Genomic DNA, 144,179 nt, shown 5'->3' on the forward strand with positions numbered 1-144,179 from the left:
CGGATCACAAGTGGACGATGCTAAATACAGGTGTAAACAGAGTCTAAAATGTTTTTAGCTTGTCCACTTTCAAAGGTAGATGAAAACTCATTCGTTCTGACTGCTTTCATAGTGTAGACGCTCGTGGTCAAATGCGTTCGAACAGCCCCAAAAGACCACCTACTCTCCGCCTACTGACCTAATGCGTAAACGTTATGAGAAGCGCGCTAGCCAGATGGGATTTAAACTTTGTTGGCTGAAGACTCAAGTTTGGGTTGAAGAAGGAAAACGTACCAAGCACAATGTTCTCTCACCATTCCTGATTTCTAACACACACTCACCGCATTTGCCGTGGTCTTGCAGCTGTCAGAGCAGAAATGAAAGCTAATGCTCTCCATATGTTTTTCCATCATTTCCGGGTACATTCATATATAAATTGCACAAGCTTATTCTGTCCATTTGACAGAAAGATCTGAAAAACCCATACATTTATACCGCCCATAGACCCTTCCCTTGAAGAAATGAGAACAGAAGTGGTTGGAAGTGGACAAAAGAGATGGATTAACATACCAGGTGTAAACGGGTATGCGTCTCCCTCGTCCACTTGTGGTTCAATCGACCAAAACGCATCTTAATACCAGGTGGAAACAGGACCTCAGAGTTAAAACTGAGATTAGAAGAGGGTCAAGTATGAGTCAAGACAGTTCAAATGACCATGAAAATAAGGTCTTGGACTTGGGACAGATTTGGGACCTACAACAGTAGGATACTACAACACTGTTATCAAAGAACCTCCTCATCACAAAGTATTTTTGCTGTATTTTGACTGTTGAGTTGCTATATGCTTATTTTGGAGGTTTAAAAAGTTACATTATTGGTTTTTATAGGTCTCGAATAATAGGGGAGAAATTAAGCACTTCTGGGTGGTGTCCAAAACTGAGGCTATGTTTTATTATTTATTATTTGCTCTATTACTACATCACTAATCAAAGTCAATTGTGACATTGATCATGTGACTGTTTACAGATGGTCAGATGTTGAGAGCTGCGGTCAAAAAAGTAAGTTGAAGCCCCAAAAAATTCATTTGAATTGAATTAGTAGTCTCAAACTTTGGACTGCATTGTCTTCTGAAAACAATGTTTTTTTCCCCCCATGTCATCAGGCTGTAAAACCCTTTCTGGAACATTTCTTTTTAAGCGTGCAACTTAAAAAGTCATCTCTTCATGTTAACAGTATACCGGTCGGGCCTCCACCACTTAACGTGCATGTAAATGTGACCTCTCAACCTTAGAAAAAAGCCCCCCCTCTCTCAAGTATGGCACATGTATTGGTAAATACTTGCATGACAATGGGCCCTCCGCCCAGGGCCTGACGGCATTCTATATTAATAGAAGTGCTGTATATTATTCATAGGCAGAATTACTTTGGTGGCATGGTCCCAGGCCAAAGGGAGCTCCATGCACTTCTGCTCTCAGCCCTGACAAGAGGAATACTAACAATACCGGACATGTGCAGGGCTGCCCGAGTTTACCACTGCCCACACTATCGCCCATTATAATAATCTATTCAAGGATTAAAGGGGTTTTATCTTGAAGCCTATGAATAATGAATGTGGAATTTCAAAATTTAATTGCCCCGAATTAAATGATTCAAGATAATGTTTCTTTTATAAATTTGTAATGGGGCTTGGGGGGCAAAGAATGAAAAAATACATTAAATAAAACCTTTTTTCCCCCCTTCAAATGAAACGAAGAATGAAAGGACAATGGACGAGTGCCCTTATGTCTCTTAATGGAAATTTTTTTTTAAAAAGGCCCTCTTAAAGACAGATAGACAGGTCAAAGATTTGAAGAAAAGCACTCCACCTTATTTGATTCTGGTGAAAAACGCACACAACTTTAATCTTGGACTTGTCATTGTAGACAGACTCTAATGGCTTTTACCTATACAGTCGTACTGATGTACTGGGAGTCCACCATGTATCTTCTTTATGGCTAGATCATGTTAAAGATTTGAGAATAAGTGTATTAAAGCTGTTAGCTTTCCAAAGCTATAAATCTATATACAGAAGCAGCAAGAACAATCGGCAGACTTTCATACACTCAAACATCTTTCAACAAAAGCAAACCAATCTGAAAAGTATATTGAACAGCGCTGTTTATGGGCAGAACACTTTAAACGTAATGCAGTTTCAATTTCAATATATGCATTTTCAAAAGGACAACAAAACACTGTGGGCATATTTCGATTAATTTCTCATCACCTAATACAAGTCACTACAGATGGATCATATGACTGGGTAGAGACTCTTAAAGGTTTAGTTTTCCCAAAAATGAAAATTCTGTCATTAATTACTCACCCTTTTGTCGGTCCAAACCCGTAAGACCTTCTTTCATCTTTGGAACACAAATTAAAATATTTTTGATGTTTTTTTTTTTTTTTTAATCATCAACAGAAAAGCAACAAAATCACCACATTTAAGGTCCAGAAAAGTAGTAAAGACATTGTTAAAATAGTCCACGTGCCTACAGTGGTTCAATATTTTTTGTGTGCAAGAACAAAACAAAAATAACGATATTAATCAACAAATTCGTCTCTCCCTTATCATTCTCCTACGCTGTTTTCGTTGCAGAGCTTCCAGGTTCTACATTAGAATGCTGACTCAGTATTGGCCGGCTCTGGTCACGTGAGCAGCATGACGCATGCGTGTGATGCTGACGCAGGAGCCGGCCAATAACGAGTTGGCGTTCGGACGTAAACACGGAAGCGCTGAACTGCGTTCACTGCATCAACTGCTTACGAGTCTGACAGGGGAAGAGATGAATTTGTTGAATAAAGTTATTTTTGTTTTGTTTTTGCGCACAAAAAGTATTCTCGTCACTTCATAACATTAAGGTTGAACCACTGTAGTCACGTTGACTATTTTAACAATGTTTTTACTACTTTTCTGAATCTTGAATGTGGTGATTTCATTGTTTTCTATTGAAGATAAAAAAAAAAAAAACCCTCTTGGATTTCATCAAAAATACATTAATTTGTGTTCCGAAGATGAACGAAGGTCTTACGGGTTTGGAACGACATGAAGGTGAGTAATTAATGACAGAATTTTCATTTTTGGGTGAACTAACCCTTTAAGATTTAACAATGTTCACCCAAAAAGCAAAATGAAGTCATCATTATTTACTTAGCCTCATGCTATACCAGAATTCTGGTATTTATATTATTAGATTATTTAAAAAAATGCAACTCGGATATTATTCATTTTAAAATAACTTTTTGAAGAATTAGTTATGCTTTGACAGTTCATAGTGACCAAGAGTGGTAAAGCTCCAAAAAATAAAAAATAACCATACGATAGCTCTGTGTGAGGAAAAGATGCAAGATTATCAATGAATAATGACTTTAATTTCAGTCTGTTCCTTACCTAAAGCTATCATATGGCTTCAGAAGACATGAAATATAGTGCACAAGTTGCATGTATGGACCACTTTCATGAAGTTTTTTGGTGTGGCAGCCCTTGGTTATCACAAGCAGTTTCAAGGTCCACTAAAAAACAAAAACAAAATACAGATTTGAAATATTTGGGTAAGTGAATAATGGTAGAAGTTTCATTTTTGGGTGAAATATTCCTTTAATTAATAGTCCCCAATGTTTTGTTGTTTGACAGGAACAGTTTTGCCTTGTGGGAGGTGCACATCTGTAAGTGCACAAGGTCTTCATCCCGGGATCAATATTTCTATATCTGAAAACCAACTAAATGACATTCATTAAGGCTTAAAGATGACCACAATAGTTGAATGACAAATGCGAGAGAATTTTGCAGTGAATAGTTAAATAAAAATACTTAATCCATTAAAAATAAGAAAAATAAAAACTGATTTCCCAAAGATCCAGTTTAAGAAGTTAGTCCTCCGAGATCATAGTCTCCAACTGCAAATTTGTCTCATTAGCACATAAGAATTAAAATGAATATATATATACCATACTGAAGAGTGAATGGTTTTAACACACAAACTTAGAATTACATTCACAGCAGAGAGTAACCATATGGCCACCAAAAACCTCTTATCCTCTGGTTAAGGTTACAACATTCAAAACCGGAACTAATGTTCACTTTGAGAACGCACTGACTGTGTCTGAAGTGCGTGAAAAACAAAACTGTTTTGGGACTAAAGTCTTATAAGTAACCTTACTTTTTAGGCGAGTAAAGTAACTAGCGTGCAGCAGTGATGATCTATTCCCAGATCAATGTCAGAACATAAGAGTAATGATTGTCAAGTGCCACTAGACGTCAAGCATGTTTCTGGCATGATCTACAGCAACAGCTGGTTAGAGAGAAGTCAGCATTTTAGATGACTAAACAGAAACATCCTTGGCAACGTTACCATGTTAAAGTCTTCAATATATATATATTTTTTTCTTTCATTTTGTGAAGTCCGAGCAAGCCTTCATCTAGACAGGAGTCCATATGATTGGTTACTTCCTCACCTTGTTACCAGGAACCTTTCTGGCAGCACAAGTGAAGCTACTACAAAAGAAAACAAATGTGGCACTGATTAAAAACTCAAACGAAACAAAAAAATAAAACAACAGGCTTTTTATAGCTTGAGCTAGCTCATACTTAAGCTGCATTTATTAAAAAACAAAAACAAAAACAAAAAAAAAAAACATTTAAACTGAAATCCTCTGCTTTTTTTTGTTTAGAAAGCTTTTGCTCCTATTTGTGAGTCTCTTAAACAAAAATAAATAAATAGCAGGAACTAAGATTGCCACCGTACTCTGGTCATGACTATTTGCCACCATCATTTGGTTCATCTTCAGTTCGTTTGGTACTCAGGTCATGCTTCTCAAACTCGCTCCCTCTCGCCACCGCATCACTTTCTGGAGGATCCTCTTGAGTACCATTGAGATCTTTACACTGTCCGTTAAGAACAGGGGTTTTAGAGGAGTCCAGGCAGGCAGCGTCTGGCTTGATTTGGGCCAGAGTCATCTCCTCCTGAACATGTTCATCTTCTTCTTCCAGTTTGCGCAGGATGATGGGGAGTTTAGCGTCTGCGTTCTCCAAAAGGGCGATGTCGCTTTCTTCGTACAGTGGCAGCGGGGCCCCTTCGTCCAGCTGCTTCTGGAAGTGCAGGCGTTTGGCCCGACCGCAGGACACGGCTCGCTCTAAAATCTCTTTTTCTGCCAGCCGTAGCTTTATAGCAATGCGGGAGTGCAGGGACAGGTCGGGCTTCTCCAGCATGGAGCGATCCTCCTGAACAAGACAACAGCAGATCTTTAAATAATGGCTAATATGATCATTATTGTTAACCAATCAGTAGCAAATTAACTGCTGGATTACAAAATCAGTTATCATAACATTTTCTGCAGTTTTCTATATGGTTTTAAACAGACCCACAGTCAAAGCCCTCAAGTGTTAAAACATTGGGCAAGAACTAACGATTATTTTGAAAATCTAAAAAAAAATAAAAAATAATAATAATAATTTGAAAAGAAAAGTTTTTTGTTTTGTTTTGTTTTTTTTATCAAAAGAGACATAAAGACAAAGATAAAGATTTCTATTTCATATAAATCCTGTTCTTTTGGATGCTGAAAATTCAGTTGCCATCAAAAAAATGATTACATTTTAAAAGATATTAAAATAGAAAAAAAGTTATTTTAAACTGTAAAGCTTTCAATTTCAAAAAATGATGTTCTATTCAAAGAATACTGAAAATATTTTTTCCTTTGTAATTACATGTCAATTACCAGTCATTAGAGTATTAGTAGACTGTCTGCTTAATACTGTATCTGCTAAGATTATTTTGATGCTCCCCTAACACATTCTACTGACTGTAAGTAACTTTGCAAGTACATGTCAACTTAATCTTCTAATCTAACAGTCTAATACTCTAATAAGAGTTTGTTGACATGTAGTTGCAAATTAATGAAAGTTAAGCCCTAATCAGACGGGACAAGTTTTCTAAAGTTTCTAAGTTTCCTAAACGTTCAAATGTTTGAGTTACAATTCTTATCACCCGACGTCTGTGATTTCATGTACCGATTCGGACATGACTAGCATCTCTGTTTATTAAAAAAGTGGGAGAGTGTGTTCTCTAAACGTGGGAATTACAGGTCAAATGTTGTGCTTGCGTGCATCAAGTATGACATATGTTTTTTTTTAATGAATTACTTATTGATATAACTTTATAACTTTATTATTTATTATAAAAACCCTATTTAAATAAACATCACATTATGTAGTTTATAAAAGTGGCTGTTTATAATAAACCCACATAAGTCAGCAGTATAATCTAGAATAGTATCTTACCTGACACTGATATTAAAGTGGGCAGCCTTCGCAGTTTCCAAGATTCGGATCCATTTATTAATTTTGTAATTTAATTTTTTCGTAGGATACCATCCATATTGAAATGAAAGCAAAGCATACAAAAGACTGGTGCGCAAACGGTAGCTCCGGTAAGTTAAATACACATGAGGAGATGCGTTAGTATTGGGGCTGCCCACGACTAAAGATTTTTCTAGTCAACCAGTAGTCATTAATTTAACCGATTAGTCGACTAATCACACACACACACACACGTTATATTATATATATATATATATATATATATATATATATATATATATATATATAAGCCATTTAAATCATAATAATGAGCCTTTAATTGCCTATATTTAATACATTGTCTAATCAGTGCTCAAGCACATGCTTAAAGCTTGCCACAGTGCACCGGCAAACGTAAGGATTATGAATGTTGTGTGAGATATAGATATATTTCTCATGTCTGTGAGGTGGGTATACACTGACCCCCAGTTTCACAGACAAGGCTTAAGCTAGTCCTAGACTAAAATGCATTTTGTAGCTGTTTTAACTGAAAGCAACTTGCACTGACATATCTTAAAATATGTCAGTGCCATTGTTTTGTCTCAAGATGCACACCAGTAATGATTTTCTAGGGCAGGTTTATAAAAGCTACTTAAATATTCTAATTGAACTAAGGCCTAATCCTGGCTTAGTCTAAGCCCTGTCTGTGAAACTGGGCCTGTGTTTTGGTTTATTTTTTTTTTTTAAGCGCTTAAACCCAGAAAGTGCATCATGTTTGTTTTCTTTATTTTACAAAAGCACAGTGTTTTCTTGTTATTGTTAGTTTACACAAATAAAAGTAAACCCTTGTAGCAGTTTCTAATGATGTATTACTCTTATCTGTATAACCAAAAATGACAGAGAATTTTAAGTTGTTTCCGCTGTTGTCAGGAGAAAATGCAAGTGATAGGCAAACATTTGGATATCCTGCCCAACATACTGTAATTACCACAAGGACCTGCCATTAACGATCTGTCCCCCATAGACTGTGTGACTTCGCCACAAGTTTTTTTTCTTTTCTTTCTGCGACTAACCGATTAATAAAATTTTTGGTTGACTAAGCCAAATATTAGGGGGCAGTCCTAGTTAGTATACAATATCGGCAATCACATATTAGCATCCAGACAGGAATAGATTTCTCAGAGGACTGTTTAAAAAAAAAAAAAAAAAAAAAAACCAGTAGGTAATTTGTCCTGGAATTTTTACCAAGGTTGTGTGAGGGAAAAAAAAAAAAAAAAAAAAAAATACATGGCAGATTAGGACAGGATTAAAATCAAAGTATGCCTGTGAAACACAAATTTCTCTAATGTCCTCCATGAAAACCAAGTCCCGTCCAAATAGGGCTTGAGTTGACATGTAGTTGCAAAGTTACTTATAATTCGTAGAATGTCTAAAGTGTACTTTCGAAATAAAGTGTAACCGATAATAAGAAATGTTTCTAGAGCCGCAATTCGGCATATTAGAATGATGCTACCTTTGTTCCCTATGTGATTAAAATGTTTAAACAACTTAAAGATGCTTTGTAATATTTGGGTGAAAAGGTCAGAGATTGTTTGACATTGTTCCAGCACCTCTGAGCTCGTCTTGTAGGTTTTGAGAAGCAGCGCAGCCCGTGTTTCCAGGAACGTCCACAGCTTGATTTCGTTCTCCCAGCTGACAGGGAATTCAGTGTTGCCCAGGGTGAAGATCTTGTTGATGGCGTGATCGCCCACCAGGTAGTCCCTGAGTTCCTCTGCAATCAGAAATGCACACCTCTCTGGTTAAGGGAGTAATCTGCTGTGCTAGTGAGCCGGCAGGTCTGATCTGCGACGATTATGTAAGGTATGATTACATGGCTGCTAACGAGATGAAAGGGCTTGCCGAACGAGTGCTTCGCACACGCACACCGCTGAATCCTGTCACACCAGTAAAATAGAAGCCCCCAGCACAGGGGCTGTGCTTAGTTTAAAAATTAACATAAAAATTCTGAATAATGTATCAGCTCAGACTTAAGAGGTCTTGCCAGAGGACATGGCCTTGCTTTATGGGATTTATGACAAAAACTTCTCCTACATGGGTGCTAATAAATATTTCACTGTCTCTGGATCAGTCCTTCCACACATCTGCCACACTGTCTTGATCAATGAAACACCTGAGGGGCACTTGTTTAGGGTCCGTTGTCCTGTCTAGTTTAGTGTAAGTATGTGATATGGAATAAGGCATCTCACTTCCTGTTTTATGGCCCACAGGTGTACCTTAGTGCCAGGCTTGATGGTATCAGGACAAACAAAGATGCTTACCTTCAGTCATGCAGAAGACACGCAGGAAGGCCAGGAGCTGAGCGGATATGGGCGGCTCGCTGCAGTGCAGGGCAAAGATACTGGACCTGAGGAGGAGAAGAACCGGAGAGGGTTCAAAGCTGGGTGTTACACCAACTGACTCCCCCCCCCGACCTCTCTCAAATTAAACCCCAATTAACTCCAACGGAACGGGCAGGTGCTAATGGAAGCCTCCTGCCTGCACGAGACCGCGGCGCTGCTCCCCGTCACATGACAACTGATTGATCTGAAGCGATGAGAGGCCACTGAACCTGATGCATTTTTAAAAACACGCTCAATCATTTATAATTTACCGTTTAATTACTGGAGCATATCTATGGCCTCTTCCTGTCTGACTTACAGTGGGATGAAAAGAAGCATCTTGACTCTGACCTGAATCAAAAGGTAATTTCATATGGGCCTGTGTGGATTTTGTTTTTGAGACTTCAAGGATATTGATCTGTGTGACAGAAAGTTCACTGATAGTATTATGGCACAATAGAAAAGGTTTCACAGCACTGTAATTATATTACACCTGGATGATGATTCTTGCAGCAGTAAAACTCACTACTGAGATGTCTAGGACTGAATCAGATGTTAACATGAGAATATCTTACACAATACATTTACAAAAAGACAAGAAAATGCTTTTCTAGTATATGGTTAAAATTTAAATTACATGTACACTGCCCTCCAGTGCTGATGTTATTTATGAGCTAATAATAATAATAATAATAATAATAATAATTTCCTTTTTATTTCGTTTTTTGTTGTTGTTGTGTAAATTTGATTTATTAATTTATTTAGATTTAAAAAGTTCTCATTAAACTAAAACTTGATTACCATGGCTACTCAAACTTCCTATTCACTTGGAAAACTGTTATAATCAGGGCTGGAAATGGCTGAGATTCACTGGGGGTATTCACTTGGGAAGATGTTTTATTCATTTATTACTTTTAAATGACTTTTCAGATGCATTTAAATATAAATCATCTATAATCTATTAATGTTACACATATTTCATGTTTTCTCCAAACAATGTTTTTTTAAGTATCAAGACAGGCACATGAAGACAATGAACAACATTTATGAATTGCGTGTGGCACAAACATGCTCATTCAACAATCTCTGCTTGGAGAAAATGACCAGTTTGATTTTAGCCAAATTAAAGATACATTGTGTAGGAATCTGCATATGTGGTGCATGATAAGTTTAACAGGTCACAACAACTTTTTAAATACATTTGTCCTCAGGTTAAAAAAAAAAAAACTAGAATATTTTGGATGGCAACCTCTTAGTTTAGTGCTTTGAAAATCAACAATTATTAAACGCATTTAAAGGTGAATCCAGTTAAGGGAAATGAAGCTAATGTGCATTCTAAAAATCAAAATTTGGATAATAATGTATCTAGAATAGGCCTATATAATAATATTGGCATCCCTTTTCTTAAACAACGGTTAAAAGAGTTGAAATGTGACATTTATCATTTCATAAAACTTTTTGATTTGATGGTGCTACCATAGACATGGAGTTGTTGTTGTTTTTTTTTTTTTAAACCACATTGCTACCTAAATATGTAATTCTTTTCTAATATAAGAATTCTTTGAAATAATAATAACTGCTGATTATATATTTGTTTGTTTTTTTTCCAAAATTTAAAGAGTACCCTATTAATGAGTTGGCCTCCCCCTTCCTCTTACAACATGTTTCATCACATGAAGTTATGATGCTGTTTCTACTCAATGAGCTGCAAGACTCTGGAAATTGAGAATCAGTGTTTTTTTTGTTTGTTTTTTAAAAAAATAGAGATTAAGATTCTGAACAGACAACTAAACAAAATAACATGTAATTTATGAGGTTCTGACAAAATGTTAGTTGCTGCAGTCCATTTAAAACATATATACACACATTTAATTTGAATTATTATTTTTTACTTTCGTAGGCTATTGAGAGAATAAAAGATAAACCTTTCATTTCCCTAAAAAATTAATTTGAATGTATTATTATTTTATTTTTTTAATTGGTTTAAATAAATGATTCAGTCATAAAGACTTCAATTGTTTCATTACTGGATATATTTCTTGAATTAATGAGTCAATGAAAAATACATTTTTAACAATCGCCACCTACTGGTGTAACAATGTAATTGATACAAAAGGTGATTTACTCTATAGATATCAGTGTTTATATCTGAATTATATACTTTTATTGTTTTTAACTTTTTACTTTTGTAGGCTATTGAGAGAATAAAAGATAGAACTCCCTTTCATTTCCCTAAAAAAAATGTAAACAATTTCTACATGTGGACTGGATGTCATTTCTGTACAAGATACTCACGCAGGAATCCCTGCACGTGCCAGAACCTCGGCCTTCATGGCATACAAACGCTCGCTCTTGCTCACACCCAGCTTAATTTTCACACGGTCGTGTGCGTTGTCCTCAAAGAAGAAACCGTTGTGGATCACAAACTCTGCATTGGATCTTGTACCATAGAATATGTAGATCTGAGGGAAAACAAAGGGGAAGACATTTGTAATTTGACATTACTACAATAAAGCATAATTGAAATATTGCATACACATGGACACCTGGACGCACAGATCTATGGAAATGGATGCAATATTACACAGTAGCAATTTAGCCCCCAAAACTTCCTTCCCACAACTACCGTCCTTTCAAAACACTGCACACGTCTTTCCCTCAACAATACATCCACAAAATTTACAGATAGTGCTGTGCAGAGAGTGTGTGAGAGAGAGAGATAAAAAACATAGTGCTAGAGAGAAAGAGAGGGGTGAGAGAGAAGCACAGTTCAATCCCGTCCACAGCGAGTTCTGGCCCAGTGCGAAATCAGCAGCAGGAATCAGGGATCAAACGGCTCTGTACGGAGCGACACTCCCGAAACGGCCCCTCCTACTCCCCCCAACGCTTGTCCGAGTCCCACACGCCGGCCCCCGCACTCTCTTTCTTCTTCCACTGGCTGTCTCTGCGAATCTTATCAAATAATTCACATTCTGGAGAGAGAGGGGGTGTATACCTGGCTTGTCACTGTGTGCCCCGCATATCCGCTCTCCCCATGGCTGGATCTGAATGCCTCCGCTCTGATATTACCCCCGGGCCTTCGTAATGGCCGCTGGCTGATAAATGCATCACGGATGCACAAGCATAGAGCAATAGCACGAGGTGAGAGTGCACGAATAGAAATTGAAAATGTACAAGTGCATTAGGTGGACAGTGCATGGTGCGAAATCCACCCGCTGATTTTTGTCAGTCGCATGGAGAGATATGAAATTGTCCGAGATATTTCTGCTGTAAAAGACCAATGGTCATCCTAATTGTTACCTGAAGATGGTTAAGTTCTTGTGATGGTGTTGTAAGACTCACCTGTTCACCCTCTTTGTAGTCTTTGAGAGCTACGCATTCGCATCGGTCATCCTCTAGATTGTAGCCGGTTGTAATCTAGAGCAGAACAGAAAAAGTCTTGTTAACATTCACGTCATGTACAGCTACAGCAAAAATATTAAGCAACTGCTTGATAAGAAATATGAGACCACAAACTTTTAAGTGGTAGTGTATAGGAATGATATTTCACATGAACAAATGGAGAATGTGTTTTCATTTTTAAGTTTTCTCAGTTCCAGTGTTGGCATTGTTACTGCTTTTTGTCTTTGTAGGGAAGTATTCTTAAGCGTCGTATGGAATAAATACATAAAAACCCATTAGTGCTTAAACTACAAATGAGATGTGCTCCCTGAATGTAATTTGAGTGATAAAAACATTTTCGACCATGTTTACACCTTCACAGTCCATTTATTACCAGATCACTGGAGACAGATATAATTAATATCAGGTGTAAAACAGAGCTTGAGTCAACTAAAAACCTGTACCTTTCTGGGCTTTTCCCTACTTTAAAATGTATAAAATGTGTTAAATACAAACAATCTTTAATTATTTATCTTTAATTCTTCTTTTAAATATTTAATTATTTGTAAAAAAAAAATAACAATAATCTTTAAATGTTAAATACAAACAATTAGGAACCAAAACTGCAAGGCTATTTCAGGAAATATTTCTGTCAGTGGGAAAAGATAAAATGAAACAAAACAAATCAAAAGGACAAAATTAACAAATGAATGGCACTAATTAATGGTTATAGAGCCAACCTATTAAAATAACACCCTAACAAATACAATCCTTCACCATTAAATCTTTCAAAATTGTATGAAAAACACTGCTACAAAACATACAATATGTTTTTATTAAACCTTAACCAGGGGATTACCAGAAAAACATTTCATTACACATTTTAATGACCGAGATTTTCAATGCACATGATAATTTGAAATAAAACTTCATTTTAAGATATAAGTGCATTACAGAGTCATATGAACAGAGGCGATATATTGCTCTGTGGCAAGAGCTGCTGAGCACAATCAAAGACAAATTATCCAAAATAAATATAAAAGATCCCTTGGGATGAAGGCATAATCTACCGAAAAAAAAAAAAAAATATCACATTAGACTTTGCTCCCGCATTCCTTAAAAGTTAATGTTTTTTTCCCCACTGTACTTCAGGATTGCAATACAAGTGAAAGCACTGTAAGCATGCAGGAATATATACATACATACATATAAATGGCCGAACTGAATTGGGTGCAAAAACCTTCTGCTACCCATAAATTATTTGATGGGGAGCTCTGTATTGGTTTTGCAGCAGTGCTGCGGACTCACCAGGCCATTGGTGTGGTTGCACATATCCCAGAGAGGGATGAGGGCCAGTGTGACCCGACTTCCATCTGCTGTAGGAATCTGGTTTTGACGAGTCATCACAGAAGACACTGCCCACCTGATATACAAATGGCTTTGCTTCATTACAGATTCAAAACACTACTAAAATTGCTGCACATATAATAAAGGGAAATATAATGGAAAACAGGAATCCTATTGCCCTTTGAAAGGGTTAGTTCACCCAAAAATGAAAATTCGGTAACACTTTATTTTAGCGTCTTTTAACTAGTTAATTAGCATGCATAATACTAGAATATTGGCTATTTATTAGTACTTATTAAGCACATATTAATGCCTTATTCTGCATGACCTTATTCTACATTCTTAATCCTACCCAATCCCTAAACTTAACAACTACCTTACTAACTATTAATAAGCAGTAAATTAAGAGTTTATTGCGGGAAAAGTCGTAGTTAGTGAATACATGTTCCCTATATTAAAGTGTTACCGAAAATTCTGTCATTAATCACTCACCCTCATGTCATTCCACACCCGTAAGACCTTCGTTGATCTTCGGAACACAAATTAAGATATTTTTGATCAAATCCGATGGCTCGGTGAGGCCTCCATTGACAGCAAGATAATTAACACTTTCAAACGCCCAGAAAGGTACTAAAGACATATTTAAAACAGTTCATGTGAGAACACGCTTTGTAACATTAAGGTTGAACCACTGTAGTCACATAAACTGTTTTAAATATTACTTTAGTACCTCTGTGGGCATTTGAAAGTGTTAATTATCTTGCTGTCAATGCAGGCCTCACTGAGCCATCGGATTTTATCAACAATGTCTTAATTTGTGTTTGGAAGATGAACGAAGGTCTTACGGGTGTAGAACGACATGAGGGTGAGTAATTAATGACAGAAATTTCATTTTTGGGTGAAGTAACCCAGTTTAAAGTATATCTATGTTATAATTAATAACAAAATTCTATTTCCAGTCTACCCAAAACATATATGGACACTAAGCGGCAAAAACAAGTAATTTAGATAATATCTTCATGGTATTTACATTACAACCTTTTAGGGTGCTTTCACACTTGATTCGATTGCCTGGACCGAACCCGAGTTCGATTGCTCCCCCCTCCCCCTACTGGACTGTTTTCACATTATATTATTTGGGTCTGAACCGCGGTTCGTTTGCATCATCAAACCAGCAGCTGTTTACTCCGTTGCTTAGTAACGACGGCGCAGGAGAAGGCGGCAAATTGCATAACGTTGCTCTCCTCACTTCAATATTTTTGTTTTTGAATTGTTGGTTTTGTTCATAACGGCACTTTTCTGAGTGAAATTGAATATTGAATAAGAGAGGGGGGAGGGGGACTGTGGATGGGGATTGATTTAGTGCAACTCCTCGCCATCTCTTGTTCGCAGCAGACTGATGGTTGGAGGGGGGTGGTTAAAGGATTAGTTCACTTCAGAATTAAAATTTCCAGATAATTTACTCACCCCCATGTCATCAAAGATGTTTATGTCTTTCTTCAGTTGAAAAGAAATTATGGTTTTTAAGAAAAACATTCCAGGATTTTTCTCCATATATTGGACTTCAACGGCTACCAACAGGTTGAAGGTCCAAACTGCAGTTTCAATGCAGCTTCAAAGGACTCTTTTTTTATATGGAGAAAAATCCTTTTCGACTGAAGAAACAAAGACAAACATCTTGTATGACATGGGGGTGAGTAAATTATCTGGAAATTTGAATTCTGAAGTGACCTAATCCTTTAAGGATATTCTGATTACGAAGACAACTAATTTTTTCTGTGAACTAATTGTCTAGTAATGTGTGTGAACAAAGTAAATGGGGTCAATTTTGATTTCTTGTGGACTTTATTGCATCACTGCTCATGTTTACACACCATGGCCTTTAGTATTCTGAGTATTAGTATTGCATTTCACATGCAAAAATTAACTAATCAAAACAGCGGTCGATTGCATACAAAATTCCTGAAATCTTAAGGCCAAAGAGAGGGTGGAAAATGGTCATTTAAACTAAATTACAACTGAAAGAAAATCTCCTTACATTACAAGTGGACTTCAGATTTAATATGTACAGAATACAGCTGCTTTATTAGCCTACATATCAGGCAATATAATGACCTTAGATCTGAATTTGTCCAGAAGAGGGGAAAAAAAAAAAAAAAAAAAGTCTTACTTATCTAGTCTAAATAATCTAGACATAATTTATTAAAAAGAACTTGAAGTCCACCGAAGACAACATTAGCTGTGACAAGACGCTATTCCATTCTCTTCACACATTACCCAACGGGAGCACAGACTTGCATCATATTCAACAATCTGAAGATGAAAGGGGACCAATGATAAATTATTCCTTCACAGATAATTTGGTGCTAATGAAAGAACAATGAGAACAAACGCCTCATTTTTAAAGGCCATCGCGTAGCCCTACAACCAACCTACGGCTCGTCTTCCTGCTCATTTCTTTTTTTGAACCTCAGCAGGGAAGAGAAGTTCCACTTTTTTTAACATGGCAGGACATTTCAACCAACCTGTAGTCGTCAAAGGTAAAAGCATCCTTCAAGGGCAGTTTGCTGGCGTTCGGATGAGTCTGGGAATTGAAGATGAAGAACACAGAGAGTGGAGGGATGGAAAAAGGAGAAAAAAAAAAAAAAAAAAGAGTAAAGGACAAGAGAGAAGGAAATATGGAGGTAGAGGGAGAAAGGAGGAAAGAAAGAGAGAGAGGGAAAAAAAAAACACAAATCAGTCAGTGGAATTTCATTATGTGGCTGCCTAACAGATCCTAACAAGAGTGTAGCCAGGCAAAGAGCGTCCAGTGGTGCTATGCAAGGATCATGGTGGCATTAGCCCCCCATACATCACTGTCAACTTAATTTGTTGTGCCCAGCAGCCGTCATAAATCTGCTTCATCAATTTGTGTGACAGAGAGCCACTGGTGCCACAGAAATCTACATTTAAAGCCACAGACTCGGTCCCTCCAAGGGCTCATTTGCAGCGGGTGTCATGGAGAGGGGAAAAAAAAAAAAAGCTACAATCCCGTAGAAAGGAAAAAAAAAAAAAAAAGTAGGGAGCAAAGAATGCCAGGGTCTAATTCAGCCGGCCCGTAGCACCCTCCTGAACATGCAAAATGAGCCATAAAAATAGACGTAGGTATGAAGCTGAGAGTGAAGGATATTCTTCTTTTCCCCCACAGGTGCTCTCATGGCTGTGTGTGTGGTGCTTGTCCTGTGAAATGAAGCACTGTACTCCACAATGAGGTACCGTGAAAACCGTAATGGTGCTGATATGTATATAACACAATACATCAAAAAGCTTGCGCTCGAATATCATAATCACGACTCAGGTGATCAGTCCATCACACAGAAGGAGTGATAAAATTGCCCAACAGACACAGGAACCAAAACAACATAAAAGAAAATGTGAACGTGGCAGATTTCAAATGACATAAATCACTTACAGATATGAATACAAAATAACCTCCTTAATAATAAAGATGACTCTTTAACATAAGGGTTTTCATCTGTAAGATGTAATTTTTTTTAAAGAGTTCTGCTTATGTACGTTGCAAAAACATAAAATTGAATGTTACATCAATATTCAGAAAATGTTTAAAAATGTATTTATCAGATGTTTTTACACAAATATCTGATCAAGGCTCATGCAGACACATTGTGCCAAGTTTGACATTGACACTTCTCACAAATCTCGTAAACCAGGTTTTCCCAAACTGATAAAAAGCTAACAGATTAAACCATAAAAAGTCAAATTAAAATAAATGCATTCAAAGTTAAACTATTTAATTTTTTAGTAATTGTTTTCAGTATCTGTTTACCTGCATGTCATGTAACCATTAACCTACATCAAAAAACTGGGAACATGTGAATGTGTTAAATTGAAATATTAACTTAAAATATTTATTTGAAGTACACCCTAAGATTAAGTCAAAGGGGTTTGGCTGACCAAAAAAATGTTGGGAATCCCTGCTGTAACCGATCGAGACTCATCAAGCGTGAATATACAAAATTTAGTGAATAGCATCTTCAGAAGACTGCTTTTATGATGCTTTTAAATGCATGCTATATGTTTTTGTTGTATGGAAAAGAGCAGCATGAACACTATGCAAAATATCTCCTTTAGTGTTCCATGGAAGAAAGAAAGTTATATGAGTTTGGAACAATAACAAGGTGAGCAATGATGACAGAATTTTTTTTTTTTTTTTTTTTTTTTTAAAAGGATCTCTTTCAAAGGGTTAGTTCACCCAAAAATGAAAATTACCCCATAATTTACTCACCCTCAAGCCATCCTACTTCCTTCTTTCAGCTAAACACAATCAGAGTTATATTAAAAATATCCTGGCTCATCCAAGCTTAATAATGGGAGTGATTGGAGGATGAGTTTTTGAAGTCCATCGATCATAAAACATACCCCACGCGGCTCCAGGGGGTTAAAGGGTTAGTTCACCCAAAAATGAAAATTCTGTCATTAATTACTCACCCTCATGTCATTCTACACCCGTAAGACCTTCGTTCATTTTCGGGAAAACAAATTAAGTTATTTTTGATAAAATCCGATGGCTCAGTGAGGCATGCATTGCCAGCAAGATCATTTCCTGTTTCAATGCCCAGAAAGGTACTAAAAACATATTTACAACAGTTCATGTGACTACAGTGGTTCAACCTTAATATTATAAAGGGACGAGAATACTTTTTGTGCGCCAAAAAAAACAAAATAGCGTGAAAAAGTGATGGCCAATTTCAAAACACTGCTTCATGAAGCTTAGAAGCTTTACGAATCTTTTGTTTTGAATCAGTGGTTCGGAGCACCAAAGTCACACGATTTCAGTAAACGAGGCTTCGTTGCATCATAAGTGTTTCGAAATTTTAATAGTTCACTTGACTTTGGCAGTTTGATACGCGCTCCTAACCACTGATTCGAAACAAAAGATTCGTAAGACTTCAAAGCTTCATGAAGCAGTGTTTTAAAATCACCCATCATTGTTGAATAAAGTCGCTATTTTGTTTTTTTGGCACACAAAAAGTATTCTCGTCAGTTTGTAACATTAAGGTTGAACCACTGTAGTCACATTTTTAAATATGTTTTAAATATGTTTTTAGTAACTTTCTGGGCATTGAAACAGGAAATGATCTTGCTGGCAATGCAGGCCTCACTGAGCCATCGGATTTTATCAAAAATATCAGCCATACACATCTAAAAAGCGTCAACTTCCGTGACGTAGTACACAATACTATGAAGTTCTACACTACGCGTGGAGTACGTTTTATGATCGATGGATGCCCTTTTTTGGACAAAAACTCTTACTCCAATCACTCCCATTATAAAACTTGGATGAGCCAGGATATTTTTAATATAACTCTGATTGTGTTTGGCTGAAAGAAGAAAGTCATATACACCTAGGATGGCTTGAGGGTGAGTAAATTATGGGGTGATTTTCATTTTTGGGTGAACTAACCCTTTAAATACAATGTGAAGGTTTCCAGGTAGTGTGCTCCCTCACAGACGTCTCGGAGACATACGTGTACTTACTGGAAAGAGGGCAAAAACTCCTTCTGTGAACCAAGCTGCACCATTAGGCTCGCAAACTGAGGAATAGAAGCATTAAATGCAAGCGCTCAGAAGTAGTGGCTAACTTTTACCTTCCACGTCTCTCCCCATTAATCAATTTCCCTGACACTAATTGAGCCCTGTATTCCTCCTTGCTGCTCTGGAACCCACACACACTTAGCGAAGACGGTGATACAGTGTGGTCACATCATATCTTTGCCTGTAACTCAGTGCGTCGGCAGAGTAGAGTCCAGTTTTGAAATTGTTGTTGCCCTACAGCAGAGCGTGAGAACATGCACTTCGGCTGCCCCTGCTGTGAGCAACCGGGCAAAGGTGAGACACACTCAGGTGGATGATGGTCTACAGGTCAGCTGTGATTTTATAAAGCATGACATAATAACAGAGCAAGGCCTGACCACTTCCTTTTTCATTTCAACCCCAATTCTAGGAGCAGGCTGACTTGGAAGCATCGCTCACGTACGCTGACGGACAACCATTAAAAGATAAGCGCTGGGTAAAGCCGGCAAGTCAGAATTCTGTGTCCTGGGTTTGAGCCTCACATTGCAGATGAAGGGAAGTGGTTCATGTATGGATGGGAGAAAAAAAAAGCATATTACAGGTTTTGAAGGAAGTAATAGGGCAAATCTCCAGAGAGAGTCAAGCGGTTCTCTGCAGACGTGTTGCTGGAAGATATGCTGAAGCCAGCTAAACAAAGTAGAGAAAAAAAAAAAAAAAAAAAAAAAAAACACACGTTTGAGCATCGGTAACCATTACAGGCCACCTGAAAAGGGTTAAAGCGCAGTTAATGATATTTTCAGTCCTCTGAGAGCCAAATACTCGAGTGCCCAAGTACCGTAATAGATTCAATTAAGGCAATAATTAGTTGAACAGAGTGATAAACCTCAGGGGGAAGGGCGAACCTGGCTGCAGAAAGGCCATGAAGAGTTCCGCCCGGACCCCTCAGAGCGCTCTGGGTTAGGATAAGGCCTCTAGTCTGGAAAAAACGTAGAATGTGCGCACGTACAGAGGTAGTTTGAGAGGAAATGGAGGTAGTTTTAGACGGCACGTTTGATGAGGTGTAGTTTTCGGAGATAAAGGGCAGCTGCACCGCTGCAGGTTCAGCTTGTGATGCATTAGCATCACCAGAGAGAGGTAATTCATCATGTGCCACAATGGCACCGCGGCTCAGAGAGAGACGAGGGGGGAACGGCCCTGTAAATCAATTAGAAAACAAAAGCTCCCACCACGAGTGCCTGCTCTCCTTAACGAGGACGGCGGGAAACGCGGCTAATTGGCCAGTGGCCTCCAGGAGGTCTTTCTGGAGCCGAGATTCCCCAAGCACCCCATCCTCGCCCTGGCCGGTATTAGAGAGCTTGTCATCAGTGCGCATGCTGAGGTTCAAACGGGATTGATTTTACTTCTAACTTCCGTTACATCAACAGTTTCAATGCTCGACTTTGTGCACTTAATGCTGAAAATTATGAAACAAACGCATACCTACATCGTCGTTCAACATCGCAAACTCTCCCTCATTTTCCGAGCTGCATCAGGAAGGTCAGACAGATATCTTCTCAGGTGCAGAGAGAGGGGGTGGGATGAGAGCGTACCACTGGGACCCTGTTCATTTCTCATCAACAACGGCAGATGCAGCACACCAAGGTTACTTTGCATTCGCTGCATACCGGGGTCACCTTATGAGGTTCACCTCCCCCACACACACACACATCCAGCCCCAATGAGGAAGGCACGGTTATCATTGGTCCCCCGCGGACACGGGAGGCGCTTGGATACTCCTCAGAGGGTGCTCGGCGTTGACAACAGCCTATCCCTCTTCACACAGGCAAATATATATAAAAAGCTCCTCAATTCCAGCAGGTGAAGGGCCTTGCTTTCTCAGTTCTTCCTGAGGAAAAGTCGGGAGGAGGGGGGAGGCAGGGACCAGATAAAGCAGTCGGTGGGAGGAAGTAGAAAGGGGGGGCTGGGGTTGTCAGTCATGTGTGGAAGGTACATTCAGGTCAATTCAATTCAAAGCCAATGCGACAAGCTAATTTTCCAGCCCGGTCATCTGCGGCCGCCTCAGAAGAGAGGCTGACATTGACAGTAGTCATTACAGTGACACTGGCTCCCAACCTGAAGAACCGAGAGGAGAGGAGCGGACAGGACACTCACCGAAGGGCCGGCAAGACAACCCTCCCCCTCAACTGAACCTCTTTAGAAAAAAAAACAAAAAAAACAGAGCTTTATATGAGCAAAAAGAGTTATGTTCATTTCATTCTGAACTCCTGCTTGAATGCACAGAGAATGAATCTTTCTGTTCATTAAAAGGTTTACACAACGTGATCAGTGTGCAATTCATTACGCCAAGAGGTCATCAGGTCCTCCAGCTTTACTTTAGCAATACAAACTTTAACCAAGTTCATTTCAGAAGAAGTAACATTTCATTTAGACCAGTACCCTTGAAAGCCTAACTCACTTCTGCCACCTAATGGACTACATATTCAAATTGAAATCATTCACTACATATACAAATTGATTAACTTTCTGATGACTGATGCCGACGGCTTAAAGTAGCAGATGCATATATTTCAGTTTATTGTGTTTCCTGTTATTTGTCTCAGTCGCTGTATAGAAAACAGTATAAATACACTTGATTAAAGTTATTAACAGAGTACGAGAAACAATAATACCGCTCCTAATTACACTCCCACCCCCTTTTATAAACTAGAAAACATTTAATAAAGAAAATGTCAACAGATTTGCAGACAAAATGACAAATACATTAACTATTTGCATGAATATTTGATGCCTTATCTTGACAGTAATGTGAAATATTAGTTTCTTTTCCCTAATTGACAGTCATCTAATGAAAGAAACAAAATGTACCGCTCAAAGGTTTAGAATGAAAATTGGGGAGAACTGGGAAGAGCATATTATTGCTTCCTTAATAGCTAAGAGGAGGTCCAAGAAACGGGATAAAATTTATTGGACAGATCACAGTCCCGTTGAAATGAACTGCCGTCTCAATGTGTCATTTAATAATCATAAATCTACATATTCAAGATTTGCATCATAACACTGAAATTACATTTTATAGTAATATCATGCACTTTTTTGTAAACAAAGTGGGAAGAAAATACGTTCTAGAACTTACCAGGTGAGGCAACAACTGAATATTAAGCATAGATATTTGACTGGACTTATTCAAAATCAAAACTTATTTTTGTTTAGTGGTGGAAACAATGAAATATCTACAATCAGACATTTTTAGATCAGAAATCACAAGATTTTATAGTCTAGAAGTACATTTCTATTCAATTTCCTATTTCTATATAATTTCTTACATTTATAATTCCTTATTGTAACCGAGCAGAAAGTATCATATATTTATTATCATATTCTTTTCTAACACTAAAAATCTAAAACTTCAGGTATGCCATTATTTAAAAGAAAACTAATTCAAGCCTACTTATGTTTTGCTTTGAACACTACTTTGAGGGATAAACATCTCCCCCTGCTGGTCAAAGATGGCCACTGCAGCACTGTCTCAGAGCCATGTCAATGGCAGCTTATCAGGGGCCCTGAAATTGGGTGCAAGAGGGCATTATAAAGCTCCTTTTACCCATCTCCAATGTGCCTTCAACGGCAGGGATCCTTTTAAAACTGGATTTCCTCACCTCAGCAGACAGCAGTGTAAAGGACAGCTATTCATGTGGCTAGAGAGTCTGAATAACTTGTCGCGCTGATTGCTTAAAAAACCCTGCACTCAAATGGCTTTCAGTCCATGTATGAGACACAGATAGGGCTATCAGTCACCGCACTCATCAAAACTGCCATACGTAGGAGTACAACTCTATGAGTTTACTGAAGAAAGTTTGTACTTTTGTGTACTTGTGATATATTCAGGGACATCCATAGCTGAAATGTGAGACTAGGTGCTGAAGTTAGATCTGTATTAACAGCTGATGTTATTTTTCTCTGAAAAAGTAGGTAAATATATGTAAAACAGTATACAATAACCAATTAAACACTTGATCACACCACACTGCATGTGGCCATCAACAAGAGGCTTTATTGACTTAATGTTTTTAAAAAGGTTTTTATGTTTTTTTGGAAGTGTAATCATTCAGGCTCAGATAAGATTGTTTATGGTTTTCACTTCCTTTTAATTTGTCACTGTCTAATTTAAAAATCAAGCCAAATGAATGAGTCAAAAGAATATATATGCATGCACACAGACAGCTGAGAGAAGATGAATGACTTACGTGGATGACTTTGTAGAAGTATGCGTACTGCCGCGCTGTGTTTTTATATTGACTGAGCACATCCTGTATGGCTTGTGTGGCCAGCAGGTGGCGCACTTCTTCCTCTTCAAAGTACAGGGGGGTGTCGTAGTCAGCAGGCAGGGTCTTGATGTAGGGCAGCCAGGGAGAGCTGGGATTAGCCCGTTCACATAGCAAGTGTAGAGCCAGAGTCACATTGCCCATGGCCTGGAGAATCCGGTCCTGACTGTACAACGGCCCTGTGAAAAAAAGGTTAAGTTAGGGGTCTGTCTCCAAATGGTTTCCAGATATTAAAACAACTAAGGTTTTGATGTGGACCCATGTTTAATTGAGCAGAAATCTTGGTTTGTTTGAAAGTGAAAAGAGTTTATATCAGATCATGTAACCCACAGTAGTTACATTTTGAAAATGTACCACTATGCAGATGGTTTGGATAACAACTAGTGTTGTTATTGTTAAAGGATTAGTTCACTTTCAAATGAAAATTACCAAGCTTTACTCACCCTCAAGCCATCCAAGGTGTATATGACTTTTTTTTTTCTGATGAAAAAAGTCAGAAAACAGTTCATATTTAACAAGTTATGAAGTAAAATATCTAGCTTCCGCCAGACCACCTTCCGTATTCAAGTTACGAAGAAAGTGTAAAACTCTCGCAGTTCAAAAAGCTTATGCTATGTCCTACGCTTTTCCTTATTCAACTTACAGAAAAAAAATGTAACTGACGCGACACCAGTTTACACTTTCTTCGTAACTTTAATATGGAAGGCGGTCTAGCGGAAGCTAGATATTTTACTTCATAACTTGTTAAATATAGATTTTTTTTTACACAAACGCATGGCTTCGCTTCAGAAGGGCTTTATTAACCCTCCGGAGCTATGTGGAATATGTTTATGATGGATGGATGTGGATGGAGACCCTTTCTTCAGCTTCATACTCGTTGGCCCCGTTCACTGCCATTATAAAGCTTGGATGTGTCAGGATATTTATTAATATTTCTCCGACTGTGTTCATCAGAAAGAAGAAAGTCATATATACCTAGGATGGCTTGAGGGTGAGTAAAGCTTAGGCTAATTTTCATTTGAAAGTGAACTAATCCTTTAACTAAAACTATTAAAAACTATTTTCAGCAATTGAAATAAAGATGAAAAAAACAACAACAACAACAACAACAACATGTAAATATTAGACGAAAAACTCAGAATAACTTTACTAAAATTTAGTTAAAAAAAAAAAATTACTAAAAAACAAACTGAAAAAATAAATAAAAATATTAAAAGATGGAAGCACAGTACTAAAACTTAAATTAAAATAAAGAATGAAAATATAAAAATAAAAACCAATAATATAACAGTATACAGTATAAATAATACTAAAAAACAGCACTGGTTCTAACTCAAATGTTTTGTAAGTGTGAAAATGATAATCAACATCTACACAATAGAAGGACAATTTTTAAATACAATAACAATAAGTTATAAAATAAAATAAATATAACATTATAAACAAACAAGTGAACATAACAAAAATATCATAGAAAAAAAAATTGTTGTATGTTTGCCCCACACACACACACACAAGTCAAATAAATTTTCTATGGTAATCGACAGCATTCCACAGTCTCAGTCCCTGTCGATGGAGCTAAAAGCTGTATCTAACCTGGAACATTAAAGTAATATTTCTATAAATGTGGTAAATATTCTAAATGAGGAGAGAAATATTTGCACATTTCAATGTGGCGTGTCATTGTCAGAGTTTAAGGTCAAAGACTGACAATGCTAAACTAAGCGAACTCACCGAGGACAGAGTTCTTGGCGGATTCCACAGTCATCAGCATTTTTCTAGGGATCCACAGGAACAGCTCCTCAGCCTAAAATGGACAGAAAGCCTGTTATGGTCAAAAACATACATTCAAAAGCACCAACTGATACAATGTAGAGCTAAATTTAGTTTGATTACAGGGCTAGTCATTTCCTGACACATTCAAATTTCATTATTTTAAATAGAAACCTTTGAAATGTTGTGTTAAACTACATTTTATAAATAACAATTAGCAAAAAAAAAAATTGAAAACTTCAATAAGACCAACTGTAGCAGCCATTTAAAACCACCCAAACATTGACCCCAATCAAGTCTGGAGGTAAAACATGACCAATCAATAACCTCTATAAATCAATCAGCACTAAAAATATTCCACCCTAAAGCACTAACAAAGATAATGGTTAATTAAAAAAAAAAAAAAAAAAAAAAAAAAAAAAAACTATAAACACTTCATTAAGGCCTGTAATTAAAACTTGGTCAAAAGCCATCAAAAAGGAACACAAATAATTTCGTACTTTATCTACTGCCAACATACAAGTTGGGTTACTTTCAGCCTTCAACAGGATATATGACAGAACGCTCTGTAGGTGGCAGAAAAAGCCAGCACATCACACACATAATTTGCAATAGATCTAATCTCGATTATTTCCAAGTGTGTGTGATGCCAAGAACAACATCAGAATGAAGCCAGGTTTATACTGTAGTTTATTTTGGCTAGGAACAGCCCATTAGGACTACGTTCACACTGTCAGTCCAAATCCGATTATTTATTATCTGATTGGAATCTGATCTAAAAATGATGGACTCTCCACATTGTGTATCCCAACTGTTCAGATGCGATTTGTGAGTCCCATGCGGCTCTTTTCTTTTCCGGAATATCTGCATTGGTTTCTACTCCAATGATGTTGCATTGGTGGGTATACGCCAAAAAAAAAACAAAAAACTGCAGCAACACAGATGTAGCCTTATTTACATCATGACAATGAGTAACTGCCGCACTGGACTACTGCATCTTATGAGGAAGCAGCAGAAAGTTAGGAAGCTGGTATGTGTGGCTTTATTCCATGCTATCGTCTCCATGACCATCGGTTTCAAAACATGTCTGTCATATCATCATTTTCTGCTCGTCCAGCACTTTGCAACAACACAACCTTGTTTCTGCAGCAACTTACAGCATGCTTCCTATAACAACGTTGGACGTTTATGTTTTACGTGGCGTGAGACAGTCACGTACACCATGTGAAATCTGATTAGAGAGGTCACACTGGATTTTCATGTGATTTTTTTGCTGTTCACCCTTGATAAATCTGTTTGGATTGCAAAATGGATATGCACAAATATCCGATTTGGAATGACAGTCTGAACAAGGCTTTAGAGACAAAGGGGCTTTCAGACCAAACTTGTAAAAACAAGTAATCAAAAAGAAAGGAAAAGAAAAAAATCCAACATGAAAAAAAAAACTTATTATAGAGTCTCAACCCATCCATCTTATCAAACAGTCTGTGGACTAGGTGAGAAAGACACCAACCTTGATATCTTTGGTAGCCTTCAGACCATATCCTTCATCTGCAAAGTTGGAGATCTCAAAACCATCACAAGAAGCCCCACACTCTGCGGCCCAGGCCATTAGCTCGGAGAAAAAGTCTTCCCTGATTCCCTCAAACGACACCGACATCCCTGAGGAAATAATACAATCCCATCACAAGCTGATTTAGCTATGTATGTATATTGAACATCAGCGTGAGAAGTTGTCTCTGTAATGATTTCCATTATTCTACTGTATTATGTTGCTGTAACACCACACAAGTGAACCTAAACGGTGCTAACTATTACTCTTGTGTATCCTACTGCATAATGTGCTGTCTAACCTTTATTCTAATGGATATTTATGTGTTCTAAATGCACATCTCTGAGACTCCCACTGAGTATTTTATTAAGTAATGTGATAGCATCCTTCTCAAGTCTTTGTATCACTGTAACCAAAGCTACTTCTGTGTTTGCTACATTAACTTACAGCATATGTGCATTTTGTTATCAATTGTCATTCTATCAAATAAAGAAATATATAACAAATCACCTTTTATGCTCATAAGATTTTTTTGTATTCTTAAGTTGCGGTTAAAGGAACAGTTTACACACACACACAAAAAATCAAGATTGTCAATATTCACTCACCCTCATGTTGTTCCAAGACATTTTATAGCAATTAAAGGGTTACTTCACTTCAGAATTCAAATTTCCTGATAATTTACTCACCCCCATGTCATCCAAGATGTTTATATCTTTCTTTCTTCAGTCGAAAATAAATTACATAATGTGATTACATGATTATTTAATGCATGGTGCATCGCAAAGCTACTGCAAGATGAGTATTTGTGGTTAAAAAGTATATAATTTAAAATTTTTATGACAGATCATTTCACTAGATAAGACCCTTATTCCTCGGCTGGGATCGTGTAGAGCCATTTGAAGCTGCATTGAAACTGCAATTTGGACCTTCAACCTGTTGTACCCTGGTGAAGGCCACTATATGGAGAAAAATCCTGGAATTAGGGATGTGCAACAGCGATCGAGTACTCGACCATGACAGCAACGATTGATCATGTAAACGATGATCGAAATGTTTTATTGTTTTTTCTTCTCCTGATTGGTTATAGCAGCACTTTGGGCGGCACCCTGAGCTGCACCCTGAGCTCTGATTGTTTAGCTTGCCACAGCATGCTTCAAAAGACGTTAGAGAGAATGTCTGACTTCACTTTGACAAGATAGATGAAAATACAGTTCAATGCAAGCTGTGCAGCGCCAAGCTTTTATGTTGTGCTGAAAATATTCTTTAAATTATATTCATAATACATTTAACAATAATCATCAGCATAGGCGCCGAGCCCCTGAGCACCCACGGAAAAACACAGGATATTTCATTTCAACCAATAAAAATCGATTGAAGCCTTCAGACACGGCTTTCTTTTCATTTTTATAGTCCATTTGAGGCAGTTTCTATTTCACTCATGTCGAGAGTGCATTCGTAACGCACGCGAGAGCGCATCCATGTAATTCTCTCTGCTCGGACGCACTCAAACATTGTCCTGTCACGAATCTCAACGTGCTTTTTCTCATGGAGAGAGGGCACCCACCAGCAGAAACATAAATCGGCGACTATGATTATCAGTGATTTTCATACTGTAAAATAACATTTTGGTTGATCAGAAAGTGCAAATTGAATCCAAAATACTGGTGAAATATTAGAATAAATAAAAATACAATAGTGACACTAATGTAGCCTAATAGAATGTGAATTTGTTGTGCTTTCGTTTTGTTGGCTTTCGTTTTAAAGCGCAACAGGAGTTACACTTTCGGTCAAGGTCACGTTTGCATTCGCAAACTTTTTGCAGATGAAAGTTGTAATAATAATAATGTAGATGAAAATAAAGCACAAATCTGCCATAAACATAGCATTATAATGAGAACTTTATAGAAATCTATAGTAAATTCTGTCCTTGCCTGTGTTTCAGCACGCTGTCATGAAAGTGCATCATGGCGGGAGCTCTCGCTCACTCTCGCTATAGCGCGTAACTTGTTCACTGGCATTTGCATCCTTTTTTTGCAGATACAAGTTGGAATGTTACGTCTATGTTATGTATCGGAGTTGTCTGATTAATATCATAGGATGTGTCATAGAACGGGCTTCAGTTTATTGGCATAAAGTCACTATTCCTTTTCTGCTATTCCTTTTAGATGCTTCTTAATAACATTGCTGCATCAAACATCTTGGATGACATGGGGGTGAGTAAATTATCAGGAAATATTCTTTCTGAATCCTTTTTTGAACAATACTCAAAAAAAAAAAAAAAAAAAAAAAAAAAAACTTTGGCCTGTTCCTCACACAAACTTATACTTTGGCTCAAAAAGTGTCGAAACATAGTGCATGAGCCATTTGGACTTTTTCTTTAAGCCAGTTTTGAAGCTTGACAGCATCCGTCCCCATTCACTTTCATTGTGTGGAAAAGAACATTTTGCAAAAAATCTTATTTTGTGCTCATCCACAGAAAAAAGTAATGAGAGCAAGGAAATGACAGAATTCATTTCATATCTGGGTAAACTACTTCAAGTTCCACACCATCTGTTTTTTTCTGTCCTCTTTATTCCTGCAACTAGGACAGTTAAATACTTAACTCCTTATAAATGGCCAATGGAAAATCAAAGGGCAAACCACGCTACGTAAAAGCTTGAGAACTACTAAATCATATTCATGTGAAGCAATAATGTACCTTTCTGTTTCTTACGGATCTTCTCCACCAGAGCTCGGATCTGAACATATTCCTCCCACTCTTTTCCAGGAGAGGGAGCAGCACTGCTACACTCTGAATGGGGGACAAAAAATATAAATTATTGGAATGATTTATTTATCAATCACTTATGCTTGGATCAACAAAATCCAACAGGGGAATGTGGGGAAATAGCTTAGTGCTCTATATGAAGTGGAGTTCCTAGAGTAACCAAATGCTGGCTGATTCATTTTCTCTTTCAGCTGTTTTTGTGAAAAGTTGTGGCATTCATTGGCCTGGTAAATGTCCTTGCACAACAACACAGACCGCAAATTGTCTTTGATATAAACAAATGCATGTCCTTCCCGAAAATGACATGCTATTTTGGAGAGATGTTTGATGCATTGTTTTAAAATCTGGACTTATAACCAAATTAAGTACCACCATACCCTTGAGCACAACCTCAGGAGGCTCCATTTGGATAAAAGCTTCAGATGATTAAATACTAACTAGATTTACTTACACATAAAGAAATCATTCACACTGAAAAGGATCCAGTTGCATCTTTAACACCACAACAAAAAAAATATAACAATCATGTAATGTGATTACGGCATAATCACAAAAGCCTTTTGTGTACCAGTGATGAGAGCAATTCATTGCGACAGAATTTCAGAGCAGGAATGCAGACGTAGAGAATGTTTTTTACTCACTCTGCAGTAGTTCAGAAATTAAATTCATCATCTCTTTTGGAGAAACCGCAGCTGTGGCCCCGGTCCCCGATTTCTGGGTCTTCACTCGGCTCTTTTTGCCCATCTTGCTGGTCTGGGAGAGAGGATGGCTGTGAAAAACGCAAGTTGAAAGCAAATATACAGTAATTACTTTTAATTACAGTAAATTTTAAGTAAGAATAAAGCTAAAATGTGACCAGGTTTCATTCTCCTTTATACAGCCTAGAAGTCTGTACAGTAAATGAGCCAATAGTCGGAGAAGTACTGGACTCTACTCTTCTTATAAATATTTAGGTCCAGTGGACTAGGGACAGTATATTTATAACTAAATGGTAGAAACATGTGAATGTTTCACATCCAAATAATCTCTGAAACTGGAATTACTGCCAAGAAAGGTTAATGGTCTCTGTGAGGGATTAAACGGATGGCTACAGCGAGCTAAAGGCCACTAAATCAGGTACTTCATTGTAAACAATGAGCATGTGGCTTACATGAAACTTATCAAACACAACATGCTTGTATATAATTAAAAGGTTAGTTCACCCAAAAATGAAAATAATGTCATTTATTACTCACCCTCAAGACCTTAATTTATCTTCGGAACACAAATTAAGATATTCTGATTAAATCCAATGGCTCAGTGAGGCCTGCTTTCAAAGCAATGACATTTCCTCTCTCAAGATCCATAAAGGTACTAAAGTAATATTTAGTATACTTTTTGTGCGCCAAAAAAACAAAATAACGACTTTTCAAAAAAAATACTGATGGGCCGATTTCAAAACACTGCTTCGGAGCTTTGCGAATCGAATCGGTGACTTGGAGCGCCAAAGTCACGTGATTTCAGCAGCTTAGCCGTTTGATAGGATATCCGAATCACTGAATCGTTTCGTAAAGCTCCGAAGCAGTGTTTCGAAATCGGCCCATCACTATATTGTTGAAAAGTCGTTATTTTGTTTTTTTGGCGCACAAAAAGTATTCTCGTCGCTTTATAATATTAAAGTTGAAACACTGTACTCACATGAACGGTTTTAAATATGTTTTTAGTATCTTTATGGGTCTTGAGAGAGGAAATGTCATTGCTTTGAATACAGGCCTCACTGAGCCATCAGATTTCATCAAAAATATCTTCATTTGTGTTCCGAAGATGAATGAAGGTCTTATGGGTGTAGAACGACATGAGGGTGAGTAATAAATGACATTATTTTCATTTTTGGGTGAACTAACCCTTTAAATTCAATAAATAAGTCCTATGGCAGCTGTTCCAGTATTTCAAAAATGGTCTGGCTGCGTTAACTGTACAAAGTTGGGCAACACACAAAGAACATTTCTATGGTAAACCATAAGTTTTCAAAAACTCCACTGGTGCACTTTTTTGTGTTTGAACTGTCAAAGTTCTCAGAAATGAATCTAGAAGATGTCAACGAAGCAATCTTGAATATTTCCATCAAATCACCCAACGCCTACTATTTACAAAATGATGACAGGCCCAATTGTATTACTGAAGAGCAAATTGGATTGAAACACTTAAAAGTAAGCTACTTAAGCCTGAAACCATTAGAAAACTTCAATTATACTGGCTGACAGAAAAGACATGCAACATAAAACAAACTCAAGAGGTCAAAATTCAGAATACAAGATTTATTAGATAATGATCTCAACAGCTTGATGCCTTAAAATAACTGGCCTTGCCCAATGCATCCATTCAAACCCACCAGAAGATCACCTGCTTCACATTACACACTATTGCACTGCATGTCAGTCTTCATTTTAAATAGAGGTCCAATGATTAAATGCATGAATTAAAACATCAACAAACATATTCATCCATTCATTCATATTTATATCCATCTAGCCATCTGTCTGTTCATGGCCCAAGTGCCTCAAAACCTGGTTAGCTGCCTACATAGACATCATTGTAGAGTATCATAGGCGCGTTTGAAACGTTCAACATTTTAGGCAGCGGACAGATGGCTTCAAGCACGAATACGACGCCCAGATATGCTGTCTAGGTAGGCAGCTCACTAGGTTTTGAGGCACATTCAAGCATGCTTGTGTTTCGCAATTTGCTGAATTAGACACCATTTACAGCGTATGTTTGCAAAGCATTTGCAGGCATGTGGCGTATTACATGTTGTTTAATTATAAACACCTCGTGGACATTTGCGAAGATTATTAAATCAGAATGAACGCCAAAACTACCTTCCAATTGACTGCAGGGATCCTCCTGTCAACCTGGAATTCAATCCTCTTCAGCTCGGTTTACTAGTAAAACCTAACTTTACTTCAGAGGCAAAGCCACGCCCTAATAAGATTTCTAAAAAGCGGATTGGTCCGTTGAAGCGTTTATCCCGCCCTTAGCTTTCACAGAAGCGTATTTTAATTGGCTAATGCTCCATACGCAACTGCGTACGTGTGAGATAATTGGTTAAAGTGTACGTAAATTTCACCTCACTAAACTGTGCGTATCTATTGGTTTGCGCTAAGGCGGTACATGTTTGTAGTGACTTCACTGGTCGCGAGAGGAGTCGATCTGTGCGGTCAGATTTACAAGGTTGGTTTGACTACACAAACAGAAAAGGCTTGTGTGACTTGTGATTGGAAGTTTACTTTGGGTTCATAAAGTGACCATAAAAGGATAAAGTTTGCACAACATGATTCGCGGAGGAAAACGTCAATCATAGCAACAACATATAAAACGACTGTAAAATACGGTTGTAAAATTAACTTAATTTATATATGTATAAAAATGACCATTTATAGTAAAGAAAAATCAAAATGATTCCCAATGTATTTCCAATGGCGTATAAATTAAAAGTACCTTTTAATAATGTGTTTAATGTTTCTATTTTTCTACTTTACAATGCATAATTTAATTTCCTTTTTTTACTTCTTACATTTATCATTTTATATAATATTTACCAACTGTGGATGATAACTGATTATTCCCTAACCCTGTTTAAATTACATAATTGTAAATTTAATTTAGGTTATATTTCTTAGAAAACAACAACAATTTAGTGTTCAAAGTTAAACTACATTCAGACATATCACAAAAAACAGGACTGGAAGCTCATATAGAATGAATAAAGAATAAAACATCTCATGTAATATTTAGTTTGACCTTCTGAGGTTGGCAAATAACATTCTGAAGGTCAAGCACCTCCTTCCTCTTATAATTTTTGGAAAAGACAAAAAAAAAAAAAAAAAAAATCAGTCCTAAATCTGTCAACATTAGGAGCGTAATTTCAATTGCAGTAAATCTCCAGTAGATGGCAGACTCTGCCTTTTATCCGTTCATTTCACACAATACAATAAGAGACATTGTACAAAGAGAAGGATTCTTTATTTCAAATCTACAAGAGGGTTATTTGCAATGCATTTAGAATTTTTTTATTAGCTAAAATACAGGTCCATTCTCAGCTACATACAGCTTATTAAAAATATATAAACGCATGCTAGTTACAGGTATTCTACAGTAATAGAAGTTATTTACATTGCGCTGAATTGTATGTCCTAGAATACAACTTCATGTGTGTTTCACATACAGATGAGCTACACAGAACATTGAATTTCATGAAGGATTCAAACATCAAATCCTCATTCACAAAAGAAGCAGTGCATTTGAAAAGAAAATAGGAAAATATCAGCATTTCAGATTCTTTTGTGCTTCAAACTTAAATACAAAAAAAGTCAGTAGTTGTGTAGACTAAATCTTCTTATAAAGGACACTTTTAATTAGATTTCAAAAATAGTTTTAATGAATATGTGTACTTCAACACCAATTATTTAGGCATTGTGTTCACATGAAACACTTTACAGCATAACCGAGACAATATTTACTGTGTGTGCTGTTAACAGCACATACCGTTTTACTGACCCAAATTCACAACGTATCCTTTTCATAAAAATATGCAGTTATTTTCATTACTTAGTCAAATGTTTGCTGCTCATTTTGTTCTCATAAACATAAGACAAAAAAAAGTAACACACCGCCAAAAGCCACCTGCTGCATCCAATGTGAACAAAACCATCCAATACGAATGTGATTTCAGTCTAGCACTGTAAAAGTGCTCTCATAAATATACAATTTCAATGAAATTCCACACAACTTTAATACAAAAATAACTAGATCGGCTGAGGGATTTCGGCAATGCTCAAAATAGCTTCGATTTAAACAAACAATACAAAATTATGGCTTATCGGGTCACTGGTTTTCAAAAAAAGAGCTTTTGTGTGAATGCAGCAAGCATCTTTTGAGGCAGTTCTTGTATACAAAGATAATGATTCTGAATTATAACACACAAAACTCAAAATACGCTTCATTTACTGCGTTCTCATTTACTTCCATTCAGACTTTGCTTTATACTGTGTCACATAGAGAACGCACACAAAAAAGATGTTGCCTGAAGGTCTCATGAACTAGGCCTATGGAGCAGAATTAGACGTTTTACACAAAAGTCAGCAAAAGAAGCTCATTATTAATAATGCTAACCTTATTCAGTTTTTATCAGCACATACTGTATGGTCTGATTTAATTTAGTAAACTTGGTAAAAGGAATAATGGAAAATGTGACTGGCTGAGGTACGTTACGTGCTCCAATCGCAGATTACGCAATTAAAATTGCATGTGCTAAAGTTTCATAACACATTAAAGGGTTAGTTCACCCAAAAATGAAATTTCTGTCATTAATTACTCACCCTCATATCCTTCCAAACCCGTAAGACCTTCGTTCATCTTCAGAACACAAATTAAGATATTTTTGTTGAAATCCGAGTTTTTTTTATTTTTTATCTCCCATAGAAAGCAATGAAATGATCACATTCAAGGTCCAGAAAAGTAGTAAAGACATCATTAAAATAGTCAACATGACTACAGTGGTTCAACCTTAATGTTATGAATCAATCAAGTCCCCCCCCCAGGAATCAGGTCTCCTTTAGGACCCAGGCGGTAATGCCTAATCATAAGTTGTTATCGTGATGTCTTTACTAATTATAACCTATTTCACTGATGTATGATGTTTATTACATTAAGTGCACAAACAACATGCTTGAAATATAAAATTAATGCCTATGTGTTGCATAATAAAACAAACTGGAAACAGATATTGGAAGCAAAAAACATACCTAATATAAGCTAAGCTAGCAGGCTAATCGCATAGATGTATGTTATGCTAGTAGTGCATAAGCTAACTAAAAACAGTAAGAACGAGAAATGCTTGATTTCACAACCTATAGCTTCAGTTATATACTAGTATATGAACCATGTAATTTAAAAGACATTAATGGTCATTATAACGCATTTTAAACTACATAAATCATAACGTGATTTTGCACAAATTATAACCAGGCGCTAAAATACTACCCATTAAAAGCCTGTTGAACCAATGGGATCACTCAGGTTCCTAAAGGAGACCCGATTCCTGGGTGGACTCGATTTCTCACCATACTGGCTCCTGCGTCAGCATCATATGCGTGTGTCGTGGTGCGCACGTGAACAATACTTCTCGTCGCTTCATAACATTAAGGTTGAACCACTGTAGTCACGTGGACTATTTAACGATGTCTTTACTACTTCTTTAGACCTTGAAAGTGGTAATTTCGTTGCTTTCTATGGGAGATAAAAATATCTTAATTTGTATTCCGAAGATGAATGAAGGTCTGAATGAAGGGTGAGTAATTAATGGCAGAAATTTCATTTTTGGGTGAATTAACCCTTTAAATGCTTTTACAAATAGTGTAATGATGAAACTTCACACTGCAAACTGGAATCAGTTATGCTAATCCAGGCTGAACTGAAAACACACAACACTTACATACTTCCATTCATCCAGACAGAGTTTCTATATTGCACCTATTCAGTATCTAGAACCTGAAATTGGGTTTCAGTTCTTTTTATACAGTATCTGTAGACCTAAAACAGATTTAACAGTACTTTCAATTATGACACCATAAAGCCATTAGGTCTCATATGCAATTAAAAGCACTATAATGGGACACATTATAAAATAATGATATTGAATTTTGACATTTTTGATCTGTTTTCAACTGATAGATTACAAAGACAAATAAAAGCATAGAAAGCAGCTTCAATTAATCACGATTGTCAGTTTGGAACTTAAAGTACTTTACATAATATGATGTGAAAGATGAACTGGCATTTATAAGCACTGTTTGGATAAAATACTTTAATTAAAGATGCAGTAAGCAATTTCTGAGAAGCGCTATTGAAAGTGGATCGGACCGAACACCAAAACACAATTATAGCCAATCAGCAGTAAGGGGCGTATACACTCATTCGGGGGAGAGGTGCCTGTGTTGCATAACGTGTTCATAAGCTATAAAGATGGGAGTGTGATCCAATTGGGTAGGGGCGTGTTTGTTTTGGTGATTTCAAAAGTCAACAGTGTTTCTCAGAAATCACTTACTGCACCTTTTAATGCTTATGCTCATGAGCTGGTCTGCATGTATCTTCTGAATATTTCCAGACTAGAAGTTACTTATATAAAGTATATAATATTATTTTATTTTATTTTGTTATTTTAAGTATGTCTGGGAACCTGAGCAAATGTGTTATATGTATTCATACCTGGGAAAAAAAAAAAAAAATACTATCATATTTTATTTTTCAATTACATGAACAGGTTCCAAAAACAACTGTCAACAGTAAATGAGTAAAAAAATTGGATTAAATTAAACTTGTTATTTTTTGTCAGTGGCTGGTAACTTTAGAAGTAACATGATTCTTGGTTTAAGTTCATTTGTATTGATAATAGTCTGTCACATTCTGATGCGATGCGAGTGGCTTAAATTAAAAATAAATAAATTCATTCAAAAGTTTGGGTAAATTTTTAAAATAAACTAATACTTTTATTCAGCAAGGATGCATTAAATTGATCAAAAGTGACAGTAAAAACATTTATAATGTCACAAAAGATTTCTATTTCAAATAAATCTTGTTCTTTTGAAAGAATACTAAAAATTGTATTACTGTTTTACACAAAAAATTTTAAGCAACACAAGTGTTTTCAACATTGGTGATAATAATAAATATTTCATGAGTAGCAAATCAGCATATTAGAATGATGTCTGAAGGATCATATGACACTGAAGACTGGAGTAATGATCCTGAAAATTCAGCTTTGCATCACAGGAATAAATTGCATTTTAAAAATATTAAGATTGAAAACAGTTATTCTAAATTGTATTAATATTTCACAATATTACTGTTTGTACTGTATTTTTGATCAAATAAACGCAGTCTTGGTGAGCATAAGAGACTTTGAATGGCAGTGGTCTACAAAAAAAAAAAAAAAAAAAAATATATATATATATATATATATATATATATATATATTATGAAAATATATAACAGAATATTATGAAGTGGCCTTGTGCCAAAATTTAGAAGTAGAAAGGTTCAAATTTATAGGCGTGTCTGCATGGGGCATTTATCTGTGTGCTTTCATTCCGTATCAGGAATGAGAAATAAATCCATTAAGCTGCCTTATATGAATACTTGGAAGGTATGCACATAAATAGAGCTGTGATTTAGCTTGTGCTAATTGTGAGTCCATTATATATTAAACTACCACCTAGTGTCATAGGTAACAGGTTTGAAATGTCTCAACTGAATGCCATGAGAGAAGCTGGCAGTAGAAGCGAAGTTCTTTGTGTCGTTTCCCGAAGTTGCCCAGTTCTGTCTGCTCCTCTTGTCATAATTCACAGATTTGTTTGTTTGTTCGAGGCCCTGCCGGTCATTGACATGGGAGCTACAAAGGCCCTTTGAACTGGTTCCCAGAGAGATGTTGGCGGATGGAGGGTTTGGATCCTGCTGCATCACCGAGCTTTCGCCACACCACCTGAACACACAGAGCAAACACACAGTTCGGTGAAACTTTTGACTACTTGAAATCTTGTAAAATGAAAAATGTCTTCAATATATTTCTCCTGTGTTGTTCAGGATCTGGAGATAGATCTTCCTAACACATTAGCAAACAGCCAATTAACTAAAAAAAAAAAGATTTTAAATAAATGTGTATGTATATATGTGAAGACTTCAGATGCAAAAGCCTCTAAGTGCCATCTGAAATTTTCTTCTAAAATGAGCTTTTTTTATCAAGCTCGTATGTCTATGTTCAGTTATTTCACTTTAATGGCAATGAAAATGACCTATTAATTGCCATTAAAGTGAAATTACTGAACCTAAACATACGAGCTTGATAAAAATGCTCATTTTAGAAGAAAATTTCAGACGGCACTTAGACGGCGCTTTTGCATCTGAAGTCTTATATATATATATATAAATTTATTTAGTATTTATTTATTATCTAGTTTATTATCTAGTTTATATAGTGTTTATTTATTTATTACCTAGTTTCATTTATTTATTTTTATTCTAAATATTTTTTTCTAAATTAAAAATTCTACTGACTAGTTTAGAAATGACACCTATTAAACCAACTCATCATGATGAAAAAAAATTAACTTTAAATTGAATTAATATTTAAATTAAATTATTGCAATTTTAAAAATAAAAATTACAAACTGTACATTTAAATATCAATTTTAAGTAAAATATTTTAACTTCTTAAGAAAAGGTGCAAACTATAATTTTCCTTATTTTACACTTTTTTCTGTTGTTGAAGACAAGCTCAAGAAACAGAAATTCTGGCAAATATATATAGGGTGAATTCAGATTGATTGGGACACTTTTTCCAAGTCATCTTAATGACAAAAAATCCTATTGGACTTATGATAGCAACCTGAATTGTAACAAAGCACTGTTGGCCAGAGGATAACTGGCCCCCCGACTAAGCCTGGTTTCTCCCAAGGTTTTTTTCTCCATTTTAACACCTATTTGCCACTTGTCTGCCACCTGATGTCACCTGATGGAGTTTGGGTTCCTTGCCGCTGTCGCCTCTGGCTTGCTTAGTTGGGGACACTTGACATTTGATATTCAACAGTGCTTTGATCTGCCTGCATTGACACTATTCTTTAAGAGCTGCTGTGCAGCCAAATAATGTACCAGTTATCAATGTAAAGCTGCTTTGACACAATCTACATTGTAAAAAGCGCTATATAAATAAAGGTGACTTGACTTGACTTGACAAAAAGTGTCCCGATCACAATGAAATTCACCCTACATATACATATATATTTATTTATTTTTGAGAGAGAGAATTTTTAGGAAAAAAGGCACAATAGACACAAAATCTATCTATTATATATAGAGAGACTTTGTGCATATTGTGACTTTTATATGTATATTTTCAAACCAGGAACCTGAAAAGTGAAGAATCCCCCAATTTCACAATGACTCATCATACAGAGAGAGCTTCTAAAAGGGGGTTGGGTGGAACTGAGGACTAATTATGATCAGAAAAGAAAGAAGCCCTTGTGCTATCTGAGATTTTGCTTTTGACAGGCTGGTGCAGGAACAAAGCACAGGTCCCAGATTCCAGGGGCCCTTCGGGGAGCTGATAAACCTGCATTGTTTTAGTGATCAAGTTATTTTAATTGCACAGACAACTGTGCGGTAAACAGTCCGAGGACTTTTGCCAAGGCCTCTCATTAAAATGGTCTGAAAGTGGGTCTCTGTTGGGAAACATTGAAACAGTGTCCTCAATCAAAGCTGGCGTAATTATACAAAGTGACAGGAAAACAAACACATGGGAGAGGGAGCACAAACTTACAGCCTCCTTCTGTTGAACAGGGTTTTATTAATGCACTAGAGGAATCTAAGCTGAGGTTCAGGGTAGGGGGAGGCAGATGAGAAGTTGCTAGGTAGACTCACATTACACATCTCTCTGACAATGGCTTTCTCTTTCTCACTGAGATCCTCCTCATAGTCCTCTGGGATCTTCCTGTCTAGATTCTCATGGACTTCTAATACCTACAAAGCAAATCAACAGAGGGTTAAATGATTAGCGGTGTTCGCTAAAGCAAGCTTCACTATTACTATACTTAACTGACTTGAACGAACCCCTAACCCTAAGTATTTAGGGTTTTGGCACCGTTTGTGCTACAAAATGAATGACTCCTCAAATCAAAAGTGAAATAACTTTTATTGGCCATAAAACAGGTGAAATAAAAAATGTTATAGATTTACAATGAAAGGGGTAGTCAGAATATCAGAGACTTGAGAGTGGGCTATTTTCATTTGCAACAGTATGAAAACACATAGTAACTACCCAGCACACCTGGCAATGACCTAGTACACTTTAGCAACCACATGACAACATACTGTGACAATGGCCTAGCCAGTGTTTTTATTAGTCTCCCTGTAGTCAATAATTTTATCCCTTAAAACTCATCTCTGATCACCAAAATGACATATCTAAATGTTTTTTCCTGTGAAAAAAAATCTTCATGCCTTAAAATAGCTTGAATGTAACTCTACACCCTTGGCTCATGTAGTATACGTGGAAACATGAATATGCAAATTAGCCCCGCCTCCACCCACTTACAACAGTTCAGAGATCCACTCGGTCAACTTTACTGTAGTAAACGCTGCACAATTGTATCGCTTTTTACTACGTCAGACACATAATGGTAATTTATATGATTAACCTTTTGCTTGACTACATGATCAAACAGCTAATAATGTGTTGCTAATGTTACATGTTACCATGTTCCCGTTCGTCATCCCAGTCAAACAGCTGCCTTCTAACAATCAGTATCCTTAGAAATGCTTTGAACAACTCAGAACGTCAGGGGAGAAAGACATATACAGTTGCAAGAAAAAGTATGTGAACCACTTGCAGAATCTGTGAAAATGTTAATAATTTTAACAAAATAAGGGAGATAATACAAAATGCATGTTATTTTTTATTTAGTACTGTCCTGAGTAAGATATTTTACATAAAAGATGTTTACATATAATCCACAAGACAAAAAAATAGCTGTTTTTATTAAAATAACCCCATTCATAAGTATGTGAACCATTGATTCTTAATACTGTGTGTGGTTACCTGGATGATCTACGACTGTTTTTTTGTTGTGTGATGGTTGTTCATGAGTTCCTTGTTTGTCCTGAGCAGTTAAACTGAGCTCTGTTCTTCAGAAAAAATCTCCAGTTCCTGCAGATTCTTCAGTTTTCCAGCATTTTTTGCATATTAGAACCCTTTACAGCAGTGACTGAATGATTTTGAGATCCATCTTTTCACACTGAGGACAACTGAGGGGCTCAAACACAACTTTTAAAAAAGGTTCAAACATTCACTGATGCTCCAGAAAAAAACATGATGCATTAATAGATGGGGGGTGAAAACATTTGGAATTTGAAGATCAAGGTAAATTGTATTTAATTTGTCTTCCGGGAAACATGCAAGTATCTTCTGTTGCTTCCGAAGGGCAGTACTAAATGAAAAAAAAAATGATATTCAAGCGAAATAATAAAAATTTGGACCTCTTCATCCTGTTCAAAAGTTTTCACCCCCCGACTCTTAATGCATCGTGTTTCCTTCTGAAGCATCAGTGAATGTTTGAACCTTTTTTAATAGTTGTGTTTGAGTCCCTCAGTTGTCCTCCATGTGAAAAGACGGATCTCAAAATCATTCAGTCATTGTTGTAAAGGGTTCAAATATGCAAAAGATGGTGGAAAACTGAAGAATTTTTGGGACCTGCAGATTTTTTCTGAAGAACAGAGCTCAGTTTAACTGCTCAGAATAAACAAGGGACTCATGAACAACCATCACACAACAAAAAAACAGTCGTAGATCTTTCAGATAACCACACACTGTATTAAGAATCAATGGTTCACAAACTTTTGAACTGGGTCATTTTAATAAATTGAGCTATTTTTTGTCTTATGGATTATATGTAAACATCTTTTATGTAAAATATCTTACTCAGGACAGTACTAAATAAAAAATAACATGCATTTTGTATGATCTCTCTTATTTTGTTAAAATTTTGCACATTTTCACAGATTCTGCAAGTGGTTCACATACTTTTTCTTGCAACTGTAGTTCATCATAACATCGTAATATACATCATATACATAACTCACCCGCTATATTGCCAAATGTACCTGATTTTTCATATCAATAGAAAAATATACCAGAATAACCTGACTTCTCTTGAGACTCCCCTGACTCAGAGTGGTCATAGTTAATGATATGCTAAAGCCCACCCGCATGTTGATGTGATTGGTTATGGTTACAAGGCAGTTTGTGACATCACAAACACCGGTGATTTCAAACCGCGTTTTTTCACTGCAGTTGTTGACTAATGAATTTGCACATGGTTTGTCTTAAAGTATATTAAAAACACCACATACACATATAAGCAACATTAAAAACTTGATTTTCACTACAGGGGGACTTTAACTAAAACTATTACTTTTTTGTTAATCGAAATAAAGCTGAATTAAAATAAACTATAAATATTATATTAAAAAATGAAACTTAAAAAAAATAATCATATCAAATTAAATAATAATATATGAATAATTATAAATTAATAATAATATAAATTAATAAATATATATTAATAATAATATATGAATAATAATTCATGGAATAATCTCTCTGCTTCCCTTTTACCAATGTTTGTTTTCTTTCAAATAACAGAGAAGAACAGTTCACAGAAAATCCTCTAGGTGACAGTATTAGTATAATAAGTAATAGTTCATCTCATAAAATCAATGGTGCGTCCTAAAACCTATGCCTGGAGAATCAAACGAGAAACCAATCAACCATTTCTGCCATGAAACTCAATCTAATTCCTGTGAAATCAGGCTTGACCTTTACCTTTTTAGTGATTTATGACACTTTTTATTGATAGACATTGAGAGATGACAACTGGGATGATGTGGGAATTCAACTGGGAAATTAATGCATGAGCACTGACCGCTAGGCCACAAAATTAACAGCATAATATGACTCAGCATAATATTTTTAGCTTATGTTAGTTCCAGAATTCAAACACGACTTGTTTTGCAACATCTGCATCATAATCTTACTTTCATGGCATGTACAACAGCCTCTGGTTTCTGTGCTGCAGTCAGGTATCCTGTGACAGGGGGAGGCAGATCACCTCCATGCATCCGCGTGGACCCCTGTGGACAGATGGACACACATTCGTCACGATCAAAGATCACTCATACTGCTCTCTCAGATTACCAGAAGAGATCTGAGCACTGGAAAAGCCCATAGCTGTTTCTCTGAGTCAACTCAGGCTCGAAATGGGTTAAACCATCTCATTATAACTCATCTCTGCTTGTACCCCCTTCATGGGTACTCATCAACAAAGAGCTCTTTCAGTGCACAGGGTCTTGTGAGCCCCTGTATAGACACAGCCCTTTGAGTCCCGTTCTAGCGTTAAATCCACAACAATTGAGCTGGCATTTCAGCAGTAGGGTCGGGGGAGGACCCCTGGATGGAAACTGCAACTCGCTTTTGGCCTGGGAGAACAGGACTGTGATGTTCACTTGCAGTTGCCAGCAGGTTTATTGAGGGCTGAAGCCCTGGGTACTTTACCCTGGACTGACCCGAGAACATCCTGACCCAATGCTCGCTGTCATGCATCGCCTGCAGCCTGATCAGAGAAGCCCAGGAGTCCCACAATTCATTCTGCATGGATTCATTTGCCAGTACAAGCCAAGCAGTGGTCGACTGATATGGATTTTTTAATAGCAAATGCCAACGACTATTCGGGCCCATTCAATTTAATTTCTTCAGTAAAAACTGAAGATAGAATAAAAATATAGAAGACTATTTAGTATCATTCTGCACATACTAGAATATACTAGAATGTAAATACTTGATTTTAGCGATTGAGATATATATGATCTCACTGTAAAAAAGAATTGTTGATTTAACTTAAAAAAGTAAGTCACTGGAGACCCATGTTCTAGTCACTGTGCGAGTAAACCTCACTCCTCTGATCTCAAAAGATGCTCTAGCGACTGACGCTAGGGGTTGCAGCCTTTAGCCTCCGCGTTAGAGCATCCGAATCCCATGCCGGAGACCCATGTTCGAGGCCTGCGCAGAGCGGGGCGAGTAGGACCTGGGTAGAGGGGTTACATATATCCAAACCAAGATTACATAATAATCATTAATCTTATGTTTATTCTATTGACCTAAAAAGAGAATTTAATCAGATTACAGATTATTAAATAATCTATTAAGAAGTAAGTGGCATCTCAAGGCATTAACAATGATTCATTTTAGTGATCATCTTATTTGTTTGGAGCCCAGTTTTGAAGCCTTGCCACGAGGAACATCTGTGTAATTTGGCTAGCATGCCAAGTGCTGTCACAAACAGAGAAGAGAGAAGAGGAGATATTACTACTGGTAACAGATGTAGCCAAATTCAATCATTAAGATATTTCTATAGTCCTATCAAATCCAGGACCAATATTATTGGATAGTTTGAAGAGGCTTTCTATAATCTACAAAATGCATTGATCATAAACACCACTTGGAAATCAGAATCAGATAACAGGCCATAGCTGGATTAAACAAATCCAAAGACCAAATAAACATGAACTGGTTAGCTGTGCAAACAACCTTACTCTGATGTGGGTGGTGCTTCTCATTAAAAAAGACAAGATGGATATAATATGTATAAAAGTTATAGGTCCATCAGCCTTTCAAAAAAAAAAAAAACTAGCAAAATAGAAAAAAATGAAATGAATTATGTACAGTATGAGCCTGTTTTTCTCAGTCCGTCTGGGCAGCTAAAACAAGCACTTAAGAAGAACAAATAACTGTATTTGCTAAAGTTTGTGAACTTTGAAAACTTTGAAAGATACTCAAAAGTTTGGGGCTAGTAAGATTTTTTAAGCAAGAACTCATTAAATTGATCAAAAGTGACAGACTTTTATATTGTTACAAAAGATTGTTATTTCAAATAAATGTGGTTCTTTTAATCTTTTTATTCATCAAAGAGTCCTGAAAAAAAAAATGTATCACAGTTTCCACAAAAATACTGTATTAAAGGGACAATATGTAAGATTTTTTAATTAAAATCCAATCCAAAAACCACTAGAATAGTGTTATATATTTTGTTGACTTGTGAACTTACATTATCCCAAATGTTTCCAAGAATGTTTAAATCCAGAGAAATAAGCAATTTTAACCAGGACATGGACCGCGTATGTGCGTCGCCTATCAGTGACGTCATACCCATGTTACCCTTGGTTTCTGGTTTTATTTTGTATTTAATATATTATGTGTTTAGACAGGTGAGCAACTGTTTGGATATATTCATTGACAGAAAACTAGTCATTGTTATATAGCTCAACACAGTAAGTCTTATTGTTTAAATCTCGTTTTCTTGATTTACCACGATAGCAATCACTCCAGTAGAGCTGCACGATTCTGGATAAAATGAGAATCATGATTTTTTGGTTTCAAATAGAGATCACGATTCTCCCACGATTCTGAATATACAAAAAGAAAATAGCATGTAATTTACTAGAGGTTCTAACAAAAAATTAATTGCTAGACTCTAATTGCTGGAAAAATGTTTGAATTAATTATTTAAAAAAAAAATGGTTTTGAATGAATTCAATGACTCATTAATAAATACCCGTTTCATTACTGGATGAATCATGAATGAATGATTCAAAGACGAATACATTTTTTAACAGTCATTTGTCACCAACTACTGGTGGTGGTTTGCTCTATTTTGATCGCTATCGTAGACATTAGTGTTTATATCCTAACTTTAAACTTTTATCTTAGTACTTCTGTGATAATTTGAAAATTTGTAACACAGAAATAGCCTAACTAATGTGTGGTTCAAACTACTCTCTCTGGTTCACTATGGCAGCACAAACACGGATTTGAATGTTCCGGTATGATTTTGATTTTGTCAAATGTTCAATAGACACTTGCGAATCGTTGTCATTAATAAAATAAGACTGCATGGGTGTTTGAATAAAGATCGCAATCTTTTTACAATTAATCGTGCAGCTCTACACACCAGCGGCCTCATTCCGTTCCAACGGCTTTCAGCCACACCCTGTTTCATACTACAGTAATGTTAATAAATCTTTAATACATCAGCTCATCCATTCATATGATTTCTGCCCGAGTCCCGTCGGATTCTTAGACATGAAGACAACACCTCCCATTATTCCGTGAAATCAAGGCGTCATTCATGTCAAAAACCATATTAACACAGTACATTTTAGTAACAGCTAAAGCACCAAACTACTCTGATTACCTCTCCTCAATTTCCTCCTCAGGTAACCTCTAACAACGGCAACCGATCTGTCGCTTGTACGAACCTGATTATTGTTTCAGTAGCTCGCCACTGCATTATTTAGTGCCATCTCCCCCCGTGATTAAAGCGAAAGTTCAAAGCCATGCTAATGAAGCGATGAGCTCGTAGACAGGGCTGAGACGAGCTGGGATAAAATAAGCCCAGCAGCCTCTGAGGACGAGACCCACGCCACTTTCTAATTGATTTCTCTTTCCTGTGGAAGCGGTCTCTCATATTAAAGTGGAGCAGCTGTGCTGTCATAGCTGATGAGTGCACTTATTAGCTAAAGCACCAGGTTCGCAGATGACCTTTTTTAAGGATACGGGTGTAGGGGAATGATGATGATGATGATGATATCTCAGGAGAAGAGAGAGAGCAAGGGAGGAGAAAAGAAATTTGTTTAAACAGATTTCTTGATTTAATTGCTTAAGTGAGACATTCTCTAATATAAGCAATGAGATTTAAGGGAAATTCTTCTTATAAGACCGAAGAAACATAAAACAGGTGGGCTGTGGCAGTAAGAGACAACATGATGACATGAATAAAAACAAGGCTGTAAGGTACAGAAAAACAGTTCAATATATTGAAGTGAATCTTTAGGACTGAATTTTTCATGAATTTCCGGTGGACAAAATGACATGAAACATTAGATACGACTTTCAGGACAAAACATTCTGCATTCTGTTCCACCCCTTACAGCATTGTAGGTTTTGTCTTTGATGTTTCTCCTAAAATTACTTTGGAGAAATAAAGACTAACTTTGGCATCTTGGCAAACCTGAGAACAGTTTCTGATATAAATCAGATGCACTGGAAAAATTAAACTGAGGCTGGTTAAATTGCTCCTCTAAGGTCATTTTTAGGTTAGGAAGGGCCTTGAAAACATGGAATGGATCAGCATTGAGACTCCAGCAGAGATCAGAACACAACAAACCCCCTGCAAGGCCACAGGAAATGACCTATGAGAAAAAAATCTTTCATTCGTCTTCTTACCTACATACTACAATACAAACAGAATAAAAGTCTAAATTAAATCTGTTCATCATAAAAAGTTATAAATCGAGTCTCTTCAGAAAATTTGGACTAAACTGCTCAATTCATATGGATTAGTTTTACGATCTCTTTATGAACTTTTTGAAGCATTAAAGTTTCAATTGCGTAGCTGTCTATGGAGGGACAGAAAGCTCTCAGATTTCATCAAAAAGATCTTCATTTGCGTTCTGAAGATGAACGAATATCTTATGGGTTTGGAACAACATGAGGGTGAGTAAATAATGACAGAATTTTCATTTTTGAGTGAACTATCCCTTTAAGCAGGTTGCTTCTTATAAATACTTGCAGGGCCACATTGATGGTGAGCTTAAATGGCACACAGATGTGTTGAGTGTTTGTACAAGGGTTCACCGGTGCTTACATTTTTTAAGAACAGTACGATTACTTGGAGTTAGTAGTAATATTATGTAAATTTATTATAGAGTATGATAGAGTCTGTTTTACGTTATGGAATCATCACTTGGTTTGGAAGCCTAAAGCACGGGACACACCAAGCCGAGGTCAAAGAACTAGCGATGACGAAAGCCAACTGTGTTGCCGCCTCTCGGCAAAAAAGCTGCGCTTGAGCACACCAAAAGGACTAAAGGTGACTGTCAACTAGCACATGCGTTCTGCACCTGCGTGTAAGTAAATATCTGTCTATATCAGCAGTATCAATAGTCTATTTTTGTCATTCAAAAAGGGAAACCTAAACTAGGACTGCAGATATACAAACCATAATCAAAGCAGCGCTTGCTTACCATTTTGAATATCAATCACGCTGATCACTTTCTTCATTTCAGTCAGCTCATGTTATTATAAAAATATTTGTGCATTCGAATGCTCAGGTAAGATGACGTAAAATGATAACAGCCATCTGTCTGTACCGTCTTGACTTACTCGCTTTCATCACTTTCGCTTTTATTCTCTTTTACTAAACTGAACAGCCAATCAGAATTCTCGCTGAATATATTTTAAAATATATTGAAAGGTAGTGTATGCTTGTAGTTTCAAATTTGGTAGGTAAGTAAGTAACTAAGTAAGTAAATAAATAAATAACGAGTTTGGGGAAAAAAGGGGAAAAAGGTTTCCATCATAAAAAAGCAACTTTTGTAGTTGGCAATAAATAAAACTGTGGACCTAAATAAAAACTGACCAACACTAAGTTATTTGAATGATAAATTAACTCATAATAATTAACAGATTCTGCAAATGTTCATTTGTGATAAAGTTTTTCTGTTGTCTCATTTTCATAACGCAACTGACAGTTACGCAGCAGTTGGTTCAGTTAGTTCATTAGCAAACAGTGTGGTTCATTTCAATGAAATATAAACAGTCTGGCAACATTCTGAATTGTCAGACTATTTCAAGATAGAGATGATGATGATAGAGTGCTATACCACTGAACTAGTGGTAACTTTTCTTTCAAATTTAAAAAAAAAAAAAAAAAAAACTCTTTCACTGTCCTGAATGGTACTTTACTCTGTCATTCAAGTTTTAAGCTCCTGATGTTTTAAGCTCCTTGGCACGGGTCAATTCTCATCTGCTTGTACAAAGAGCAATGCAGAATCCTGGAACCAGCTGGAATTGCAACAGCTAATTGTTGTCAAATCTCTTCCAAATCGGCTCAACATGACAAATCTTTTTAAGCTCAACTGTGATTTAGGTTTTGGCTCGCATGCAAAATAATGGGGTCACGTTAGATTGCATCATTCAAATACGTACATTCTGTAAGGTGTCCTGAAACTGGGATAGCGAGGAGAGCTGGGACTCTGAGTGATACAGGGACAGTCCTTTCCGAAGTGTCTTCAGATCGCCCACGTTCCCCTGCTGTGGAGAGAAGCGTAAATGTGTCAAACACAGAAGAATTAAGAGCAAAATTAAATCAGACACAAAAATGTTTCAGTTCCCTAGATAAATCAAAATGGCAACCAAAAAGAGACACAAAATTAAGAATAATAATAAAATATGAATAAAAATATGAAATCAATCTGTGTAACTAGAAAGATCCAAGAGTGGGTGTGTGATTACAAGATAGTAAGGTATCAAACGCTTTTATCTAGTCTATATGACCACTAGTTTGTCCCTGACTAACATCTAGTGGTTAACTAATACAGGTTTTTCAACCTTTCCTGACCTCTTCTCACAACCAAGAACAAGATGTCTAAACACCAAGATGTGACTTCAGCAAATCTCATAGTTTTTACCAGATGAACAATGATAAAGATCTAGCAGTCCAAGCACATATAAACCACAGGGACAACTCCACTTCCTCTATTATTATAGGCATGAAACTGGAAAAACAACTGTTATGATTCGTAATGGAGTAGAATGTGCTGTCTTCAACATATCTGACTTCAGGATGATAACAAAACCCCTGCAAAAACGTTTGCGAATGAAAAATGGATAGCGGATGATGGCACGTGAGATCATTTCCTGAGTGGTGATCTGAGAAGAGGGCAAAAGGCAAAAAAACAAAACAGAAAGTTCTGGAGCTCAGAGGTAATGTCAGTCACGCTTCATAAATAATGACCTAAGAAATTTAGCCAAAAGGCACCTGTCCACAAAACTCCTACCGCTGCATATTTGAGTGTCACAGGCCATTAAATAGCTTCTAAACAAGAAAAACCTTGTAAAAAGGTCACAGACCTGGTAAAAAGACAGACCCTATTTTCATACCATTTTAAAACAGACAAAAAGTGAAAATCCCTCAGCACAATGGAGAATGAATGAATATTCCATAGTAAAGGCATCTGTGTGCGATTATCCCCATTTGGACCTTTTCTTGTCCCGTATGTTGATGACTGTTGTGTGCAAACAGCTCACAAAGGGATTACTGGAGCTTAATTGAGGTTGTGAACTTTTTCAGAGAAAAGTGGATTGTTACAAAAGTTTTATGAGTATGTCTACATGTGTAAGTTATGTAACTGTCCAGTATGTACTAATAAAAGTTCTGCTAAGAGGACATGAGACTGCAGCTAAACCCCTGGTTGTACTGAAAGGGTCTGGATGAGAAAATAATCAATATTACAAAATAAAACAATGCAAATATTACAAAATGTCACATTAAAAAGTGTAAAAGTCACTTTTCTTATAAAGTAACAGTGTCCAACAGCGACACCCTCAGGTGAAGTTACAGCGGGAGGCTTGCCTCCTCTATCCTCATTGACTTAAAACAGACACCCTAATGTGTGTGGTGGGTTTAGTTGGGCGTAATTGAGAATAAATGGGGGAAAGTCATGTTAGAGGAGGCAATGCTTCCATCGCACTTTGATTGGATATGATCAGTTATGATTGGATATGATTGGTTTATGCGATAAATCCCATTGTTTTTGTGCACATTCTAATTGGCCTGAATGAAGACAATGATATTATAATGATAACAATGGAAAGACTAATTAAAAAGTAAGTAAACAACTTAATTTGACCTCTTTATGCGACGTCATAATCAAACTTAAAATGGCCTGAAAACATGATGACTGTGGGGGTTTTTAGTGAGCAATCAGCTTGAGGAAAGTAAAGGTAGTTGAAAATAAGTTGACAAAAAGAAAAGCTGTACATTAGTTCACAAATAATATATATTATTTAAATTGTTACCTCCTTTAGTCATTATTTTGAAATGAATGTAAAAATGTGTAAAAACACTAACTTGATGAAATGTATACTTGCTTTTATAAATAGAATATTACATAGTTATTGCAAAAAATACAAAATATAATTGTATTTGGCCTTTCTTTTTTATATCATGTTTATTTAACCAGGAAAATTAAGAATAACGGACATAAATTTACATTAATTTACATTGATTTACAGTATATAAAAAATATGAGGACTTTGCCTCCTCATTTTAAAACACCACTGCACACCACTATATATATAGAAAGACTACAAAGACTGGAGTGAAACAAATGCCTTTCTGCTTTCTGTTTTACTGAGCATGCATAATTGAACACAGGTTTGACCCCATGAATGAGATCTTTGGCATGGACTGATGACCCTGCAGGTAACAACATTCTTCTCCTTTTAAGACCTACATTACGCAGCCAAAGGCAGCTTAATATCTGGTTTTTCTATACCTGCTAGAGGAATACAGTGACAGAGTTATAGCTGATTGCTAAATGATTGTTCTAAAAGTCCTATCAGCTAAAAACATTCTATAAAATGCTCATATTTCTTACAGTAACAGCAAGAATGTCTTGATCAGCCATTCTTGAAGGTTATCAGGCATGCAATAAAATACCCAGAGTAAAACATACAACACTTGCAAATTCTGAGATATCTTTCCTCAAAGAATTGAGCTATCTATGGAGGCAATAAAAAGAAAGCGTGGCTCTATCCATCATCAAAGAAAGAAAATATGAAGAAGCAGCATTAGAATAACAGAGATGAGCATATGCAATTAAACTGACAGCAACTAGTCGCCTGTGCCGTCTAAATATATTGAGATGGATGTGCTATCTCTGCCGATAAATCTGGGCTCAGAAAATGGGAGATGAAGACCGTCTGAAACAGAAAATTGTTAGTGACAGATCTGTATCTTTGTCTCATATAACTGTCGGAGCTCCAGGGCCTTTTGTTCAAAGCACTTACGGTGTCATAATATGAAATCAGAGTCTCATTTCAGCATCAAAGCTTTGAGATTTGTAAGTCTTGATGCAATGACATGCATTAAAGGAACAGGATGCAATTAAAAACATCTGACATCTTTGCTAATGGGCACTTAGCAAAGTTTGTGAGCTGATCACCTGAGCTGTGAAAGTCATGTGACTAAATTGGTAAAATATTTGATACCGTTTCTACTACCTACCTCTTGTACTACAATACTACAGTCTACAACAAACACACAAAAAGTGCAAACGCTACTGCACAGGCAAGGCTGGAAAAAAAGAGGCCCCAGCTGACCACAGCATGCGCCCCCTGCCCACATATCCACACTCATTTTTAATTTTCATTATATTGCTGATCATGTGCTGTGTAAGCTAAACTGGGGGCAACATGTTTTTAAACATCAGCACTTGATTAAAACCTTTAAGCACACTATTAAATTGCTGCACTGCACACCAAACCCATAAAAGACTAATACTGTATATGGTTGCAAAACAATAAACAAAGCACGTTAAGTTTTTATCATATTTATTATTATTAATGATTATCTATTATATCATATTATATAATATTCTTATAATTACTTTAATCATCCTATTATTTATTTAACAAAAAACAACTGAATTTAGACATACATGACCACTTTCCACTCTTTCTGACCCATAGAATTCTACAGGCTTATTACTATAATATGTACATTCTGTATGCAAATGACCCTATTATGATTGGCTATGGAAGGAAACTTTGTGTTTTCATTACATGTACATTTCATTAACATAACCGACAGATTAAACTCTTACCTGGGATAACAATTGCTTGTTGTCATCCTCTAAAATGCGGACTTTAGTCTCCAGTTGGCGAATGTAGTTTGAAGATGAATCTGTACAAAGAATAAAGGGGGAAAGAACAGAAATATGGATTAGAAAGTTTGGAAACTGGCAGGTTTGAACATATAACATGCATTATATACACTACAATTCAAAAGTTCAGTAAAATTTTCTTAAAGACATCCCAAGTGTTTGAACAGTAGTATGTGTGTATATATATATATATATATATATAAACTATATTACCAAAAGTTTTGGGATGCCTGCCTTGATGTGCACATGAACTTTAACGACATCCCATTCTTAATCCGTAGGGTTTAATATGGAGTTGGCCCACCCTTTGCAGCTATAACAGCCTCAACTCTTCTGGGAAGGCTTTCTACAAGGTTTAGGAGTGTGTTTATAGGAACTTTTGACCATTCTTCTAGAAGCGCATTTGTGAGGTCAGGCAGTGATGTTGGCGAGAAGCCCTGGCTCGCAGTCTCCGCTCTAATTCATCCCAAAGGTGTTCTATAGGGTTGAAGTCAGGACTCCACATCAAACTCGCTCATCCATGTCTTTATGGACCTTGCTTTGTGCACTGGTGCGCAGTCATGTTGGAACAGGAAGGGGCCATCCCCAAATTGTTCCCACAAAGTTGGGAGCATGAAACTGTCCAAAATGTCTTGGTTTGCTAAAGCATTAAGAGTTCCTTTCACTGGAACTAAGGGGCCAAGCCCAACCCCTAAAAAAACCTCACACCATAATCCCCCCTCCACCAAACTTTATATTCGGCACAATGCAGTCAGGCAAGTACCGTTCTCCTGGCAACTGCCAAACCCAGACTCGTTCATCGGATTGCCAGACAGAGAAGTGTGCTCCAGATAACACGTCTCCACTGCTCTAGAGTCCAGTGGCAGCGTGCTTTACACCACTGTATCCAACGCTTTGCATTGTACTTGGTGATGTAAGGCTTGGATGCAGCTGCTCGTCTATGGAAACCCATTCCATGAAGCTCTCTACGCACTGTTCTTGAGCTAATCTGAAGGCCACGTGAAGTTTGGAGGTCTGTAGCTATTGAGAAAGTTGGCGACTTCTGCGCACTGTGCGCCTCAGCATGTGCTGACCCCGCTCTGTGATTTTACGTGGCCTACCACTTCATGGCTGAGTTGCTGTTGTTCCCAATTGCTTCCACTTTGTTATGATACCACTAACAGTTGACCGTGGAATATTTAGTAGTGAGGAAATTTCATGAATGGTCTTATTGCACAGGTGGCAACCTATCACCGTACCACGCTTGAATTCACTGAGCTCCTGAGAGCGACCCATTCTTTCACAAATGTTTGTAGAAGCAGTCTGCATGCCTAGGTGCTAGATTTCATACATCTGAGGCCATGGTAGTGATTGGAACACCTGAATTCAATGATTTGGAGGGGTGTCCCAATACTTTTGGCAATATAGTGTATATATATATATATAAGCATTCCTCTTATTTGCAATTCAGTCATGACAGATGAGGACAGTTAATGGAATCAAGATGATCTGCAGTTGTGTGTGGCCCCTGATTTTTCTTCTATATGCAGCTTGTGAGATTTTTTTTACCCTCCTCAAGTTTCTCTAAACATAATTTCTTATGTTATGAAAACCGGTTTACTGTGAATACTCCCTAAAAGTGATTTGGTCATCCCAGAATTTGAGTCATTTTGAAATGGTGCTGCTTTCTATTAGGCACTGACATACAATACCATATCCCAGAATGCACTGCAGCTACATAAGTTAAATAGAAGACATCTGTCAAAGCAAAAGAAAAATGCTGAAAGATGAACATTTAGCATAGTTCACATCCTACATGATCACATTAAGGCTTATACTTTAAAGAGCTCATTCAGACTACAAAGAAATCTCAAATCAGGAAATCGACATTGCCTTTGACACACACAAGCTGCTTTCATTTAAGCCGTCTGACGTTTGTCTCAAACACAATCAGACGTCAGAGAAACTACAGGCACGGGTAAACAAACTGATTTCATGTGTATGTAGTAAAAGCCAATGAATCAGGAAAAAAGAAAAGTTTTGGCATAGTGGCAGAGGAGGATCTTGAAGTGTCTGGACTTGAGTGTATGCTGCATTCCCAGCATGCCTTTCATGACCTTTTGGTGATGGAGGATCTGTTGGCCTGAGGAGATGCCAAAAGAGTGTGTTGTAATCCTGAAAGAGACCAAGAGGTGTAAAAAATATCTAGAATATCTAAATCTATCATGTATGCACACAGTCATGTGGCCAGTGTTGCAAAATAAACCCAGACAGGGTAATCAGGACCCTGACACAAAGCAGAAAGCAGAAAGGTTCTGAATCAAAAATGAAAATGAAATGAAATACTTATGTGAGATTAAAAAGGCCTGGGAACCATAATACAATTTAGCTGTCATTATGCAAATATATTTGCTTTGTAGAATGCAGTGATTGGCCAATCAGAATCAAGAGTTTCAGACAGTCTTTTAAAGAGGACCTACTGTTATGCTTTTTTACATTTTCAACTTTCTTTACTGTATAATTTTGCTGTTTGAGCATGAAAAAGGTCTGCAAAGTTACAAAGCACAAGTCCAATCCAAAGGGAGTTGTTTTCTTATCAGTAAGCACTGTTTCTTAAAGGGTTAGTTCACCCAAAAATGAAATTTCATTACTCACCCTCATGTCGTTCGAAACTCGTAAGACCTTCGTTCATCTTTGGAACACAAATTAAGATATTTTTGATGAAACCCGATAGCTCTGTGACTTCTCAATAGACAGCAATTTAACCACCAATGTCAAGGTCCAGAAAGGTACTAAAGACATCGTTAAAATTAGTCATGTGACTGCACTGAAATCAGCGTGTCGAATCAGCGGTTCGGAGCGCCAAAGTCATGTGATTTCAGCAGTTTGGCGGTTTGACACACGATCCGAATCATGATTCGACACGCTGATTCATAACTCTCCGAAGCTTCATGAAGCAGTGTTTTGAAATCGGCCATCACTATATAAGTCGTTATTTTGTTTTTTTTTGGCGCACCAAAAATATTCTCGTTGCTTTATAATATTAATATTGAACCACTGTACTCACATGAACTCATTTAAATATGTTTTTAGTACATTAATGGATCTTGAGAGAGGAAATGTCATTGCTGGCTATGGAGGCGGATTTCAACAAAAATATCTTAATTTGCATTCCGAAGATTAACGAAGGTCTTACGGGTGTGGAACGGCATGAGGGTGAGTAATAAATGACATTATTTTCATTTTTGGGTGAACCCTTTAATGATGTCTTTACTACCTTTCTGGACCTTAAAAGGTGCAATGACGTTGCTGCCTATGTGTGGTTCAGCAACTCTCAGATTTCATCAAAAATATCTTAATTTGTGTTCTGAAGATGAACGAAGGTCTTACGGGTTTGGGACGACATGAGGGTAAGTACTTAATGATAGAAATTTCATTTTTGTGTGAACTAACCCTTTAACTCCCTGAAACACCTCAAAGTCTTTTTTCCGAGAACATACGTCACAATATTCCTCATTTAAATAATTCCTGATCAAGGCATGTGGGGAAAAAAAAAAAGGGGGGGGGGGGGGGGGGGGGGTGATTGGCAAGGCCTGTTGGAGTTGCGTTAGAAGTGTTCCAAAACACATTCAAAGCAGTTAACCAATCACACTGGTCCAGCCGACCAATCAGAGCATGTTGTGCTTTTCAGAAGGAGGGGCTTCATAGAGACAGTAACTAAACATATCGTTACTGACAGACTTGGGAAAGAGGTGCTGCTACAATGTAAAATATGTGAAGAAAAAAAAATGTTTTTTTAACATTCAAACATGAAAACCTATTCTAGTAGACCCCAAAAACAAAATCAAGACTTTGTAATGATCATAATATGGCCTCTTTAAAACAACGATATTTCCTGGTTTCTTTGTATTTGAATTACATAATATGATGTCAACAATGCAGATGTTTTTTTTTTACTAAAATATCTGAGTAATGCAAATTCCAGAAGACAGACATCATGAGGGTGATGTGGGTGCTATGCATTGGCACCATTCAATAGTGAAGACTGAAGAAGAGATTAGCTGTTTGAGAGCATGTAAACACTCACGTACACAAACACACACAGAGAGTGTGTCGCACAGGAACTGAGTAAGGATTGTGTGATTGGACAAATAGAGGCGACAGGGGTCTTTAATGACAGCAGAATGAGTCATCATCAGGATTTCTTGCTTCCTTTCTCTCTGAAAGACCAAGGACCCCTTGGTGACGGAATAGAAGCCCCCTGTTCAATACTCTATAAAAATGAGTGTTTTATTTTAAGCCTGGCCTAAAATAACATTATAAAGTGTCAATTTAACGTATTTACATTGCATAACAATAAAATGATCATTTACAGAAATTATTGTGTTTGATTAAAGTTACTTAATATTGTATAGCCTATTTGTTTAATGCATATTTTTATACACTACTATTCAAAAGTTTAGGGTCAGCAAGGGTGAATTAAATTGATCAAAAGTGACAGTAAAGACATTCATAATTAAATGATTTTTATTTCAAATAAATGCTGTTCTTCTGAACTTTCTATTCATCAGACATTCCTGAAAAAAATGCATCATGGTTTCCACAAACATTTTAAGCAGCACTGTTCTTTTTAAACTTTTTCAACATTGATAATAATCAAATCAGCATTAGAATGATTTCTAAAGGATCATGTGACACTGAAGACTGGAGTAATGATGCTGAAAATTCAGCTTTGTATCACAGGAATAATTACATTTTAAAATGTATATTCAAATGGAAAACGGTTAGGTTATTTTAAATTGTAATAATATTTCACAATATTACTGTCTTTACTGTATTATTAGTCAAATAAATGCAGCCTTGTTAAGCATAAGAGACTTCTTTAAAAAACATTAAAAGCATGTTTCTGCCCACAGAATCACTCTGATACCCTTTGAAACATCAGAAAGATTTTAACAGCATCAGTCAAGGATGGGTCACCCAGCCCTTTGAAAAGAGATGCAAAGGTTCTTCTCCTGTGCCCTTTGAACCTAAAACTAATAAACCACGGCCAATCCTCATTCTCCAATCAATCATTTTAACCTTTCCCACGCCATTTTGTATGGTTCATCACAGTGAAATTGATGATCAAGACCTTTATCTCCACCAGGTGTCACTGCTGCCTCTGACTGACAGTATCTGATGAACCCTTAATGAGCTCAGAACGAATTGCTGTTTGTTTTTCATTCATCTCTTATTTCTGACAACAATACATACATGAAGATGGCAATTTGAAAGGTAATTTAACTTAAATAACTCATATGGGATAGACATACGGTTGTGGGCCCACAAGAACTGCAGCAGTAGTCTTGCTTCGTTAATCCTCTTTGCCAATTCTTGTGACCCTTTAATCTAACTACAGTAAATCTGATCACCTGACGTACTGCCAAGCTGATTAGGGAGGCTGTCTACAAAGCCTGACCGGTTCTGCCACGTACATAACCCCTGCCTCGACCCTCCTCTGGCGTGACCGGAGAAAGACGAAGCGGAACGCTACACTCCCTCCCGCTCCATTCACAGCCGGAGAGTCTTTTATCTCCACAGGGGCTGCAATGCAGCAGGAACTCTTTGAACGTGAGAGAAAAATAGTTTTCTACACCCCTTCGTAATGTTTTGTTGGGTAACCCACAGAAATGAGGTATACGCCCAGATCTGAATACAGCCATTATTGGCGTAGAGGATTATTGCCGAATTATACAAGCATTTTCAATTGTTGAAAGTGAAGGATTATAAAAGGAACTTAAACACACGTGTAGCCACATTCAAAAAGGATAATAAAAAAAACACGCCTCCAGGTTATCAGACAGCATTTGATGGGCAACACGAGATAAACTCGGCAAAGTCAGTGGCACAGGGACGGTCGTGAGAGCGTCGCCCACCTCAATTAGGCATTCTCAGCCGCACAGTACTCGCCTCCATCCGCACAAGCGCTGTAGGCTCTCCAACACAGCACACAACTTAACATTCAACTCTAACAAGCTGCCCTACTGTGTCTTTACAGAAACGGAATGAAACACGTGTTTGCGGTAATGCCAGATCTATCTGCTATCGTGCTGGCAACATCTCAGGGTGCGCTTGACTTAATTGGAGAGACGCTGTGATGTGGAATAGCCTCAGAGAAAGTCTCCCTCTGTCTTATTTGATCCTGTCATAGTAGTGACCCACTTGCAGAGCCATGTTTTTACTCTTTCTGTTGAGTCTGTCCGGTTGAGGTGTGGTTAGTGTTACTAGAGTTAACGAAAATTTAAGAAAACATTTTTTGCTAACTGAAAATAAGTGTGTGTTTACACTTGTAGTTCAGTTCTCTTGGTTTGTTTGGTCTGGACCAAAAAAAAACAACTTACAGTTACAAAACAAAAGGAATAAAGATAAGGTCACAACCTAATTGGACCTAATTGGACAGCTTTTATGACGTATATCTGAGACGTAACTTACTGAACATTCAAAACAATGCTGTGTGCTGGGCTAAATGTGCTCATTGTATGTTGGTACATATGGTGGTGTTTTACCAGTTGAGAACTCTTGAATAGCTTATAAAATGTGTAAAGGAGTCAAAACAACCCCCTGAAAAGGTGGGTCTCTGTCCGCTTGTTTGATGTGCATCAAGGTTCAGATGGCAGCACTCAAACTTCTTCAAATGAACCGCACTAAAAAAGCAATCACTCCAGTTATTTTAATCTAACCAAACCTGTCAAGTGTGAACACACACTGAAAATAAAACCCAACATAACTGGCAAAAGCCATAACTAAACATTTTCATCATTTAAAAATGAAAATAAATTAACTAAAATAAAATAAAACGGCAAAAAAGTGTATTATTGTTTTAGTTTTCAACACATGCTGGTATAAAACTTTTTAAAAGTACAACCTGCCTGCATTAAAGCTACACTGTGTAACTATTGGCCCTCTAGCTGTTAAAAAACAAAACTGCAGCATTTTGCTGAAGAACATTGTTTTGGTTGGTCATTGTTTACGGCATTGCGTGACTGTGCAGATGAATATGGTTATCCTACTGCTCATAAAAAAAAAAAACATTCACTACTAGGGCTGAGCGATATGACCAAAATCTTATATCACGATATGAGTAATTTTATATCACGATAACGATATATATCACGATATAGTCCTTTGCTGCTAATTGCACTTAAACGGTTTAAAACCACTTGTTCAAAACAATGCTTAAAAACTCAAGCAAATTATAAGCTTTCGTTACCGCGCAGCATAGCATCCTCACGCGACAGAGACGATCGTCCAAAGTCTCTACCAGTTGACAAATTTCTACCGGCTAATCGTGTCTACCAGTATATCGCCCACCCCTACTTATTGTGCTTAATACATTTTAACATCGAGCACATCTCTAATTTTCAATCGCCTTCTGAGAGAGGCAGGTTTCATGCGTGCACTTTGGCAGTGTGCCAGTCAGTCAGCACGAGCGCTGCACCGAGTTCCTTTTCAGGATATATTCTGCTTTTAACTCTTTTAACATCAAGCACGTCTCTTTAAATTCTCATTCATGCATTTCATCACTCTGAAGTGTCAACAGTGCAATATATTTACATACTACGATATATATGATATAGCAAAATCTCTAACGATAGACATTTTATTTCGTGGTAACGATATATATTGTCATATTGCACAGCCCTATTCACTACTAGGAAGAGATGTAAGATTAGATGCAAAGGATCTCATGCTGACTAGCTGAAGACATTACTGTAGTTAAATCCATTAATAGGCACAGTACTTCCTTGAAAATACATTTTTCATCACTTTTACACTTTTTCAACACTTTTTTTGTCACTTTTACAACATTTCAAATCCCAGTCAATTCTCGCCATCACCAAAAACAAGCCAAGCCAATGTTGATTCTTGTTTTATTACGAGCTCTGTCACGTTCTTGTTTTGGAAGCAGACTCTCCTCTGTTTTTTTTTTTTTTTTTTAAAAAAGGTGATTCACTGACACTTATAATAGGCTTACCAAAGTGAATCAGGGTAAGATAAAATGCATTTTGGAAAAAGGATTGCTGTATTGACTCATTACCTAGATTTTGTGAATTTTAAGCCAAAAAAAAAACAAGTTACATAGTGGCCTTTAAACATTAAAATTCCACCAGACAGCAATAACACAAGACAGTGGTCAGAAATGTAGCCTAACGCTGTAAAACATTTGTAATTGACACTACTTAGCAAAAAACATTGGCAGCCCTAAAATACTCAAACTAAAATAACAGAAAAATAAACTGAAACTAGAAACCTATGGAAAACTACAACTTATGAACAACTAACTTTTAAAGAGTGAAAAAACTAAGCAAATAAAATAGAATAGAAAATAAATAAATAGAAAATAAAATAACTACTTTCAACCTAAATTGGGCATTAAAATTTCAAAATTAAAAACTATTATAACCCTGGGCGTGGCATGGATTTCTGCTAGTGTCACATTAAAGTGGCAAAACCGTCATGGATTATTGGATAGCAGTTAGGGTGCTTATATCATATAACTTTTATCCATAATTTCCTGTTCTCTCTCAAATACACTCTAAAAAAATCCGTAAAAATAGGGTATAATGTACTGTATTAATTTAACGGAGTTTTATTTGTTACAGGTGTTTTACCAGTATTTTGAATTTTGCGCTTCGAGTTGTGTTTTGGGGTTAAGGGAAATGTCCGTAAAAAATTACTGGATAATGTCCAGGTAATGAGCTGCCAGTACATTCTTCATTATTTTACGGATTTATTTTTTACAGTGTACAAATATCAATAAATGTGACAAAAACAGTCACAGATGTGGCTAAGGACATGTAGTCCAACCTGGGTCATGTCCTGATCTCATTTCACCTCTCTTGGCCCTACTTTCCTGTCTACACTCAACATTCCTATCAAAATAAAAGCAAAAAAAGTACAAAAATTTAAATAAAAAAGTGACTAAAACAGTTGTTGCTAGATACAGCAGTAACCTCCATTCTGCAGCAAACACATTCTCACAAGAGTTTCTACATAATGAGCACTGCAATATAGCCATTACTGACAAAAAGAAATAAAAAATAAAGCAAAACCTGCATAGATGTTCTTTAGAGGTTGGACAAACATTAGCATGCAATGACCAAATGGACTAAAGAGGTGGAAAGCTCTGCGAGGACTTTGAGCTCCGGCACACATTGGTTACATAAGTTACATAATCTTAGTCTTGTGATGTCTGGAAACATTGAAGATATTACAGGGTGTGGACGAGGCGTTTTCAGTGCCAACTTTTGCAGTTCTTGATTTGAACACAGCCACCCCGGCAGGTTGACTGCTGGAATCAATAAAAAGCTCATTAGCTTTTCCAGTTGACCCCACATTCGATTCATACATAAAGTAACACTCTACAAAAACAACTCTACACCCCTCCCACCTTCCACGGGTGTACAAGTCCCCGAGCAGCACGGGGAAATAAGCTTTGGTAGGATGGAGGCCCAGGAATGATTTCAATTACTGCAAGATGTGGAAGTGGGGCTAGCCAAACAGGGAGGCATTGTTCCACACCACTGTGGTCCGTCTCGCTGGTGTTAAGCATTTCCCCATGAAACCTGAAGCGGGTTGATATTCAAAGGGATCTGGATACTGTCCACCCCGCAACCAGAACACTGATCCCCTCTAGCAAGAGTTACCAGAACTAAATACGTTTCTCAGGTAACAATTGCTACAGTTTATGGGTAAGTTTTGCATAATAATGTTGCTAAAGTATGCTAAATACACAGTTATCCATATGAGAGATGATTTGTCATAATTATGAAGATGAAGATCATTTTCTATCATCAAAATATAGTATTTGGACACTAAAGTCACATTTAAAAATGTACAAATTTAATTGCATAAAAATGTGAAACCAAAAGTATCCAGATACTTTTGTCTTCATTTTGAACAGTACTGATTATATATATATAATAAATATATATATATATATATATTTAAAATTGTTATATAATCTTTTCATATAATATTTAATATATATAACATATATAATATTTTATTATAATTAAATTCATATTATATATATATATATATATATATATATATATGTATATATATAATAATAATAAACAAATACATAATTATAAATATTGAAAATCAAACTATTTTGTAAAACTATTATATAGTATTACATAATATATAAATCATAAATCAATTATGATTATATATATTTGATTTATGATTTATAATTTATATATTATGTAATATTATATAATAGGTTTATAAAATAGTTTTATTTTCAATATCTATAATCTTTATCTTTCACATAACTCAAAAGTGAACAAAAGTGTAAATGGGCAAAAAAAAATCAGTTTAAGTTTTTGATACATAGTAGTAAAACTTTTTAAAATATGTAAATAAATAACAAAAATGTAAAAAATCAAACTATCATTTTAAAGTGTGACTTAAGTGTACAAATACTTTTGCCGACTACTGCGTGTGTTCCCTAAAGTAACAATCTAACAGTTTACAGACATCTTAGAATCAGTTACATAACATAATCTTGGTATCTCACGTTCCCTACTGTGACTAGATAAGAGCTTGGCATCATTCAGAGATACGGTGTCCCTGCAGGTCCTATAAACTACTCATGTCCACTCCATCAGAAATTTTCTCTGCAAAGACTCTGCAAAAAATACCGCTCAAAGAGCTTAGAATAGAAAATATAGCCTTCCTCTCATCAATGAGGCTGACCAAATTACAGCAAAGTCGAGACCGACTCCCTCGCTCAATCGCTAATGACAAGTATAGAATTAAACAGTCTGCTTCCTGTAAAACAACCTTGGCACCGAGAGGCAGAGGCAGGAAGCTCTGGCGCAGGTATCCAGTTCAGATTGCGCAAGCTCAGCAGGGAGTGCAGCTCACACATTAACAATCATGAGATGTGCTGATTTCACTCATTAACTGTGTTATGAAACAGGCTCCTGTCCTGGCCCCGTGGGCACGTCTGCAGCACTGCTGTCAGGGCAAATACAGAGAGCCTTCTGACATGAGCTACAATGACAGCAACGGAACTACAGGGCATTAAATGCACAGTAGAGGCATGTCCAGACTAATACCAATGTCAAAGTACATCGTATCACTCACTCACCGACAAATATTATATAAGTTTTCACGCAGATTGTCATTTTCCGGGTTTTTTTATCATCCAAGATGGCAGACAAACTCAGGAAAATCAAATATTCTTAAAATTTTTTTTTTTTTAAACCTTGGGGTTGTAAAATTACTAGTGCTGTCAAACGATTAATCGTGATTAATCGGATCCAAAATAAAAGTTTGTGTTTACATAATATATGTGTGTACTGTGTATATTTATCATGTATCTATAAATACACACACATACATGTATTTAAGAAATAATTACATGTATATTTATTAGGGCTGTCAATCGATTAAAATATTTAATCGCATGAGTTAACTCATGATTAATCACAACTTAAATGTTTAAAAATGTATTAAATGTTTGAAAGAACAATAAGTCATCATTGTGGGGTTATCCTTTGCTCAAACTTCCACAGCGTCATGGAGAGCACAGTTACTACGGGCTAGGCCACGGGTTACTACGGGCTAGGCCACAGGTCAAACAGAAAATGTGCGCTGCATTAATAAAATTAGTGCCGTTAAAATGAATTTGCTTTAACGCGTTATTAATGCGTAAATTATGACATCCCTAAAATTTATACATAATTTATATCATTTATATATATATATATGTATATATATATATATATATATATATATAATATATTTTTGTTAAATATATACATGCATGTGTGTGTATATATACATACATAATAAATATAGACAGTACACATACATTATGTAAACACAAATTTTTATTTTGGATGCAATTAATCGCGATTAATCATTTTGATTCAACACATTAAATTAATCAAAAGTGACATTAAAGACATTTATAACATTATAAAAGATAATAATAAGAAATGTTAAACACTAAATCTTGCAGGAATAATTTACATTTGTTTTTACTACAAATAGTGTGTGTAAGTGGCTATTTCTTTTGAATTCTTTTTATAACTTTTAAATGGTAGTGTATATATATTGTATATTGTCTGTAAAATAATTTAGTATTTTTTATTTAAAACATTATTAGACATTTTTAAATAATTTGTAAAATATTATTTAAAATATTTCACCCAATATTTGTGTGACCCGTGTATTTTCATACTTAGTAATCACAGAATAATCTTAACAGCATCCGAACATTAGCTTCTATTGGATCAGTTGTGTGCTTCACATGAGGACCGCTTTATCTTATAAGGTTTCCTTTTGGATAGTGATCTGCCTTGCTCTCTATAGGCAGTTTACTAGGTTTAGTAGAGTTTACTAGAACAGGGCCGAAGTACTCTTCCTTGTAAAATTCCCAATGAGTAGATTAGAATAGTAAATCTAAAAACGCCACAGAGGATTTCAGGTTGCATATCAATTAAGACAATTCCAGGAAGAAGGAAATGACAGATGGGAGAAGTAAACTATATAAAGAGTCTTATTCATCTAAAACCATTGTGATTCATTCATACTGTCTTCATTCACACAAACCGGTCTTCAAAACAATGCCTCTATGTCAAGCCACAAATAAAAATTATCATTCTGGCAATGACATATCACGTTCAAAGAAACACCAGAAGGCTTCATGTGCTGCGGAGCACAGCATGTGTCAGTGACGGAGCATGTGCTTATATGACATGGCCCACGGGTGTATTTGAATGTCAACAAATGCTTTTCCTGTATCCTCAATGAGGTCTGCAGCCTAAACAGCCAAAGGCGGAGAAAAGATGGGGGAGGAAAATGTAAAAAGAGCGAGAGAAGGAGACAGATTGAGGAAGAACGGGGAGGGAAAGAGAGGAAGAGTGTGCATGTGCCCTTGTGCACGCAGCCTCGTGCAGCAACGCCACTGTCACTATCAATCTCTGTCTGCGGTGCTGAGCGCAGGGGTGTAATAAGGCGGCAAGGACGTGAGTCAGTCGTGCCCCCCGTCACTTACACAAACATCATGCACGCTGCCTTGGCAACCACACCACGACCCTCATGTGCAAGACACATCCCTTGATGCTTAGTTGAGAGGTCCAGAATGCAGCAGTGCCACAACACGACGACCCACGCATTCTTAATGAACGATGAGGGAATCGTGTGAGTAAACTGAAAACTGTGGAATCTTCCAGTGCGTGTTGATGTCTGTTTAAACAAACTTCTAACCCTAAATATTTTTTAAAATATTGTGCAACAGACATTAATTATACCGAAAATCACACAGCTTGTTGAGGAGATTTTGATCATCCTGTTGGATGATAAAATGGGTGAAAAAAATCAGTATAGTGACCAAAATATCATATTACAGTTCAGGGTACAAGCTCATTTTTCAGGCCTTTACATATGACAAGATAAATATCTCAGTCTAAAAGATATTGGAACTATTTTTTGTGCCCTCATAATGCGAGACAACTAAATGAGTCTCTTCTTACTGGGACAGTTCACCCAAAAATGACAATTCTGTCATTATTTGCTAATTCTAATGCTCGTTTCACACCTGTATGTCATTTAATTTTTCTGTTGAACAAAAAAAGTGACAATGAATTTTCATGTAGCTATTTTCCATAAAACAACAACATAAATAAAACAGCATGATCAACCTCAAAAAAGGAGAAAAAAAAACATCCTAAAAGTCTCATAAATTTAGTCCATGTGTAATGTTCAAAGTCTACGGAGACCATATGATAGTTTGTGCAAAACAGACTTCACATTTAAAGGGATAGTTCACCTAAAAATTAAAAAAAATTATTCACTCACCCTCAAGCCAATCTAGGTGTATATGACTATCTTCTTTCAGACAAACACAATCTGAGATATATTTAAAAATATCCTGGCTCTTCCAAGCTTTATAATGGTACTGAATAGGGGGCGAGATTTTGAGTCCCAAAAAAATGCATCCATCCACCATAAAAATAATCCATAAGGCTCCAGGGTGTTAATAAAGGCCTTCTGAAGTGAAACGATGGGTTTTTGTAGGAAAATTAACATATTTAAAATTTTATAAACTATAATAACTAACTTAGTACGCATAATGATCAAGTCGATTTGCACCAAATGAGTAACCCCTGACACGATGTGTGACGCAAGATGTAGGAGTATTGTAAGCTTAGACGCCTCTCGCGGTTTAAACAAATAGGGCTGGGCAACAAACTCAAGCTCCTCATCTCTTATATTGAAATCCGCCAACATTTCTCTATAAAATTTCTCATTTTAGACTTCTAATTCGTGACTGGGCTTTTCCTCTGCGTTTCCACGTTTGTCATTGCGTCTTTCATTCGGTCAGAAGTCACTCTTCCGCCGCAAATCGATGTGCACGGCTGTCTGCCGGAAGCTAGTTATTATAGTTAATAAAGTTTTAAATATGGATATTTTTCTTAAAAAAACCAATTGCTTCACTTCAGAAGGCCTTTATTAACCCCCTGGAGCCTTATGGATTATTTTCATGATGGATAGATGCATTTTTTTTTGGCTTCAAAATCTCGCCCCCTATTCAGTACCATTATAAAGCTTGGAAGAGCCAGAATATTTTTAAATATATCTCTGATTGTGTTTGTCTGAAAGAAGATAGTCATATACACCTAGGATGGCTTGAGGGTGAGTAAGTCATGGAATAATTTTTATTTTTGGGTGAACTATCCCTTTAAGACCCTATTCTCTCCAAACGCCTTTATGGTGCTTTTTGGTCACCACAAAATGCTGTTATTTGGGAAATAAATAATAAATATTTGAAATAAAAATACTTCAAATATTCTCCTTGAGAGTTTCACAAAAAACAACAGCATATGGCTGAGTAAACAATGAAAGCATTTTCATTTTTGAATGCGCTATTTTATACATCCCACTGTTAGAAAATGGAAATCAATCTACACAGTCCATTAGAAAAGCAGCTGAATAACAGCAAGCAACACAATTAAGGAAAGAAACAATAAAAACAGCTTTTTAAAGATTTCTTTGCTCTTTGACCCTGTACTGTGAAACAACCCACTGCTGAGTATCTAATTAATGAGTTTCACTGTGCCGGGGTGCAGAATTCACTTTAAATGCAGTCACTAAGTCATTTTGGATGGACTATAGCCATTTTGCCCACTGCCTTTTTTCAAGCAGGCTCTGAAAGCTGTAATCATCTTACAGCTGAAATCTGTAGATTAGCAGAGGGGCATATGCTCTCTCTCTCACTAAATTTCCCCCTGTCTCTCCCTCTCCGCTCTATTGCCCTCTCTCTCCATTTTGAACTCGATGTTTGTCTTTTTAAAGAGGTGTAAATTGCCCAGGGGTCATCTGTTTGGTTTACTGAACTCATAAGAGTGAATCACGCTGTGTGTTCTCTCAGTGAAGAATGATTGCACAGTGTGTGTTTACTGCCAGGTAATTGTCACCACGAGTTTTGCGAGTGACTTTGGAAAATACACAGCAATAAATATGCCTACGGCAATGCCATATTACGGGCTTATCTGGTCATATGGTTATTTTATCGCTTATCTACAGGTTTTAAAATGACACCAGGGAGTAAAGCACTTAATGGCAGTGAAGGAAAAGCAGAGCATGTCTCCAGACAGCACTCTGGGGAGGAGCCATCAGAGGATCTGCTGACAACTCATTTACCATGACTGTGAATGGAGACGATCACAACTACCAGGTTTAGAATGCAAACCTAATGCACTGCTTACAGATTAGCGGTTTTAAAAATAGAATGTAAAACAGTGTGTAGTATGCAACAATAAACATTTTAAATAGCAGTATGCTGCATAGTTACAGGAGACAGATGGATACCCAGCTAAAATGAAAATAACATTTTTGCTAACGTTACCATTAAGTTATGAAACATTATGTTCCCTGAACATTCAAAACATCCAGTTTTTAAAATGTATTAAAAATGTGTAAAAAATTCCATGAACAATGTATAGATAATTAAAATTACAAAAAAATAACAAAAATTACAAAATAATAGATTATATTAAAAAATAACAGATTACAATTTTAGAAAGTCACATTTTAAAATGTAAAAAAACTGCATAGCAGGCAATAAACAAAAATAACTGTTATTGGTAAAAAAAAAACAAAAAAAAAAAACACTGATAGATCTCTAGTGTTGTCCGGTTATTAAGTTAAAATTATTTTATATTTGAATAAAAAACAAAAAAACAAAAATACAATTCAATTAAAGGGATAGTTCACCCAAAAATGAAAATTTGATGTTTATCTGCTTACCCAAGAGTCAAATTAAGAGTCAAATAAACACAACAGACAAATCCAAATTAAACCCTGCGGCTCGTGATGACACATTGATGTCCTAAGACACGAAACGATCGGTTTGTGCGAGAAACCGAACAGTATTTATAAGCACATAAACATCAAATTTTCATTTTTGGGTGAACTCTCTCTTTGAAGGGGACCTATTATACAAAATTTACTTTTATATTGTTTTTGAACATATTTATGTGTTCGCATTGTGTGTACACAACCAGCCTATTTTGGTAAAAATCCATCCACTCTGTGTTATTTTCCCCATAAATCTAAAACAGTGTCTCAAAATGAGCCATTCAGTAATGTAGACAACTCCAATGTGACGTCACACTGCACAGGCCCCGCCCACGACTGGCGACGGAATCTGCCTGATTAGCTTAGCTCCTCCCCTGAGTAAGCTGTAATCAGTCCGCCATGTTTATTTCCTCACCAGAGCATTTAACAGCAGCATTCAAGTAACAAATGTATTCTTATTAAAGCTACTAAAGTTATTCAATCAAGCGCAGTGATAATTTTCTGTTTTTCTTTTGTTGTTTGATTCATATTAACAGCATATACAGCAGTAGGTAATGTATATTACGCTGCTGTCACTTTAATACACAAGCGATTATACAAATGCGATTTCTTTCCCTGCTGTTTACAAACATAACTGACTGTGTTTATGTTAACTTTGTTCGTTTTTTGTCAGTTTAAGCACAATAAGACGTGAAAGAGAACTTAGTTTAATACTCATGTCATCCAGCTTAGGATGTGTGCTCTCAGAAAACCATATATCAGAAGTTTAAACTGATATGGCTTTAAAACACATGCAAATAATAAATGGTGACAAAGAACTGCAACGTCACGTGAACGTGACCGTGATAGAGATGATAATCAAAACTGAACAGATGTTTTGTTAGTTTTTGGCAGGGTATCCAAGGCACGAGCTGTAAAGGTACAGCACTATTCTGAATCGGGGGCGGGGAGCAGCAGCTCATTTGCATTTAAAGATACATGCACGAAAACAGCATGTCTTTGCTTCCACTCAAAAACGGGCATTTATAACATGGTATAATAAATTATCTGTGGGGTATTTTGAGCTGAAACTTCACAAACACATTCTACCTGAGACTTATATTACATCTTGTAAAAAGTGGCATAATAGGTCCCCTTTAACGAAAGATTGATATCACTTCCGGTTTATTTCTCGCTCAAAACGGAATGTCAAGTTTAACATAGTACATTGTGAAATAGTACATTATGGGATGCACATTTTGGCATGTGTAATAAGTCATCCAGGTATTCCATGCATAGAGAAGATTTGCACACTGTGCACATATAGCACTGCATTCCTAGTGGAGTTGTGTTGTATACGTCATCAACTTTGTGCTTACAGTAACTAATGCATTGTTTTCATTTGTCTTGTCCATTATCACACAAAGAAAGTAAAGATAAAAGAACGCATTTGTTTGCACAAAATTATGTAATATGGAAGCTGTGCATTTAAGGAACTATGCAACTGTTTTGTTTGCTTGCCTTCAAATGTACTTTCAATGACTTGATGAAGGGTAACCATTCATTATCTACTACATACAACTGTCTGGACGCATTACACGTGACAAAAGAACCGTCTTAACACAGACTGAAATGGCTGAACACACGCCCTCTGAAAATATGCAGACATGAGTAAAGTTCAATCCAGCTAACAGTGATTCGAAGAATCTGTGTTTTCTTTCTGCTCTGCAGTGCAGACAAAAAGAAACACAAATTGGAGAGGAAAAAGATCTTGTGAACGGCGCGCATTAATTGGGACTAAAAACTGGTTGCAAAAAAACAAAAAATTGTATTCTGAAAAATTAGGAATAAAGACACATTCTTGAATTAATATGCACAAAATAAAAAAAAAACTAAATGAAAAAGATCTGAGTATATTTTTTCAGAATGCATGGGGCGTCTCGTCAACATTAAAAGTCAACACAGGGGTTTTGGGGTCTCCCAGCTTGCTGCAGACTTGGCTTGATTCAAAAATAGAGCAGTGAATAAGCGAGTGGCGGAGCGCAGCTCTGAGAAACGTGTGGGGAAGATAGACGGCATACCAAGGTATTGATAAGAATGTATCCTAGCAACAAGCCCTAGTGTTTGACTAAAGGGCCTGCCAGTGCTTTAGTATTACACCTCCAGCCTCTGCCAAATGAGCTTTCTCTTTCCTTCTTTCACTCTCTCTCTTCGCTTTTCTCAGCACACACACATGAATTCAGCATGCATAGACTGCAGTGCAGCTCGTACTAGAAGAGAAAAACGCATTATTCTGGTATTTTCTTATTCAAATATTCTTTTACAAGGAAACTCTCAGTTTTGTGCATGATCTATGACTCACTGTTTGATTGCAGATCTTATCCTGAGTAATCACATGATTATCGGGCAAACAGATCACACCCATGATGAAGGTGGAATCCCAAAACACTATTACAAAAAACACAATCATATGATTTGGATTTTATTCTTCTACTTGTACGCCATTACGCATTTCATGCATTTGAAGTAGGGTGGGTGTTTTAAAAATTCACCCACACACTTCCAACTGCATACTGAATAGGTAGAGGAATGATTTGAGAGATGCTTAAGATCTCTAAAAGTGAGCAGTTCTTGTAAAAAGTACATGCAACACAGAGAAATAGAGCTTAGTGAGTAAATTGGTCAATAAGACAGGATGTACTCCAGATGAAAGCTCAAGAATTTTTAAACCATATTTTGTGGTGGAAAAAGCCATTATTTAATTAAAACAAGAGTGACATGTTTATGTATACTACTTTCACCCACAACAAAAACTGGTAGTAACAAAGACAAGTATGTCATACAGGCAATGTATACATGTGCTATTTTCCCTTCCATGAAGTGTGAAGTTTCCCCCTCAAGGTTATGAGCTGTAATTCAAACTGGCATGTGAGAAATTACAGTCACTGCACCACTGGAGAATCTTTAAAAACTCACGCTATTTAGTGTGTTCTGTGGGAGAAATCGGTGTTTGTAAAAGGTTCCTCATGGACAGGTGTGCTGATGACATTGATTTCCAAATACACCTCACCTGGCACAGCTTCAAAGATATCTCATAAGACAGACCTGACAGTTTGAGGGCACTGAAAACACAGAGGGTGCGTCTCAATCAGCTCCCTAGCTATGTTTCATGCTTCAGAACTTCCGTTAAAAGGGAACATAGTGAGCATTGATGCTCTCTGGTTGTCAGGGTGCATTGTGGGACTTTTTAGGCAAACGTTTCAGTGCACTGGTAGGATTTTGCGATTGAGACAGCCCTTAAAATGGTCGACTCCCTGATCAGTGCACTGACTACTGAACTAGGGAGCTGATTGAGACGCAACCACAATTTTAAAGTACACTCAGTAGAGTCCCCCATCCCCAAGAATTAAACTTCAGTGTGTAATTCACCCAATCAGTGATACCTCAAACAGTGTGACTTACTAGGTTTTATAAGTGATCAGATTTTTTGCCTGCAGTGGATAATAAAATGTCCAAAAAAAATAATAAATTAGGAACCATAATACCATGGAAACTTGGAGATAATTTCTTCTAAATTGACCAGCGTTATTTTAGTATTATTTATATAATAGTACAGTACTTATTAATATTTTTAAATAGCTTTTTTTTAAGATTTATTTTTGCCATTTTTGCCTTTATTATGACAGGACAGTAAGCAGACAGGAACTGAAGTGGGAGAGAGAGAGGGACAGGATTGGGAAAGGTCCACGAGCCAGAACTCGAACGTTGCCCGAAGCGCAATGGTGTTATATGTCGGCGCTGCCCACGAGGCTATCGGCAGTGTTGGGGGTAACGCATTACAAGTAACTTGAGTTACGTAATCAGATTACTTTTTCAAGTAACTAGTAAAGTAATGCATTACTTTTTCAATTTACAACAAACTATCGTTATAGTTACTTTTTCAAATAAGTAATGCAAGTTACTTTTTCACATTTAATGAACCCATGTTGCAGAGTTGTGCGTGCTGTATGAACATGATGGTTATCTTAGTTCTAGACTCAATGTGAACATGCATTTACTCATCTTACTTACACAAAAACATTCAGTATTCCTCAAAATGAACATGAAGTGCAATCTCAGAATTTTACGCAAACCTGTAATAATTAACTATATTAAATTACACAAATATACTTTATGTATTTAATCTCAATTTATTAACCAATGTCTTTGCTGCTGACCTTCAATGATCCAATTCAACCATACTAATAAGCAGAAATTACTTCAGATTTAGAAATAAGAGTGTTGAACTTCCGTCTCCTGTATACTATTCTTCTTTAATCCAGATTGGCAGCACAGCTGAAAGGTTTGTTTGAGTTGCGCCCTCTACTGTACAGGTGTAAATATGCATTTCCTTCAGCCTGAGGCTTATTCATTTCATTTTTGGTGTGAAAGGGCCTTAACGTTTACCAAAAATAGAACCTTTTTTTTGTTATTAAAAACCAAACAAGCAAGCCCAGCCCAGGTGAGAAAAAGTAACGCAAAAGTAATGTAACGCATTTTCATAAAAAGTAACTAATTAGTTTCTTTTTTGGGGTGTAACGCAATATTGTAATGCATTACTTTTAAAAGTACTTTCCCCAACACTATCGGCACTGACAACTTTTATTTTTATATTTTTAGTTTTCATTTTAATTTAAGTTTAAGTGGTTGTTTTAACATTATATATATATATATATATATATATTTATATTTATGTATAGCTTTATTTTTATTTCAGTTTTAGTAATTTTATTACTTCAACTTAAACTTTTTTTTTTTCAGTTAACTGCCAAGACAACCTTTCTAATTGTCATTTATTTCATAAATATTTTTAATAGTTTTAGTTAACAAGTACAAAACTGACTTGAGCAACCACCTAAAAACCACCCAGAACACCTTAGCAACCACCTACAACGCCCAATCAACATTTGCACAGTCAAGCACTACTCATATTTTCTTCAAAAAGGTAAAAATGTCATTTTATGGTATAATGTTTACACTATTAGTAGTACCAGACATGCAGTGCTAATGTGAAGTTCATGACTTTGTGACTCACAAAACCCAGGAAATCAAGTACTGAAAACTGATTCGCTTCACTTGCTACCTAACAATGGCATATTAAGCCCATTTGACAATTCATAAACATACCATTGAAATATCTTCTTAGACATAATACACTGATGTCACCAGACTTCATGTTCTCACAAGTTTGTCTTTACAGAATGGCAGAAGGAAAGATTACAATGTGTCTCATAGATCTTGGGTCAAGGGGTTGAGAACAGTTAAGATAGTTGATCGCAAGAGTTTGATTGGAACAAAAAATAAAGTAGTAATGGGACAGGAAGTAAAGAACAGGAAACAGAGATGCTCCAGAACTAGAAGACGCTCTCATGCTCAAGCAGAATGACGTTATGGCTCTATTCACGTAGTGGTCTTTGAAGGGCTCTTTCCCCTTTGTGTGTTAAACAATACAGTCGGACAGATGGCTCAAGCGAACCGAGGGCGCACAACCTCACACCCCCTCTAGACAGTGGCAGGGGTCCACCAGCCCTACTCCCCCCTCTAGAGTGAGGGGACAAGAGAGAAAGATCCATCCAAACACCTTCAGAGCGGTTCAAAACTGCTGACGTACTCTGCAATGGTCTGGATATCAACTGTCAACACATACAGTACATGATATAAAGTATTAGTGAAGAAAAGGCAACCTATTTTGATATTAAAACAAACACAAAGGATAGGACGATTGTGGAAAGAAGCTATAAAGTTAAATATTTGCTTTTCTGCACAAAGAAAGTTGTTATTGAATGTCAAAAATGAATATGGGCCTCAGCAAGCACAACTAATAAAACCGCAACCCTAATTCAATGAGACATACAATATAGGTGTGTGCTGGAAGAAAATTCCATAAGTCACTGGAATATCAAATTATTGGCAGGCCATTATCCAAAGAAAAATAATTCAGCAATAAAAGACTCATCCGACCGGATTTATTCACGCTTGGCTAGTTTCCTCCAGAGGTAGCATGCCAGGACAAGGAACCTGAGTCAACAAGATCAGTGCAATGGAGCTGAAATCTGACCTTCCCTTTGACATCAACGAGTACTTTAGGACCCGGGCTGCTCTCTGGAAAACACTGACCCGTTTCAGAGCTTCCATGGAAAAGTGGTCCCATTAAAATGGCATCAATTCACATGCATTCTGAGTTATTACAGAGAAAGATGTACGCTAATAATAGTACTTGTACCTAAGAGCAGGGATTTTCAAACTGGAATCCCGCAAGTGAGTCAGAGAAAAACAGTGTTAAAAAACGCAAATAAAAAAACATAAAAATTAAAAAACAATAATAATATCAATTAAAATAAGATCAAATAAATAATTAAAAGTCAAAATAAGACATTACTGTTTTCTAGATATATTTCTAGAAGGCTGCAAATCAAAGAAAAACTTGTACAACTGTACAAAATTTAAATATAAATATATAATAATAATAATAATAATAGTTCAAATAAATAATTAATTGAAGTTAAATTAAGATATAATTACTGTTTTTATACAAAAAAATTAAATCCTTTATAAAGATTGGTAAGAAATCATTAAATAAATCATGATTATTTTATTCTATCGACAGCCATAGTATTGTTTCTCTTCCAGTAAATAAATCCAGTGTCAATTTAATAGAAACTAAATCTTTTCCATATAATAATTTACATATTTGTTCACAGTATAAATTTGTCTCTATGTATGAAAATATATAACTGCCAATTTGTTTTGAAAGGGAGTACCTTGCAAGGAGATTATTATATTATATTTCAGGGTCCATTGCATCAAAAAGTTTGAAAATCTGATCCTTAAAGGGACAGTAAACCCCAAAATGAAAGTTCAGTCTTTATCTATCAAAATCTCACATTATTTTTTGTATCACTGAACACACATTTCTTAACTATTTCTTAAGTTCATGCACCAGAACATGAATGAATAATATCTTCAAGGGGTCATATGATGCTTTTTAATGTTTTCCTTTTCCTTTAGTGTGCAATGTATCTGCAAAGTTTATAGTCTCCAACAAAAGGATTTATTCCATCTAACAGGGAACACTGCTCCAGACCTGCCTTAAACACCTTGACAAGTCCAGATATTACTTCTTCAAACGTCTACGTCACAATGTGAAATAGCATAATGCCCACTCAAAGGCATATGCAAAGAAAGAATACGAGGCTCGAACTGTAGGCAGTGAATTGTAATGTTGTTGTCATGTCGCGGAGGCACTGTGTGTTTGGATGCGACAGCAAAACCCCTTCGTTAGGAATCAGTTAAGATTTATTTATAACACTGTATCTGAGCAGTACAACCCTAAAGAACTGATACGGTAAAACCGACGACATTATTAACTGTGCTTACAATTGCTTAAAGTCTTGGAAGCTGAAGCTCATAATTATGGTAAGGGGCGTAACATTTCTGTCACACGCTTGAGATGTTTGGCCAATCACAACGCACGGGGTCTGCCGGCCAATCAGAGCACTCTGTGCTTTTCAAAAGGGGGGACTTTGTAGAAATCAACGCATTTCAAACAGACTAGGAGTAGAGGAGCTGCATGCAATAATGTACAGTATGTGAAAAAATCATGTGTTTTTGAACATTAAAGGTGGGGTAAGTCGTATTTCAAAAACGTTGTTGGACATTGTTGATATTTGAAATCAACCCACACAAACACACCCCTCTCTTCATTGCTCTGCCTCCAAAACTCACCCTCCAATCTTACCACCCTGCACCGAATCAGCCTCAAACCCTGATCGCTGCTGGCAGGCAAGGCGAGTGCACTAACAATGACGCTAAACACCTCATTCTCTAGCGGTCGTCGGTGCGCAGTGGTTTACCTGCACAACTCTCACTAGCTGGCCACTGTTACAGACGTGATGCGAGAGTGGATGTTGAACGAACGAGATTCCTGCTTAGTTCTCTCTAGTGCTGGAAAGCTTTTCTAATATTAACACGTGTCTTAAAGCACTTGCCCAGTCTTAAACCTTCATTTCAGTATCTTTTGAGCTCTTTTGTATTGTGTCTCATCTCTCTTTCTGCAGGTTTTCTTCAAATCTCCCTCTTGCTCATTTTCTCTCCTCGACAGACATACGCTAAAGCTGATTGGTTACACATTTGTTGTTGGTGTCGGCCCGACTAACTTCAAAACAGTGTTTTTGAAATACGGCTTACCCCACCTTTAAAGCATTCTAACCTATTCTATTACACCCAATAAACAAAATAATGAACTTTTAAAATAGTTTAATATGACCACTTTAAGTTTCATTCTTAAATTTCAGACTTTTTGGAGCTTGACAGCTAACTAGTCAACATTCAGTTTTGTTGTATGGAAAAAAGCAGCCTGGATATTGAGCTAGTGACATGATCTCAAGTAAATGATGACTAAATGTTCATTTTATTTGTAAAATATATCCCTTTAAATTCATTAAATATGAGAAAAAAGACCCAAAATCCTCCACAAATATCACATACTACTGACTGCATTTCCTTTATGTGGTCCAGAAACCCAAACATACTTCCTCTCAATCATCTCTCCCCAGGTGCCCTCCAGACTCCTGACCCACTATCTCTGATACAAACAGTGCCGCCCTTATCTTGCTCTACAGGATCAATCAACCAGCTGATAATTACTGTTGCTATGGCACTCACCACCAACCCAGCACTGCCACCCACCCTGTGACCCCATTTTCATCTACTGCCTTCATATTTTCCACAGGGTAAAAGAGAGGAGGGGACATGAAAGTGAGGGATATACAAAATACAAAACCTCATTTTTTCAGATGACTGGTTAATTAATCTAATCTGGACGTTCATTGGTTTCGGTGGGCAGAGGTTTCAAGCTCATGTAGGCATGTGTAAATGTATTTATTCAGTAGTGACTTCATTACCTTACATCTGTTCAACACTCTGACAGGGTTAACCAGTTCACTGACTACAGCTGACGGCAGTTCTTCTTTCTGCGCATCCAGAGTACAACAGAATTCAACAGTTAAACCCTGACCACCCCCCGCCCCTTCAGCAGTATTCACTCAGTAACAATGTGAAACTTCCACTATTGTTGTCACGGAATGTAGTAACTCCGGACAGCCAACTTTTTTAAATACACATGAGTGGCAATATTTCAGGGAAAAAAAAGAAAAAACTTGGGATGCTTCATGCATACATAGGGTGGGTACAATAGCTAAACCTTCAAAAGCATTATGCGAAAACACCAAAAATCATATTTGATAATATATTTACGTTTCAAATCTGTGGTATTTTTTTCTTCTGTAGAACACAAAAGGAGATATTTTACAGGATGTCTCGACTGCTTTTGTCCATACAGTGAAAGTAAATGAGGATGCCAAGCTATTAAAAATATAAAAAAGCACCATTAAAGTAACATAAAAGTAGTAAACATCACTCATAAGCTATATTCCAAGTTTTCTGAAGGCATATGACAGCTTTATGTGAGAAACAGACTGAAAATGTTATTTTAGCTATAATTGTTTTACTACTTATAGTATGTATTAATATTTTAAATTAGCTTTTATTTTATATTTTCATTTTTCATTCTATTTCTAGTTTACGTTTTAGTAATTTTGTTATGTGCTTTTGTCATTTTTATTAATTATTGTTTTTTTTAATATATATTTCTATTTAGTTTTAGTTTTATTTCACTTTTAGTAGTACTTAAACTTATTTTTTGGTTAGTCACCAAGGCAACATTAAAATGACGTCAACTACATTAAATGTTATTCGTTCTCATGCGTCTCTTGACCTCGCTGACGTCAAGTCTACCACAATGCACCTCGTTCAAATGTACGTAAACTACTACAAAAAAACACAATGAAGCCTAGGTTTCTATTAAGAGAAAATTCTGTATCCATCATTTCGTGAATAGTAATTAGTATTCTCTAAAAGATTACTCACTCCTTAGTAATCTGTAATGTTTTTAGTTTCATTCTGAGCAGACAGCTCTTTCCAGGAACAACCATGTCAGCTTTAACCATTGGCAATGTGCTAAAGACTGGAGTGACGCAGGGAGTTAGATGTGATTAAATTCATTACCTTTAGAGTTTAGAGTTTAGAGTTTTTTGAGAGGATTCTCCATGTAAAGATGATCAATGAGGTTCCGTGAGAGGAAATAAGGCTCTTTTCCACCTTTCCTTCCTCCTAACTCACACTTAGACATGGTCAAAGATTTCTGATCATTATCATAGCACAACTCAGGATGATGGATACAAATCAGAACACATCAGAAACATTGTATAAAAACTCTGGGACAGGCTTACTAAAACAAATTTACGTGCTAATGTCTTACTCAATGTATAAATAATCTCAATGGATGATACCACATTTGTGTAGGCCTATACACTAGAGTTCAAAAGTTTGGGGTCAGTAAGATTTTGTTTAGTTTTAATGAAATCAATAATTTTATTCATAAAATACATTAAGTCCAAAAGTGACAAAGACTTTTTTTTTCAAATACATGCAGTTCTTTTCAACTGTGGTTGGTAATAATAATAAAAATACATAAAAATGTCAGAATGTTTCCTGAAATGTTTCTTAAGCAGCCAATCAGCATATTAGAATGATTTCTGAAGGATCATGTGACACGGAATACTGAAGTAATGAAAAATTAGATTTGCTATCACAGGAAAAAATTACATTTTTAAATATATTCAAATAGAAGTTAATATTTCACAATAGCACTGTATCACTGTATATCAGCAGTTAATATTTCACAATATCACTGTTTTTACTGTATTTTTGATTAAATAAATGCAACCTTGGTGAGCATAAGACACATTAAAAACAAAATTTTACATTTAAAATCCCAAACATTTAAACTGTAGTGTATATGTAATAATGTAAAAATGAACCCATAATATTTCTTTAAAAGACAAAACTAAACACCATCTTCCTCTCAGCCATAATCATCACTAGCACTTCAGAGCTGTTGGTCCCAGGAGACCATTTTGTAAATGTCAGCGGACTAAAGTGGGACAGCCCAATTACAGGCCCATTTAAAACTTGCTCTGGCAAACCGCCTCACAGGGACTTTGCATGCTTCGTAAGATTATTATTTTCTTTATAAGGCAAAGACGAGCGGCAGGGAACAAGCAATAACACGGCAAACTTCAGATTCAGCAGAACCAAAGACCCCCTCTGACAAGCCTGAGCAGTTGGGGAGGTGCACTCCATCACTGTTTGTTTTTAAAAGAACAATGCCTTGCACCAACAGCACAAGACGGCCTCAACCAGGACACACACTTGCAGTCACTCGACTTGCCACTGGTTCTGATGGAAAAAAAAACAGCTTTTAACTAGTATTGTTTTGATCTTTACTGTTTGGTTATTACCTGAAAGCATGACTAAACAAGAATTGACATGGGGAATTAAAAGGTGCAGCCGTTATCCTATATTTAGCATTCCCAGGAGAACAATTCAATTATCTCACAGATTACTTGAGGGAATTCATGAGTTCCCATCATTGGTAAAGAACTGTGAGTTATCCAGCTAACTGAATTTAGATTGTACTGCCAATGAATAATAAAACAATGCTTTTAAATTCAATTCAAGTTCAATCAAACACAAGAAAATAAGGGGCTTTTTTTCAAAGGGGTGACCTCCACAATGAAAGCTTCACTCGTAAATTGGGATCTGTTTTATGACAAGCCAGACATCTGTACCTTTGAGTGGCGCAGAAGGGCTCTAAAGGTTTGATGGAGGGTCTTGAATGGGGGCAACTGAAGGCCTTTTCACCCCAGCCGTGGGAAGAGTCAGGGAGGAGTGTTATCTGAACTCTGAAACAGAATCTCGACCCCAGCCACTAAACTTTAAGTCTATTCGTGTCTTGCTGGGGAGTCGGAGTCTTTTCAAAGCAGGACAGAAGTAAAGTCATTTCTCGGGATGGCTTAACCATAAAATTATTCTGAACTAAATAAAAAAAAAAAAAAAGTACTATAGTGGATTACACTTATAGGGATAGTTCACCCAAAATTTAAGTTCTATTATTTTTTTTATTTTTATTTTACATTTACTCACCCATATGTTGTTCCAAAGCTGTATGACTTCCTTAATGCAATTAACATAAAAGAAGATATTTCGTAAAATGACTTCTTTTCTCACAATTGCGGGATATAAATTCGCAATTACTAGAAATAAATACTTTTTTCTCGCAATTCTGACTTTTTCTCACAATTGCAAGTTTATATCCCACAACTGTATATAACTCAAAGGAAAAAAAGACTGCCTTTACATCTTAGCAAATATCTCACAATTCTCACAATTGTGACTATAACTCGCAATTGTGACTTTATATCACACAATTCTGACTTTATATCTCACAATTGTGAGTTCATATCTCGCAATTCTGACTTTATAACTCGCAATTCTGACCTTATAACTCGCAAGTGTGAGTTCATATCTCATAATTCTGAATTTATAACTCGCAATTGAGTTCATCTCACAATTCTGACTTTATAACTCGCAATTCTGACCTTATAACTCGCAAGTGTGAGTTCATATCTCACAATTCTGACTTTGTAACTCGCAATTGTGAGTTAATCTCGCAATTCTGACTTTATAACTTGGAATTGCAAGTTCATATCTCGCAATTCTGACTTTATAACTCGCAATTCTGACTATATAACTCACAATTCTGAGTTAATCTCGCAACTATAACTTGCAATTGTGAGTTCATATCTCGCAATTCTGACTATAACTCGCAACTGTAAGTTCATATCTCGCAATTCTGACTTTATAACTCGCAATTGTGAGTTCATATCTCGCAAATCTGACATTATAACTCGCAATTGTCAGTTTATATCTTGCAATTCTGACTTTATAACTCACAATTGCGACTTTATATCTTGTAATTGCGAGATCAAAATTACAATTTTACAAAAAGGTCAAAATTACAATTTTTTATTTTTTATTATTTTTTTTATTCAGTGGCAGAAACACGCTTCCATATCCACAGAAGAAAGAAAATCAGACAGGTTAGGAACAATGCAAGGGTGAGTACATGATGACAGAATTTTCATTTTTGCATGAACTATCCCAGATACTACACTAGAAAAAAAAATACAAAAACTTATTTTGAGGAGACAAAAAATAACATGCATCTTTTGATCTGATACAATGCAGTAAAGAAGTTGCACACTGCTTTTTTCCTTTTAATGCACAAAGGAAAGAATAGGAACTCTTCACATTTGGTCAATGTGGTATGGGGAGCAGGAATGTTTCCCGGGTTGGCTGGCAGTCCAAGTTGGTTGTTTTGAGTTTTTGTAAACAAGGAAAGACGCAACCTGTGGCTCAGATTAACTCATCAGGGGGTCAGGCCTGGGAAAGAGAATGCCGGCCAGTCTAATCTCCCTTCCTGACTGAACACAGGCTTACATACAACACTACTACAGTTCTGAGAATGCATCACAGTTTCCCACTGACAAAATATTATAAAGGAACACAGGATTTTTTCAACATATTCTCAACATTTTCTTAAGAAAAATGTATTCTATTCGTCTATGCATAACTATAGCCGACATGATTCCAGGGTGTTGCTATGTGGCTGCTAAGGTGTTATGGGTAGCTTTTAAGCTTAGTAAACACCACTAATTATTATTAGAAGGACAAATATGTTTAATGTTAAATATTAAAAAATAAAAAGGTAACTGTGAGATAAAGTTTAAAATAAAGTCACATGCAATTGCATGATTACATTGTAATATACTGTATATTTTTTTTCACTCTGAGGCGGAAACAAATTTCCATAAATTCTCAAGTAAACAACCAACGTACTAAAACTCTAAAGAAAATCCAAAAAGGCTAATCTGTCTGAACAACTTGTGCTCCATTCACTTGACTGACAGCATGGATGCTATGGCATGTCATGAGGGGAGGAAGGTTGGAGGTGGAGTTGTGGCACACCATACAAACTAAGGATCTCTGAACAATCAGATGAAAGCATCCTGGCAGGCGTAGGTCAAATGGCACTAGATTGCTCACTAGCCAATGACTGGCACCTGAAGAAATGTACAAGCAAAGGTATTGCATCCAATAGCATGTGAAAGTATGAAATAAATAGCAAAAAGCAAGGAATCCAATGTTCCGTAACACTGGATAAGATCACATACTTTTAAAAACATCTTAAATATTTACTCACATTAAAACACCAGTCTAAGTATATAAAAACCAAATCTTCACCGAAGCCAGACGCTTCCAGCTGACACTATCAGCAGTAAATAACAGACGTTTTTCTGCTACAGTTACGTGCCGCACTAGAGGTGAGCTTGTCATAAATCAACTGTCATGTGGCTGGAATGAGCTGAGAACCTACTGTTAGTCTTGAATGAATTTTGCAGATAATGAATAGGCCTGCTGAGTGAATCTAGATAATGTGAACTTTTATTACAATGCGTTCATGTCAAGTTATGCCCATAGCACACAGCTTGTACTTTTCAGAGAATTTTTGAAACTTTGTATTAAATTGCACTGTAGCATTCTTTATTTATGTCACTTAAGAAATGCGATGCAAATAACAAATGTAAAGCTCTTATTGCCTCTGTGTACAACTTACTGAGGTTTGTGGAAATAAAAGGTGAAACAGAGGGAGCAAATATATAAGTAGCTGTGAATTAAAATGAATAAAACAAGCTGACCTGGAACATGTGCATTGTGCATCAAAGGATGAAAATAAAAACAACCTAAGTAATACAGGTATATGACTAAACAGTCAAATGTGACGCTATGACATCAGATAATTTGGTATCTGTCTATGCAAACCAAAGGTAAACACACAAAGTACACGACGCAATAGCACATACACACCCTCTATAGGGTCACAGGTTAGAGGCACTAAACACACAATTAAAAAGGCAATAAATGTCTGTAATACCCTCTGAAAAATGTCATCCCCCCAAAAAGATTACATATTATTTTATTTATATATGTTTGGGGTCAGTAAGATTTAAATAAATAGGCTAAATAAACACTTTTATTCAGCAAAGACGCATTAAATTGGTCAAAAGTGACAGTAAAGACATTTATAATGTGACTTCTATTTCAAAAGCTGTTCTTTTGAACCTTCTAATTATCAAGGAACCCTGAAAAAAAAAACTTTTGAACAGTCGTGTATATCATTTTCCACCACAATAGAGTTTCTCAGCCATTTGTAAGAATGAAATGACTGTTGTCTGAATGAAGTGTCTGATAGTCTGTTGACAGACCTGACAGCATGTATGTACCAAAGCCACAAGGCTAAGACAGCATTAAATCCTCATTACATCTGACTTCACAGCTGAGGACATTAGTGCAACAGTATCTGTAGCTCCAGCCTGTTCGGGTAAGTTGTTGGCCAATGGCCATGTGTTAATACTGTCACATACACAAAGTAAACTTGCGGCCATGAGTCCCATTGATCCTGTATTGTCTATGTTTACCTGGAAACCTCTGGAAGTCTTAATGACATGCATTTTACTCATCGGCATAAAACAATGAGCATCCTTTTCTATATTCGGATGCCAGTGCACACAGTTGCATAGGACTTTCCATGTTAAAAGTGCATCAGAAAGGTTTTTCCAGACATTTTAGACTTATGTTTTATTGGTTATCTATCAAAAGTCATCACTGAATCACTAAGAAAAGTAGAATTATGATACATTTTGATGCTTGAAATTAGTCAACAACTACCTATTAATTCTTAAAAATAAATGTTCTTTATTGGCTTTTATGGCTCCATGAAGAACCTTTAAGATCCATGGAATCTTTCCATTGCACAAAAGGTTCTTTAGAGTGGAAAAAGATTCTTTAGATTATTAAAATGTTCTTCACACACTAAGAAAAAAATGGTTCTTTTAAGAACTGATCACTGAAAGGTTCTTCGTGGAGCCAAAAATGGTTATATGGCATCACTGAGAAAACCCAGTTTTTTAACCTTTATTTTTTAGAGTGTACTAATATTATTTTAAATTCTTGATTTACAGAGTTTTGCTTTTTACTTCCTTTTGTTTCATTCAGAAAAACCCACTTCTACATGCTTAAGACTATTTCAGGTTGATCAGTATGCTATCCACATTCCTGCACATCAAATCATGTTCTTCATATAAAGGAGCTGCTAAAACACCAATATTTGGTAGCAATATGGGATGCTTTCCACAAAACCCTCAATTTAAAAGCCCAAACTCACCATTGAGCCCATTCGGTATGCCTCTGAGAAGATGGTTGGTTGATAGATCATCCATAGACCTTCTGATAGCCACTATCTTTCCCTCTGAAGGCTTGTGAATATGACTGTGGTGGTGATCAGGGCTTCCAGCACTGCCCGTGCTGGAGGTACTGCTCCCATCTCCAACATCCCTCACAGTGGCAGAACTTCCGTTCAGATTGGTCAGACTGGATTGGCTGTCTATGGAGCTCCTGGATCCAGCTCCATTCCTCTCGTCATCCAACATGAGGATGATCTCCTTGAGCTCCACATTCTCTCTCATCACACTCTCTTGGTTGGTCTCTAGGTCTTTCAGTTTTTGCTGGAATATGCCAACCTCCTTCCACATAACACTGGCAGTGTACCTGCCAAATCTCTGCCATTCCCTGGACAGCTTCTTCCCTTTCTGCCGATCATCATCCAAGAAACAGCACAGTTCTCTAAGCTCCTGGTTGTCTTCTTGCAGTTTCTGGTTGATCTCCTTCAAGCTCCGTATTTCGTGAAGATGCACTTGTAATCTGCGGTTGACGTCCTTCATCATGTTCCCGTGTTCCACCATTAAGTTAATCTTTTCACTATCCACTTTTCGAAGTCTCCTAAGCAGCTCCTCTTTGCTACATTTAAGCAGTTCTTCATCGGATACCTTACTTAAATCATCCCTTGGGACGTCTATTATATTCTTTGCCATATTCCTGTCGTTAAAAGGTGAGAGATCTGGTCACAATTTTCTAATCATTCCTTCGCGAAAACATAGCGAGCAGTATTAAACTCATAATTAAAATTAATCCAGTTATTCGAAGGATGAAAGCAGAACTCCGCAACGAAAAAAACTCAAGTAACTGACCCAGATAAGTAAACACTAATCCGTGTTTTATATAAATTCCTTTTATGTCGTTATTTCATATTTATTTGAGCTGGAATCTCCTCTTTCTGACACCGTGCCTAGTGATGAGACTCTCCGGCCCCGTATCCAACCGCTGAGACAGATGAATGGTGAACAAATGCGCCTGTAGTTGCGCTTCAGCTCAGCGTCCAGTGACGTCAGCGTTGTACGCGACGCGACGCGCGCGCTGCATTGCCTGCTAATGTTAATGTCCTATAGGGGGCGCTTGACGGCTCATAAAGCCGAATTCCTTTGAGCTGCATTCAAATATCACGTTTTTGTTTTACTACATGTTATATGTATACGTTAAAATGTATATATTAATATATAAATGTATTTTATAAAATAATTTAAAAACGGTACTGTATAAAATATATACTTTAAAATGAAAAGGGAACACAAAACTGGGATAACAGATGACTGCACTAAATATGATTTTGTGTAGAAAGAAAGAAAGAAAGAAAGAAAGAAAGAAAGAAAGAAAGAAAACGTAGACCTATTTCTTGTAAAACAATAACACGCATATGACAGCTGGTTATGCATGTCCACTTAAAAGTTACATTAAAATCACAATAAAAGAATGCTAAGGGCCTCTTGGCACATACAATGCAAGCCAATCACTAGGACCCTGGCTACTGTTTTAGATGTCTAATGTATGCCATACCTACGTAAAAACAATTTACAGTTTTTTTAAAGTCAAATTGCCCATGCAGTTTAAAGTAAGATAAGTGCTCTAGAACAACATGAAATAGGGAGTCTCCATTGACATTTGCCCACAGACTTCACAGGACCATGATCCCTAATTGAAACACATTACACCATCTAGATAAGAATACAAATAGGCCTAGATTAAAAAGCTTCAAAGAAATGCACAACTTGGCAACGTCAGCAACACATTAAGTATAAAACCAATAATGTAGTGGCATTTATAGCACTACAAAGTGCTTGATTACACCACTCGAGATGTGTGAATGACAAATGATAGGGTTGAACACAAGCAAAAGAGTGGTAGGCATGTTTCAGCCAATAGGGAATCAGTAAAATTCTGTTCCCAAAAGCAGTTCATAATTTTCATGTGAATGTTGTTCCAAAAATAGCCACCAAGCTTTCTGTGAGCATTCAGATGGGGCTTAATTTCGTTAATAATAACGTTGTGTTAATTTTTTTAAAAAAGAATTAAGGCAGGAACATTCCAGTGGATATTAAAGACTAGAGCAACATCGGTAAATTGCCTATTCATATGTTAATACATCATGTGATGTGAATGAATGAATGAATAAGAACATTTAAATATCAAATGATTTCAATTATCCCCCTTAATCTGCGTGGGTACTGAACTAGGACTCTTCTAAGGGCTGTGTGGTGTGAACACACCGCCATCTAGCGGCTAAAATGACTCAACGTTTCTCACATCTGTAATTGTGGCATGGCATCAATATGATAACAGGCAAAATTAATGAGATGGAATGCTGTGTGACCTTACATTAACGAATATAATGGCTGGAACTGACCCAGAGATTGCAAAGAGTTTGCAGGAAAACTTAAAAACAAAAAACCTTTGCATGTGAATAAACTGGACCCCAACACATAATATTGCCACCTATCTCTATTCTTTAGAAATGGGAATACTAGCTTATATAGTCTAATTCTCTCCATCACACAAATAAACTAATGCTGCACATTAACAGCTATTTGATTGCTATTTTTGTTTTTAAAATTTTTCCAATACAGGGGTTAAAAAGTCATTCAGACACCAAAATCCTTAATATTTACAATAAGGGGGTAACGCATTACAAGTAACTTGAGTTACGTAATCAGATTACTTTTTCTAGGTTCTAGTAAAGGAAAAGGAAAAGGGCCTTAACATTTGCCAAAAATAGAACTTTTTTGTTGTTATTATAAAAAACAAACAAGCAAGCCCAGCCCAGATGAGAAAAAGTAACACAAAAGTAATGTAACACATTACTTTTCATAAAAAGTAACTAAGTAACACAATTAGTTACTTTTTTAGGGTGTAACGCAATATTGTAATTACTTTTAAAAGTAACTTTCCCCAACACTGACAATAACCGATTACAAACAAGACTGCAGCTTCATGTTCATTCAGATAAAAAAAATTAATTAAATACAATTCATTTATATGCTGTTTTTATATCTGATTTGTGTATACACTATGCAATCCTGCCATTTGTCTACTATGCATACTTTATAGGGTCATATTGACTCAAAAAAACAGAACAAAAAATGTTACTATCCTGGATAATAATCACCTTTATGAAGTTCACGACTAGTCATAGAACAATGGGCTAATATTTGAGTACTATGTTTTAATAAGGAAAATACAAACAAATTGAGGGGAGATTAACATTTAATTTTTAAATTACTACTATTAATTTTTACACATAAGTACTTTAATACACAAAAGCCAGTTTCAACAGAACATGAGTTAAAATAAACAGTACAAAGTGAGGGTATCCAAGTGTTTGAAATATGTTGATTGCGCAAGAACAGATTCAACAAAGATTATTGTTTCGTTACCCTATAGCCAGCTCTCAGTTTAAACCTTCTGTTGAAGTTGACTTTACTTTCTTTTTTTTTCTTTTTTTTTTTGGGTTCTGTATAAAATTACAATGATAATAATAATAATAAAATGAATCCATTATTTTCTCTTAAAATTATGTTAGTGTTAATCTGCCCTAACACAAATTAAGTAGCCTATTAAAGTTTTATGTGCAGACATGCACTTTTGTTATTTTATGTTGTTTTGTGTTTCAGTTTTACTCCAGCAAGAAAACATGTAGAACATGTTTACAACATGTGGTCTCCGAGACAATAGACTCTTAGGAAGACACGTTATGAAACTGAAACTTTTGAAACATGTTATGAAATTTTCCTAAAATCAGCAAAAACCATGTGTTTACATTATACTTAAGCTATCAAAAGGGGGTTTAAACGGTTAAACTAAACTCTAAACCTGTGGTAATGAGTCTTTTTTTTTATCGTTTCTATGGGTAACTGCAGCATAACATAGGTTCACTGGTAGACATGAATTACAGTCGGAGAATTGCGGTTTGGACCTTTGTGAGTCTCACATCTGCTCAGGATGTAAGACGCGTCTTGTAACTCAAACAAGGAGATGGGTTAGTATGATAGCGGTCCAACCGATTTGCGATTCGCTCCACTGTAAATAAGACGTGCATTTGTTTGGGAATGGTTGATGATTAAATTCAGGGCAAAGTGCATGACTACACAAGTCAGTGAGGACAGACGTCGATATCATCGCCATTGCATAACTTTAACTTCCATGTATCTGAAGTTGGGCACCAGGATCTGAGCGCTATGTGGTACTTTTGCGATGTTTTCGGCCGTATATGGCAATCGCCGTTTATTTTGTTTTATTTGTTGGCGTTTTGGGTCGCACCTGCGTTCCTGCATCCACAGTGTTTGGATTTTAAACCCCCCTTTCAGCCTCAACAAGAGCTTCAGTTCTGTCAAATGTATAAATACTTCGGCTGCTGTGACTATGCCAGGGACCAAGAGCTGATGGCAAAATACTATCGGATAATGGATAACTTCGATTATTATGGATATTCGAACTGTGCCGTGTACGTTCAGGATCTGCTTTGTCAGGTAAGTTTGGTTGACGGCACAATTATGAAACGATAATTTTGTTTAGTTTGTTACTTTGTAACGTTAAATGTACTCGAACCATTGCTTGGTTGCCTCTCAACACGTACCGCAATTTGCAGCCATAAATTGTAAACGATATCGTCCAACTGTCTGCTAGCGTTGGCAATGATTTGAAACACGGTTGGTTGGTGAGGGTCCAAATGACGTCACTAGAGAAGTCTCTTTCTTGCCAATAGGCCTATTGATATTATTAACAAACTGAACCTCGTAAATAGTTTATATCCTACTGAAAATATACGTAAAAAAAAACAAAAACAACAACAACAAAAAAAACACAGACATTATACCAAAATAAACACACAGGGTCAAGAGACTTAACACTTCAACACCCACTTCAAGAGAATAGCATTTATTTGAAATAGAAATCATATATGGGTCAATGATGTGATGGGTCTTTTTTTTTTTTTTGTCCAAAGGCCTTAATAATAATAAAAAAAAACAAAGATATGACATCCAAAGTATGTAAATCAGTACAACTAGAGCTCTTTTATTGAATCCAAAAGGTTTTAATTATTTTTTGCTACATATAAAGGTATTTTAAAGATTCTGAAGTGTCAAAAGGTCATTCGGTTTAACCGTCCAAAGGCCAGTACATCCATTTCATTTGTGATTAAAATATCTTAAAATGTAATGTATATTTTTTTATTATGGCATGATTTTATAACATCATATATCAACGTAGTGCAAAATGGTATTAAAATTATGTGTAGAAGTCGTTGCTTTGTTATGAGAAAGAATGTCCAGAAAAATTTATTTAATTGATGTCATTCGGAATAACCAATAAAAAGGGACCATTTTTTTATCAAGTCATGCGGTCAATATCATGTGACAGGATGTGACATCATTCAGACACCTGCAAAGGACCACAAGGTTGTGAAGCAAAGTAAATAACTTGAAAAATTCACTTGCAAGTTTTCACTTGCTCATACGCATGTCCCGAAACATCAGGTCATTCGGTACAACCCTATAAAACATGGAAAATGTTGTAATATTTTAAAAACTTGTATTAAATATAAAATGTTTGATTGCCCTTTTGCTAGCTAGCTAGATATCAGCCTATTAGCATTGTTTGAAAATATTCTCATTCGGTATAACCAAAAGTGTCATTCAGTAAAACCAAAATTTTGGTTAAACTGAATGATTCTTTTGGTGACAAATTTTGTCCATCTTGTAAAAAATGACAAAAGAAGTGTTCATTGATTATAAAAACCACATAATCACATTGTTAACACTTAATAAAACTTAACCATTATGGTTATTCGTCAATGACCCATATAACATAATACTTTTGATCAGTCTAATGTATCCCTGGTGAAAAGTATTCTTTTAAACTCCCTGGCAATGGCTAGCAACCAGACAGAACACCCTATATAGCCCTAGCAACCATTCGGGCCAAATTAGAAACCTATTGCTAAATATAGCTGTCTATTTTAAACGTTTAGGTTCAGAAGTAAGTTACGTGTCTAGCGGTCACATAGAAACTTCAGGGATTGCTTTTTTCCCTGTGCAGTGTGGGCCACTGTAAACACTACACTGAGGTTTAAGAGTCTGTGGTTTCACAGAGTGTTGAATGTGGGAAAGCAGACATGATTATTCAAATGCATTGCTTGAAGCCGGCACGATTCAGTTACATCCCCCACTTTTCCTGTTTCCCTTCTTCAGGAATGCTCTCCATATGCTGCTCACCTTTTTGATGCCGAAGACCCCAGCACGCCTTTACGGACCATACCTGGACTCTGCCCCGACTATTGCTCTCAATTCCATTCCAAGTGCAGATCCTTTCTTACCTTGTTGTCTGATGATCCACGTCTTACAGAACTTGAGCATGACCAGCGCAGGCTTTGTCAGTACCTAGAGCTGGATGACCCAGATTACTGCTATCCTCATCTGCTGAGTAATGATCGCTTGACCAAAAATCTTGGCCGCACTGCAGCGGATCCTGAGGGCTGCTTGCAGCTGTGTTTGGAGGAGGTAGCCAATGGACTCAAAAATCCTCTTGCCATGGTTCACGCCAATGATGGCACGCACAGGTTTTTCGTTGCTGAACAAGTTGGCCTGGTCTGGGTATACCTTCCAGATCGATCAAAGCTTGAAAATCCATTTCTAAACATCACAAAGGCTGTGTTGACATCTCCATGGGAAGGTGATGAAAGAGGATTTTTGGGACTCACCTTTCACCCCAACTTTAAATACAATGGAAAGCTGTATGTATACTACTCTGTTGAGGTGGGCTTTGATGAGAGAATCCGTATCAGTGAGTTCCGTATCTCTTCTACGGATATGAATGTAGTTGACCACAGTTCAGAGAGGTGAGCAGCTGTTTTTCTTTGACCAAACTTTCTTAAAAATAAAGGTTCCAAAATGGGGTTTTCGTTTCAGTGCAATAGAAGAACCATTTTGGGTTCCTCAGAGAACCTTTCTGCGAACAGTTCTTAAAAGAACCCATTTTTTCTTATTGTGAAAAATATTTTGATAATCTGAAGTAACCTTTTCCAATTTAAAGTACCTTTTGAGCAATGGAAAGGTTCCATGGATGTTAAAGGGTTAGTTCACCCAAAAATGCCATCCTAGGTGTATATGACTTCCAAGCTTTATAATGGGAGTGAATAGTAACCAAGATTTTGAAGACCAAAAAAACACATCCATCATAAAAGTAATCCATACAGCTCCAGGGGGTTAATAAAGGCAAGAAAAATATCCATATTTATAACTTTATAAACTAGAATCACTGGCTTCCGTACGCAAGTTGATTCCAGCGGAAGAGTAAACTATGACCTGATGCATGACGTATTGACGAAGCACAGAGGATAGAGAAAAACAAAACACCGGTCACGAATTAGGAGTCAAAAATGAGAATTTTTAAAGAGAAATATCGGAGGAGCTTGAATTTGTTGCCCAGCCCTCTTCGTTTGAACCGCGAGAGGCATCTACTCTTACCTAAGCTTACGCAACGTCTACGTCATACGCCAAAACTCGACTCCCTCGTGAATGCGTGGATGGACGTTACCGGAAGCTAGTGATTATGGACTGTAACGTTATAAATGTGGATATTTTTCTTACAAAAACGCATTGTTTCAAATCAGAAGGCCTTTATTAACCCCCTGGAGCTGTATGGATTACTTTTATGATGGATGGATGTGCTTTTTTGGGCTTCGAAATCTCGGTTACTATTCACTCCCATTATAAAGCTTAAAAGAGCCAGGATAGTTTTTAATATAACTCCTATTGTGTTTGACTGAAAGATGAAAGTCATATACACCTAGGATGGCTTGAGGGTGAGTAAATTATGGGATAATTTTAATTTTTGGGTGAACTAACCCTTTAAAGGTTCTTCATGGAAATATTAATGCAAATAAAGAACCTTTATTTTTATGCTTTCAATAATTTCAACTGAGCGTTCAATACTCCACATATCTTCATGTCCCCTCAGAATCATTTTAGAGATCGATGAACCTGCTTCTAATCACAATGGTGGGCAGCTTCTTTTCGCCGATGACGGATACTTATACATCTTCACTGGGGATGGAGGAATGGCAGGAGATCCATTTGGGAAATTCGGAAATGCACAGAACAAGTAAGTTTAGATAATTAGTCTGGGACTCAACCCTGATATTATTTGTACAAGAAGCTAAATTCAGTTTGGTATAAGAAGGACAGATTGGTTATGATAATTTTCCATCTCTTATCTGGGTGTTACTGCTAGATCTGCCCTTTTGGGAAAGGTTCTTCGCATTGATGTAGATGACAACGAAAGGGGGCCACTGTATAGAATCCCACCAGACAATCCGTTCGTACATGAACCCAACGCTCGTCCCGAGGTGTATGCCTATGGGGTGAGGAACATGTGGAGATGCTCAGTAGACAGAGGGGATCCGAACACCAAGGAAGGAAAAGGACGAATTTTCTGTGGGGACGTGGGCCAGAATAAGTATGAGGAAGTAGACATTGTGGAGAAGGGCCGGAATTATGGCTGGAGAGCAAAAGAGGGTTTCTCTTGTTATGACAAAAAACTCTGTGCCAACAGCTCCTTAGGTGGGAATACAGTTACTCTCATTTTTATTGAATGGATACTCATTTTTTATTGAATGGATGGACATATGAGTGTTTTTTTCAACCTATAAAATCTTTTGTGCTATATCCTCTTTTACTTTTAGATGATGTTCTTCCAATTTACGCATATCCACACAAAATGGGGAAATCAGTCACAGGTGGATATGTTTACAGAGGCTGTGAAAATCCAAATTTAAATGGAATGTACATATTTGGAGACTTCATGAGTGGGTGAGTAATGATTAAAAAAAAGATATTAATGCTTTCATTCATAAAGATTGTATTAAAGTGACAGTGAAGACATTTAAAATGTTACAAAATATTTATATTTCAAATAAATGCAGTTTGTTTATTTTATCAAAGAATAAAAAGTTTCATGGTTTCCACAAAAATATTAAGCAGCATAATAAAAATAAATGTTTCTTGAGCAACAAGTCAGCATATGAGAATGATTTCTGAAGGATCATGTGACACTAAAGTAATGATGCTGAAAATTCAGCTTTGACATCACAGGAATAAATTACATTTTCAAACAGATTCAAATAGAAAACAGTTATTATATATTGTAATAATATTTCTTAGTATTACTGGGTTTATTGTGTTTTTGATCAAATAAATGCAACCTTGGTGAGCTAAACGTAAGGGGCTTTTTTTAAAGGCATTAAAATCTTTTGAATAGTAGTGTATATGTTGTTGTTGTACTTGAAGTCATAAGTAATTTCACTTTCAAAATGACAAACATTGTTTTAAATGTGAACTTTATGAATTTACAGACGCCTGATGAGTTTAAAAGAAAACAGAAACACACACAGTTGGGAATACAATGAGATCTGCATGGGTGTGGGTCTGACTTGTTCATTTCCAGGGCTCATCAACAATTACTATCCATACATCATTTCGTTTGCAGAGGATGAAGCAGGTATGTACAAGAAAGGCCATATGTTCCTTTACATACTTTATATGCTGCATAAATTAGTCGCTAAAGCCACCTAGTGGACGAAAAACCATTTCGAGTTTTATATTAATTTGATCAGTATTTCGTGTGACAAAATTTGTGTTCTCTGTGACCAGGTGAACTCTATTTTATGTCCACCGAAATACCAAGTGCAACATCTCCTACAGGCATTGTGTACAAGGTTGTTGACCCCTCAAGGTATTCTTTTTTATCACAATCTCAGGTGTGCAAAGAACAGCATGTGTTGCCTCTTAACAGACTTTACTCTCAAAAGATGAAAATGCTCTGTTGGCAGCAATACATGCTGTAATCTCTCTCTCTCTCTCTCTCTCTCTCTCTCTCTCTCTCTCTCTCTCTCTCTCTCTCTCTCACTCTCTCTCTCTCTCTCTCTCTTTACATCTCAAATTATGCACAAATTTTAACAGAATAACATAATTAAGTGCTTTTATAACATTTAAAGCTTCACATTTCGGTTTATAAATCCTCCAGAAATTGTCCCGTTTGCTTCTATATGTCTCACCATAACCTAAATTTTTGCTTCTGTTAAGGAAAACAAGAGACAAGATTAAATTAATTCTGTGGTAATCAAAATTAGGCCACAAATGCTGTTGATCTCAACTGGTATTGAAACAAGAATATTCATTAAAACATTCAAATGCTCTCCCTGCTTTATTACAGACGTGCACCTCCAGGAAAATGTCATTATGAGCCACTTTCAGTTCGTGTTAAGAGCAATTTTATACCATTCAAGCCAAAGGAAAGTAAGTTTGCTTACTTTTTAAGAGATCTACCAAATCTGTACATCCAAAATTGTGTTTTTTTGCCATCAGATTATGCTTTTTTTATCCAAATATGCAACAGAGTACCACAATAGAGTAGGCTACCCAGAAATTAGCATCACCCTGGTTCCCTCAAAATTGCAGAAAATAAGCTCAGTGACCAACAGAAGTTTATGATTCTTACGTTTTGTTCATCATGACAATCTTCACTAAATGCAATTGCAAGAAGTAAAAGTCTCTATATGAACTACACCCAACTTCAACATCACCACCACTAAGCGTCCGACAACTCTTTCTATCTTGATTTAATATCTACAATTTGGAAAGTTTGAGTTAGAATAGTTTTCAAGATCATGATTATTAACAGAATGAGGCTGTGGAAGCAGAATAGTGAGTAGAAGAGTTTTCCTGTTCTCAAGATACATAAAATCTTTTTCAAAAAAATCAAGAGTGGGGTACTACTACTGATGTGTTTTATGTTGAGTAGAGTAAAACATATCTTGAGCTTGTGTTAACCATAGACCTTATTTCAGACATTTAAAGGTGGGGTAAGTCATATTTCAACACTGTTTGGAAGATAGTCGGACCGACACTAACAACAAACGCGTAGCCAGTCAGCATTAGGGGGCATATAACGGTCGAGGAGACAGAACGAGCAAGAGGGAGATTTAAAGAAAAACTGCAGAAAGAGAGATGAGACAATACAAAAGAGCTCAAAAGAATATCACTGGAATGAAGGTTTATGACTGGGCAAGCGCTTTAGGACCCACGTTAATATTAGAAAAGGTTTTCAGTGCTGGAGAGAGCTAAGCGGAAAACCTGAAAACAGACGCGGAGGCTGCTTTGATTCCGCTTCACATGTGAGTAACACTGGGTTTGAGTGTCATTGATTGTCTGGGGCTGCTGTGCTGTTGGCGACTAACAACGAACTCTTGTTTGTATTTACTCTTGTGTTCTGTACGTTAATTTTTTGTGCTTCCTTGTCGTTTGTTCATCATCTGCGCTTTTTTTTTTGTGAAGCATTTTGTTGCACATCAGCTGTGATAAACAGACATCCACTCTTGCATTGCATGTATAACAGTGGCCAGCTAGTGAGAGTTGTGCAGGTAAACCACTGCGCACTGACGACAGCTAGAGAATGCTGTGTTTAGCGTCATTGTTAGTGCACTCGCCTTGCCTGCCAGCAGCGTTTGGGCTGGGGTACAAGACTAACTTGGAGCAGGGTGGTTAGGATTGGAGATTGAGTTTTGGAGGCGGAGCAATGAAGAGAGGGGTGGGTTTGTTTGGGTTGATTTCAAATATCAACAATGTCCAACAGCATTTTTGAAAAATAGCTTACCCCACCTTTAACCAAAAACCCGTTAAAAAAACCTAGTGACTTCAGGACAATAGAACCGGAGTGATTCTATTTAGGACTCTATAACAACATGATTGAGTAACTGATTTTTGTATAAATCCTCCTTTTCACAGAATTGATAGGAGTCCATGTTCCAACAAAGCCACCCAGACTCTCAAATGCAGAGGGAGATCCTGAAGATGGCTCAAAAGACTGGTTTCAAGAGCTGTTGGACATCTTCAATGAGCTAGATGGGCAGACCACCACCACACCAATCACCCCAACTACACCCAAGCCCATCAGGACGTCCAGACAGCGGAAAGGTAGACGCAGGAAGGGCAAGCACAAGAACGGAGCGGTGAGATTAGTCGGGGATGAAGAGGGTCGGAGGGATCGGGGAAGGGTGGAAGTATATGCAAATGGAGAATGGGGGACCGTTTGTGATGATCTCTGGAACACCAAGAATGCCGTAGTGGTCTGCCGGCAGCTCGGGTTCCGCCATGCACTTAAGGCTGCCAAGCACGCCGAGTTTGGGGAAGGGACGAACCTGAAGATTATTTTGGATGATGTGCAGTGTGAGGGGACCGAGGAAACTCTCTTGGATTGTCAGCATGCTGGGATTGGCACACACAACTGCGCTCACTACGAAGATGCAGGAGTGATATGTGGAAATTCAGATTCAGGCCTAGTATAATCTGAAACGTTTCAGAAACAACGTTTTTGTTATTAGTTGTAGCACATACCTCATCTTTTCCAACTGCAATAGAAAAGACATATGGACTTTTTTTCTCAGTCGCTTTGGTACATTTCTCGAATCATTCTTAACATTGCACAAACAGTAAGGGCATTTCTTGAAACAATTCGTGCAAAGAGCACCACACAATGGATGTCCTGCAAAAGCCTGTAACTTGCTCAAATCCTACAGAAAAGAAAAAGACAAGTATACAGTATTACAGTACAGTGCACATTGTTGGATTACATACCTATTCTGTCCACAAAACATTTGAATATTTTCCCAACCTTTGGCCTCCACCTTTCGACTTGCCTCGGCCATTGTGAGGCCGTGATTGAGAACATGTTTCACATAGTGGCCTTTATTTAATCAGAAACTTGCCTATGTCCTCGGCCTCTTCTACATTTTCTACCTACCTGACCTTTTTTTTTTTCTTTCTTGTTCTTTCATTGTCAGAAATTGTAACACTGTGTTGTGCTTTGTCTATATATGCTAGCCAAATGAAGCTTTATAAGATGCACCTCTGAGGTATTTTACAGAACTGGTTGATCATTGGTTGATCAAATTTACATTTTCTTCATTAGTGAAATTCAAGATTTACCTGCGCAATTCATCAATTCAGGACACATTTGCCTAAAAGTCTAAAAGAAATTTATAGAAAATATGCTTAGCAGATTATGACAACTAGTTCAACCATTTTGTGTTTACTGACTTACGCAATAAACTAATGTCTAGATGTCTTGGGGTGGTAAAACTATTGAACAGAGAACCAGTAGGCCTAATATATTATGATCAATATGACAAGCAATTGATAATGTTGGAAACAGCAGAAATCAATTGCATGAATGTACCAAAGCATTGACAATTTGTTCAAAAAAAAAAAAAGAGAAATTGCGTTTTGAGAATTTCAGTTGTGATTGAGAAATGTACCAAAGCGGCTGAGAAAAACTGTAAAACGTAATATTTGAGTTTAGTTTAAATCATAACGAAACATTAATGTTCAGGATTTTTATGCTCAAATTATGTGGATGTTTTACTTTTAATCAATTAAGTTTTGTTGTCCCATAAATTACATCATTACAAAACTTTTGTAACCGTTCATTTAGCATCATTCATTCACATAAATAAATTTGAAATGAGACTATTTTTGTGATTATTTTGAACCAACACAAATCATGAGAAACAAAATCATGTAACACTTACAACTTAAATGACATTTGTATGTTGCTTTGTATATTTTGAAGTACCTTGGTGTACAAATAGGCTACCATAATATATGAATATGGCACTCATTTGTATGCTAATGAGACGATCACTTTACAACTTTACACTCCAGCTATATTGCTATCGTGAATATACACGCGGTAACAACTGGCAATCTATACGATTTGTTTCTTCTTTGAGAGATGCATACAGCTGATTATGTTTAATATTTTCTCTAAACAATAACTTTCGGTAATATAGTTGTTAGCTAGTGAATTTTCTTTTTTTGATCATTTTAGCCAATAGGTCATTTTACACAGTTGCTAGAATTCGTTTGCTAAACATTTGTAGCTAAACACAAGACTAAAATATGTAGATGTATAATTAAAACAAGGAAAATATCTTCGAAGAATATTACGTTTTATCGGAGTGATAAACTATATTGGCTCACTATGGTTTTCGTAGTAATAACCTTTATTAGCCATTAGCTAACTAGCTTATAGCAACTTGGCTCCATAGCTCAGTGGTTAGAGCACTGGTCTTGTAAACCAGGGGTCGCGAGTTCGATCCTCGCTGGGGCCTTCATCCTTTTTTCTAACCTTTACAATCACGAGAAGTTTTATTTTGAAGTGAAACTGAATATTATAAGAATAACACAATTAATCAAAGCAGAATGTTAGCAAAGTGTGAAAGTATGTTTTAAGGCAGGTGTGAGTAAAAGTTAATATTTTAACTTTTTATATATATTTTCTAATAGCCTAACATAGGAACATAAAATAATTTATTGATGTACTGCAAAAACCTTTTTATTTTCATGAGTTATATTTAAGGATTTTTTTTTTTAGCTTGCTTGATAAGTTTTTAAATTAAGGTTTTGTCTTTAGAAAAAAAGAAAACAGGTTTTGAATGTAGTTGGTATTCATGTTAAAGTCCACATTCAAAACTAAATAAGTTGTGTTATCCAAATGTGGGTAGATGACATTGTTCTCATTGCAATAATGATGTCTTTGTGTGTTGAAATCCAGCTCTGCTTTGAACAAGGTCATTGATATGCTGAGCATTCAATCACGTAGGTAGTGCCAGCCATCTCTGCCAGCTTCCCTTCCAAATTTGGCATCAGTCTGAAAAGTAATTTAGCTCTCTGCCTCCAGAAACAAATCATTTACAAAGCAGGTCTCCCTGTTAAGTAGAGCAGGTTTAGTTCCCCTGTAGCTCTCATGTGATCAGATTTAAAAATAAATAAATAAAATTAATTAGACTACATATATTAGCTGTCAAAGGAGTTTTAGTTCACACTTTAAAATAAAAATTAAGCTTTTGTAATAGCACAAAACAAATAAGGCATAAAAACATATATATAATTACATATATTATGTATTATTAAGTGTCTAAAGTTCCATATCCCAGCATCCACCCTATAATTATGGTTATTGTAATATCCCTCATGTAATAATGCACAAAAGGTGTGCTGTATGATGTGCTGTTTTACCAACAGCCATATGATGCTTTTTATTAAAATCATTGGAGTGCTGGACCTACTGTTTATTTCAAATGAATTAAATGTGGGGTTACAGTGACACCTACTGGCATTGTAAGTGAATTGCTTTGGGAAAATAAATTTGTGTAGTAAACATGTCATGCCAATAGATGGCAGTGTTGCACTGACATAATTATTCAGTGGAACATTGAAAACATGCCCTGCTGTTGTGAATTTAATCAACTAGTATTTATCTAATATGCTCTGCGAGATTTTAATACTAAAACCATTTAAACATATTTTTGTGTTTTTAAATTAGTTCAAATAATTGAATTAAAATAATAATTAATTTTAAAAATTAAAATATTTCCTTGTTAGTAACTGTATGTACTGCTATTTTCTTTCTTTTTTCTTTTTTTTTTAAATAGATGAATGATCTGTCCCTTAAACGGATAGGGCACCTATCATATGTTACAGGAATCTGCCATTAATGGTCATGGAATAAAATATTAATAATAGTCTGCCACCCATATGGTGTTTCTGCTCATCCCACCCCTTGTCAAGAACATTAAAAGTGTGCATTTTGAAAAAATCCTGTCATTACGTTTAAAAATGGTATTTATTTTCCTTAATCACAGTGGTTCAAATGGCATCTGAAGGGGAAAATTTCATGACTGAAAACCGAGCCACCTTCTGTGTGGAATAGCTACATTTTCCAGATGAGGACACATTATTACATGATGCAAAATCAGCAAATGTTGAAAGGTTTGACTACTGCCTCCCCTATAAAGGATGGACCATGTGACTGCAGGATGTAGGTGGTTTTAAGCCATTTCAAATCAGAACAACCATGTCACCCCAACATGAACCCATTTTATATCTCACATTAGTCTTCCTGGTAATTATGGTCAATTATTGGGACACTAGTGAGTGCTCTCTTCTAGCAAGCTTTAAGTGGAGCGCTGAACCTGAACAAATCCCATTTCCTCTCACGTTTACCTCTCCTCTTATCATCTCCGCAGTTCTGGAGAGGCGCTGGAGCATTTCTCCCTCTTATATGTCAGTGCTCATCACAGTAAAAACGTCATCACATGTGTAAAATAACCAGGCCACATCAACTAAACGAGTATCGTCCTTCTCAGAATAAATATGAATTTGCAAACTAACACAAACATACATTATATAATAAGAAGAAATGTTTGAGCTCCAAATCAGCATATTCAAATTACTTCTGAAGGATCATGTGACACTGAAGACAGGAGAAATGATACTGAAAATTCAGCTTTGCCATCACAGGAAAAAAAATACATTTTAAAATACATTAAAAAGAAAATAGTTATTTTAGATTGTAATAATACTTCACAATATTAGGTTTTTAGTGTGTTTTTGATCAAATGCAGCCTTGGTAAGCATAAGAGACATTTAAAAAAATCTGATCCCGACCCCAAAACCAACCCCAAACTTTTGAATGGTAATATATATCATCAATATATCATTATAAAACTTTTTTAAAAAAGAATTTGGACACTTAGTAGTGGATCATGTCAAACTTAAATGTGATGAACGACACTTGTGGTCTGTCCAAATACTTTTTGGCACCACTGTTTGTTCTGAAATGAGTTTATCTAATATTTGCAGTCTTTAAATTAGATTCAGTGGTTTACCAAACAATGAAACAGATCCAATCTAACATTTTTCCATTTAGAAGTGTGTGTATGGCTGCAGGTCTTGTGTATTAATAGGTCTGGGGTGACTGACACGAACGGGTCAGTGAGTGGGTCTAGGGGTCTGTGCCTGGCTCCAGACCGGCAGGCGATCCTACATACAGCTGTTTACTCACAGCTTGAGGCCTTCCTGAGGACCTGCCCCCTCTAGAGACCTTGAGCACAGCGCGGCTACTGCCCCAACACACAATCTGGGGCTCGGCCCCAACCCCTCCCCCAAGTTAACAGCAGGTTAACATTGCATAGCTGGAAAAGATACAGGCTGGCCATAAAACTTATAAAGTTTGATAAATGCATCTGCCATAACCCATGATGGGCTTAAAATGTTATATTCAAATTTTCACCTTAAAGGGGTAGTTCCCTTTAACTTTTTCCAATTTTAAGTACCTTTTGAGCAATGGAAAGGTTCCATGGATGTTAAAGGTTTAGTTCACCCAAAAATGAAAATTATCCCATGATTTACTCATCCTCAAGCCATATAGGTGTATATGACTATCTTCTTTCAGATGAACACAATCGGAGTTATATTAAATAATGTCCTGGCTCTTCCAAGCTTTATAATGGTAGTGAAGCAGGCGTGAGATTTTGAAGCCCAAAAAAGTGCATCCATTCATCATAAAAGTAATCCATACAGCTCCAGGGGGTTAATAAAGGCCTTCTGAAGTGAAGCAATGCGTTTTTGTAGGAAAAATATCCGTATTTAAATCTTTATAATAACTAGATTCCAGTGAATGGCCGTATGCACCGAGTTACGGAGAAACAGTAACCTTTGACCTGATACATGATGTATTGACAAACGCGGAAGTGCATAGAGCAAAACAAAACACGAATTAATTAAAAGTTTAAAACAAACATTTTTAAAGAGAAATGTCGGAGGATTTCCATATAAGTGAAGAGGAACTTGAGTTTACTTAGGCGTCTAAGTTTACGATATTCCTACGTCTATGTCATTCGCCGTGTCACAGGCAGAGACTGTAAAAAAATATGGACGTAGTGTCCGTGACATCACCCGTAGGTTTCTGAAGAGCATTTTTGAAACTTAAAGCCGGCTGTTGCCATCTTGGCAGCGCGTCACTGTGCGTCACTCCCGGATAACAGAAAATGGGCAAAGAGGCGGGACGTGGGTGGAGCTGAGGTGATGTGACGGCAGCAGACAAACAGCTAGTGGTGACAGCAGTGGCAATCCACCTGTCACTCAAGTGGCCACGCCCTTAATTATGCAGAACTTTAATGTTTAATAGAATTTAAACGGATGAGTTATAAAAAAATTCACCCCCCTCACAGTTGTCATGAAGGGTAAAATTAGCTATATAGACCAAAACCACAAGTTGTACCAGGCTGTAAACATGTTTTATTCTGCTGTAAAGTTGGTCATTTTAACATGTGGCTCAATGAGATTCTGCTCTCTTTTGGAGCCTGTCCCTAGCGGCCAGTCGATGAATTGCAGTTTAAGTCACTTCCGTATTGGCTTCAAGAGAAATGGGGGGAGGTTGCCGTTTGGTCACAGGTCACTCTTTCTCCATAACTCAATGTGTACGGCCGTTTACCGGAAGCTAGATATTATAGTTTATAAAGTTTTAAATGTAGATATTTTTCTTACACAAACACATCGCTTCACTTCAGAAGGCCTTTATTAACCCCCTGGAGCCATATGGATTACTTTTATGATGACTTTTATAATTTTCATTTTCACTTTAAAGGGATAGTTTGCCCAGAAATTAAAATTCTGTCATCCTTTACTCACCCCTATGTTTTTCCAAACCTGTATGACTTTCTATCTTCTGTTGAACACAAAAGAAGATAGAAAGAATGTTGGTAACCAGACAGTTGACGGCACACATTGACTTCCATAGTAGGAGAAAAAAATACTATGGAAGTCAATGGGTGACGTCAACTGTCTGGTTACCAACATTCTTCGTTCAAAATATCTTCTTCTGTGTTAAGCAAAAGAAAGAAACTTATACAGGTTTGGAACAACTTAACGGTGAGTAAAGGATTTTTGGGTGAGGAAAGGAAAACACTATTACTATTGCTCAATAATAAATCCTAGCAACCACCCAGAACAGCCTATCATTGTAGAGGTAAGTTTGGCATGAGTAAGCAAAATCCACCCAAAATCTAGTTTGCACTGCTTTCTGGTTGACTGAAAAAGCCCTCTTCCCAGTTCTCAAGAGCTACACACATTTTTTGAATGGTCAGATTCATGTCTGAAGCACCATGGATCAAGGGTTGCCCTTTGGAGGCTGTAAAAGCTTGCTAAACACAGAAAAGCATCCATGAAAAAATAAACAGTCATAAGGACCTCAGAGCTCAGCAGATGTGGCGCCGCACGTAAAGAGCCAGCAGCAAACATTTGGTTAACTCTCCTATTGAACAATGAAAGATCTGGCTTTACAGCCATCCGTAGCAGTCGTACCATTCTATTGTCTTCATGGCCAGGTGAGTTATCTTCTGCTATTGTGCTCTGTGAATGGGAATAGCTGAAATACCTTCCCCAAGTGAGTGATAACATCTCCTGAGTATAGGTTTTATGAAGAACCAAATGTGCACAATAGACTGACCCCAAGAGGTTAAGTTTCAGCCGCTCTGATGGTGAATTCTCTCTTTAATACCACAGGCTAAGAGCTGAAAACAACACTTTCTTACAAAAGTCTGGGTGGCCAGCAGTTACCCCTTACAAAAAAGCTGTTTATTCAAGCGTGCTTTTAATATACTTCTTTTTAACAAAAAATAAGAAAATGTACTTTCTCAGAAATATACTTTATGTAAGCTTACTATAAAGGGTTAGTTCACCCAAAAATGAAAATAATGTAATTTATTACTCACCCTCATGTCGTTCTACACCCGTAAGACCTTCGTGCATCTTCGGAACACAAATTAAGATATTTTTTATTAAATCCGATGGCTCAGCGAGGCCTGCATAGACAGCAATGGTACTTCCTCTCTCAAGATCCATAAAGGTACTAAAAACATATTTAAATCAGTTCACGTGAGTTTAGTGGTTCTGTCTTAATATTATAAAGTGACGAGAATATTTTTTTGTGCGCCAAAAAAAACGACTTTTTAACAATATCTAGTGATGGCCGATTTCAAAACACTGCTTCAGAGCGTTATGAATCTTTTGAGTCGAATCAGTGATTTGGATTGCATATCAAACCGCCAAACTGCTGAAATCACGTGACTTTGGCGCTCCGATCCACTGATTTGATTCGTAAAGCTCAGAAGCTTCAAGAAGCAGTATTATGAAATCGGCCATCACTAGATATTGTTAAAAAGTCGTTATTTTGGTTTTTTTTGGCGCACAAAAAATATTCTCATCACTTTGTAATATTAAGGTAGAACCAATGTACTCACATGAACTGATTTAAATATGTTTTTAGTACCTTTATGGATCTTAAGGGAGAGGAAGTACCGTTGCTGTCTATGCAGGCCTCGCTGAGCCATCGGATTTAATCAAAAATATCTTAATTTGTGTTCTGAAGATGAACGAAGGTCTTAGGGGTGTAGAACAACATGAGGATGAGTAATTAATGACATTATTGGGTGAACTAACCCTTTAATAATGATTTATAAAGAAAACAGATATGTTCCTAATTCTGAGTATGTGCATTTTTGTGTAGTCCGCTGGTAGTGTACATATGAATTTACTTCAATTCTACTTAAAGTACAGTTATAACTATATTTGAAGTTTGAAAATAATAGCTAAATAGGAACATACTAGTATACTTAAAATAAATTAAATGAATAAAATGAACATGAAGTGTACTTATTTTTTGTATGGGACTGCGGGTTTAGAATAGAAAGGTGTGCAATTTAAGGTTGTTTTAGAAAAGAGAAATATTGGTCTTTTTCATTAGTTGGCGAGTGGTGAAATGGGTTGAGGAGAGACTGATCTTTTAAATCAGCTGCTCTTAGAAAATTAGATATAAAATAGAAAAAAAAAAACCATTATTATTGTTATTATAAAAAAAAAAAATGTTTTAAGATCTGGCAAAGAACACATTTTTAGGTAAATGTTTTACAGTTCCAAACACATATGCATTTTGTATATGTAGCTCTTAAAAAATAAGATACAAAAAAGAAAAACATGATTATTATTATTATTGTTGTTGTAATTATTAATAAATATATAAATACATTTCATTTGTGGCAGTTAATTAGTTTTGCAGTTCCAAACGTACAAACGTGTATGTGGCAAGCAGAGCGAGGCCGAGAGCTGTGGGAATGGAGCGAGGTCGGTGGCACGAGTGTCAAGTCTCAAGTCTCACGGAGGAGCTCCGGAAGGATAAAAGGAGGATTGAACGATTTTGAGGATCTTGTGTCTTTCGCAGCGTCTCACGCATGACATGGGGCTCAAGTTCAAGTCAGTTCAACTTTTTATTAAAACCGCATCTCGTTTATTCCCTATTCCACTGCCCGCGTTTTGCGTTTTTGAAAGCAAAAATGCATTCTGTGTGAACAACCTTGACCTGAGTCAAAACAAGCAGGCAGTCCAAGCAAACAAACAAACACAAAACAAGGCAGCGTACACAGGCAAAGAGTAATCCAGGACACAGGATGGAATAAACCAAAAAACAGGAAAACAAGATACAAAGAACCAGAGAAATTCTCAGAATTGCAGAGATACACATACAATACTTTGCAGGGAATGACTGAGAGAACCAAGCTTATATAGACAGGGTGAACAAGGCTGATGAGCTTAACAAGGTATTGAGGTAACAAGCTAACAAAAGGGCATGGTCCAATGAGTGTCCATGGTAACAAACAAGGGGAACAGCAGCAGGGAAACATGAGGTGAACAAACAACAGAGGAAACACAGGGAACACAGGCAGGGATCGTGACAATTTCTCACAGGTTTCTGCTCGTTCTAAATCATACACAGATAAAGTAGCACAGAAAAGATTACATTTATATGAATGTATTATAGAGAGTGATTGCGTGTGTGAATTAATTCTACCTGGCAGCGTCTCTCTTCTGATAGTGAAGCTGTGTGATTTAGTTACTAAAAAATATATGCTAGAACTTTTCAGTTTCTAAGCTATTTTATTGATAAATCATAGAACAGTGTTGACAGTAATGATTCTGTATGCGCGCAATCTATCTGCACGTAGAACGGCGACTAACTTACCTGTACATTAAGCTGTTAAACGTGCATTCACCTGATCAATATTGAGCATCCAGATGGTATAATCAAACATATCTTGTGGAGCGCTCTTGGAGAATGCATTTATTTGTCATTAACTGTTGGATACGTAGCATAAATGTGGACTTCAAAGATTTCTTATCTTGTTGCGCCCTCTGTAGGCCATGACCAGCGACCAGTCGATATCATTAAAGCGTCATGGCGGAGCATTAAAGTAGACTAGTCGGTGCAACCCCTAGAGCACAGTCTCGTGGGTGCCCCCCGGCCTGCGAAGGGGTATATACAAGCAGGGTGGGGCTGAGAGCTGTGGGAACGGAGCGAGTCCGGTGGCGCAAGTGCTAGTCACACCGTGTGACACACTGGTCTCGAGTCCCATGGAGGAGCTCCAGAAGGATAAAAGGAGGAGTGACGACAGCGCAAGACGAAAGAGGACCAGGCCTGGACTTTGTTGTTTTATTATGACTATATGCAGCGGTCGTCCGTGAAGGGCGGCCGCTTTTCTTTCGGTTTGTTGTTTGTTTATTTGATCATTAAAAGTAACGTTTAACGTTCGTCGGTTCCCGCCTCCTTTTTTCCTGAGCCTTTACCATTGTTACAATGTATAATATAATTTGATCATGACAAATAAAACACATATTAAATTGCTGAAAAAAACAAGCAAACATTTATTTTACAATGTCAGTAGATTTTGGAACTGATACAAGGCCAAAACATTCTAAATTAATTGGTCAATATACCAAGAAGTACATCTACATTCATACTTGAGTTCTTGAGGTAACCTATATTTTGAAATGTCTGTTTTTTATTTGACAGAATTATGTTAAATAAAGAATAGAAAACGACAGAGGCAGGGCAAAAGCTAGTGTAAAGGAACAGTTGCCGATAATCAAGGCTGACATCATTGGTCTGTCTGTTATTCGTTTCATTTGTGCCTGTGGAAGAATGAACCTGAGCGTAACACATGAGCTGAAATCCCCAACTGATAAAACCTAAATCAAACTCAGCTGTGCACAGACCAGCAGGGTCATAGCTAAAACACTTGCCATATCAAACACATCCACAGACGGAATAAATCATAATAACTGTCAGGGTTTTTTTAGATATTGTGTTGCTATGCTAAAAATGTCTTAAGGCCCGTTCACACCAAGAACGATGTCTATAAAGATAACTATTAGCATCAGCACCAATGTGCATTAATGCCCTGTTTATTATAATTGTGCACTGCAGTTTTGTCCTCTGCTGCTTTAAATGCACAAGCTCTTTAAGGAAGGATGGATTCTGATCGGTTGTCAGTGTTTTTTTCACTTCAAAAAATGTTCTAAAAGCGATTCCAACGAGATTGTTTCTCTTGTTATAGTTATCGTCCTTGATATGAACAGGCCTTTAGTTTAGTTAGTAAATATATATATATATATATATATATAAAATCATGTGGTGGTGCAAAATAATGAAATAAGATAAAATAAAACATTTTGCCCATGAGCAAAGATGGCATTTTAAAGCACGTTAAATCACACGATAAATGGGAATGTTAGCAATATAACTTTCTAAAGGTTTTACAGACATCTTTGATTTAATTCAGCAATCTGGAAGCATGTATGCTTTTCATACGCATTTATTAGCCATATAACCCTGTTTTTGTGGGCATTTTTATACATACAGTACAAGCACAAATATACATGTACACTGCTCTTTTGTACGGGACAGAGACCCGGTTGGGAGTATAGATCGCTCATGGGCATTTGTGGCTCCCCTGCAGGAAGCACTGAGGAAATCTGGGATTCTTGTTGGTCTGGAAGAGTAAACATGGCATTAACCACCAGGCCAGAGGCAGCGGACCTGTGTCTGTGCTGTCCGTACACATACAGTAGCTCCTCTTTCATGAGCTGGCTAAGGTAACACAAACTCTGACTTAAAACTATTGGCTTTGGCAAAAAATAAGAAGGGATATGTCTCCTAGGCAGGTGGGAGGCCAAATTAAGGAAGACCCAATTGTGAAAGATCACTTAGGAGTTTAAAATGATTAATTATCATTATGTAATATAATTCTAAAGTGCATTAAAACACATAGAGCCTATCTAAGCATTATCTAAACATTAGAACACTAAACATTACAAGTTTCCAGCTCGCATTGGATGTTCATCATGACATACTAAGACATACAATGAATCTTGATGCAATTAACCCCAATACTCTCCCTTTACTCACTTTCCCTCGATGGTCTACACATCTGCTGGTGATTCCTCATATTTTCCAAGGACTTAAATGTGGTCTACATATGTTTGGCTGTGTTTCCTTGTCCATTTAGCCCCAGTTCCCTCTGAATTAGTAATGTGCTTTATGCCACCATGCAGATGTCCACCAGCAGGCAGTTCTCTCAAATCATATTTGGATCAACCCTTTTCAAAGCTAATTGGTGATGAATTAGCAATGATGCATCATTGCTCATGCTCTCTTCACATAAGATGTTAAATGTGGCTTGGGTTCCTGTCTTTCTAATGCTTTGTGTCATAAATTTGGTGGTCTGATGTTTCATTACAAAAGCAGACATTCAGTGTCATGCAGCGACATTCGGTGGAAGGAACAGAGCAAAGCTTTCAGGCACATGTCATTCATTTTATGTGTAGTTGCCGACTCAGAGCAGCCATGGAACCTTCCCAGCATGCTGGGGAATAAATTATATCAGTTCTGGGAAGTGGCTATAATGCAAACAAACAGCAACAGGCTAATGGCTGGAATTTCACACCCAGCAAACCAGTGTAGTGTATAAATCTATGCGGGTTGATTAATAGTGGCTGGTAATTTTCTGCCTAACAGATGTGTATTTTACCTCATTTTGTGTGAGTTATTTGTAAGAATATTAATGAATCAGATGATAGATATAGACTTCTATCCTGATTTCTTCAAGGGGAGGGTCTATGGGTGGGTAAATGTAAATGACCACCTACTCTCCGTCTATGGGCGGAGAGTAGGCGGTCTTTTGTGGCTGTACGAACACATTCGACCACATGAGCGTTTATATTAAGAAAGCAATCTGGTTGAATGCGTTTTCAACTACCTCTGGAAGTGGTCAAAAGTGGACAAGCTCAAAATTTACACCTGTATTTAACGTCATCCACTTGTGATCCGATCGACCAAAATGCATCAATACCAGGTGTAAACAGGGCCAAAGTAGGGAGAGCTTTGGTGATAACTAAGTGAATGTTTAATTGCTATAATACTAATTTCTCATTAGAAATGGCATTAAAAATGGAAAACGTTTGTCAAAAACTTACATTTACACACAAACTGACCACCAACCGGAACCACCATATACCATCTTTATTTTTTTATCTTAACTGTCACAGAATGGAATGTACAGTATTATGGGATACATTTACAGTATGCTGCCTTCAAAAATCAATCAGATGAAGTGATCTCAGGAGACAGGAAGTGAAGCTAACATTGCATTCGGATGTGTCTTTATGCCTTCTTCGGAGGAAAGCATCCTCTGAAGGCAGCATTTTTACGCAGCATTTCAGATGCAGCCCCTGTCTTCACTTGAGTCTTTGAATCATTCACTCAACTGATTCTGTAAAGATACTTGACAGACAGGAATACAGTTGAACCCAGGTGTGGGAGTTTTATTAGTTCAGAAGCACTGGAGAAACCGATATGTAGCAATATGTGAGTTTCACAGGTAAGTAAACACTTCCCTTGTACAGTCTTTTAGTCTCTGGTAACAACACGGTAAAGAACAGATCATAATTAGAATCCTTAGGTAGGCATAAAAGGTAACATAAACATTCACTGAGACATCACTTTAGGCAGAATAGCATCCAAAACTGAGGCTGAGGTAAATAACTTGTGTTAAACAGAGAACTCAGGAATCACATAGTCTTTTATCTTTCCATCCAGGACATAGAGATCACAGGTAAGTAAACCTTTCACAGGGAATCACAGAGAATGACTGTCCAGAGGAACACGGGGAACATTAAATGGGTTAACACAGGTAAGAAACAGTCTTAGATAAATCACTTATCTTTATATCTTTCAGGCAAGAACAAGAAACACAGGTAAGTCCTTTGAGGAGCAAAAGGTGAGTATAAGTTTCATACTTCAAGACTAGATGAAGACTGTGAAGGAGCAGTATACGCACGTCCAAGAGCTCAGGTAATGAGCAACAGGTGTGTCTCATTAGCACTCTGAGTTTGAGAGCGGGTGAATGATGGTGAGAACAGAGCAGAGTTCAGAGTGCATTCATTCACAAACCGATTCATTCAGGAACAATACGTGTGTTGCTTTGTTTGGAATATTTGTTGGCTGGAGAAAATTTGACAAAGGCAAAATGTAAGTTAATCAATAATATATTACATCTAAAGTGGTGCTTACTCATGCAAAATTCATGTTTCGTTTCCAGTGGCATAGTGCAAATCCGCAGGGCCCCCCCAGCAAACCACAAGTCCGAGGCCCCCCTTGGTAGAGACTGCATTCCATTAATTCAGTCATTACTATACTTGATCATTAATTTACTTGTTTATTTACTCATTTATTTAAAGGGTTAGTTCACACAAAAATTAAAATAATGTCATTTATTACTCACCCTCATGCTGTTCCACACCTGTAAGACCTTTGTTAATCTTCGGAACGCAAATTAAGATATTTTTGTTGAAATCCGATGGCTCAGTGAGGCCTGCATAGCCAGCAATGACACTTCCTCTCTCAAGATCCATTTATGTACTAAAAACATATTTAAATCAGTTCATGTGAGTACAGTGGTTCAATATTAATATTATAAAGCGACGAGAATATTTGTGGTGTGCCAAAAAAACATAATAACGACTTATATAGTGATGGCCGATTTCAAAACACTGCGTCATGAAGCTTCGAAGCGTTATGAATCTTTTGTGTGGAATCAGCAGTACAGAGAGCCAAAGTCACGTGATTTCAGCAGTCTGGCGGTTTGACACACGTTCCGAATCATGATTCGACACAAAAGATTCATAACGCTCCGAAGCTTCATTAATTCATTAATATTGAACCACTGAACTCACATGAACTTATTTAAATATGTTTTTAATACATTAATGGATCTTGAGAGAGGAAATGTCATTGCTGGTTATCCAGGCCTCACTGAGCCATCGGATTTCAACAAAAATATCTTAATTTGTGTTCCGAAGATGAACGAAGGTCTTACGGGTGTGGAACGGCATGAGGGTGATTTTCATTTTTGGGTGAACTAACCCTTTAATAATTTACTTAATTTTATTATCACAGGAAATGACCCATGAAATGTGAATCACTTGTCCATCACTTTGCGAGCAGTTGGTGATAAAGAAAAAAATGTCACGTCACATATTTCCATTTTAAACGATGAAAGCAAGCCACTGGATGTCATACAAGCAATGTGCAAACTTTGTGCAAAAGTGATGATGGTGAAGAAGTCTCAAACCCGTTAATTAATGTGCATTCACGCCGTGTCATAATTACCATAATGATTCTGAACTGTAAAAAGCCTTCATGTGCTTGTAGAACTTGTAATTACAATGTGTAAACTCGTGGAAACCAATTTGTCCCAGGAACTTTCTTCCCCCAGACCTGTTGCTGTCTGCAGTGTAAAGTACCGTGAAGATAAAATCCGGTGACGTATTGTAGGATTGTGCACGACTTCCCAGTTCCCACTGGATTTTGTCCACCGCATATAAGCTTAATAAAGTCTGAACCTCATTGTCGTCCATCAGTCATATTTTTTAAACTCCATTGTTGATTGGAACAGCAAACAACTCTTACTGCACGCTCCGCAACAGACTTTTAAAAATGCTGTCTGAAAAAAATGCTGCGTGGAGTCAACCAATCAAAATGCTGTGTGAACTCAACCAACCAACCTGCACCCAAGTCCCACCCCCGAAAGTTCCTGAACTTTGAAAAGTAGCAGAACCTTTCTGAGGGGGAAATTTTGACCCAGAACTTCAGACCCTTGTCACACCACCCCAAAGTCCCTAGTTCACTGTAAAAAGTAATACGCTATATCTACTCCATAAAATTTTGGCAACAGATTACAAGCAATATTATTAATTAAATTCAACAAATAGAATTGAGTTAGAATTAATCAAATTAATTCCTTAAATGTCAACCATTTATAACGAGTAAAATTTAAGTAAAATTTAAACAAAAATATCTGAATAATAGACAGACATCAAAGATGATTTAAGAACTCTTTATTTTTTATTGCCAACATTGAAGACACCTAATGATAACAAGCAGAATCACTGAAGAAAAGAGAAACACAAGAATTAACAGAGGTTTAGATGTTGATGTTGATTTTATTGAAAATGTTTGGTCACCATTATGGTGATTAGTGTTGTATTTAGTTGGGCAGTTTGACTCTTTGCTTTTTATGCCAGTTTGTGGTTTTTTAAATGGTGTTTGCTAATTTTACACATTTTAAATGGTTGACTTTTAAGGAACTAATTTGATTAATTCTAACTCAATTCTTATATGTTGAATTTAATTAATAATATTGCTTGTAATCTGTTTCCACAATTTTATTGAGTAGATAGAGCGTATTACCTGCAGTGGAAATGCGGCTAAACTCAATTCCTGGAAGGCCACAGCTCTGCACAGTTTTGCTCCAACCCTAATCAAACACACCTGATCCAGCTAATCAAGGTCTTCAAGGATTACTAGAAACTGCCAAGCAGGTGTGAGTTGGAGCTGGTTGGAGCTAAACTGTGTAGACCTGTGGCCCTCCAGGAATTGAGTTTGAGACCACTAAAATGAATGTTCCCTTGTAAACTTTAATCAAAACAATTTCCCCTCCCACTTGCAACGGCATCTTTTCTCTTCTTTGATGACATACAGTATTCACAGGGTGGAACAACCTGTCACTCACATGAGGTCACAGCAATAGCAAACCACAACGATCCAATGAACCAATAAATTCCTGATGGAGAAAATCAAATCCTGTCCTACATTTTTTTCTTGTTCGAGAAGCGGTTTCACCTGTATATACTTCACAATAGAGAAGAAAAGACTATCACAGCTTTTATTTTATGTCGATCTTAAATCTTAGAAGATAGAAATATGAAGTTAACATAATGTTGATACAGAAACAAGCAATATCATAACATAGACTTCTCTATCTGGTAGAATCCAGTGTTAGTAAAAGAAGGTGCAGTGCTGGGAGCTGTATTCATTCAGAGCAGGAGGCTTTGATCTTGGCTCATCACGGACCATTCCACCAGCACCCATATGGACTCACTTTTCTCAGGTCTGTTTTGGATCTCTCTCTCCCTTATTTATAGCCCCAAGAGTGGTTGTAAAACAAGAACCCTCTCAAATGTTGCACTCATTCACCAATGCTCGCAGTGATACTTTTGCCCTGCCATTCCGCAGCATTTACTACAGTTTTTAGGGACAGGAACGTCATCATGAACTCAAAAACGTCACCTTAATTTTGCTACATTCGTCACAAATAAAATATGCAAAAAAAGGTCTGTAGACCTTAGATTTGGTATGATAAGGTTCAGTGACTAAATAAATCAAATGAAATATAATAAAGAATAAATCAAATTCTATTCAAGTATTAAAAAAATCCCGTAAAGCTTAAGCACACTTCAACGGATCAGTTTCCTGAGCCCCTAAACCATTTCCCCATTGTGTGTCCAACGGTAATTATGCCTCCTAATGCATTAATGGTTTGCAGTACATTGAGAAGACATATGCTTGGAAATAGACTTCCTAATTATTCATAATGTATGAGCAAGAGCAAAGGCCATAGTCGTACACGAAATAACCCAATTTGGTTGTCTGTCTTTAGAGCCTGGTCTTTGTGTTTGAGCAATGTCCTGTGACCATTCACTCCTCTATTTATTTTTGTTTCCTCTCGTTATGAGGGACAAAGAGCAGGCGTCCCTCTGGCCTCCTGGGGTTCAGGGGGTGTTTTCTGTGCAAACAGACCCAAATACAGGTACAGTTATCTTTGCCTGACTCCCTGCACCCAGCTCCAAGCCGCCAAGCTTTGAGTTCACTGTGGGAGCCATGAAGGGCTGACCTCTAATAAATATTCTGTTTTAACTCTGTAGTGAGTGTAATTCCTGCTTGTTATTTCCACTGATAAAAAAGAAACATTACGATGAGAGCTGTGGGAGATTCAGAGGGTGCCATGTTCACTTCAAATGGCTTCAAACGCTTTTTTGGTATTTAATTGAAAATATTACAACCACATTAAAACATTGACTGTTTCCACTATGGTTTATTGCTTTTTGTAAATGTTTTAAAGTATTTCTGGCCCAAAGCCCTTGAGTTACCACCCCCGGTAACTCAAGAATAAAATGTGAACGGTGATCGCCGCCACAATGATAAGGTTTGGTGGGTAGGATATCATTCAGATCCGGATCTCAGATTACAAATGACGTTGACGTTTGGTTCTGTTAACATCTCTCACATGCGCATTCTTCTGCAGATGTGGATGGACTACCATATAAACTCTGACAGAGGTTCATTTCTTACTATAAAAGGCACCGCAAACACCGCTACTGATTCTGTACAAATGACATGAACCAGTTTTGTTAGTGAATCAAAAACATTAAGCTCAACCAATGACTCTGAGTCGGGTTTTTTTGTGCGAAGCCACCTGTAAGACTGAAAACCATTGAAAGTCAGTATATCCACTCCTTTTGCAAGAATCGTTTCGAATTTACTTATTATTGATATTATCTTATCATTTAACAATGGAATTGTATTTCTTTTTTCCAAATATTTCTTCAAAATACTAAACGAATCTTTAATGGTTAAAGAACGAGAATCATATAAGTACCTGGAACTGGAATTGATTCTTCTCATACCTTCTTGTGGGTGGCTGTCAGGGTGTTGCTTTGCAGTTGCTAGGTTGTTCTGGATGGTTAAAGGATTAGTTCACTTCTGAATTAAAATTTCCTGATAATTCAGTCACCCTCATGTCATCCAAGATGATGTCTTTCTTTCTTCAGTCGAAAAGAAATTATGGTTTTTGAGGAAAACATTCCAGGATTTTTCTTCATATAGTGGACTTCAAAGGTCCAAATTGCAGTTTAAGGGCTCTACACAATCCCGAAACGATTGGTCCTTTTCTAAAAAAAATTAAAATTTATATACTTTTTAACCACAAATGCTTGTCTTGCACTAGCACTGCCATGCGCCACGCATTACATTGAAAGGTCACGAATGACGTAGGCAGAAGTATCGTGGTAGGGCGAAAAACTTCATCTAATATTCTCTTTTCCAACTTCAAAATCGTCCAATATCTTTATTTTACCTTTTTTTTTTTTTTGTAAAGGGCGTTTTGCTTAATCTTTGCACGTTTGCTTTGTAGACACTGGATCGGTACTTCCGCCTATGTCACGCATGACCTTTGTAACGTGATTACGTCATGCGTGCGGATCGCAGAGCTAGAGCAAGACGAGCATTTGTGGTTAAAAAGTATATACATTTTTATTTTTTTTAGAAAATGACCGACTGTTTCGCTAGATAAGACCCTTATTCCTCATCTGGGATCGTGTAGAGCCCTTTGAAGCTGCACTGAAACTGCAATTTGGACCTTCAACCCGGTGAACCCCACTGAAGTCCACTATATGGAGCAGAATCCTGGAATGTTTTAATGTTGTAATTTCTTTTCGACTGAAAAAAGAAAGACATGAACTTCTTGGATGACATGGTGGTGAGTAAATTATCAGAAAATTTTCATTCAGAAGTGAACTAATCCTTTAAGTCGTTGCAAAATATGATTAGATATGATTCATTTTATCATCCACCTGGCGAAATTCCTCAATTTAAAAGCAATTGTTGCACATTTTTACATAGACTTTTGACAGACAGCCTGAACATTGTTATCGACACCCATTAATTACGAAAGAGGAAAAGGGCATCAGGCAACCATCCATCTTCCTAGCGTTATTCCCATTCCTTTTCAATGGTCCGCTTCACAGATTTGGCACAGGTTTTACGGCAATAGGCAACGATGTCAGAGTAAAATGCATCTGAGTCAGATCTGACAAAACCGCTGAGAAAATCCACTAAGTGGGCTCAAGAACAGAAGGGGAGGGGAAAAGGTTACTGACCTCCATTGCAGCACCTGACTTGGACTTGGTTCAGGTTGTGTCCTGGCTGCGGCATTCAAGCGATACTTAATATGAAAGCAATTAGATTATTAGAGCAGCAGATGGCAGTTACATAGCAAGATTGCTATTCAATGATAAGCACTGCAAAAACCCTTCAGGGCTTCAATCTTTTCTCAGCGTTGTTACCCAATACACAGTTCTAATAAAGACATGATACCAAGCCAGTTGTCCAATTCATTTTGCATTAGCTAGGCTTAAATCTAATGCTTATTTTCGTCCAAAAACAAAATGTTCTTCCTCTTAATTGGTAATTGAGAAAAGGAGGCAGCACATGTGTTCAAGGTAACCTAATCTCCAGCAGAAAATGAGAACACAAATGTACTGTTAACTCCATCATGCTTAAATTAAAAACGGTGTCTGATTGCTGTGACAGCTGTCCACACTTCATGGTTTTTCAGCTATTTAAAACTTTATGAGATGTGCAACCATTTTACACATCATTTTTGAGATTATTAATAAAAATAAGACTAGCATTTGGCTGTAAGAAGGGTGTGGGTGGACCAAAATTGAGAGGATAGGTCTGGAGTTCGCATTAACATTATGTTCTGTATACGAACACTTTAAAACTGTGTATATACTGTATATATACACGCACATATTTACTCAAATTAAGAAAAAAATAAATAAAAGTTGCTCAACATCAACAAACTCAATCTTCAAACTAAACTCCACATACTTATTTCCAGGACACTGTAATTAAAACACACATGACAATATCAAAGTTACATTTATTATATCTGGTCAAAGAGTGTTTAATACAAAGAAAGATGACTTTAGAAGCATTATTGAAGTAGAACGGTGTGTGGTATGGCACTTTCCTTTTCACAGACCAGAAATCCCCTATAAGACACATAGCTTGGATTCATATAGTGCATAGAATCATTTGATTATCCACTTCATAGCAATGAGTTACAAAATCAAAAGCAATAAATACTGTACAATGATAAATCTGAAGTTAAAAATGACATGCCAAAATTTTACATTAAATACAATATCATTAAAAAATGCAGCATTTATGTTATTCATCCTTTTACAATAACATAATTTTTTTAAATCAGTAAATTGTACAAGTATAATTCAATATACGTTTATATACACATATAGTACATATATTCCATTATCAATATTTAAATAAAGTGCCTTTCTTTTTGAAGCTCTGAAAGGTGAACTCTTACTATCAAATGTACTTAGAAAATAATGTACTGTACGTAAACTTCAATAGACAGTATTGCAAATTAGAAAAAGGTACAAAGTTTCCCCTTCTAATCAACCAAATACCCTCATTCATCAGTTTATTCACTGAAAAATATTGTGACACAAAGCCAATACAATACATCACGTTGTGATGTACTTGTGACAAAACCAACCAAGGCTCATTGGAAAAATGTGTCTGTGGCAATATGTGAAATACGTGTTGTGTTGATTCTTGCACATTTCATGACACTTTCTAAACAGATGAACATAAATCTGGCAATGAATTATTATGCTGTTTGTTTTACATGTCAGGGCAGTCAAGAAATGAAATGTTCAGTGAGTGCCGATAAAGGTTAATGCTCCATCGCTGTTGAAAACAACATACCACCTACACTAAACCTAACCAATTGTGTTGGAAGCGTGAGATAAAAACCCATTTTCTAAAGCAACCATGCCATTTTAGCTTGCTTCTACAAGTCTTGGATCTCTTTAAATGGAGCTGATTATGTGATGCAAATGTCAAAGGAAGGGCAATGAATCAAACTAAAATAAGTCATTATTAAGCAATAATTTGCCCCGTAATCATAAAAAAAATGAAGGTTGTTGGTGTTTTACTGCCTAGGATTCATTTTAGCTGGAAACTGCAGTGAATTGTTTGCATTGCTACATTTTTTAAGTTTGGCTAAACTGTAGGTAGATGCACGTATTTCCATCGAGGCTAGGTTGGGCAACCCATGCACATACCACAAATATCATAAAATCCATGTCTGTAATATTTAAGGTAAGTATACCATCACTAAGAGCAGGATATTTAAATGCTTCCAACGTTCTCACAGCTGGACTGAATGGTGTTTTCATGGCTGCCATTTATGGTTATCTCAATGAAAATATCTTTATGGTTTTGCTCAGGTCTGACAGGGATCATAAGCGATGCTAATGTGCGCTTGGCTCAGTCCTACACTTGGAGGTCTTTTCCTGCAAAGTTTAGTGTTAGTTGCAACCTATCTGTATTTTTCAAGCGAATGCAAATTCCTTGATTATCTTTTTCAGAAGATAATCTTTTTCAGTTTATAGAGTTATAACTAAACTTTACAGGAATGTAGATCTCGAGATGAACCAAGTATGAACCTTGAGCAAGTACGAGTGCACTGATAGTTGGAGTTTTAAAACACAAAAATATTGCCTGATCCAGTCCACAATGTAAACCCTTGCTCAGAATGACAACAGCATTGGAGACTTGTATAAGTCTTTACCTTGCAGTATCTATCCTGGGATTTGAACAATGCACTTTAGTTAGGTTCAACACCACTCAATCAGTAATCCATGCAAATACTGTATTCTTGTTCATTTTTCTAGTAAAAAGTATAAAGCAGATTTGATAGGACTATACTGTGCGTAAAATCACACAGTAAGACATCAAAGGTGGAAGTGTTTATTGCTACACGGAACAGTCATCTGTCAGCGGGAATTTAGGAATCAAATCACCAGCATTCCATGTCAACATCTCACAAAGAGATCATGATAACACTTGCTGAAAAGGGCGGCTTAGGTCCTTCAAACTACATCCCATGTAAGCCTCCAGGCTTTGATTGGGACTCAAGGATGAACAGACACTGAAAGAGCCATTGTATTTAAAGAGATGTTCGTTTACAACAAGTGTCACCTCCACCTCACCTTTAGAGGAAGACTTCAATCCATCAACTGAGCTCCGACAGCCCCCTGCACCGGTGTCAGGCTGCTGTCTCATATTGCATTCAATACAAAGCTGGGTTGTGTTGAAAGGCAAAAAAGAAAACAGAATGGGATCCAATTATACTTCAGATTTAAAAAACAAGCCCCCCATTGCTGAGAGATGTCTTCTCAAAGGTAAGTTCAAAAAAAGGTTTCCTAGCGTTTCTCAGATTCCCTAATTTCGTTCTGCGACAGTTCAGTGCGAAAAGATAGGTCGGCGGTCAAATGATCCTGCATAAATATCTGCCCAATGACACAAAGTCTGTGTATATTTGGAGTAACAATATACAAGCTCTAAAGAGAAGAACTATTCTCAGAAATGTGTTGAATTGGTTTGCGAATGGTGTGGCTTGTGTTTGATTTGTTTGGACTGATCTCGCACGGATTGGAGCGAAACCAGGAGTGAACTTCAGGTCTAAAGACAACAAAATCGGCATTTTGTTGCATTTTTGAATATCTCGCAATTTTAGCAGCTTTACTGGAATTCCTTTAGTGGTTGATCAGAGTCTTTGAGGAAACTGAAGGAAAACAAACATGCATCCAATGAAAATACAGCGAACTTGTTCCAGAGAATGCCATTGAGGAACTGTCGTTGAACTTTGTTTGGAGCACGTATGTAACATCAAAGAAGAAAGAATACAGAAAATTGCATCATGGTCTTCCAATCTGGGCTTTGGACCAACATGTTAAACCAGTGTTGTTGCGGAGGAGCTGTACGCAACAGTTTGTGGCAGTATCTAAGCTTTAGTCACCAGACAAATCTCTACAGTTCCATTTAATATCAGCTAAATAGTTTGACCAAGGAGAGTCAAGATATGTAAAACTGTAGGAGGCTTTTTTATTGCCTTCAAGACTGGTGAGGTGCCAATACTGTACCATTGAATCAAGCGAACGCTGGTTGATTCGATTTGAAATCCAGTACTCCCTGGATCAGTACTCCCTGGCCTCTTCTAGTTCATTCATGTAGACGTCTTCCTGTGGGTTCTCGACACACTGTAGACCGTTATTGGGAGGCCGAACCGAATGAAAGCGGCTCCAGTCTCCTTTACACAGGATCCACGGGAGCACGTCCACTTTGTAATGAAGTTCCGGGGAGAACTCTGTGCTGATGAGGTCAGGGGCTCCGGCTCCTTTGCCTCGAGTGATGAGCTTCAAGTGATCGTCGTAACAGCAGTGCTGTGCAGCCAATGTGGTGCTGTCGAAGGAGAGCATCGAGCGAACGCAGAACCTCGCAGAGGGCTTGTAGATGTCCAGCCTCTCTTTGGGGCCGCTGGCATCCCGCCAGCGATAGGTCTTTTGCAACTTTCTATCGAAAATGTTGACAGCGTTGTAGACCACCTCGGATGGGTAGATGCAAGGGCAGTTGGGTAATTCGGTCAGGACCTGGTGTAGGTATTTCTGGAGGAAATCGTTCTTGCAATTCAGCCACTTCTCACAGCTGTCAACATCTATGAGATAATTAGATTAATTTAATAAAGGTGGCAGAAATTATTTTCTTACTCTGTATTTTTCTCCCCCTAGTATAAATATTTAAAAATCCTTAAAACATGATACATTTCTGGAGTTTTTTAAAGATTTGTCTGTACAGTATATATATAAAATGAAATTTATTTGAAATGTATTAATTTATTTATTATTATTTTTTATCTTGATTTAAGAATAAATCTCACAAAATTTTGTTAGAATTTACTAAAAACAAGATGTTCATAATTTTCAAGTAAATCTGTTGTTTTAAATATGTTGAGATATTTTAACTATAAATATATATAAAATATATAATACAAAATATAAACAAAAATTTTAATATATTAAATAAAACTGATATTATATATAATATTACATATTTTTGATATATTTTTGATATATTTTTACTAGTGGGTGCAGGACACTGTAGTTCATTTATGTAAGTAAGGATAGCAAAATAAAGTAAACTGTGACATATTATACCCAAAAATTCTTCATACAGTGGACTACCAGAAACATTTATAAAAATTTGGGACCAAATATTATTCAGACACTTTGACCTGACCATGTTTTGCTTAAGTGTTATCTGACATAATTAAGATTAATTTTTTCTGACACAGTTTAACTCTGAGATCTTGTCATATTTTATTACCACTTTTTTAAAACTATAGTGAATAAACTGCATTAATGAATGAAATGTTCAAGGTGTCTGAATAAATTTTGGTTTGACTGTATATATATATATATATATATATATATATATATAGCAAAGCTAAAACAAATATATAAAATAAATTAGTAATAAAAATTTCTCAACATCCTTAAAACAACAAATATTTACTTAAGATATTAAGTCTCATATACTCAAGTCTCATATACTATGCCAAAAAAAATTATGGCCATATTGAGATTCATGGCCTAACACGCAATGGAGGTTGTCTCTGTTTGCTGCCAAAACATAAAAATACATAAAAATATGTGCAGCAGGCAGTGGTCATGCTGAAACATAGTTGTTATTAACATTTATGTTCCATTGTGAAGAGATTAAAAAAACACTTTGTTCTGTTATGTTTTTAAACTACTTTCTTTATTATTACGGTTAAATGAAAAGAGCTATTACATTCAATGTTCAATGCCAAAAATGAGAGACCAACAAAAAACTCCAAAGCAAATAGTGGGGGCTTTGGAAGAGGACTCTTTACTTTGTGGTCTCAGTAACACTCTCTGTGGAGCATTTGTGAAAAATGTGAACGTCAGATCTTTTACAGTCTAACAGGACTCCCACAAAGTTCCTCCGAAGCAGTCACAAAGGAGAAGTTTCTATAATGATGCTGATTAAACGGGTTTTGAACTAGACATTAAGTTAAATAAAAGCTAAGAAAAATCAATAATCATTGATTAAACTAATAAAAAAGCACACTGGAAGCTTGAAAGGCAATTAGCTGAAGCTACCATTGAGAGATTCATTAGTGCAGTATAATGTTGCCTATATCTTAAAAATACCAGTTGTATAAATGGCAATGGCTACTCTAACAAAAAAGTATAAATTTTTTTTATTGCAATAGATATGTGGGCATGTACCATGTAAATACCACAGTAAATAAATATAGTAATCATTATGTACCATGGTACATATAAAAAGTACTATTCTACCATCAGAATACTGAATTGATGAATGCCCACACCACATGATATACCGTACACAAACAAAAATTACCAACCTGTGTCAAAAAGCTCTGTGCTATTTGCCACTTCGTGAGTCGGTTCTGTCACAGGAATTATGTCATCTATAGATGTAAGAGAAATAGAAGCTATTTAAAATCAACATGAAATTTTAAACAAAACACATAATATGAGTGCATTTGCAGAGAGAGCCCGCACAAACACTTCTTATTGGCTGTAATTTTCGATTGATTTTGTCACGTCTCATAGTTGCGTCAAGTCTTTTGTGGATCAAGTGTGCCGCACAAGTCCTGAAAAGAGAAGCCAAAGCATTTCGATCACCCCCTGGTGGCTGGCTGCAATATAGGTCAAAAACCCCGCCCTCTTTATGTAATCAAATGGGACCGAGCCAAACTAAAAAATCCAATACACTTCAAATTATCTTTTTCCAAAGATCATTTCTGTTATTTTAGGTAGTTCTTATCACGCAGACATACATTCAAGTGTTCGTTTTTCCAATAAGTTTGGTTTTAGTTAGTTATCTTCATGATTGACAGCTGTGCTTGCGATCGATTCTGCGGGAGTGGGAGTATGGGCGGGACCTTGATACCGCGGCTCCACTACCGTGCTGACTCGGGCTCCGAACGACATACTTGACAATTACTGGGATATTTTGGCTTCATTTTTCTACAGTGGAAGGAAGCGGAGACACGCTGTGCATCTTTTTTTACAGTCTATGTTGTGGACAGACAAATTGCTTGTTGCTGGAATCTTATCGTATTGTGTCTGGTTAGGACAGGGTGTAAATCTTCACATTTTAAAGCTTTTAAAACTGTTAAAACAGTCTTGCAAACATTGCTTTTCTAGTTAAATTTACAGTTATATGACTTCCTTAATGTTCAATTCATTTTAGTCCTACTTTGCATTCAAATTCAAATTGTAATTCAAATTCAAAAACTGAATTAGAATTGGCAGACAAGATTGGCACACAACCCTGGTTAGCATAGCCAAGACCAGCTAAGCTAGCAACCAGCTAAAATAAGCACACTTGATTGAAATTTTCTTTGTTTAAGGCAGTGGTTCTCAAGCCTTTTTGGTCGTGCCCCCCTTTAAACCTCAGACAGTGACAAGTCAAGAATCTGAAGAAGAACGATTTAGTGTTCAGGCGTTCAGTGCCGCTTTATAAAGAGTGCCAACCACTATTCACGCACTTGAACGCCGTTGCAAAACTTTTTTTTTTCTGCTGATCTTCCGCACTCTCCTTGCAGTACCCGTGCCCACATTTTGAGAACCACTGGTTTAAGGACATTCATGCTGGTTACCCACCATGGCTACGCTAGTTAAGCTGGTCTGCCTGCAACAATAACCAGTTTAAACTGGTCCAAATCAAGGGTGCTAAGGTTATCCCCTGCTGGTAGATGTCGAAACTACACCGTTTGGCTGCAAAAAGCATCTTTCTCCTTTGACATCCATTCAAACTTAGTGTTTTCCAAAAAAAGTTTTTGCAAGCAACCCATACATTGCAAAAATTTCATTATAGCATAGTAGATGTTTTTTTAAAATATTTTAGAGGGCTTCTAAAAATATATATTTTTCAGGAATTTAACTTTCTCTTATTATCTGAAAATGTTACAATGAAGTTCTATGGCATTTTTGTAGATTCAGCCCTGTAGAGCCTCACTTAGTGTATTTGAGTTTGTAAGCGAACTCATTTTGTGTATGCGCATTTGTGCGCGGCAGGTTGTGGACCGCCCTGTATCAGGGGCTTTTAAACTGAAAGCCCTCATTGAGCTGTCATACTGAAGCCAAGTAAATGCCTGCTGCTCTCAAAGAGCAGTTTCATAGTGTATACAGTATACACACAGAAGGCCAGACTGCTCCTTTTCTAACATGAGTCTGGTGCCCCTGGTGTTTGTTCGACTTCTGCGTGCCTGACAGAGATGAATGAGAGGCATTAGTGGAGTTTTCCATCACTATCAGCATAATTAGGAGCCGGATGGAATTAAGATCAAGAGTGAGTAGTAAGTACATTTTAGGGAAGAATATCGATAAACAGTGTGCTAACTGCTAAATTTATGTACTAAAGTGCATTGTGGGGTTTAAAAGGCCTGAGTATAAGTGACGGTATAAGTGATAAGTATTGACGGTCTCACCAGGACAACGCTCTAAGTCACATGTCCGTGACTCTGTGGCGGTGCAGGCGTAGCCACATGAACGAATCCTCTTCTGATTCCCTTGTCCACAGGTGACACTGCATGGTGACCAATCGCTCCATTCTTCCTCCTCATATTCTGTAGATGAAAAAATATATGATGACCTCTTCTATAAATTGAGGCTAAGCAATTCCTCACAAAGCATGTGGGAATGTAATGCAATGTAGTGAGTTGGAGTAACACTAAAGGAATTTTTTTTTTACTCTGCATAACAAGTTTGTGGAAGTGAAATCTTAAAAATACTTTAGTTTACACCTATAACTTTACTATTTAAGTACCTATTTGCATTTGAACTCTGTGTAATGTCCGATATACCGTGATTGATAAAGAAACAAATCCAAAAACAGCCAAGATGGTAAGTGCATCTGTCTGTTGTTTGTATAAGAAAGCTAATGATGCACAACTAAATTAATATTGCGTATTTCTCTGTAAAATATAATCTCTCTAATGAACAAAATGTGGGCCCTCCTGGCAGGCCAGGCTTGCTTTTCTTTTTTTGGTAATAAATATGTCAGAGGCAAAGTCAGCCGCTTACAGCTGTGAGAACTGAGCCAATACAAACACTTCAGCAGGAAGGCAAGGCCTAATAGCTTAGACGCTTTCCAACAATGCTCTCTTTCCACCACCATGCTAAAGAGATTAAAGTTTCAGAGCACTCCATGGCGGTAGTGATGGAGAGAGAGAGAAGATTGAAAGAGAAATAAGTGCGCTGTTTCCTCGCTAATGCATTTTGACTGCGTTGTTGCTGGTTACCAGGTGTTGTTGCTAATTGATAAGTCCACATTCTACCACTTGTGCTGTCACGGCACTAATAAAAAAAACACTGATGACACTTGTGGAGTTTATTGCAAATTGTTCGAATAACCTCAGAGAGTTATCATCAATATTTTTGAAAGTTACTTTTAAAAGTAATGCATTACAATATTGTGTTACTCCCTAAAAAAGTAACTAATTGCGTTAGTTACTTTTTATGAAAAGTAATGCCTTACATTACTTTTGCATTACTTTTTCTCACCTGGGCTGGGCTTGCTTCTTTGTTTTTTAATAACAACAAAAAGTTCTATTTTTGGCAAATGTTAAGGCCCTTTCACACCAAAAGTGAAACGAATACGCCTCAGGCTAAAGGAAATGCATATTTACACCTGTACAGTAGCTCAAATAAACCTTTCAGCTGTGCTGCTATTCTGGATTAAAGAAGAATAGGATACAGGAGAAGAAAGTTCAACACTTTTATTTCTAAATCTAATCTAAAGTAATTTTTGCTTATTAGTATGGTTGAATTGGATCATTGAAGGTCAGCAGCAAAGACATTGGTTAATAAAGTGAGGTTAAATACATAAAGTATATTTGTGTAATTTAATATATTTAATTATTAGAGGTTTGTGTAAAATTCTGAGATTGCATTCCACTGTTTTTATTCATTTTGAGGAATACTGAATGTTTTTGTGCAAGTGAGATGAGTAAATGCACGTTCACATTTAGTCTTGAACTACAATAACCATCATGTTCACACAGCGCGCACAACACTTCTGCACTTCTCGATTTCTCTCAACATGGGGTCAGGAGAGGTGTCAGTCAATAAATGTGAAAAAAAAGTAGCTTGCCTTACTTATTTTAAAAAGTAACTTAGATATTTTGCTGTAAAATGAAAAAGTAATGCGTTACTTTACTAGTTACTTAAAAAAAGTAATCTGAGTATGTAACTCAAGTTACTTGTAATGTGTTACCCCCAAGACTGGTTATCATTTTATTTAAAAATAAACAAAAGCTTCACTGTAAAAAATAATTTAGTTTAATTAGTATTTATTGGCCATTTTCTTATAAAAAATTCAAACATCCTAAAATAAGGTAGATTTATTTTAGAAACAAAACTGAGTGAGATAATACAACTTGTTTTTAAGCAATACATCTAAAAAATATTTTTCCTGGTTTACACATACACTTCACAAAATTTTATTAGATTTATGAATAATATAAGAAATATCAACTTTCCCATGGGGTAAGAGCAATTTACATGATTTATTCTTCTAATAGTTTCAACAAAAATATTAAGCAGTACATTAGTAATAATCAGAAATGTTTCTTGAGCAGTAAGTCAGCAGAATGATTTCTGAAGGATCATGTGACACTGAAGACTGGAGTAATTCAGCTTTTACATCACAAGAATAAATGACAGTTTAAAACATTAAAATAGATCATTTATTTTAAATTGTAATAATATTTCACAATATTTGTTTTTACTGTTTTTTTTTTTTTTTTAATCAAATGAATGCAGTTTTGGTGAGTATAAGAGACTTCTTAAAAACATTTAAAAAAATCTTACCATCCCAAACTTTTGAACAGTAGTGTATATTTAGAAATTATATGACTATAATTAAAAAAGTAGATTGCCTCACTCGCTGTGTCCAAGCCAGGCATAATAAAATGACAATCGATAAAAGCAAACTTTCCATGTAAATCTGAGTTTCTGTTCTAATAAGCTGTGACAGTAACAAGAGTATCAGGACATTTTTGTTGGTCACTTAAGGGTGTGTTCACACTTGGCATGTTTGGTTCGATTAAAATGAACCCTGGTGTGATTGCTCTGTTAGTGTGGTTCATTTGAATAAGTGTGAATGCAGCCATCTGAACCCTGGTGCGTGCCAAACAAGTGGACCGAGATTCCTGAAAAGATGGGTCTCAGTCCGCTTCCAAACCAACTCTGGTGCGGTTCAACTGAAATATGAACACAGCACGGACCAAAGACATGTAAACGAACTAAAAACAGGACATGATGTCACAAGATGCGACCCTAAAAAGGACAGAATGCTCAAGCAATACCTGTTTTTTCTCGTCAAAGTCGCGATGTTGCCCATGACATTTCGGTACAGGCATCAGAACCGTGTCTCTTCACAGCAGATCTTTGTTTGTGTGTGTGATGGAGGGATTCCTGCTGCTATTTTGAATCCATTACAAATTTCTTTACAAATTTTCAAAGCTCTTCACAAGTTCTCAACTGGTCAAAATACCATCATATGTAGGCTATGCACATACAACAAGCGCATTTAGCCCAACACACATCATTGAAACTGTGTGATGTTCGGTAAGTTCCGTCACAAAATATACGTCATAAAACCCGACCAATCAGGTTGTGAAGGTATCCCTATGTCTTTAGGTTCGGTATCTTTAGGTTCAGAGTTAAAAATGCCAGTGTGAACACTAAGTGGACCAGGACTAAATGTTTTATTTGTTTTTTTTTTTTTTTTGGTCTGGACCAAATTAACCAAGCAAACTGAACTATAAGTGTGAACATACCCCTACTTTCTATTTAAGCAGAGTTGAGATCCTTAGCCCCATCCGGTGTAAAATATATGATTGGTCCGAAAACCGGCTGTACAAAACTGCATATTAAACATCATATATGTTTTGTTATTGTGTTGTGTCACACAAGGACACTGGTTTGCAGAGATAATGTGACCAGATATAATTAATTTCCAATGAGAACTGGCCAATTCTAGCAACACAAGAGTTTGAAACCGCACACATTGAATAGACATACATTTGCTATCAGAGAACTTTGTTTCAACTAAAATACCATAGACACTGTAATAAGTTGCAATAGTAAAACCATGGTAAATAATTCTCATAAGGGCAGTGGAGAGGAAAAAACGACCTAAAGCTATAACATTCTACCGAGCTGTTGCCGAACATGGCCTGCCTGTAATCCTGTGGCTCACCATAATTGCAGAAAAGCGCTTCATTACTGTACGCCTCTAGCACAGACCACATCATTAATAATGTGGCTCATTTGCCCTTCTAGGTTTCCCGTTCAAGCTTGTTTGTACACAACACACTCCTACTCAAAGTACACTCATTAGGTCTATTTTAGATCCACCGGGGCAACAGAGAGAAGTCGGTTCGGTTTCGTACCCACATCCTCAGAGGCTCCACTGCTGACATGACCACAGCAAGTATGCGGCAATTGCTTCTTTTTTGGCTGGGTGTTGGATTTGACCACACACCACCAATGCACTTTCCCTCTAATGATGCCGACAGAACATGGTGCAACACAACCTCAGTGGAGGATCACCCTAAAGGCAAGGACAGATGGACATGAAAAATGCTCTTGTGAAATAAAGCTGATAAAAAGATATATGTAGATTATGGAGAAGTCGGACACTGCAGCATAAGTTTCAGTTTAACAGTCCAAATAAGAGCTTATACAGTATGTGTAAAGATTTTCTGTTAAAACTTTCTGCTATACCACATAATGTATTTAATATAAACTTAAAAACAACACAGTTTTTGGTGCCAAAGATTAAAGAGACACTATTAAAATGCCTTGTTGCTTAACTCTATCACTAAAATAATAATAATAAAATATAAATATATTGTATATATACACAACCATACCAAAGTTTAGGTTTGGTACAATTTTTTGTAAGTGCTCACCAAGGTTGCATTTATTTGATCAAAAACTATAGTAAAACTGTAATATTGTAAAATATATATTTTTAAATAACTGTTTTCTATATTAATGTATTTCAAAATCTAATGTATTTCTGTTATGGCAAAGCATAAGTTTCAGCAGTAATTACTTAAGTCTTCAGTGTCACATGATCCATTAGAAATCATTCTAATATGCTGATTTGCTGCTCAAATGTTATTATTATCAATTTTGAAAACAGTCGTGCTGCTTAATATATTTGTGGAAACCATGATACTTTGAGCCTGTCCACATGGAGACATGTTTAGCTGTAACGTTATACATAAAAATTTTGTATCGTATCAGTGTTTCATCCAGACGGATCTGACGTTTTGGGAGCCTGAAACCGCTATTTTTTGAAACCGGGTCCCAGAGTGGATAAATCTGAAAACGGCACTCTTGCATTTATGTGTGTACAGCCAATCCATATATTTTGTGAAACGATAATGTCATCACCCCATGTCTTAACCCCTCGACTCGCATGCTCCAAAGCTGCTTCCAAAATTGCGTACTGTTGAGTAGGTACTACATTTGAATTTAAATTTACTTCATGGCCGTTGAAAAAGTATGTTCTTTATAGTACGAATGCGTGTAGAATGAATGAATTCGGACATACTACATCCGCCATGTTATTACTGTCACATGACCTACCAGCGTCAGTTACGTCCCTTCAACTCCATTCACAAATCCTATCCTGTGGCCTCATGGGATAGTAAAGTGTTCATCGTATGAATCTCGCCGGAAGTAGTAAGTCATCCAGGTACTTTTCACCTACTGTTTTTCGAATACTATGAATTTCGGACATACTACTCTGTTCGCATACTGTTTTTCATGTACTATATAGTAGAGAAGTATTCGATTTCGGACATAGCGTAAGTCTTCTTTGTTTTTAGTGTATCTCTGTGGCAGAATTATAGCACCACATACTGGTCTGGCATGTATACTACATAGTTTTAGGTTGATTTCAGTGGTTTCTTGTGTACACAGATATTTCTTGAGATGACGCCGTGTTTACGAATTTTTTTTTAGAACAAAGAAAAAAAAATCGGCTAGTGAAAGCTCTGGCTTCAAGTGGATGTGGCCTTTTTCAGGATTCTCGATGAATAGATGGTTTAAAAGAACAGCATTTATTTGAGATAGAAATCTTTCTTAACATTTTAAATGTTTTTACTGTCATTTTTGATCAATTTCTTTAAAAAAAATCTTACTGACCCCAAAAAAATTAGTGAACGTTAGTGTATCTAGTGAGTTTGTGGCTAAGCATTACCTGTTTGGAATTTTTTATTTTTTTTCCAATCAATAATTGCTGCCACCTAAAGGCAGAAAAATTCTGCAAAGAAAGGTTTGAGTACAATATTATACTTCCCAGCAGTTGATATTGTTTGCCATTTTTTAAAATGTCTCACACATAAAAGCACTGAATGCTTTAACAATATACTCAGGCAATGAATATAACTTTGGTGTGAAAAAATGGAAACTTTCATTCCAAGGCCTGAGAACTGCCACAAATTCTTGTGAGAACTCAAAGGGCTAGGCCGTGTGAATCACAGCGACGCGCCAGACGTGGGATGAAAACACAGCAGACGCTTTCTTTGTCAGCCCAAACATGCTGGCCCTTCTTTCAATCTGCCGTTTAATTGAACACAAATATTAGTTGTTTAGCCAGTGAAGAGGCCCCATGCTGCTCTTAGCAAGCATCGGGACCCAGAGTCAAACAGCCACGTTTTCCGAGCACTGGTGTCAACTTCAAAGACAACACACAAAGCTGATGCTCAAGCCCGCTGTCACTAACGTGAACCAGACATAAGTTTCCTCCTGCAATCCTTTATTTAGTACTTTCACTGTGTGATCTTTTCTTCACCGTATACTTTGAAAAGGTTCAGAGCACTTGATGATAGGTTGTGTTCTGCTTTTTAAGGATAAAAATCGCATTAAAATGATATTTCAGCACTATGGTTTGCCCTGTATGTAAACATTTTGAGGTAACGATCTGCCTAACTGACAAAGAAGCAGTTGAGTGGCCAGATAATATGCGTACCACAACTAATATTGTGATAATGTGTTAGGACACAAAGCACTGGGTCGCCTTTCACTGTTTACCGCTGATAGGCATCAAGAGAAAGTCTCTGGAAGTGGCGACAGGAATGACATGTTTATGTAGCAGCTCTTGAGTACAACCCTCAATGCATAAATCATAATGTCAAGACTTAAAGAGGAGGCTGGGGCCCGCATTACTGAGGAAATCAGCTCAGCATACGTGCCCCGGCGTTCCAAGAAGCCCCAACATCAGCGCTGATACTTCCGATAACAAGACTAAAGAAAAACAAAAACTAAAAAACTCATGGTTTCCGATTACACAGTTGGAAAAACATGAAAAGACTTTAATTCAGGTCAATTATTACGATTTTTCTTCATTTTTTACACTGCAACAGGGATGTGCGTCCAAACTCTCTCTGGCAAAAACCTCCTGTGCTTACCGTAATTGTCCATGGAGTCCCAGCCCTTCCATCGTCTGTTCCAGTCTGAACCCACACCACTCAAAAGGGAATCTTCTCCCTCGTAGCTGAGGTCCTCCTCGTTTTCCTCCAGACTTCCTTGCCCGGGACCTTCTTGACTGGAGTCATGGTATTCCCAGAACAGTGGCCAGAAGAGCTTTTTATGGCCCAGCCACTCTTCCGAGCTCAAAGACCAGTCATTCCTGCTCTCCTTGGCCAGATCCATCTCAATCTCCATCTGTGGGTTGTCCACAACCTCAATGGTTACCTAGTGGAGAGATAAACGTTATATGTTGATCTGTAAAAAAAAAAATGGATATGAGAAAGTCGTAGTCCTACAAAACCCAGCTTAAAGGGTTAGTTCACCCAAAAATGAAATTTTTGTCATTACGTACTCACCCTCAGGTCATCCCAAATCCATAAGACCTTCATTCATCTTCGGAACACAAATTAAGATATTTTTGATGAAATCTGAGGCACACATAGGCAGCAACGTGACGTCATTGCACATTTTGAGGTCCAGAAAGGTAGTAAAGTCATTGTTAAAATAGTCAATGTGACTACAGTGGTTCAACCTTAATGTTATAAAGTGACGAGAATACTTTTTGTGCGCAAAAACAAAACAAAAATAACAACTTTATTTTAAGCTGGCGTTCGGACGTAAACACGGAAGCCTGCACTGCGTTCACTACGTCAACTGCATATGACAACAGTTCAAATTGTTAAATAAAGTCATAATTTTTGTTTGTTTTTGCACACAAAAAAGTATTCTCGTCTCTTCATAACATTAAGGTTGAACCACTGTAGTCACATGGACTATTTTAACGACGTCTTTAATACCTTTCTGGACCTCAAAAGGTGCAATGATGTTGCTGCCTATGCATGGTTTCAGATACCATTGGATTTCATCAAAAATATCTTCATTTGTGTTTCGAAGATGAATATCTTACGGGTTTGGGACGACATGAGGGTGAGTACTTAATGACAGAAATTTAATTTTTGGGTGAACTAACACTTTAAGGTCAAGCTCATTTTTGGAACCTGATAAACAGGTCCAGTGTCAGATCAACAAATAACCTTCCATATAGGCTCTAAATGCTCCAAGTAACGCTAACCCTAAATGCTTCTTCCTTCATAGCCTGTTTTCTTTCAGGTGAACTACTGTCATGGTGGAGAAGTTAGCCAGTTAGTTAAATATATATATATATATATGTAGTATATATGAAATATGTATGTATATGTAGTATTATTTCATCAAATACTTTCACTTCAAACTCAGCCCATTCAGAAGTATCAGTACTTGGGCAGAAACCTATACATAGGAGCCTGATAAAATATTAATACCTATTTCACAATATTACTGTTTTTACTGTATTTTTGATTAAATAAATGCATCCTTGGTGAGCATAAGAGACTTCTTTTTGAAACATAATTAAAAAATCGTACAGACACTAAACTATTGAGCGTACGGTATTGTATACGTTTACCTGAATGACAACATATTGTGTTTAATGGCACAGACATCTGAAGGTAACTCTATCGCCCCCTTGAGTACTGTTAAGTGTGTTCAAAGTATTTTCAAAGTTTTCCCTTTTCTCCTGTTTGTTTATTTCAAAAGATGTTTTGAGGTGACAGATTTGTTCTCTGCATGCTTGGGCTCGTAGTGCCCGAGCCAGGCAGACCAGGAAAACGATAGCAAGTGTTCCAGCAGGCCAAGACAAAGGACTGGTTGTTTATTTCCCCTACAGCGTAACTATCTGATGGCTGCAGCAGCTGTTTATAAAGGCATGGAGCAGTTTAGAGCGGGTGATTACGCTACTGTAACTACGCTGTTTACAACAGTCGGCCTCCACCTCCTCCTCCTTGAACTAATCATGACTGTATTCTACTCTCATACTTCCAAAAAACACAATACATTGCTTTTAAGGACAAAAAGATCCAAGTTTTAGATCATTGGAGGTCCATTAAATGGCTAATTTAAGTTCAATGGCAACAAAGATGTTTAAGGAATCTCTGCTGTGTTACTTTGTCAAGGTCTTATCAAATTTGCTACCACTATGAATGAAGTCGTTGAGGGAAAAAAAAAAAAAAAAGATGATGATAACATCAGAGATAATTACTCAAAATGAAAGAAAGTGTTCAGTACTTTGGAGACTATTGCACACTGATGTATTAAAAACAAAATATTCACATACATTTACATTGGCTGCCGCCATATTAGAGACACATAAAAACAAAATAGCTGTTTCTAAAAAGTAGACAAGATGGACCAGTCCCACTTGGAAGACTCTGGAATTTTCCCTATTATAAAAGTCAATTTGCTTAGCAGGGATCTCCTGTGTATTTTTTCCCTGAAGTCTAACTTCGTTTCCTCTCAAGTCCACTTACACACATAAACTTCATAACAGTACTAAAAATATAAAAATCCCTTTTTTACCGGTGTTGTAAAAACATTTAAAGATTGGGATCTGTTCTTGGAGGGAGCATTAAAAGTGGCTGTTAAAATAATACTGTGGCCTTTCACCTTTTGGATTTTCTTGGGATTTCTTTTTGGTACACTGTGCAGAAGTTTGAACGGAATAGCTGAAATGAGCAACACCAGTATAAAGGTCTCGCTTGGGGTAATTTAAGAGGCCTCTCCGGTTTGAGAGCAGCTGTGACATGACCAGCAACAGCGCCGAAACCTGAAGTCCCTACTGCAATCACAGCAGCAATAACAGTGAAACAATGAGTGCATAGGTTAATTACATACACCACAAACTGTTGCCAAGTAAAATCAATCCATTACCCAACTCATTATACAATGATTTAGTTCACCCTAAGGAAAGAAATGACAAGGTTTTGGGAGCGGTGAGATGTTAAACATATCTGGAATAACAAACTACCCCCATAATATTAACAACTGTCTTTAAAAGAACTAATGCCAAGATTATAAACATACAACAAAAGAAACCCAAGCCCCTCAAGACATGAAATGACTGATTCAGTTCATTTACCTCATTTTCTTGTGGTCCAAGAGCCTGTAAACACTGTATTTTTCTTAAAAAGCATGTATATACAGGAAGAAACTTGACTCTAAGGCAATCAAAATGACAATAAGGTGAGATCGGGCCTGTTCTTACTTGAATGTTGGGGTTTTGGGAGCCCAGGTCTGCGTTGGCAAGGTCGGGAAAGTTCTTCAGGTCTAAAATGAAGGGTTCATCTTCTTCCTGTGGAGCAGGTTTGGGAAGGACTCCCTCTGAGCGAATCTGCGACCATCTCCTCTTATGACGGCGAGGGGAAGGCGGCGCGCTCCTCAGTTGGTTCTGCCGCTGAATGTCCTGCAGCGACTGTCTGACATCTTTGGAGCCACTGTGACCTCTGACCTGGGAAGAGCACACATAGTATCCTATAAAAGGAACATCTGGTGATCGAACAAGCTTTATTTAGATGAAAGCACAACATTTCCTTGGATATAAAGCCCCCAGAAAGGCCCAAAGATAAATACTTCTGAGAAATTTCGTCATGCACGTAAAGATCTGTTTTAGTTCAACACCATATCAAATCTATACAGCTGTGGCCTTATAGCCCATATGAAAAAGATGTCTGAGATTCAAATAAACCCATCTGGAGTGAAATGTCTAACACATGACAGCATATCAGGTGGATTTTGGAACAAGAATAGTAGAAATCATGGAAATAATTTAAGACCCTTCTTCTGCTTTAATGATCCAGGAAAAGCCTGTTTCCCAGACCTTTGGAAGACTCCTTTAGTCTCTTTTAGGGTTTCGTATACAAGACTGCTCTTCAACTTCTTTGATTTCCATGCTGCATATCTGTCAATCGATGCTCCATTGGGTTACCATTAGCAACATAACAAAACAGACAGCAGAGAAACATCAACAAGGAAGAGGAATTGCACGCTTGCTCATTCTTTCTCACTAAGTCTGAGACAGTCATGGTTCACTCTGTTGACAGCTGTTTGACATTATGGGTAATGCTGCGTTCAGTGGATGGAGAGGGACTGTGAATTCCTGGAGGAAGACTCAGGAGTCGGGACAGTGCATGCAGGTAAATGATTACACATTAAGGGATATGTATCTCTTTCATCTGGTTTACCTTAATATGGAGACATAAAGTCTGTGGCGGTACAAAAGAAGGGTTCCTGTTGTCCTCAAACCATGACAGTACACTAAAGCACTTTGGTGCTTGTTACTAATCATGTCAAACCTAAAGTCTCAAGCTTCAAGAATGAGGCGGGTGATAGTGATTTTCAAATATTAAGCTATTTTAAAGTGCTTAAACTTCAAATATTACAATAATATATAATTATTTAAGGGGGGACACTACAGGCAGAAACACTGTTTTTTCAGGCACCTGTCAATTTTGACCAGACTGGTGGAAAGAAAACATCCAAAATACACTTTTAAGTGTATGTTTTATAGCACTTTATCTATTTGCATCTATAGATTTCAATTACAGTAAATATCTTTAAAGGCCGTTTTCTCAAAATGATTTTTTCTCCTGCTTTATTCCTATCTATATTCTGAAGGTTTTTACAGAGGGATTTGTTGATATATAATTTGCCTGATTTTATACAACATTTTATTCCTAAAAAAATGGTGAAAATTATTTTTTTTTCTGGCTGTTGATAGTATTTTCTGATTTATGGAGTGATAAAAAGAGATAACCAAAGTTCCCTCTATAAAAACCTTTGAATTTAACATGTTCAAAAAATTAAACGAAAATTTTGAACCTGCCGTCAAAATTTTGAACCTTTTAGAAATGTATGCAAATTAGCGCATATTTAATTAGATAATGCCTCATTTGCATATTTAAACATAACATTTTAGAAAACTTGTAATACAAAAAATGTTTGCCATTTTTAATGTAATCAATCAGCTGGGGAAGTATGGTGATATCTATTAGATAATTTGTTTACCCTTTTCACCTGGGGTGTCTCGCCCTAAATATCTATAGATATTATAGATAATGATTTATTGTCACTGTTTATATATATATATATATATATATATATATATGTACTGTATATTATTAAATATCTGTGATATCTATGTTGCTTGCAAATAATTTATTACATTTATATGTTGAAGAAAATGGCTTGTACCTTTGAAAAGAATTGAACAGAATATAGAACTCTTGATCAGGGACCTTTAAAATAAATAGGCTACAATATTATTGCCAAATATTATTTTCCCCACCCACACATCCTGCAAAAAAAAAAAAAAAAAAATTCTTTATTATAATTGGCCCATACACTGATAAATTGTGCAGAATAAGATCAGGGACATTTAATTGTCATAAGTAAATGGGGTCATGTTGTCTTTAACTGCATGCATTCTCCAACATGCAATAGGCACCACATGAAACTCAGTTTAGACTTTACATTTTGGGTCATGCTGCGCTTCAAAGAGTTTTACTGGAGGCCTTGTCTATAAGCCACCACAGACTTCAAAAGAACAGCAACATACACAAACATAACTCAGAAAGCAAGAGACACATATGTCCTCATCATGACCACAACATACTTCAAGTCTTCTCTGCACCCTTACTTTTAAATCTCCATCTCAAATCATCTCAGATTCAGAAGATCACCTTGGTGCATTTCAACATGTGGTATCTCTGCTCTTCCTCATCTAGAGACTAGGTTTGATGGCCCCAGTGTTTCCTTCTGATGCACCAGAGGAGAGAGGTGGGGAGTTAAGGGTCTGTCTGATCAAAGCTTCTCTCTACTGATCATGCGTGGCCTGCCTTGTCTCACTTCACTGCCTGTGTCTCTCCCACACGCAAAACAGATGTCCTCTGCTCCAGACGATAAACTCCACCCTGGCGCTCTACTGAAGTTCATCATCACAGGAGGTGCGGAGGAAAGGAAGCTCTTTTAATGATTTTTACACATCCAAGCGACAAAAGTCAATATTTTATGTATTTTTAAAAAAAAAAAAAATATTGGGATTTGTTCTGCACAGATTAAGTTAGATAAATTGTATTACCGACCGCCAAAACTTGATAAAGTGGTCAAAATACGTCAATAATAAACCACAATGTGCGGCGATACTTTAAAATCTAGTCGAGAAAGCTTTATCGTCTTGTGCGCGTGAGCGGTTCCTCTTTCCTGTACGCAACAACGAACACACACGGCGCGAGTTGTGATGTTCGATGCGCACAAATGACTCCTACGAACTGATTCTTTTTGACGAATGAGTCAAAATTCACGTCAGGAACTATAGACCTTATGTAGCCCCGTCCCTTTTCAGCGTTGCGCTCGTTGTCTTTTGACTTCTGGTTTGTATTTCCACAGCGATCTTACATATTTATGAATGAACTACTCGTTTTAAAATCCTCCCGGTCTACTGACATTTGTTAAGACATCTGCTTTAAACATTACAATGCTCATGATAACTTTCATTAACTCTACAACAAGTAAATCCTCTTAACCAGCTAATTATTCTTTGACAGCGATGCCATAGAAGTGTACAGAGCTACTGCAAAACGGAAGTTCAAAGACAATTTTATAAATATGGCGGCACACTTGTTTCTCTGGCGCATAAGGTCTATAGATTCCTCCCATTTCGTGTAATATTTTGTATGCCATTTTGTAGTTAAATAGTTTTAGTATTGTGTTCACACTGAAAATTCCAAAAAGAAAACATATTTAACCAAAAGACGAAGTGATGAATGTTGGGCATTTCAAGCCTTCAGCTGTCACAGCTTCAGACTCCAATGCTGGAAGACAAAACCTTCTAAAATTCATACACTAAACGATTGAGAACATAGTGCATAGTGTTTGTATGTGATTTGGATACTGCAGATTGAATAAATCAGCGAATTGTTCAGAACTGTTATCACTTTACTGACTCACTAAACCGCAAGTCATTTTACCATGATGTCTGATTTGATATGAACTGAGAACCGTTACCGTGATGTTTACTTGACCTTCGTGAGACTATGTTCTACAATTATTGACAATTTTACTCACTATACTGGATTCTTTGGCATGTGACTGGCTGATATACGTAATGATATGTAACATATCATAGGCTATATGTAACTTATGTATATGTCATAGTTAACATATGTAACTTCAGGGGCGTCGAACATGTGACCCAAAGCTCAGATCTTATTAGTTGGCATGTTTGCATCAATGAACGAAGAAAAACAGTTACCTATAGTAGCTATATGTTCGTCTGCATGAATATTCCATAGCCAGGAATCTGTTAATCTTGTTTGTGCTGAATATTCATGTCTGACATAAAGAGCATTTAAAAGACAGCAAGACAACTCAATAGAATTTAGATCAGAGTAAATGTGTCAGCTAAATGAACCTCTAAGAAGTGCACAGTCGGAGAGCAGTTGGAAACTACTGTCCATTTTTTACAGTCGTGTGAAAACAAGTGAGATTTTACTATCCACAAAGTTTTCTCTGCCTGCCTGTAGTGAGTCAAGTGAAGGATTTCGAGTGTTTCCTCACTTTGTGTGCCTTCCAGAGATCTTTCATACCTTTCCCTTCAATCATTCTATAATCAAACCTCTGAGAAAAAGTGACGCCAAGATAAGCTCCTCACTCAGCGTTGCCGTTTGTATTAGTCTGTTTCTTCACATGGGTGAACTGCTTACCCACCAGCTGAGACGAAAAGGATGTCTATGATTTCACATGAGTGCTACAGGTTAATACGGGAAAAGGAACTTTAAAGAATACTTTCCTCAGCTCGCAACAACTGACTTGAACAGAAATCCCTGAAGCCAGAATTCCTGACTCTCCACAAAGGGGGCCAACAGAAACAGAGGAGGCAAGACAGCAAGGCCACTCGCGAGAAGAGTGACATGGTAAGGATGGAATCCTTCCCAGATCCTGGCAGAGACCATCATTGTCCTCATGCCTTTATGTTGTTCTTTCTCTGTATTTTTTCTTCCGGCATACCACCATGTTACAATCTGATTCTCTTGGCATGCCTCGACAGCATCAGTGTACCATGTGTTATCTCCTCTCACAAACAGTTATTGTGTTTTATAGGACGTGCCATCTGGATGGGCGCTGAGACCTAAGAGAATAAACGAATACGCCCCTGCCAAAATAAATACCACACACACATGGTCTCGGGCTGCTTTGAGCTGAATATGCTGGAGCCGAGGTGCCACTACAACAAGGGCAGGGCATCAGGGCACCGAAGCTGGAGAGTCATCAAAGCACATGAAACATTTAGAGTCTGATTTCCCCAACACCCTCACAAAGCATTACCTCTGACAGCCTAGAAAGAAAGCAAATGGGATGCATTAGCGACGGAAAACTGAGCGGCTTGTTCATAATTCAATAAAATAGATGGATTTGATTATTCTCTTCCAAAAAATGAGGTAAAAGCAAGTTTTTCTTTGAATTAAGGATTAATCACACTGTCAGAAGTCCTTATTCCTTTGCCGACATGTCATGCAGCTCATTTCTGCCTCAGTGTGAAAAAATAAAAAGGTAACGCTGTCCCTAATTTATTTCTGTGACTTTATTTCTTTAACTTATTATTTCTTTATTTATTGTAACTTATAACTTTTTTCTTATAATTGCGACTTCATATCTCATATTTACAAGTTCACGAGTTCACGCTTACAAATAATCGGATAGAGTAAAGAGTATGTTTATTTGGCATGCTGTCTGAGCTCGGTATTTTGGCTCAAACCCAGAATACTCCCCCTGTGTCCCAGGATGGGATAGGAAACCAGCCAAGAATGAGGAGTCAGGGTGGCGGAGGGATGCAAAAAACTGTTGAGGAACATAGGTGAGTCGGCTATATATAGGCATCCTCTTGTGCTGATTGGATAGATCATTTGAACATGTTCCTGCCGAACTTTAGTAATAAAACATTGTTTAATTTCTTGTAATAGCACCTTAATTTCTCACAGTTGAGATTGCATATATTACAATTTCAACTTTATACTTTATCTTACAATTGTGGTTTTATTTCTTGTAGTTATGACTTTATGGGCCCTATGTTAGCGATCTAAGCACATGGTCTGAACTTAGGGCGTTTCTGAATCCACTTTTGCTAGTTTAATGTCGGAAAAAATGGTCGGTGCACCAGGCACATGGTCCAAAAGGGTTGTACCTAGTCTCTTAATGAGTCATGGGTGTGCTTTGGGTGTAATGTGCAATAAACTAATCAGAGTGTCATCTCCCATTCTCTTTAAAAGCTAGGTGCGCTTGCACCATAGCGGATTGCTATGTACATGGCGGAATATAGACACCCTCAACCTGACGAGTCAGTTTAAATACATGTGTGTATTGCCACGATTGGTCAAATAATTAGCCAATTGCATTTGTCATTACTGCAAATAGGTAATTCTGATACATGCAATGACTATCAATTATGCTGGGTTGCTTCAACCCAAATTTGGGCCAAATATGGACAAACCCAGTTGTTGGGTTAAAAATTTAACCGAACGGTTGGGTTTGTCCATATTTGACCCAAATTTGGGTTGAAACAACCCAGCATTTTTTAGAGTGTGTAGGCATTTTTATCTTTAATAATCAGTAATCAAAAATAATCATTTACATTGTAATCCTTTTATTTTTAATATTTGGCATGTTTGTCCTTGTGTGTGTAATAAGCAGAGTGTACGCGCGATGTGCGCCCGCCTATAGGCGCATATTACTAACGCGCCCTTTAAATAACAAAAAAATAAATAAAAAATACTGCGGCATTGACTTTAGACCAGGTTTCAGTTGGTCAGTGGCGCAGTCAGTTTCAGTTGCCTCAAAATAGCAACACGCCAACAATGCGCCTGAACACACCTCGTTTTCAGACCAGCACGCACATGGGTGAACAGATGGGCATGAGTGCATTTGCTATTTAAACAATGTGGGCACTGGACGTGAAAATGATAACTGTGTCGGACTGAAACTAGCAAAAAACATTTGTGTAGCATTGCGCCGGGTGTATGATAAGGCCTTATATCTCACAATGGCTACATTTACATGCACCCAAATAATCCATTTGTAATCGGATTGACGGCTCAATCGAATTGAAAAACGTTCATGTAAACACCTTAATCAATCCGATTGAGCTTGATCCGAATGAAATTTCGATCGGATAGGAAGGGGTGGTTTATTCCTTTTCTAACCCGATCCAACAGCAAAAAAATGACCATGTAAACGCTTGAATCTGACTACTTTCTCAATCAGAAGTCTCTGGGGCACATGCATTATGCAGTGCGCAAGTTCACGTCTTTAGTTGTAAAGATGGCATCGGTTCACAAAAAAAACGTTGCTGATTTATGAATGTGTATGCCAACAGGGCAAAAATAATGATGAGCTCTGTTGGTGTCACGTCCATGGTTGTCTCCACAAGTGTGATATGACGTCACAAAAGTTTTAATCTGAATGTATATAAAACACATAAATGGATATTTGAATCAGATTACAATGTTTAGAGTACATGTAAACAGATCTGCAATCGAATTCATTTAATTCGGATTGACGAAAATTGGTGCATGTAAACATAGCCAATGTGATTTTTTTATTTTTTTTTATTTTATCTCACATTTACCTGGATTGTTTTTACAGTGACGGAAATAGTATTCCATACAAACCACCTTTGTGTGCAGCAAGTGAAACTCAAGGATACAATGCCTAGATGGATATATCCCACACAAATCCATGTCTGGCTTCTCTCAGAGGCCTTGTGTCAAAAACTGTTCATTAATGTCATGTATCCCTCAGTAATCACATTCCATGTGGAGAATTCCTGTTGACACTCAATTACCAGCTGGTACCAAATGTACCAGCAGTACTGTACACATTGATACCAACTCTATTAATGTTATAAATGTAAAAAAAAAAAAAAAAAAATGTGGATTGGATACATATCTGCTCTTTTACAAGCTTCAGATGTTTATAATCAGATCTCAGTGCTGCACAACATGTTTTGTAGGGCCAAGATCTAAAAAATAGTTGTACTCGGCAACATGCAGGCACGTTATTAAATCTATTTCTAATTCAAGCTGGTGTGTGTGTTCTGGTGGTTTTTGTGAAATATTATCTGGTGTTTCTTCATTAAATTCTGAATATAGCTTTCACAGCGTCTACCAGGGCATTCGCTATATACTTTCAAACAGATTATGGTTTACAGTTTCAGTTTAACCTCAATTAGAGCACTGGACATTTGAGAGGTTTCCATGCCCGAGTCATCCAGCACAATGCTAAGAAACAGCAACATGAACTTCAGAGAGGGGCTCAAGAATTTGGCGCCATTTGTGGAACTGGTGTCTGCTTGTGTCGAGGAAAGGAACAGCCCTGTGATTATTGGGCTTATCAATTATAGCACCAAGGCCGCTGAACTCCCACCCGACCCTATGCAATTTCTAAGAGTGTGGCGTATTGGATTCCAGCTGGCTGTTTTGATTAGTAAGTGTCCATTTTTGTGTAAAGCAAAGACTTCCTGTTGCGCAGGGGAAACAATGGCCCTCCCATGTCTGCCTGAACCCCGGTGGCTACTTTAATAAAAACATCTTTTCCAGTTG

The 144,179-nt window shown here is 36.9% G+C and overlaps 4 protein-coding genes, 1 long non-coding RNA gene and 1 other non-coding gene across 10 annotated transcripts in view; 3 read left to right on the plus strand and 3 right to left on the minus strand.

The window, feature by feature from the left end:
• Positions 1–2,119: 2,119 nt before the first annotated feature.
• setd3 (SET domain containing 3, actin histidine methyltransferase) lies at positions 2,120–32,417 on the minus strand. 2 transcript variants are annotated; one of them, XM_051868398.1, is made up of 13 exons: positions 32,263–32,417; positions 30,046–30,173; positions 29,336–29,428; positions 26,596–26,744; positions 25,044–25,116; positions 23,232–23,488; positions 15,939–15,997; positions 13,375–13,489; positions 12,028–12,102; positions 10,981–11,147; positions 8,626–8,711; positions 7,918–8,078; positions 2,120–5,233 (listed from the first exon to the last, which is right to left on the minus strand). In XM_051868398.1, exons 2-13 carry the CDS (start codon positions 30,146–30,148, stop codon positions 4,769–4,771), a joined length of 1,803 nt encoding a protein of 600 aa, XP_051724358.1. In that variant the 5' UTR covers positions 30,149–30,173; positions 32,263–32,417; the 3' UTR covers positions 2,120–4,768. The 2 variants fall into 2 exon arrangements, with proteins under 2 accessions (XP_051724358.1, XP_051724359.1); XM_051868399.1 differs by having other exon boundaries at positions 30,046–30,157; positions 32,263–32,337.
• A 967-nt stretch (positions 32,418–33,384) lies between these two features.
• Positions 33,385–86,336, minus strand: ccdc85ca (coiled-coil domain containing 85C, a). Of its 3 annotated transcripts, XM_051868277.1 has the most exons (6): positions 85,320–86,336; positions 52,715–52,794; positions 49,035–49,139; positions 43,028–43,123; positions 39,857–39,955; positions 33,385–37,922 (listed from the first exon to the last, which is right to left on the minus strand). In XM_051868277.1, the coding sequence occupies exons 1-6, from the start codon at positions 86,023–86,025 to the stop codon at positions 37,833–37,835; spliced, it is 1,176 nt and encodes a 391-aa protein (XP_051724237.1). In that variant the 5' UTR covers positions 86,026–86,336; the 3' UTR covers positions 33,385–37,832. The 3 variants fall into 3 exon arrangements, with proteins under 3 accessions (XP_051724237.1, XP_051724238.1, XP_051724239.1); XM_051868278.1 differs by lacking the exon at positions 43,028–43,123; XM_051868279.1 differs by lacking the exons at positions 39,857–39,955; positions 43,028–43,123.
• A 2,950-nt stretch (positions 86,337–89,286) lies between these two features.
• Positions 89,287–98,904, plus strand: hhipl1 (HHIP-like 1). The gene is made up of 9 exons (XM_051868276.1): positions 89,287–89,850; positions 91,573–92,219; positions 93,341–93,484; positions 93,614–93,942; positions 94,065–94,191; positions 94,734–94,879; positions 95,032–95,113; positions 95,594–95,676; positions 97,165–98,904. The coding sequence occupies exons 1-9, from the start codon at positions 89,560–89,562 to the stop codon at positions 97,722–97,724; spliced, it is 2,409 nt and encodes an 802-aa protein (XP_051724236.1). The 5' UTR covers positions 89,287–89,559; the 3' UTR covers positions 97,725–98,904.
• Positions 98,905–99,475: 571 nt separating this feature from the next.
• On the plus strand, positions 99,476–99,548 carry trnat-ugu (transfer RNA threonine (anticodon UGU)). The gene has a single exon. It is a non-coding gene; the product is annotated as a tRNA-Thr (tRNA).
• Positions 99,549–118,155: 18,607 nt separating this feature from the next.
• ism2a (isthmin 2a) overlaps positions 118,156–144,179 on the minus strand; it is a 27,897-nt gene continuing 1,873 nt past the window's right edge. The window contains exons 2-6 of the mRNA XM_051868109.1: positions 135,794–136,036; positions 132,654–132,939; positions 125,652–125,789; positions 123,558–123,623; positions 118,156–121,820 (exon numbers count right to left, since the gene is read on the minus strand). Coding sequence (XP_051724069.1) covers positions 121,303–121,820; positions 123,558–123,623; positions 125,652–125,789; positions 132,654–132,939; positions 135,794–136,036 — 1,251 coding nt within the window. The 3' untranslated portion in view covers positions 118,156–121,302. The remainder of the gene's footprint in view (positions 121,821–123,557; positions 123,624–125,651; positions 125,790–132,653; positions 132,940–135,793; positions 136,037–144,179) is intronic.
• LOC127498586 (uncharacterized) overlaps positions 138,542–144,179 on the plus strand; it is a 7,442-nt gene continuing 1,804 nt past the window's right edge. The window contains exons 1-3 of one of the 2 annotated variants that reach the window (XR_007925916.1): positions 140,193–140,498; positions 140,686–141,135; positions 141,345–141,439. This is a non-coding gene — a long non-coding RNA (uncharacterized LOC127498586). Of the gene's footprint in view, positions 140,499–140,685; positions 141,152–141,344; positions 141,440–144,179 lie in introns of those variants that run through there. The other variant, XR_007925917.1, reaches the window with a different exon arrangement.

The sequence above is a fragment of the Ctenopharyngodon idella genome, chromosome 17 (genome assembly GCF_019924925.1).
Source record: "Ctenopharyngodon idella isolate HZGC_01 chromosome 17, HZGC01, whole genome shotgun sequence".
In the NCBI taxonomy this organism is placed as follows: Eukaryota; Metazoa; Chordata; class Actinopteri; order Cypriniformes; family Xenocyprididae; genus Ctenopharyngodon; species Ctenopharyngodon idella.

Excerpts from the sequence above, each read along its gene's own strand:
- setd3 (XM_051868398.1), bottom strand. The coding sequence starts at position 30,148 with ATGGGCAAAAAGAGCCGAGTGAAGACCCAGAAATCGGGGACCGGGGCC. Across the intron at positions 25,117-26,595 it reads AGGCTACCAAAGATATCAAG|GCTGAGGAGCTGTTCCTGTG; the intron begins GTTGGTGTCTTT and ends TGTCCATTTTAG. Across the intron at positions 8,712-10,980 it reads GCACGTGCAGGGATTCCTGC|GTCCAGTATCTTTGCCCTGC; the intron begins GTGAGTATCTTG and ends TCTCCTCCTCAG.
- ccdc85ca (XM_051868277.1), bottom strand. The coding sequence starts at position 86,025 with ATGGCAAAGAATATAATAGACGTCCCAAGGGATGATTTAAGTAAGGTA. Across the intron at positions 39,956-43,027 it reads CTGTTGTACATGCCATGAAA|GTATTAGAAGTCCATGAGAA; the intron begins GTAAGATTATGA and ends TTTGCTTTGTAG. Across the intron at positions 37,923-39,856 it reads TTGTCAGAGAGATGTGTAAT|GTGGTGTGGCGAAAGCTCGG; the intron begins GTGAGTCTACCT and ends CTGTGTGTTCAG.
- hhipl1 (XM_051868276.1), top strand. The coding sequence starts at position 89,560 with ATGTGGTACTTTTGCGATGTTTTCGGCCGTATATGGCAATCGCCGTTT. Across the intron at positions 94,192-94,733 it reads TTTGGAGACTTCATGAGTGG|ACGCCTGATGAGTTTAAAAG; the intron begins GTGAGTAATGAT and ends ATGAATTTACAG. Across the intron at positions 95,114-95,593 it reads AAGGTTGTTGACCCCTCAAG|ACGTGCACCTCCAGGAAAAT; the intron begins GTATTCTTTTTT and ends GCTTTATTACAG.